The sequence below is a fragment of the Archocentrus centrarchus genome, chromosome 22 (genome assembly GCF_007364275.1).
Source record: "Archocentrus centrarchus isolate MPI-CPG fArcCen1 chromosome 22, fArcCen1, whole genome shotgun sequence".
Lineage (NCBI taxonomy): Eukaryota > Metazoa > Chordata > Actinopteri > Cichliformes > Cichlidae > Archocentrus > Archocentrus centrarchus.
In genome coordinates this window covers 11,241,235-11,385,413 of record NC_044367.1, presented here as the reverse complement: position 1 = coordinate 11,385,413, position 144,179 = coordinate 11,241,235, and the positions used below count along the sequence as shown (strand labels likewise).

At 43.0% G+C, this 144,179-nt stretch overlaps 1 protein-coding gene across 2 annotated transcripts; it reads right to left on the bottom strand.

The window, feature by feature from the left end:
- Positions 1 to 77,080: 77,080 nt before the first annotated feature.
- kif26ab (kinesin family member 26Ab) lies at positions 77,081 to 139,648 on the bottom strand. Of its 2 annotated transcripts, XM_030719495.1 has the most exons (16): positions 139,411 to 139,648; positions 138,924 to 139,142; positions 114,949 to 115,419; positions 110,256 to 110,461; positions 92,672 to 92,855; positions 89,847 to 90,059; positions 88,708 to 88,801; positions 87,788 to 88,050; positions 86,687 to 86,870; positions 85,792 to 85,951; positions 85,311 to 85,473; positions 81,235 to 84,481; positions 80,457 to 80,650; positions 79,604 to 79,627; positions 79,198 to 79,348; positions 77,081 to 79,116 (listed from the first exon to the last, which is right to left on the bottom strand). In XM_030719495.1, the coding sequence occupies exons 1-16, from the start codon at positions 139,471 to 139,473 to the stop codon at positions 78,935 to 78,937; spliced, it is 6,018 nt and encodes a 2,005-aa protein (XP_030575355.1). In that variant the 5' UTR covers positions 139,474 to 139,648; the 3' UTR covers positions 77,081 to 78,934. The 2 variants fall into 2 exon arrangements, with proteins under 2 accessions (XP_030575355.1, XP_030575356.1); XM_030719496.1 differs by lacking the exons at positions 110,256 to 110,461; positions 114,949 to 115,419; positions 138,924 to 139,142; positions 139,411 to 139,648 and adding an exon at positions 95,309 to 95,481.
- Positions 139,649 to 144,179: the final 4,531 nt, after the last annotated feature.

Sequence of the window (144,179 nt, the reverse complement as noted above, 5' to 3'; positions counted from 1 at the left end):
AAATCCCAGACAAGGCCATTATGGTAAGACAGCACAAAGTGCTGATAGAAAAGAGAGATACAACTTAAAGGACAAAGAACATACGTAGCCACCTGGTTTTATGGTCCAGTAAGACCATCGTTGTCATTGTGTACTGTTTGTGTAGATTATATCTGAATGTATGTGTTTGTACAGTGCTGTCTGCGCCGCAGGGGTCACTGGAATATACCATACAGAGCGTTATGGTCAGCTTCAGCATACTGCCTCCATTTCCCAAAGCGGCCAGAGCTTTCCCAGTGGACCAAATCCTGTCAGATAAGAGCAGACAGCCATCGCTCCATTTCATCCCCACAGACAAACCAGCTCCATGGTGGGGGAGATTATGCCAAAGGAGAGGGCAGCAGCCCTATCTGTAGACTTTGGGGATCTTTGTAGCCGTGTCTGGTTTATCAGACCTCCTCTGATGTGTCTTTATCCAAAGCATCAGCAATGAAAACAGAATAGAATATTTAAAACATGTGAATACACATGAAGCAACATAGAAAAATCTTCTTCTTTTTAAAATTGAACAGCAGACATCTGGCAAGTTTACATACAGTAAAGACAAATATATTAATATTCATGATAATAACTGGGACTTTAAGACAGTATATTTAAAGATTTTAAGAATGAAAGTAATTTGTGTGACATCATATGCATGTATTTTATTTCAATACAATCTAGAATCATTTACGTAGTACTGTTGTCATATGAAAAGAATATGAAATGCATCTTGCTTATATAAAAATCAGCAAAAAAAATTTAATTAAAAGGCTAAAATTAGTGGAGTGGTTTAATTTGTACAATAATGCATTAAAGGCATGTTTTCAGGATGTACTATGCATGTTGTCCAAGAGCTAAAGCAGATATCTGTCCCTTTTAAATAATGAATTAAATGCTTGTATTCACCCTCATTAACTCTGGGTTTCCTGGAGCTCATAAAAGAACATATAGTGCTGGAGCTTTCTACTCTGCTTCGCATATTCATTAGTTTCAAATTCTAACAATAAATCTGACCTTGAAGTCAATGACCTATGGGCTTGTAAACACAAAGCCATTTTGAACGTGCTCTTAAAATGAATAGCAAATTAGCAGTAAAAAGTATACAAGCTCATGAAAAATAGCCACTGAATATTTAGACTTTTAGCAGGGCTGTTTGAAGACCCTGTTACAAGGCACTTTGATACATTTTGTGGGGCATCATCTAGGTCCACATCATCTGGAGAAAGATGACTATAAGCTCAAAAATGGCACGAAAAGCTCATGAAATCAGGTAAAAACAAGAAACAACTCTCAAAGGATTTTATGGTTGAGTTGTCACACCGTGTATTATTGAAAATACAACATATTTATTTCAACAGTTGACTAAAACAACACTTACACAAGTTTATCAGTATATTAGCTGCACTTGGACAATTTAATCCAATGCAAAAGCACTGCAAGAGCACACACACTTTATTGACAAATGTATTTACTCGTCTGCCTTCACACACACATATGATCCACAATCCACAGGGTTACTATGATGTCGGCCCACCCTTTGCAGCTATAACAGCTTCAACTCTTCTGGGAAGGCTTTCCACAAGGTTTAGGAGTGTTTATGGGAATTTTTGACCATTCATCCAGAAGCACATTTGTAAGGTCAGACACGGATGTTGGACGAGAAGGCCTGGCTCACAGTTTCCTCTTTAATTCATCCCAGAGGTGTTCTGTCGGGCTGAGGTCAGGACTCTGTGCGTTAAGCATTAAGAGTTCCTTTCACTGAAACTACAGAGCCAAGCCCAACTCCTGAAAAATAAACCCACATCATAATCCCTTTACACCACTGCATGCAATGCTCTGCATTGCACTCGGTGATGTAAGGCTTGGCTGCAGCTGCTCGGCCATGGAAACCCATTCCATGAAGTCCTCCACACACTGTTCTTGAGTTGATCTGAGGGCCACATGACATTTGGAGGTCTGTAGCATCTGAATGCAGAAAGTCAGCCACCACTGTGCATTACACACCTCAGCATCCGCTGACTCTGTCATTTTACATGGCCTACCTTTCGTGGCTGAGTTCCCCATTGCTTCCACTTTGTTATAATACCACTAACAGTTGACTGTGGAATATTTCATAGTGAGGAAATTTCATGACTGGGCTTGTTGCACAGGTGGCATCCTATCACGGTACCACGCTGGATTTCACTGAGCTCTGAGAGTGACCCAGGAGTCGACACTCAACAAATTCACACCAAGGTCAGACTGTGCAATGCTCAGAAAAATTGAAAAAAAAAAAACCCAAGGGTTACAGCTCAGGTTCTACAGGCCCGAGTAAGCTTGTTAAATGTTAAATTTCATGGTGTGATGATTTGACCTTGTTTTGCAGCCACAGAACCTGGGCACCTTGCAGTCATTGAGTTGACCATGAAGTCATCTGTATATCAAATTATTCTAGAGTCAAATGTGAGGCCATCAGTCCAACAGCTAAAGCTAGGCCAAAACAGGGTCATGCAACAGGACAGTGATCTCAAGCGTATAAGCAAATCTGCAACAGGACAGGTGAAATTTTTTTTTACATTTAAGTGTGACGCTAAATTTGGGCTTCCTGGATTGTATTTCCCATCTAACCTACAACTTCAACAATCTGTCTCCAAATACTCACACTCTACGTACAAAGCAAAGGTCATTAGAACATACTCAAAACATGAATAATACAGTTCTGCAGTATCACAATTAAGCAATTTTCAGCATCTTGGTTCAACTGCCTTCCCCTTGTCATTTTTTTTGTGGAATCAGTCCATGTACACGTTGAGTCATTCAAAAGTGTTTACAAAAATGTTCACTGCTCCATCGCCCTGTGGTTCAATATAAATCAGGCTTCAGCTTGCAGTGGTGCTGATGATGGGCCATTGATTTGTTTAGTTATTGTTTTGCTGGCTCTATAAAATGTGAAATGTGAAAGTTCAATACTTCAGAGAAAGCCCAGCAGCTCCTTCTTTTCAAGTCATGGGACAATGAACACCCACAACTATACCAAAAACCAGTGTTTCCACCACTTCAAAGCGCATTAAACTGGCACTCTTTTAAAGGAGACCTACAGTAGCCTAAGCCAAACCTCACCAAATATTAAACCAAGCCTTCAGGCTACATTCAGTGGTTATGGGGACTTGTTCTTTTTTTTGCTTTCAAAAGTCCCTAGAATGTGACAGCATAAATAGATCGCTATTCTCATACACGTGACACTCAGAGAGATGAGACGATGGGTTGATATTCTTTACTGGCGCCCGCTTGATATGCAAAAGACACACAAAAAACTTTGTGCTTTTAACGTGTGGTCTTGGGTTCAAAGCCAGCACAGCCCACATGCACGGCCTGAAAATGGTTTGTGTCATGTCCTGGGCCGTTGGCCCAGCGTTTTGTGTTAATTTCCTGAGTGTGTCCTCCCAGTAGGTTGATGTGTTGTGATATGTCTGCGTCTCTGTCCTGAGTCTGTGCCTGTTTGGTCAGTATGTTCCTTGGTTTGTCACTTCCTGTTTATTTTGACAGTCTGGTTTTCCTGTGCTTTGTGTTCAGCTTTGCTTCCCCTGTGTAATTAGTTTCATTTGCCTCACCTGTTGTTCCCTGCTGTTTCCTCTTGCCCTGATTACCCAGTGTGTATTTAAGCCCTCAGTTTCCATGTGTTCCTTGTCGCGTCGTTGATGTTGTGTGCCCGTGTGTTCCCTGTGTTTGCCCGTCGTCTCCCTTCCAAGATTTTTGTATTTGTTTTTCCCCTGCTTAAATAAATCCCTTTTAAGTTACGCTGATTTCTGGAGTCCTTCGTGTCAGCCATTCCTCGCCTGTTTCCTCCCCGGCCTTGACAGAACGACGCGACCAGACTATGGACCCCGCGGATACCAGGAGCCCCTCCGAGCAAGAGGAAGTGATTTTGGAGCTCATAGATCTCTCCAGGAACATCATTCATGCCACTGATGAACCCCGTCAGATTATTCAGGCAATTTTCTGCTGCAGACTTTTTTCTTCCTCCACTTGGCTCCTCACCCATCCTGACACTGCCTCCCTTGCCCATTCCATAATCATGCTCCGGAAAAACTTACAAGCTAAACTGTATAATATTGGTCGCCCTGTCCAGGGCAAGGACACAACCTTTTTCCTCCAAGCCATCACTAATTCACCTCTCCTGCAGCCGGTCATCTCACCTCCGTCGTCTCCTCCGCACCACTGCAGCTCAGCACCACAGGCGCTGCCTCGCTTTCCGGATCCGCCGTCATCCCTTCAACTCACCTCTCCCACCTCGTCATTTTCATCCTTTCACCCACAGCCCACCGCCTCCCCAGACCTCTCTTGGCTGCCAGATGATGTGGAGATTATTGATTCACCTCTGCTGGTGGACATCCTGGATGCTGAGAATCGTGCTTCCCACTCCAACAGAACGCGAAGGAAGCAGCGCTCCCGGCGTCGCCGTGCTCCTCCCCAGCCACTCTCGCCTCAGTCAGCTGTAGCGCCTGCTCAGTCGCAGTCTTCCCAGTCAGCTGTAGCTCCAGCTCCCCCTCAGTCGCAGTGTTCCAAGTCAGCTGTAGCTCCAGCTCCCCCTCAGTCGCAGTGTTCCAAGTCAGCTGTAGCTCCAGCTCCCCCTCAGTCGCAGTGTTCCAAGTCAGCTGTAGCTCCAGCTCCCCCTCAGTCGCAGTGTTCCAAGTCAGCTGTAGCTCCAGCTCCCCCTCAGTCGCAGTGTTCCAAGTCAGCTGTAGCTCCAGCTCCTCCTCAGTCGCAGTCCCAGACCCCTCAGTTAGCTCCAGCTCCCTCTGTTCACCCTGCTCCAGCTCCCTTAGCTCCAGCTTCCCCTGCACCTGTACCTGTTCGGCGGGTGGGGGCGGCCACGGACGGGCTGACCTCGGCACTCGCACCTGTTCGGCGGGGGGGGGCGGCCACGGACGGGCTGACCTCGGCACTCGCACCTGTTCCGCGGGTGGGGGCGGCCACGGACGGGCTGACCTCGGCACTCGCACCTGTTCCGCGGGTGGGGGCGGCCACGGACGGGCTGACCTCGGCACTCGCACCTGTTCCGCGGGTGGGGGCGGCCACGGACGGGCTGACCTCGGCACTCGCACCTGTTCCGCGGGTGGGGGCGGCCACGGACGGGCTGACCTCGGCACTCGCACCTGTTCCGCGGGTGGGGGCAGCCAGGTCCAAGCCTTCGCATCGGTTTTCTGTGTTAGCTGCAGCAGCAGGGTCTCAGTCAGCTCTAGCTCCAGTCGCTCTCCCTCGCCTTCAGTCAGCTCCAGTAACTCTTCCTCGGTCCCCAGTGTCAGCTGTTTCAGTGCCCTCTCAGTCAGTTCCCTCAGCCCCTGTCTTAGTTCCTTCGGTTTTGGTCCCAGTTCCCTCAGCTCCTGCTCCTTCTGTAGCTCCAGTAGTGTCAGCTCCCTCTCAGGCCCCAGTGTCAGCTAGCTCTCGGTCTGTTTCCACGCAGCCGGATCTCCCTAGCTCTCGGTCTGTTTCCACGCAGCCGGATCTCCCTAGCTCTCGGTCTGTTTCCACGCAGCCGGATCTCCCTAGCTCTCGGTCTGTTTCCACGCAGCCGGATCTCCCTAGCTCTCGGTCTGTTTCCACGCAGCCGGATCTCCCTAGCTCTCGGTCTGTTTCCACGCAGCCGGATCTCCCTAGCTCTCGGTCTGCTTCCACGCAGTCTGCTCTCTCTCGCTCGCAGTCTGTTTCCACGCAGCCAGATCTCCCTAGCTCACAGCCCGCTCTCTCTGGCTCCCGGCCTGCTTCCACGCAGCCAGTCGTCTCCCGGCCTGCTTCCACGCAGCCAGTCGTCTCCCGGCCTGCTTCCACGCAGCCAGTCGTCTCCCGGCCTGCTTCCACGCAGCCAGTCGTCTCCCGGCCTGCTTCCACGCAGCCAGTCGTCTCCCGGCCTGCTTCCACGCAGCCAGTCGTCTCCCGGCCTGCTTCCACGCAGTCCCCTGCACCTCGGCTATTCCCCGAGCAGCCCCTGCTGCTCAATAAAGCAGCAGTGTGCCCTGTTCCGCGGTCCCAGCCTACGCATCCGGTGCCTCACTATGTAGGCCCCGTTCAGCCCATGGGCTCAGCTCAGTCCGAGCCGATGGGGGTCTCCGCTCACTCCGAGCCGATGGGGGTCTCCGCTCACTCCGAGCCGATGGGGGTCTCCGCTCAGTCCGAGCCAGGGGGTCCCGCTCAGTCCGAGCGCTCCGCGCCAGAGGGTCCCGCTCAGTCCGAGCCGATGTGGGTCTCCGCTCAGTCCGAGCCGATGGGGGTCTCCGCTCAGTCCGAGCGCTCCGCGCCAGAGGGTCCCGCTCAGTCCGAGCCGATGTGGGTCTCCGCTCAGTCCGCGCCAGGGGGTCCCGCTCAGTCCGAGCGCTCCGCGCCAGAGGGTCCCGCTCAGTCCGAGCGCTCCGCGCCAGAGGGTCCCGCTCAGTCCGAGCGCTCCGCGCCAGAGGGTCCCGCTCAGTCCGAGCCGATGGGGGTCTCCGCTCAGTCCGAGCCAGGGGGTCCCGCTCAGTCCGAGCGCTCCGCGCCAGAGGGTCCCGCTCAGTCCGAGCCGATGGGGGTCTCCGCTCAGTCCGAGCGCTCCGCGCCAGAGGGTCCCGCTCAGTCCGAGCGCTCCGCGCACGAGGGTCCCGCTCAGTCCGAGCCGATGGGGGTCTCCGCTCAGTCCGAGCGCTCCGAGCCAGGGGGTCCCGCTCAGTCCGAGCCGGTGGGGGTCTCTGCTCAGTCCGAGCGCTCCACGTCACCCGAGGGTTCCCCACCAGAGCCCGGGGTCGCCCTTCTCCGCCGCCGCATGCCCCGCGGTCGGCCTCCAGTGTCTGCTCCCCGTCGCCGCCGCCGCATGCCCCGCGGTCGGCCTCCAGTGACCCCTCCTCGTCGCCGCCGCCGCTGGGAGCGCGGTCGGCCTCCAGTGACCCCTCCTCGTCGCCGCCGCATGCCGCGCGGTCGGCCTCCAGTGTCTTCTCCTCGTCTCCGCCGCCGCCGCTGGAAGCACGGTCAGCCTCCGGTGCCTGCTCCCCATCGCCGCTGGGAGCGCGGTCGGCCTCCAGTGTCTCCTCCTCGTCGTCGCCGCCGCCGCTGGGAGCGCGGTCGGCCTCCAGTGTCTCCTCCTCGTCGTCGCCGCCGCCGCTGGGAGCGCGGTCGGCCTCCAGTGACTCCTCCTCGCCGCCGCCGCTGGGAGCGCGGTCGGCCTCCAGTGACTCCCCCTCGTCGTCGCCGCCGCCGCTGGGAGCGCGGTCGGCCTCCAGTGACTCCCCTCGTCGTCGCCGCCGCCGCTGGGAGCGCGGTCGGCCTCCAGTGACTCCCCCTCGTCGTCGCCGCCGCCGCTGGGAGCGCGGTCGGCCTCCAGTGATTCCTTCTCGTCCTCGTCGCCGCCTCCGCTGGGAGCGCGGTCGGCCTCCCTCGTTGGGACTTTGCTTTGTGGCCCCTTGGCCTCTGCGGCCTCCTGAACTGTGTGTTTTTTGTTTGGATTTCCCACTGACTCCCCTGAACTGTGGACTGTTTTTTCCCCTGCTGTTTTTGTTTTGTTATAGCTCCTGGACTGTTCCTTGTTTCGACCCCCTGTTTTGGACGTTGGAGCTCTCCGGCCTTGTGCCGTCGCTTTTTGTTTAATACGGTTGTTTTTTTTTTTTTTTTTTGTTTTGTTTTCTCATCCCCGTGTCTTTGCTCTGGTTTTTGGACTGTATTCAGCTTGTGCCATTGCTTTTCTTTGTTCGGTTCCTTGTGCTTATTGTTTTTTGCCCTTGTGCTCTACCCTTGCTCCAGTGCTTCCTTGTGTTTTTGGGTTTGTTCCTGACTTTGTTTGCTCCCTGTCTGTTTTTGTTTCGGGCCCTCCTTCCTGGTCCCCCGCCTCCCGCCCTGGTCTGGTTTTGTTTCTTGTTTTGGCCGTCGGGAGCCGGCCTTTGAGGGGGGGGTACTGTCATGTCCTGGGCCGTTGGCCCAGCGTTTTGTGTTAATTTCCTGAGTGTGTCCTCCCAGTAGGTTGATGTGTTGTGATATGTCTGCGTCTCTGTCCTGAGTCTGTGCCTGTTTGGTCAGTATGTTCCTTGGTTTGTCACTTCCTGTTTATTTTGACAGTCTGGTTTTCCTGTGCTTTGTGTTCAGCTTTGCTTCCCCTGTGTAATTAGTTTCATTTGCCTCACCTGTTGTTCCCTGCTGTTTCCTCTTGCCCTGATTACCCAGTGTGTATTTAAGCCCTCAGTTTCCATGTGTTCCTTGTCGCGTCGTTGATGTTGTGTGCCCGTGTGTTCCCTGTGTTTGCCCGTCGTCTCCCTTCCAAGATTTTTGTATTTGTTTTTCCCCTGCTTAAATAAATCCCTTTTAAGTTACGCTGATTTCTGGAGTCCTTCGTGTCAGCCATTCCTCGCCTGTTTCCTCCCCGGCCTTGACAGATTGTCCTGTGCTCACATGCCTGCACCAACTGCGTCCACATACACCCACACACTCACATTTGTACGTTGATCAATACACAGAGGTACAGAATAAAATGAACGTGAATAAAAAAAAAAATTATGTAAATACATAAAAATGAAAATAAATCCACAAATCCAAAGTTAATTTGGTGGAATTCTGTTAAAATTTGTATTATAAGTACACATGCATTTTCATATCACAGATGACATTTCTTTTCCTGATCCAGTTGCTTTTGCATGTAAAAAGCCATCTTTACAGCAATGCTGATAATTCATAGGAAGGAAAAATAGACCCCCTCTATATGTGATACACTGGTTATTCAAAGCAATGACCAGCAGGAACAGCAGCATTCAACACAGCCTGAGGGGATTTTATTAAAAACACGCTCAGGCTGATTACTGGGATAATTGTGCAGTGTCCTGTCAATCATTATCTTGTGTTCCATTGTACATATTCCATTTGCAGAGATAACAATATCTCACTACCCCCCAAAATCACTGTAAAGTGGGCTTTATGGATGAAATCTCTGCACCATACAGGTATAATTGCAAGCTCTAATCCCACATTAAACCACTCAAATTGCATAATGTCATTTTTCCCTTTTCTTTGACATCCATTTTTCCAAATAAAAAAAAAAAGTACCATAAAAGCACTCTGCTTCACAGAATGCAGAGCTTTTTACAATGTGCACATGAAAAAAATGGTTCAAAAATGCTCTATGATCCCAATTCTGACAATTTGCAAAAAGGGAAATGGATAGTTATTTGAACAAGCAAAAGTGGTGATTTTGCAAAAGATGCGAAGAATACCGAATGTTCACTCTTATGCTGCACTCACAATTACAGCCAATTATATCACTCCTTAGTGCTTGTGTGATTCACGGAAGACCAGCGTGTTGATCTTTAGATGGCTACACAGAACATGACAAACTATTAAAGGACCCGATGCTTAGTGGAACATTCCAAGGTTTTATTGAAGGGAAGTACAGCAAGAGGTGTACAGTAAGTACTTTCTTGTCTCTTCTATGCTCTCAATTTTTCTGTGAAAGCCTAGAGGGCAGATCTTATCAGCCACTGGGGAACTCTTCCTTTATAGCTGATGTTTTATCACAGCAGAGCCTGGGGAATTGGGGAGAGTAATCTCTACAGAGTACTATGGCACTCTCTTATTCAGCAGGGAAAGCAAAGTATAGCAATGATCAGGATTCCCAACTACTTAAAAGAGCACTTTACTGTTGAGGGCAAAAAGCTCACTTCAGTGGGCAGCCTCAGTGTGGTTATTCAGCGATGCCATAACTTGGTGGTGTCATCTTTACTCCTGTGTGCAATAATAACGCTTTACGAGCGTCTACAGAAAGGTGGTAGGAAAAATTCAAATTAATTCTAATTACTTCTATTACAAAAAAGATTTCAAAATTGCACAATATGCTAGTAAAATATATGACAACCGAGCTTATACATGACATAAAATACACACTTTCCTGTTCAAGTTTGACATGATAAGCCACTACAAGCCAATCGATGTCCATACATCATACCTGTGATCATTTACCATAAGGACAACAATAATTTTGCAATAAGTAAAATCATAAAGGTTACCAGACACTTGATTTGATCAGGGCAATTAGTTTACATTTGAGACATTTAAGCTATCTGACATAGTTCAAAGAAATTGCCTCTTCTGGTGCAGTAGGTTGCTTTAAACCCGTGCAATGCCTTCTCCAGGGCCAAGTCATCACCTCCAGTAAAGGTCATGGGCGACCATGATGGATGGGCACTGCTGTGAATTTAATTTAAAATAAAGAGCAATAAACACAGGGCTCATGCTAAAGGCACAGGGTATGATGAAGGACCCATTAGTTAAGCAAAGGTCGCAGGCTCCTCCCCTGACAGTGGCTGTCACCAGGGCATCACAAGCAGCGACGGGCACACAGAGCTCCTGTGTGTCAGAGCTCTCCTGTTTATCAGCCTCGTCAGAGAGATTTAAGCACAAAGCTATTAGCTGCCAATAACCTCAAAGACTCTCAGGTTTCTGTGAACGGCAGCCATTTTTGTTAAGAATTAGCAACTGAGGTTCATTTTAAATGTCACTTCATTGCACTCAGGAGGAACATGTTAGCACTGCATTCAAGTATACCTCTCATCCTCTCGTCAGTTAAAAAAAATGAACAAAAACATGGGCAGCAGCTGTCCCTGTAGTTTAAATATACTACTTTTTTCTGAGAGAGAAACAGACATTTTCAATCTGCATAAATACGTAATCTGAATATTAATCAGATTTTTTCTTCCATTTAAGATTCTAGTACTCAGATTAAGACAATTAAAACTGGCTTTAACCTTCAGCACAAACTTGAAAAGGTAGGTTATTTGACCAGGATGCAGTCTGAGACTAGTTTTAGGCGCACATACTTTTTTCTTTTTTTAACTTTTAGCAGAAGCATCTGCAAAAAGTGTCAAACTCTAAACTCTATTCTGCTCAGTGAAGGTAAAAAGGATTTGATTTGAACTGGAATGTTTTCAATGAGTTTTAGTGTAAAAGGCCTGCATGACCAGCGAGCGCATACCAAAAGCTAAAACATACGATGCTCATAGTTCACAATTTGTGTCAAAGAAAACATTGTTGAAAATACTAATGCGGAAATCTGTGCAACTCATGGGTAATTTGCTGCCTTCAAATGCTCTTCACTAATGGCATTTAATAGGTTCTGTGGGCCAAAACTGTGACAGCATGATGTATTTGGCCAACGAGCCAAGCTAATGACTGCCATCAAATGTGATTTCAGTTTTCAGCCTTTGTTATCTCAGTGGAGCCCAATTTATTTAGTGCCACCTTTTAACTACAGCGTTTGGCATAGACACATGGCCAATGAAAACAGGAGTTGAAGGGTGTCTCCTATTAGTAGTGCCGATGGGGCACTGATGGTGACATTTTAGGTTCATTTCCAGTTTACAATATAAAGTGTAAACGTGCTTTTTTAACCAACAGCGGGGTTGATAAATGGAGGAGATGAGGGAGATTGTCATAATGTGACAAATTAAAATTTGAGTTCAGGTGATTGAAAATTGGTAAGATTAATGAGACCTGTAATGCCTTAGAATATTTTGTGGAAAAATTTTTATTTCACCATACTCACTCTGAATCGATATTTAGAAGTTTTACTATAAAAAATAAGAGCAAATTTGCATAAATAATAAATGATGCACACTTTTATTTAATATTTGACATTAATCGGACATACATCCAACTAACATCCATCCCTTCATCCATACATTTTCTTCTGCTTATCCTTTTCAGGGTCATGGGAGGAGGGGGGCTAGAGCCTTCTGAATTCAGTTTTTTCTTTTCATTTGATTCTAATTAGCAAAATGTGCCGGGGTTTATGAGATATGACCAAAACAGCTACTTTTCTTCTCTTTAGTCAACAACATTTTAGCGAACCCCTCTTTTATGATGGTGACACATTCATTCTGCTCTTTTCCATTTGACTTTCTCTTATCAGATGGCTTTTTAAAACTAGATCCTATTTGAACGCTTGCACGGCTTTATCAGCTTACCATTCATTTACATGTATAATTATTACAGGCGCTTCAGGAGCCGTTTGCTAAAAGCTTTATGCAAATTGTAATTAACGGTAATTAAAACCCAGGCTGCTTTGAATGGGAGCCACGGTGCCCGTGCATCATTACAAAACCAAATTGAATCTAATGACTTTACTGTGTGAAATCAGCAGGGGATCTGAGAAGGGGCTAAGAATGTCCTGTCTGACATTAAGACTAAAGAACACAGCAGTGGAGTCATATTGTTACATATTTGAATTTGAGCCAACTGTTGATGTTAATCTTTAAATACCGTAATTATTCACTCAAACAATTAAAGAGCCATATAAGCAGTATGTAGAGATATGAAAGTTAATGCCCGGGAGCCAGTATTTAGAGACCTGCTGAGTGAGAAATTTTTCATTTACTGGTGAAGTGAATCATATAAAGAGATGTGTGTGTTTGTCTGGGATATGTGCGTACACAGTTAACAGTAAAACTTCAGCTTCCAAGCTGTAACATTCACAGCTACATAGATATATTATCCTACACAAATGCCAAGCAAATGTCATATCAGATGACAAAAATTGCCTTCCAAGTAATGAATATGTGAATAAAACTATGCGGTTAAGTGCATCCATTTGTCTCAAGGTGGATGCAAAACAGAAAATCCTCACAGACCTCACAGGTGGACTTCTGTGACTGGGGGAAAATTATAAAAAAGAAAGAAAGAAAGAAAGAAAATAAAGCCATAACATTTATAGTAGCTATGGGTATGCATGATAATATGCTCCTGCAATAAAGTTTACTGTAAGTTCTTCATAAGGGATCAAAAGTTAAAACGCTAATAAACTTCAAGAGGAATCCTTCATGTAAACACTGACAAGATTTTTATAGATCAATTTTCTCAAAGGTGTGCTACACACATATAAAAATACCAAGCGAGGAGCTGAGTGTAAACCTCCAATGTCAGACTGGCATCATCAAATGGTAGCCATTTCCATAATTCAGTGGAATATGCACTCCTTATCTTGTGATGTGCACATGCAGCATAACATATTAGATGCATATGTCGGGCCAAAGCTGTTCATCAGCATATATTAGGCCAAAGTGATATGCTGAGTGAGAATATATGCAAATCCTTCTTAAACCCAGATGTTTTGTCAGTTCTGTAAAATCACATTTGGATCTCTATTTTACTGTTTTCATGGATAGTCCACAAATGAGTTTTAAAGGAAATATTGGGGGCCATATTACAATCGGCGGAAATGTCACAAGCTTTCTCCAATGTCTTTCAGTGCACTGGCACAAGTGATACTTTTTAAGAATTAAGGCTTGTTCTAACTGTATGGTTTGGGGCAGCTGTTGGCACAAAACACAGAGTGGTTCTTTTTTGGCCCCCAGATGTCAGAGTGTCTTAGGCAAGACACTGAACCTCAATGATTGCTTTGTTGTGTGACTGCGTGTGATAACACTGAATGCATTCACTTCTGATGCTGCAACCTATTTACACAGAATGTGGGATTGTTACATGGTTTGTGTAGACTTGTGGTGGCTCAGTAGGTAGAGCAGGTCACCTACTGATCGGAAGGTCAGCGGTTCGAATTCTGGCTACTCCGGGCTACATGCCAATGTATCCTTGGGCAAGATACTTGACCCCAAGTTGCTCTCCGACCGTTCTGTCGGAGTATGAATGCGTGTGAATGTTAGGTAATTAAAAGCACTTAGCTTTGTAAAATGGAAGTGCTTGTATGAATGGGAGTGCATGGGTGAATGCAAACAGGTTGTATAAGCGCTTTGAGTGCTCATACTGAGTAGAAAAGCGCTATATAAGAACTAGTCCATTTACCATTCCTGGAAGTGGTATGTGGGATGAGGTTAAGCACTTCCAGAGCCCTACAAAATGACCTCCTGCAAGAGGTCTCTGACCAAACAATCAGAAACAGACTTCATTAGGGGGGCCTGAGGGGCCCAATGTCCCCTAGTGGGCCCTGTACTTACTGCCCAGAACCATGGAACCTAATGGCATTTGTCATAGAATACCATAACTGGCAGGTTCACCACTGGTGCCCTGTTCTTTTCACAGATGAGACCAGGTTCATCCTGAGCACATGTGACAGACGTGAAAGGGTCTGGAGAAGCCATGGAGAATGTTATACTGCCTGTAACATCATTCAGCATGACCACCATGTTTGGTGGTGGGTCAGTGATGGTCTGGGGAGGTATATCTATGGAAGGACACATAGACCTTTACAGGCTAGGCAACAACACCCTGACTGCCATTAGGGATGAAATCCTTGGACCCATTGTCAGTGCGTCCTGGGTTTCTCCTGGTGCATGACAATACCCTGCGTCATGTAGCTAGATAATGCAAGCAGTTCCTGGATAAAGGAACTGATACCATAGACTGGCCCCCACACTCACCTTACCTAAATCCAGTAGAACGCCTCTGGGACATTATGTTTCAGCCCATCTGACACCACTGGGTTGCATCTCAGACTGTCCAGGAACTCAGTGAGAGAGAGAGAGAGAGATAGAGAGAGAGAGAGAGTAGAGCTAGAGGAAACATGGTGAATCAGGAATTGCAGATGATTAGTAAGGAGGAAGTGAAGGCAGATATGAAAAGGACTAAGAATGGGAAAGCATTTGGTCCAGATGCCATACCTGTCGAGGTATGGCAATGTCAAGGAGACGGGGCAGTGGACTTGTTGACCCGATTTTTTAACGCAATCTTAGGGAGTGAGAAGATGCTTGAGGAATGGAAATAAAGTGTACTGGTGCTGATTTTCAAGAACAAGGGTGATTTGCAGAGCTAAAGTAACTACAGAAGGATAAAACTGATGAGCCATACCATGCAGCTATGGAAAAGACTTGTTGAAGCTATGTTAGGAAGTGAGGTGATGACTGGTGAACAGCAGTACAGTTTCATTCCAAATAAAGGACAAAAGATGTGATGTTTGCTTTGAAAGTGTTGATGGAGAAGCATAGAAATGGTCAGAAGGAGTTGGACTGTGTCTTTGTGGATCTAGAGAAAGCATATGATAGGGTACAAGAGCGGAATTGTTCTACATGAGGAAGTCAGGAGTGGCAGAAAAGTATGTGAGAGTGGTGCAGGACATGTATGAGGACAGCAAGACAGCGGTGAGATGTGTAGTAGGTGTGACCAATGAGTCCTGCTGTGATGTATGAGTTGGAGACGGTGGCAATGACAAAAAGACAGGAGATTGAGGTGGCAGAGCTAAAAATGTTACGATTTTCACTGGGAGTGACCAGGATGGACAGGATTAGAAATGATTCTATCAGAGGGACAGCTTGAGCGGTTTGAATGAATGAATGAATGAAGGTTTTATTCCCATATGGGTGAACAGGTTCACACATTAGGAAATTGCAGTTAACAGAGCACCCATCCAAGAATACAACAAACACAAACACAAACACGGGGGACAGGTGTCCGAAGTCATGCAGCCGTCTTACCGGCGCTACCTTTAGCAGAAGAACAGAAAGAGATACACTGGGATAGGTAGGTTCAACAAAATCATCTCGTACTGTATTCATTATAAACACCGTACGAGGTTCCAAAAAACACCTCAGCAAAGCATATTTGCACATTTAAAGCCAGGATAGCAATATGGTGGGTAAGGTCAGGGTCAGGAGGGGATGCAGATGGAGACGAGAGGGTGGGGGCATTGTAGAGCCCAGATGCCAGCTCCTAGCCAAAACAGTTCGCTGATAGTGGTGGAAGTTCATCGGCAGCCATGGTACACCAGATCCAGCTTCACAGATCACAGAGAGGGCTGAGGGGAATAGCGACCATCACACATAGCCCTGGAGAGATATGATTGCCAGCCCAAGGCCGGCTAGGGAGCCGAATTCCTGATAATGCAGATGTTGTTTTGGAACAGGCTTCATTCTCACTGGGGAACCTATTCAGTAATCCAATATTCCAAATTCATTAGTTACCGTCCTCACCGTGCAGAACCAAACCTTAACCCCTCTCGCCTGCGAGCACGCTTTCAGCTGGACTACCCGTCAGCTTTACGGCTCAGGTCCACCAGGCTTTGAGTCTGAGTTTGTACGGCCCTGCACAGCCCATCCACCTGGGTCGGCAGCCTCTGCAGATGTCGAACTGCTGCCCAGATTTTCTTTCCCGGTAAATCAGGTATCCTCCGAGCCCAAACAAAAGAGATACCCCTACCACATAGACAAATATGTAGACGTCTTCCACGTCCTCGACCTCCAGGGCTGAGAAGCACACAGGGTCTCCACAAGCTCCAAGAATCGATGACGTATCCAACCGGGTCTGTTCCACTCGGACACGCAGGCTCCCCTTCCCCGGTCTCATAGTGGAAAAAAAAAAAAAGTTTGGAGACAAAGTTAGAGAGGTGGTTTGGACAGATGAGGAATAGTGAATATCTTGGACAAAGGAGGCTGAATATGGAGCTGCTAGGCAGGAAAACCACAGAGGAGGTTCGTGAACATAGTGAAGGAGGACATAAAGAGGGTTTGTGTAACAGAAGAAGATGCTAGGGATAGGGTGAGATGGACACAGATAATCCAATGGGGTGACCCCTAAAGGATACAGCTGAGAAGAAGAAAAAGAAGAAGAAGAAGAAGAAGAAGAAGAAGAAGAAGAAGAAGAAGAAGAAATGTTTCAAAGTTAATTATTTTGTTTATTGTGGTTTCAGTAATCCCATAACTCAGATTGTAAGTAATCTTAATGACAAATCCATTCAGTGCTTTATTCTAGGCATTTGAACCACTTTATCTGTCTCATATCCATACCTCACATATAGAATCAGCACGTCTTTGGACTGTGGGATTGTGTGTAGTGCCTGGAGAAAATCCACACAGGCACAGGGAGAACATGTAAACTCCACACAGAAAGGCCCCAGTTGTGGTTCAAATAAGGAACCACCTTGCTGTGACACATTACCCCACCATGTGTGCCATGGGCAATGTGAGAGTTCACATACTACACCTACATACAGTGCTTAACAAATATATTGGCCCACCTGTTATTAAAAAAAATTAAAAATAAAAACACAATATTTTAGAACAGTCAGAAATACAAGATTTAAAACTAAATGTTATACTGTTTTTTTTTTTAAATTAGGCAAATAAACTGAATTCACATTTTATTTCCAAATTTAAATCGGCACACTGGACTTCTCTGAGAAGTCAGAAATTAATCTACCATAACATTCAACCACTACAATTTATTTCTGTTCAGGAATGCAAGTAAAGAACTGCAATTTGGCATCTTAATCTAAAAATAAAATAAAATAAAATAAAATAAATAAAATAAAATAAAATAAAATAAAATAAATAAAATAAAATAATCATATTCATATTTTAGCATTAAAAATATAATTTCAGCAATTAAAGAACTTGCACATACTGGTTGACTAATCATTACAGAAACATAAAGTGATTTTGGTAATTACCAATACCATTAATTTAGAGCAGCTGTGGCATAAACCTTACATTGGGTGGTGGTATAATAAATTTGTTAAGCACTGTTCATAGTATATTTATTGGGGGCCATCTGCTCATACACAGCAGGCAGCAGTATGCATCAGCGGAAACTACAATTGTCCTCTATATATATTGTCCTTTAACTCAGTGTCCTTATATCCTTATATAACAAACTGCTGTTTCGCCACCATATGATCAACCACAGGAGTGTAGATTCAGAGCACCAGCACTGATATCTCACCCCATATCACAAGCTGTTGATGTTAATTTGCTGTTTACTGTTTTATTGACCACAGTTTAACAATGCTCCCAAATCGGATGATTCTTTAATTCTATTATTTTCTCATATTACAAAGTGCATATGTCCAAAAGTGGATATGACAGTTCAGTTTGCCTGCAATCATATGTAGTGAATGACATTTACTGTTAGAATAGGACAGTAGATTTGGGAACTCATCTCATTTGGTTTGTTTGAGTTAGATTTGAAGTACCACAATACCATGTTTGCATGGTAAATACAAAGTTCCATCAGCAGCCACATAGCTTACCTTAGCATAAAGGCTTGAGGCACGGGAGAACATTTGTTTCTGTTTAAAGGCATCAAAATGTGTTAATTACCTCTAAAGCTCTTTTTGGCATTCAGCATCTAATGATGTGCCATTGTTCAGGATATTTTGTATATGTTAGACTATCTGCTGCCTGTAGGCTACCTTTTGAATTAGGATCTTTATGCTAAGTAGAAATCATCTTTTATAGTGTTATAAATTTTATATGCAATCAAGAGTTGTATCAGTTCCCCAACACTTAGAAAGAAACCAAATATTCTCATATTATTGAACTGATAATTTAATAAGTGTGGCATTTGTGATAAACAGGTAGGGCACCCTTCACAAAACATCACAGTAAGCATCTCTGACATACTGTGGGGGACATTTTATTTTGTTCTACTATTCCTGGCTCCAAACTCACAGAAGAGACTGCCACGCTCACACATTTCAGACACATTATCTCCCATTCTTTTCACCTCTTTTCAAGTGCTCATCTCTCGGTCAGCTGGGTATAGATTTCAGTCCTCTCTCTATAGACTCCATACGCTCATGTCTTAGGGCCATCAAACTGTCATCCAGGATTTACTCAAGATGGGTGGAGAGAAAAGCCAAGAAATTATCTACTCTTGCACATGGAAGGGGACAAAGAGTGAAGAAAGGGAATGAGATGGGGACATGAGTGTGGAGAAAAATGGTTGTGAGTAAATAACGTCTATAACAGCACGAAGCAAGTCCATCTTCACAGCCAAGCTCACAGCAGGACATAATGATTACACAATGAAATTCAGCTACAAGGACAATGAGTATTTAAAAAGGAGAAAAGAAAGCGAGGATAGTTTTTATTGTGCATGCCATAAGCGCACATATCTTAAGCTCTGTTCTTCGCTTTACTTAAAGCAAACAGTGCACAGGACACAATGAAAACATTCTTGTACAATAATTTATTTTCATTAAAAAAAAGCATTTTATTACACTTACAAATAATCTCAATCTTTAGTTTCATTTTAAAGCAGACAAAATCTGGGCATCAAACTTATGAGTCCTACTATTGATGAATGGATGTGCTTTAATACACAAAATTTAGGCCATTACATGTATTTTAATTGGCTATAAATATTAAAAGGCATATGCTTTGAAATAAAATGAAGACCACAGCAGTGTGAGTCTGTTCTGATAAAGACAAGATAGAAATTACAGGAGGATATGTGTAGAGATCTGCTGTCACTTGATTCATAAACCCTTCCTCTCTCATGTACACATACATGATGGAAAAGGTAAGATGGATTGAATGAGGCCAAGGATGTGGATATTGATGTCTCATCAGGATACTCCTACTCATAAGGCATCATCTGCTCACTTGTGTGTGTAATACTGGACAGGCAGAATAATAATGCCTGTCACACATCAGTGAAGACACTGCTGGACCTTCACAGCCCATAATTTATTGCTCTTATTTTACCTCACATACTTTCTTGCCAAATGGTGGGTCAGCAAAACACGAGGGATACTCAGACCTAAACCTACTCCAACAAAGGCGTCTGTGATGTGATGGATGCAGATTTGCACAATTAAACTTTGGTGGTGAAATCAGTCCTGACTCTAAACACTCTTGCCAGAAAGAAAAAATGTTTAGTATTGGAGTCAACTGACACATTTAATGACATGAAATTTTCATTTAAAATAGAAATTCCTTGTTTTAAATCTGCAATTTTATAATAGAATTAAAAAAAATGTGTATTTTAAAAATATAGTTTAAGATGATTGTCAAGTGCCATACAATGCCACTGAGACTGACGGGCGGCACTAGTGACTAGCCGTGTTAATAAACTGTAAATAAAAGATGGACATGACATCGCCACTTGTTTAGTGAAGCCCTGAGCTGAATGTTTTTGCCATCTTGATCTTGGTATTTTGGAACAGGACATGATGATCTTTAGAAAGAATGAAGGTTTACTTCCTCATTGGCTTCATGTTTCAGACATGTAAGCTATGTTAATTTTTATATAGATTCTATGGCAGAGGCTGTATCACAGCAGGAAGCATCTGGGTTCAAGAGCTAATATTTTCCCTGTGCATGAGTGAGTTTTCCTCCCACAGTCCAAAGACATGCATGTTGAGTTACTTGTATATTCTAAATTAGTCATCGTTGGACATGTGAGCATGAATTGTTGTCCATTTCTGTGCTGGCCCAATCTGTCCAGGGTTTGCAGTTCCTTTGACCCAGTATCATCTGGGTTAGGGTCCACCACCCCCTGGTGAACCTAGTTGGATAAGTAGTTACAAAATTTGATGGATGATTCCAAGACTTGCAAAAAATATATACTCATTTGGTTTTCTCAATTTTTCAATCAGATCTTCCAAAGATAATGTAGACAAAAGACAAAGACAAAAGGCAGGCACAATTAGCATCAGTGTTTGATAAACAGTCATTCACAGACATGCATACGCATTCCTATGACCCCAAAGGGCCACCACACTGAAAATTGTTTTAGCAAGATGTATTTACAGGCAACGTACACATAAGGTACAGGTGCTGGTCATAAACTTAGAATATCATGAAAAAGTTCATTTATTTCAGTTATTCCATTCAAAAAGTGAAACTTGTATATTATGTTCATTCATTACACAGAGAATGATTATATTTCAAATGTTTGTTTCTTTTAATTTTGATGATTATAACTGACAACTAATGAAAACCCCAAATTCAGTATCTCAGAAAATTAGAATATTACTTCAGACCAATACAAAAAAAAAGATTTTTTAGAAATGTTGGCCAACTAGGAAGCATGAACATGAAAAGTACAAGCATGTGGCATGGAGTCAGTCTGTGGCAGTGCTCAGGCATTATGAGAGCCCAGGTTGCTCTGATAGTGGCCTTCACTCTTCTGACTTGTTGGGACTGGCGTATCGCATCTTCCTCTTCACAATAGCCCATAGATTTTCTATGGGGTAAAGATCAGGTGAGTTTGCTGGCCAATTAAGAACAGGGATACCATGGTCCTTAAAGCAGGTACTGGTAGCTTTGGTACTGTGTGCAGTTGTCAAGTCCTGTTGGAAAATGAAATCTGCATCTCCATAAAGTTGGTCAGCAGCAGGAAGCATGAAATGCTCTAAAACTTCTGTTAGACGGCTGCGTTGACCTTGGACCTCAGGAAAACACAGTGGACCAACACCAGCAGATGACATGGCACCCCAAACCATCACTGACTGTGGAACTTTACACTGGACCTCAAGCAACGTGGATTCTGTGCCTCTCCTCTTTTCCCTCCAGGACTCTGGGACCTTGATTTCCAAAGGAAATGCAAAATGACTTTGATCAGAGAACAAAACTTTGGAGAGCACTCAGCAGCAGTCCAGTCCTTTTTGTCTTTAGCCCAGGTGAGATGCTTGTTCATGAGTAGCTTGACACAAGGACTGCGACAGCTGAAAGCATGTCTTGCATAACGTCTGTACGTGGTGGTTCTTGAAGCACTGACTCCAGCTGCAGTCGACTCTTTGTGAATCTTCCCCACATTTTTGAATGGCTTTTGTTTCACAATCCTCTCCAGGGTGCAGTTATCCCTATTGCTGTTATACTTTTTTTCTACCACATCTTTTCCTTCCCTTCACCTCTCTATTAATGTGCTTGGACACAGAACTCTGTGAACAGGCAACCTCTTTAGCAATGACTTCTTGTGTCTTGCATCCTTGTACAAGGTGTCAATGGTCGTCTTTTGAACAAACTGTAAAGTCAGCAGTCTTCCCATGATTGTGTAGCCTACAGAACTAGACTGAGAGACCATTTAAAGGCCTTTGCAGGTGTTTTGAGTTAATTAGCTGATTAGACTGTGGCATCAGGTGTCTTCAATATTGTACCTTTTTTTACAATATTCTCATTTTCTCAGATACTGAATTTGGGGGTTTTCATTAGTTGTCAGTTATAATCATCAAAATTAAAAGAAACAAATATTTGAAATATATCAGTCTGTATGTAATGAATATAATATACAAGTTTCACTTTTTGAATGGAATTACTGAAATAAATCAACTTTTTCATGATTATTCTAATTTTATAACCAGCACCTGTATAGTAAGTTTAATCCAATTGACTAACTGATCTTGGAGGTGTTAGGGAACAAACATATATACATATGCTAGATTATTACAGTAAGAAGATGCATAATCTTATGCATCTTCACTTTAGCTGTTTCTTATTCCCATTTTAAATCTTGGTTGCGTCAGGGAATTCCTACAAAAGCCACCAATGAGAAAATACATAGAGTTAGACTTTATTAAACATTATGGCTTTTTGGATTTGGTTGCTTACATGCTACTTTGCTGAATCCTCACTCTCCAGTGCACAAATACATATAATTTAAAACTTGCCTCTGTGGAGCTTAAATAGGACAAACAGTCACACCTTTTGGCTCCTGACGTCTTATGTGTTGCAGTGAGTTGTCAGCTTATATTGGGAGTGGTTAGAGAAACAGGTAGGCAGATTTAAGAGGATAAATCACTGACGCAGTTCACTGTTGTAAGAAAGGAATTATGAAAATCTGCCAATATTATCATTAAAATACAGTCTGACAAAGTAGGAATTTCCAATTCACAATAGGCTTGCCAAGAGATGCGTGAAAGAAATTGCACCGCTTTATTGACAGCCCAGGGGAACATGATTCCCTTCAATGAAAATCATTTGGCATATCCCATCCCACGCCTTCAATAATTTACAGTATTGATTTGAAACATAGCCATACACTGTGAAGTGGATAGCAGAGTACAGTGATTTCATTAATGCTTTAGTAATCTGGCTTCTGATTTGGTACACAACAACCAACGACAATGAAACATCTGAATTTAGCCTGCAGGGAACAATGACAAAAGCATCTGTCAAGGTGAAATAGGGACTGAAAGAAGATGATATTCAGCCACTGATAGTTCACATGTGACATCCTGATACCTCAAACCAGCATGATAAAATGCCAAATGAAAACTATACATATAAACACTTGATCCACAATTTGAAAAATCCTTACAAAGATATTAATGATATTACCCCTCTTCTTTGACACTTCCAATCAATTACAGATTGTATCCAGGTGATTTAATTCGATTTTGTGTTGCAGTGGAGCGATTTTGGGATGCACAGCATTAATCAAAAATTATGCAGAGTAAAACTCAGGGGAGGCAGCCTTGTCACCGTTACAGCCAAATCAATCAGGCTCTGCTTCTACTGAGCCCCCTTCAGAACACAACAGTTTTATTTTCCTCATATCGGCTCTTCTTAACAGTATATGTCTGTTCCTTTTTTGTTGTTTTCAGCAGCACTTTTGTCTTTTCTTTATTTTTTTTTTAACAATAGGTATTGAGGTGTATTCAAATTAAACTGCATTTTCTAGGAAAGTTTAGGCATATGTGCAAAGGACATCTATCACACATAGTTATAGAGCAAGCTGCCTACTGTTTCCATCCTCCATTTGCACATCAGAACAAAAGCTTAGAGCAGTTTTTTTTTTCTTAGTATATGGAATATCAACATGTCATATCCCTTTTGTGAATTAAAGTCGGCTCTGTCATCTTGATGGCGCCCATTCCTTCCTTTCAGAGAGATTCATGATGCTTCTCACAGGTGAAAGTCATATCATACCACCCACTTTGGTGTATTGATATGAATGTGTGTGTGTGTGTGTGCGGTGTGTGTGTGTGTGTGTGTGTGTGCGTGTGTGCATGTGTGTGTGTGTCTCCTAAGCAGCGCAGCAAGAAACAGGGGTCAGTTTATCCAAAATATAAAATAGTTTTTCCCCAAGTCCGACTTCCATGTGTTCAATGTTGCATCAGTGTGCAGGTAGTTAAATCTGAGCATGCTAATAATTCACTTGTCTGGAGCTTTTCCAAGATGCTTTTCTTAGCACAGAGCAATTAGCACAGTGCTCCCACATTGTTTTCACTGCACAGCTTTTCTGATCCCATTGCTAATCTAACATAACAAATTTCAATAGAAGCCAAGCAAAAGGTCACCAATGGGCAATTTCTTTCAGATACTGCATGTAATTATCCAACATAGAAGCGCACAGACATTCACTTGACTACCACATGGTTGCCTTACATGGTACACTTGAAACCAAAGATTTTGCTGTCCTGTCAGAATCTGCATCACAGTAAATCATGTGGAAATTCTTTTTTTTTTTTTGCTCTGGTCTACCAGGAGAAAACCAATTGCAAACCCCTGAGATCTGACTTCATTCACACCTCTGAATACACACACTTCACCCATACAGTGATGGAGACTATAAATGATTAAATCCAAGCACCTTGTATCATCCCCACTTCATGAAATGTTGCATTTGCTTCAAGAGGAAACCCAAGTGACAGGCAGATGCATTGAACCCGTTGAATAAGTATCTTATTAAGAGCAATAACGTTCTGACAAACAGCTAATAACCCAAGTGATCCCTTTTTTTTTTAATTTAACTAAATTGTATGCAGTCCCCTTATCAGCAATGTCATATGTTCTGTGTGATACCTCTTCCACCACAAGCTCCCAGCAGGAGAGCAGAGGATTAGAAAAGGATTCCTCTGACATCTCTAGAAAGCACACTACACAGCTAGCTGTCTTCAGCAGCGGCTGAAGCCCATTCACACCGAAAAGGAGCCTCTGACTCAGGCAGGCCGTCGAACCAGCTGCCCAGTAATTAGCTTATTAAAATGGAGATCCAGGTACGAGTACAGAAGCAATATGATGATCAACCACCTTCACATCTAAGCCGTGAGTAATGTCAAAATGGGTTCATCTTTTAAATTTTCAGCATGAGAGTGGAATCACATTTCTGGTTTCTGTTGAACTATAATAAAAACACTTCACATAAGTTTACCATACACTGACGTTTTACTTTGTAAATCATCACAGAATCAAATTTTATTGCTTTGCTCAGCAATTTACATTAGCCATAAATCATTAAGCCTCAAACAAAAATTGGGTAAAACCAGCTCTCTCACAAACAGGCCCAAAACACTAGCAATATTTACACGAGAAGCAGCAATTTCTCACATTTAAAGTGTTCAATATAAATGACTAAAATGATCACTTGATTAATACCAATCTATCGCCAACACTGAGAAACAACCATTCATGCTCACAGGTAACCTAACCTGCTTGTCTTTGGACTGTGGGAAGAAGCTGAAGCACCTGGAGAGAACTAAGCAGGAACAGGGAGAACGTACAAAGTTCTCCCAGAAAGTGCCCCAGTTGGCGGATGGATTCAAAACCAGGAACCTTCTTGCTGTGAGGCAATAGTAGTAACCTGTCTGCGTAGGTTCTCAGTTCTCATAGTGCTAACCATTGCACCATTGTGCTGAAACTAATTAATAGTTAATATTACCAAAATGAATCTTCTCAATTTAAGGATTACTCAACAAATGCTTTAGTGCTAGTATTGTCATGTACCATCTGAATCACTTTTACATTAACAATATGACCAAGGGCAGTAGGAAAAAAGAGCCGATCAACCATCAGCATGACATCATTAACTCCAGGAGGAAAGACCATTCCTCTCCTTGAGAAATTGCTGCCTGCCTGCACATCAGTTACAGAAGACACATCAGTCTCTGGTATAACAATGTTGAATCACTGACTGTTTCAACCGCCTGGAACGACAAAATTAAGCTCCTAAATTTCCCTAACAGTGTCTGATGAGTGATGAATCTCTCTGGCTTGTGGGCACTCTCATCCTTTACCAAAGTCATGCTGATTGTCTTTAGATGGTTACCTGTCTGTCACACAGACTGATGGACAATACTGTATACATTACAGAGACAGGAAGAAAAGTGCCAAACAGGAAAACTGAAGCATGCTGTCTTTATGAGCGTTGCTCTGATTTAAAAAGGTTTTAAAGGCAGTCGGAGTGGTGTGTGATCGGAATTAATTGAATCACTTGTAATGCTGCTGCCGTTCACGTTTCTGTGAATTAAAGCAGGTAGCTTTCTTAATGAAGAGTGCATTAGACTGTGAATTGGAAAGTGAAAATGAAGAGAAAGGATACATTAAGGATTGATTTACATGGAGATGCATACTAAAAAGAGCAGCTGAAATGTATGTCTCCCTTATTGGACAAAGGAAGAAAGGCACACACAAAAACAAATCAATTTTTTCTAGTTTTTTAAAATGCAAATTCTGCTTTTCTGAAATACCAAATGAAAGCACAAAGCTAGAATACAGATCATTTTAATGAGCATCACACAAATCTGTGCTAACAGTTGTGGAACTAAATGATTACAGAGAAGATTGTTCAGGTTAATTTTCTTCAGCCCTAATCTCCACATGCTTCGGTTGGCAGTTGAGTGAGGAGCTGAAAGTAGAACACTAATGATGTACATTTAACACATGACCTGCACAGACATCCCAGCTATTCTGACTTGAGAACAGTGGATGAAAATTTGCATTCCAGATCACCTCAATCAATACTCCCATTAAGCCCTAATCAATTGACCATTAACAAGCTGTTTCTCAGCAAATCACAAGCCAAAGAATTGTCCCTGGTTACGCAGAGTGAACCACACACACACCATAAAACCATGAATTCAATTAGATGCAATCCGAAGCCAAGCTTAGCATACATTTTAAAAGCAGACGGTATGAAGGCATACCTTTTTAATTGATTATCAAGGATCATGACATCATTTTCTCTCAGACAAACATGTCGATCTTAAGATGAATAGTTAATAAACCACAATAGGACTGAAGCAGGCTGACAGTAAGGATGGCTTATTATTGTGTCTCAAACTCCCTCAAAGTGATGTATTAAGTAGCTTGTACAAGGACACGGAGAAGTGCAAAATGCCAACTACAAGAAAAATGTAGCTTTCAATGAATGAGCAGGTTACAGTAATTGAAAGACTGCTAATAAATCTTTAGAGAGGTGTGTGGGTATAAAAAAGTGAGGAAACAAATATTTCTCCTAAATATTTATATTTTTATTTTACATAAATATAGAGAGAATATTATTATATATAGAACTACTTTCAAAATTGCGATTCTTCAGTATACCATGTGCAGAGCTCAGCTAACTGCACATAATTAATGTAAATGTGTGGCCCACAATAGAAGTTATATCAATAAACTAATGCACAAACATTACCCATCATAAAGAAAGTCAAAAAAGCCCCCATCATCAACCCCTCACACATTTTTATAAAGCCTATAACTGTTGCATAAGAGATCCTACAAACACACTACTAACACTCTCCCATTATGGTGTTTAAATAGGAATAATACATCGTATTCCACACACACTGCACCTCTAATATCCAGTTTGAAGTACACAAAATGAACTGGTTTTATCCACGGATGCACTCTTCCATTCTTAGACTCTGGAGTTGTGGGTGTAGAGATAAACGAGGTGGAAGAAGGATTAAAATGTCCCAAACATTCAGGCTGTTTAATTGAAACCTCCCCTGGGACACTGTGCAGGGGACAAGAGGGCAGGAAGGGTGTCTAGGGAGCTACGACTGGAGACCCCCGTAGGTGAATTCATTCCCTCATCGACTCTCAATAGGAGATGATGAATAGTGTGACACCAGTATCTTGCAGGGGATGGGGGCGTGCCACTGTCTGCTTTAAAACTGAACAGTACGTGGGCTTTATGTGAGCGCTGCAGCAATGGGGGGTGTGATTGTGGTGTGATCAATAATTAATCAAAACATTAAAAGCACTTTCTCTTTTCTCTTTCCATTTTTTGACAGATTTTTGAATCATCCATCTTGCACACAGAGAAAGAGTTCAGCTCTCCCATTTTGACTTGGGTGTAAATTGCTCACACTGATTATTGCCGTTTACGTTAACCCATTACTTTCTAAAGTGGAACAATTTTCCACAGGAGTAGTTTGTGTAAGATGTTCTTCGGTAACAGTTCTATAATCTTGTGTGGCTTTGGAGAAGTACTCATAGTTTGAGAAATTTGCTCTTGTCGCCATTATTAACGTATTCTGCCACTTTACTCGTGAAGACCTATTGCACTCTAAAGGTCTACGAAATATATTTTATGTATTATTTTTACAGTATGCCAATTTTGTGTTGTCATGCAAAATTGTCTTGTGCCAAGCTTTTTTTTTTCAAAAACTGTGAATCCTGTGTTCATGGAAGCTGAGCAGCATTCAAAATATGAAATCTTTCCTGTTTCCAGTTCCTATTTCCTTTAACCACTGCAGTTTGGTGAACTGGTGTCCACTAACAGTGCACTTTAAAAAGTGAGGGTATATGCATGGTAAATGTTTTTACTATAAGTTGTCAGATTCCTAGCAGGAACAAACTGAATTAGCATAATTATTAGACAGAATGAATTAAGAACAGACCCAAAGCCCTTTGCTATGTATAAAAAAAGATAAGATCCGCTCTTTCTTAGCTTTGATAGGGAATAAGGGAATAAATAGCTTTGTATTTTGGCCTCTTCTGCATCAGTTTTTACCATTATTTCTTTCATCTATCTCTTCCAAGTCCTCAAACTATACAGAAGTAAAACACAAAACTACTGAGACAATCCTGTAATTTCTAAAGGTTATGTCTGAATCCAAAATGCCAAACTCCAAACATTCTATATGGGCATAAATAGGGGGCCCCAAGTCTTAGTATAAATCCAATAATACATGAAGTGCAAAATATTTTCTGGGTAAGAATAAATCATACAAGCGCAAGACACCACCCTAACATCCCACAATGCAGCTAAGTTGTGACATGAACACAGGTGGATAATAGACCAACATGGCTCAGTTTTAACAGCCATAACTCTTCAGTTTAAGTGTGTATATATAAGGTATCACTTTGCTAGGCATAATATGCAGTCCTGTGAAAAAAATTAAGTGCACCCATGATTTAATAGGTTATAGAACCACCTTTCACAGCAATAACTTGAAGTTATTGTAACTGAAGTAATTGTTTCCTCTATTACATTATCAGTCTCTCATATCATTGTAGATTAATCTTAGACCATCATTTACAGCATTTTCAGTGGGTTAAGGTCTGGACTTTGACTGGGCTATTACTTCAGTCTAAATTCTTTTCTTTTTCAGACATTTTGTTGGAGATTTGCTGCTGTGCTTGTGATCATTGTCCTATTTTGTGACCCAATTTCAGTCACGCTCTAGCTGTCAAACAGATGGTCTCACATTTGACAATAGAATACTTTGGTATACTAAGGAGCTCATGATCAACTCAATGACTGCAAGGTGCTCAGGTCCTGTTGATTGCAAAACCCTTTCACCACTGTGCTTGACAGTTAGTATGAGGTGTCTATGCTGATATGCTGCGTATTGTGCATTTGTGCAAGGAAGAACAGGATGAGCACTCCTAGAGTCCTACAAAAATGACCTTCAGCAGCCGATGATGTGAATGTCTCTGACCAAACAATCAGAAACAGACTTCATGAGGGTGGCCTGAGGGCCTCTAGTGGCCCCTGTGCTCACTGCCCAGCACCATGAAGCCTGATTGGCATTTGCCACAGCATACAAGAACTAGCCGGTCCACCACTGGTGCCCTGTGCTTTTAACAGATGAGAGCTGGTTCACCCTGAGCACATGTGACAGACGTTAAAGGGTCTGAAGAATTCGTGGAGAACCTTATGCTGCCTGTAACATCATTCAGCATGACTGGTTTGGTGGTGGGTACATGATGGTCTGTGGAGGCATATCCACAGAGGGATGCACAGATGTCTACAACCTAGGCAATGGCACCCTGACTGCCCTTAATCTTTGGACCCACTGTCAGACCCTACACTGGTGCAGTGGGTCCTGTGGCAAGAGTATGCAGGCAGTTCCTGAGGGATGAAGGAATTGATACCATGGACAGGTCCCCACGCTTGCCTGACCTAAAAGAACATCTCTGCGACATTACGTTTTGGTCCATCTGGTGCCGTCAGGTTGCACTTCAGACTGGCCAGGAGCGCAGAGATGCCCTGGTCTGGATCTGGGAGGAGATCCCCCAGGACATCATCCATCATCTCATATCATTAGAAGCATGCCATGCATTTCCGAAACAAATACAACTGTCCTTAAATAAATGTGATGTTTTTGAAAGTATATTTTCTGTTTGTACCATTTGCATCAATTTGAATTGCATGATTATTGTAGCATTGTAATACTTTTATATTTCTAAATGGTTTTAGAATTCAGATATCACATAGACCACTACAATATCTGACCTTTTTTCCTTACCCATCCTTTCCATAATGGAGCACTGAACCGTGTGACTGACACAGCTGAATGATGGCTTTTGTCAAATCAATGAGATGTGAACAAGTGCTGTGATAATGTTGTTAGCCAGCATCATTTTCTCATGTTCTTGGTTGAGCTGGTGATTTATAGAGGTGGTGGCCATTTTGTCCAAGGTCAACAGATCTAAGAGTATTAGATGTAAACTTGCTTTCCCATATGTGTCCTTGAAGGTGCACTAGAAGAATGCAGAAAAAAAATGGCTATTAGAGCGCTTAGTATCGCTGACACATCAGTTTGAAAAGGGCCACTGAAACTCATCATTTTACAGAGATATTATAGGCCTGAGTGGGTAGATATACCTTTCAGTCAGAGTACAAGGCAGTGAAAATCAAAGATGCTGAGGCACAGTGAGATATTCCAGTGAGATTGCCATCTTCACTGACACGCCAGCACTGCTAAATGCATCTGACTGTGACCTGTAAAAAGCCAGGAGACGAATAAAGAAAAGCCGTTAATGGTTCCATGGACTGATGTGCATTTAATTCTAAGAAAATGGCACTTAGCAATGATTCACCCTAGGCGTGGTGCCCATCAGAGTGGGAGTCACAAAGAATCCATTTGATAAAAACAAGCCTGTCCTAACACTTTACTTGGTTTAATTTTCTTTCAGGGTGATATAATATGGTCACAAAGATTTTAGATACAGGCGGTAGAACCACACAGATTCAGAAGTACTTAAGTTGAATGACTTATATGCATCTTTATTGAACTTACCGGGTTTTTTGTGTGATTTTTGGTATTTTTGAGGGATTATTCCTATGCATTATAGAAGTTGAGCTTAAACTTGAGCTTAAACATATAGAATATCCCAGCAGTTCTTTGGGTGCTGTGGGTGGTGCGATTATGCGGGTGTTAAACTCCTGTCACTCTTCATTCACACTGAACTCACTTGTGTATACCCCTTGTTGGATTTTAATTAGCTAAAGTGTGAATATTAATTAGCTGACAAAATACTGTTTATTTACTCTTTTTTGTTAAACAGATTAGAGATGCTTACTCGATTCTCAATTAGCTACTTAAATAAAGCTGTATGCGTTTGTTTGTGTGAAGCCCGGTTTGTTCCAAAGCTAATACACAGTATGCAAATTTTGCCGTAGCAGCAGTGTGGGCTAATTCAACAAGAGAGAGACAGAAAACAAATGAATCCGTCTGGGTTTAGTTCCTTTGATCAACAGAGAAGCAAAGCATGGCGGTCATTTTCAGTGAGAAAGTTTGACAAATCGTTACTATAGCATCAGGAGATAAGGACATGTTTTCCATTGGGAAGTCTTTACTGAGCTGTTATAACAGCAGATTTCAGGGATTTCTAAAGAAGCTTGATGAGTGGCATGCTGTTAGCACACCACAACAAATGAAATGTGCTTTTTTTCTTAAACTTCTTCACTAAAAATCTTTCTTGTTAATTAGGGGGAAAAAAACTGTTGTCAGTGTACATTTTCAACTGAACGTAGTCTGTCTTTGAAAAAGAGAGCTTAAATAGCAGCAATCCATTTTTTAAAATAATGTGTACTATAGGTCTTTCCATTATTGAAGTGCAACCATTTGTAATAGATAATTAAAAAAAGGTGCAGGATCTAAAATATCTTCACTTCTGCTCTTCACCATCTGGTGGCACTCTTCCAGCTTTTCTAGGCCCAGGAGTGAGCTGCATGCACAGTCCCTTGTTGGGACCAAAGCTGCTGCGCCCACTGAACAAAGGCTTTTGTGAGGAAGATCACAATGACTTTATCCTTCCTGTAACACACCTTTGTACTGTTTCTCTTTATACTGATATAACTTCTGTTGAATCTGTCTGAGCAGGCATTTTGATTTAACCTGCATCAAATGACACCAAAGCCAAAAATGTGTGATCTGTAACAACCACAGACCTACTAAGATTAATGAGGTGCATCATTTAATGATTATATCAGTGATTAAGACCCATTTGGTAAATGGTACTTCTGCATCACAATTCATTAAGCATGAGTAGTTTCATTATTGTCTGATAATCGAATTTACAGCCATTCTTACTTTCAATCAAAGAATAACATCTCTTTCTTGGGATAATGTTTATAACAGCAATAATTAATTTTTTCAGTGCATGGTTTATGCTGATTTTCTCAAGTTTTAAATACACATCTGGGGTCAGAAAACATTAACTATTTACAATCACACAATATTAACACAGAGGAGATTTAATGATGATGAAAACTCAACAAAGGGTCACCATACCTACAAAGCAGCCCAACTGATGAAGCAATATTTTGGCACTAGAGGTAGTGCAGCCCTTATGGCAGCTGTCCTTTGTGAGATGTGATGATCTAGCGGCAGTAAGCCGCACCGTGAGCTAACATCTTCCAGAGAATCAGAATGGCCCTTGATGTGAAAGGACTTTAGCCTAGCCCTCTTCTCCCTGAGTGGCAGCAACCCCCTCTCTCCACACCCACTGTTTTGACTGTCAGCAGCCCCTCCCCTCCTCCCACCTCAGCCCTAATGAGCCATCTCCTGGGGCAGGGCCTTACCCCCGCTAGGGGTAAAGAGGCCATCATGTTGCTCATCTAAAGACGACACATAGCCATGACTTCCCCCTAATTGTGTGCCTGTGTTGCCTCATTTGTTTTCATCGTTAAATATTCACCCTCATATTTTCCCCCTCCCCACCGATAGACCGGCTGTAAGCAATTTGGGGGTGCAGATTGTTTTTAGTGGTATGGGAGGGCGCTGAGGCCCCTCTCTCTGTGATGTATGGAAACACCCACAGATATGCAAACAAAGACAGATTCTGTGAAGTAGAATAACAATATAGAACACGAGCACTCTTCATTATGCACATGCCCAAGCAAACACCCAAGTAAAGACACACACACACACACACACACACACACACACACACACACACACACACACACACACACACACACACACACACACACACACCAGTGAAACCCCTCAGGACTGTTTGCATCTGTGGCGAATTTCAAAGTAGTAAACATCAAACTGGGACCGAGTGCGACCTGTAGGAAAGGAGACCTTTAGCTACGACATTAAATATTGATGTGCTAAAAATATGCATATTGTTTATTGACTGGTCTCACTGAAGAAAATGAGAAAGGGGGAATCACATCTGTCCAGCTGAATACATCTCCAGTGCAATTTCTGAATACTGTTAAAATACACTTCATCTTCATAACAGTTTGGTCGTAATTCCCAAAATAAACGAAAGGTTGAGAAATAACTGGAAAATATGCTGCCTTGTTTAAGTGCTTCTCTAAAGCAATGCTTCAGTTTTCACAGAACAGATCCTGAGTGCAGAGGCAATTAGTCTGTAATGCATCAATCTCACACAATTACAGCTGATTCAACGTAAACAGCATGTCCGTCCCCTCTGTCACTTGACTTGGCTGTGACATTTGCCAGGTGGCGTTTGCTTTTGCCATGCTCAGGCCATTATTAGTTTAATGCCCTATAAGCATCCTGTTTATCTGGATGGAGGAAATTAGAACACAAGCATACAGCAGTTTGCGCAGATCTTCAGCCTACAAATAGCCAGTTTTTAGAGAGAAATTATACATTTAAACAGGACAGCTTCATGTTAACAGGATTGCTTATGTGATCAACAGCCAAAAAAACGGAGCTATATTTAGTTTACATTCATAAGAGACCACTGAAATATTGAATGCAACATTAAGTCTCTAAAGAATCCATACGAGGGTTGTTTAAACAGACTTAAGTGTCATTTGATTATTTATGGATTATTATGTCCATTTTGAAAGAGTTTTGATTGCATCATTAACTTCATTTACTTATGGCACTATCTGATTTATGAACAGCTTTCTTTTGTTGGTCTAATTGTCAGGACTTTATCTTGAGTGAATGGATAATTATCAGCTTGTAAATATTAGATTACCTAACATCCATGAAGCCACAAGAAAGCCATGAAGCAAGGCAAATAAAGGAGAGTTTTCTAAAAAGGAGAACATGATCGCCTAATAATAACTTGATGTGCTGAGATCCGTAATGGGGCAAATGGGGAGAAAACCCCCTGAATTTTTATTCTGTTTATGTGAAAGAATATAACTACCAGTTGATGCAGGGATAGTCAAAATGAACAGACTGCATAATTTAGCTTTCTGTTTTTTTTTTTTTTTTTTTTGGTGTCCTCTATCATGTTCATAAACGGTTCTCTTAAATTACATTTTGAGCACATGAATATGAGTCTACTGGTGTGATAATGCCGTCTTCCTTTGAAAGGCTCGTCCTACTGTCGAACACCGCTGAGATGTAAATTAATCGGAGTGTTTCATTAAGGGTACGAGGTTCTATTGTCTCACAGTATCTGCCCGCTTCAGAGAGCAGAGATGCGAAGGAGGGATGAGGGTTTACTGAGGTAAAAGGGCAAGCAGAAACACAACTCGCTGACTCATGGAGTGCACAATGTATGACACATGATGCATTTCTGTCACAGTTTTCTTCAAAAATACCCTGACTGTTTCTTTATCATCACATTTTCCAGTTAATCCCGCATTCCACTATATCATTTGCAATCATTGCAAAATCTCTGCTCTGCCGTTACAGATGAAATTTGATCAGTCTATTACTATACTATTCGTACCCGAGTGAGTCACCTGCATCAGAAACTGTTCTGACAGTGGTCCCTGATATTGTCTTCAGTTCCTGGCACTGCCTGGGTGCCACTGCTAGCACAGCATTATACAGTGTTACGGCATGTCCTGGCCTTCTGTTCGTCCAGCCACTCCGGCACAGGTGTATTACTGGGAATTAGTCCAAGCCAGACAGCACCATGTGGTTAATCCCTTGATGAAACTGCACTGCCAAGCACAGCTACAAGATTGGCATTGTTGCACATGTCAGAGACTTTGCCCAGGTACCACATTCACTGTGATGTTGCCACTTTATTCCAGAGAGCTGCAACAATAGATAAATACAGTTAGATAAAGAAGAAGACAGTGATACAGTGTTTTTGCCTTAGGTGAGACACCTGTTACTGTCTTGACATGACAGAGAAAACAGAGATCAGAGTAGATGCTCAGGAGAATGGGCTTGTGCTTTGTGTGTGCATACCTGAGCATATATCGCTGACGCAGATGCTCAAAACCCTTTTCTGAGGCTTCACACACACACACACACACACAACAGCAGTCAGTGAGCGTGGTTGTGCGATCACACACAGATGATCATAAGCTTGAGGAAAGGTCCTCTTCGCGTCTCTGCTTGGGTAAATCGATAGCTTTAAAAACCAAAAAGACAGAATAGTCCTTGTTTTCCCTCCTTTGCCTTTCTATGGAAGTCAACTACTATAAATAAAAGAAAAACTAAATCCTACTAGACACACACACACACACACACACACACACACACACACACACACACACACACACACACACACACACACACACACACACACACACACACACACACACACACACACCACACTTCCAAAGTGGGCAAATCAATGCTGGCAGCCATGCTACAACGAGCAGACATTAAATAGCGTCAGTGTCAGTTTATCTCCCATGTTTAGGTAAAATGATCTGTCTGACAAAACATGCTGATATGTGCTGGGCTGAGTGCAAAGTACACACTGATAAAATCTAATTAGTGCCTGTTTTCAATCCTTGCGACTGCATGAATGGCTGTTGTGATGGGCACATGTGCATACCTACCTACGGGAGGTATGCTGTGAAAGAAACACTGGAGCAGACAAGGCGAGAGCGAGAGAAAGCAAGCAAGTGTGTGAGTGCATGTAGGTGGAGGGGATTAGCCTCGCAGCCTGATTGGCATGCAGGTGGAGTACAGCTTTCTCTGAATGCAGCAATATTTTGCAGCAAACCTCTGACAAGTAGGTGCCACTCAATCACGCGAACAACATTCAAGTCCTTTCCTCAAAGCACAAATGATGCAGGACTGTGTAACACAGTAATTCAATTGGGTTTTTTTTTTGCTAGCTTAAACAACAAGCTCCTCTGCTTTCAGCTGATAATAGCTTTAAATAGAAAAAAATCCACATGAAATTGTGGGCAAGAGATGATCCAATCAACAATCTTCACTAACATGACAGCTTACTCTGCAATACACTATGTACTAGCAGCTGATCTCTGCACTGCAGCTGGATTATGCCTTGGGGCAAGGCTTTTGCCAGGTAGTTTCCATTCCCACCCAGCACTCACACTCAATATGGTGGCAGAGAATGTGTCAAAGTCAGGTTCTGCTATCAAGGCCTAAATAATTGTGTGGCGTCACAGAGAGTCAGCAAATGGGATTTAAACTTGCCATCAGCAACCCCTAGCATAATCAAAACCCAAGTATGAGAAAATTAGAAAAAAAAATGAAGACACCATTTTTGCTGCCACGACGGAATGGTATAACCTCTGTTACCAGATCACTTGGGGGATACAACAACTTTGCTCTGACAATCGAGGCTTCATTTTAGGTGAAGAGGTCTGCATGACATTCACACAAAATACCATTTAACAGTTTGTTCAATCAGCGCTCAAGATCTGCACTTCATTTTCAGCTGAGAAGACGACAATGCCAAACTGTGACCACCGGTCTAGGTTTCAATTTGACACCTCTCCAGCCACTCTGACAGAATCGAACAAACAAACAACTTCACTTCACTACATGCATGTAGTGAAATTTAGTCTCTGCATTTAACCCATCACACACACACACACACACACACGCACACACACACACACACACACACACACACACACACACACACACACACACACACACACACACACACGCACACACACACACACACACACACACACACACACACACACACACACACACACAGAGCACACCTTAATCCAGTTCATCCATATCACTCACCACTCCTTTCCTTCACTTGTTTCTTTATCGGTGCCCAGAGCGGTAACATCCAACTCTCAGGTTAACAAAGTCTAATGACTTAGAAAAGTGACAATACAGTTTCTGCCAATAAAGCATAGGATAATCAAAATTTTGAAACCCAAACAGGAGTCAAGAAAACAAAGGTAAACAAATTAAGCACAAGATTTGGAGCTCATAATAATAATACTTCTATAAAAGTAACATTCATTGTTTGGCACTGTAGCTAGGATGATATACCATAATATACAAGGCTAGATGTCAGTTTCTAATGTGGCATATTAGTTAAAGTAGTCAGTATTAGTTGGAAACATTAGTGCCTAATTGTTAAAATAAATATGTGGTAGTAATGCGTAATGTTAAATCGAATCTTTTTTTTTTTTTTTAAAACAGCAAAAGACTCTTTCAAAAATATAAAATCATCATGTAAAATGGCTCAAAAATATAAATAAAACATTTTTTGTGTTCCCAGCTCTTCTTTATTCTGATATTTTTTATCAATATCTACTCCATTTTAAAGGAAAATCTTTCTTGATGGGAAAGGATTCAATGTCTTGTCATGAAGTAACTGCCTTAGTTTATAGCCCTGCCAGTATTTCAGTTCCTGAGGGGCTCGCAGTAACATGCTGACACCATTTTATCCATTTAGTTGAAAATGAGAGGAGAGTACCGTGCAGTTTTATGATCTTATCCCACTTGGCGAGATTTCTGGCACTCCTGGTATGTCTTACGCCCAGGGCATGGAAAATAGCAAATATGCTCTTGTGCTCTCCCCCTCTCTCTGTATCTCTGTGTCTGTATGTGTGTAACAAACACCTACACAAAAATATTTGTCTGCACACTAAAATATATTTGTGTGTGGGTGTTGTAAGCCCTAAGTGCTTGCTCTTTGCTTTAAAAAAAACACCCAAACTGCTGTACCTGTCATCTCCAAGCCAATCAGCTACACTGTTTACCTGTTCCTGGTGTCTCTCTCTCCTGGACTGAAAGGTCTGCTGTGCGCACAGTGAGTCAGGAGACCAGAGGGGAAGGAAGGCTTCAGGTTTAGTTGTGACTGTATTTAGAACAGGAACCAGAGCTTGGCTCTGTGACGAGTGAACTGTAAAAAAGGTGGTGACAGAGCCACATACCGTCCTACAACAGTTGGGTATGGACTGATATAGAGTCTTTTCCCAGTGGTATTAAATTCAAAAACATTTGTGAATATGTCACTCCAAACATTCCTGCATTTTTACTAGTGAAGTCAGTTTTTTATGTGTATATATATATATATATATATATATATATATATATATATATAAAATTTTTTGCACCCCACAGTTTTCTGTTCAATGCAATGCAATGTACTGTGTACAGGTACCAATCTGACTGCAGTCAGTCTGAGTCAGACCCTTTAGCATGTTTGGAGACAGGTTGCCTCTCACCAAGTGACCTGCGCAATCGCCTTGTGACCCAACGCGGTCACTCAGAGGTTGAGGATTTTGCACGCTCAACCTCTCAGTGACCCGTTGGTTGCCACAACTTGCAATTAGTTGCCAACAGCAAAAAAATTCAGTGCAATCACCTGGCAGCCACTGTTTTTTCATTGTTGCAAGGAGGTTGCTATCCTATTTTTACTCTCGTGTGACTTAAACAGAATGTGAAGATGGCCCAGTTATTAAAGACAGGTCTGAACAATGCTATTTCCAATAAAGAAGACTTATGTTAGCTGTCCAGATATTTAAATCCAGCCATTAAATTCCATATATCAGCTGGGTTATATAGAAAAACAGTGGCCAGGATTGCAAGCTGTTCAAATCATTCTAGCCCAGTCATTTTAAGCATGTAACTGTCATGTGAATGATATATACATTTTTTCTGGAAATTTTTGGCCATAGCACCAAACAAAAGGCTTCCAAAATCTTTGAATAAACTAGATACTGAGATGAAGTGAAAGAGAAGGGGGTGCTACATGCTAAAAAATGCAGAAAGACAAAGACTAGTGACACTAAAAGTCTGTGTGTGATTGCATGTCATGACACTCTGAGCTGAAGACAGTGGGTGTCCTGCCAGACTGTAAATCACTGCCTTTGCTCCCTCGGGCTCTCTTGATAGGTGACAGCTCCAGCCCTCATCTCACCTACTCCACACATCTTTCTCTATAAACAGAAGCGGACGAAATATAAACACTCATGCATAATAAATGCAGAGGCAGAATGTCACTTACTGTAATGTCATGTCTGTGCCGACAACCAATTAAAACTTCCTGCATACAATCATAGTGAAGGAGAGGAAGGTGTTTAAGGTGAAACTGTTAATTATTTGTATCTGTGGGGATACGTTTAAACATAGATTACAGAATAATATAAGTCAATTACATGATTAACTTATATGATGAAAATATGTATATTAATGAGAAACTGACTTATCGTTGGATATGATCTATTACACGATGTGATTGCATTTGTATACTAAGCCACCACCACAATAAGGGTCTGAAAAGGAACCCAGAAATCCCAGTGAATGATACCTTTGTTTAGCAGATAATTGTGAAGTTAAAGAAATAAAATATATAAATCACTTAAATGGATTCTAACTTGGGAGGACCCTGCATTTGATCCACATACGCGAGGAGAAATGGCAATGAACCGAATCAAAGCCTGTGGTGAGGATTTGCTATTTTTTCACAGAAAAACAGATGCACCAAAACCCACGAGACAACAGACTCAGAGTTTCTACTTCACCACAAACGTAATAATCATTTACTGCTGCAAGTGACAGGTCGGCTTTGTCACAGAAATGTATGTGTGTGTTTATTCTCCATCTGTGGTGGCATCTGTTTCATATTGTTCTTGCTGTCTGTTTGCCAGTGTTTGGCACCAACACATTCAAATGTTATTTTTATCTGAATACACACGAGCAAGCCCATTACTCGTGTGAGGTTTGCGTGGTCACATTCAACATGCCTTTTTTTTCCTTTATACATGTAATGTATATATTTTATTTATATGCGTTAATAGTACAATTCTCCAAGAATAAAGGAGTGCCCTCTTACTCTGACTATTATGCTTCTCCCTAAAGAAAAGGAAGGTCTTCATCTGTCAGTGTCAGGAGATGCGCATATAGAAACACTTTGGCTAAAAGCCACAGTCATTGTGAGCCTCATCTCTTCCTTATTCCATCTTCCACAAGGTCAGGACTCTGTCAGGTTCAATGGCACCGGTCAAGAGTCGAGATTATGGTCACAGGACACAGTGTGTTTTGAAAGAGTCTCCATCTGTGAGTTGGCTGTGAGGGTCATGGACACGACACTTTAGAATTCATTTGATAGCTGATGTTCTTCTCTATGTGCAGCCTTACAAGTACTTGTCTTGCATTGCAATCTGGTATTTCATGTAGTCATAAATTTCAATCCAAGACATAAAACTGTCCAGGCAAGACCACACAACTACCAACTTTTTTAAATGCACCATAATTATAATTTCAATGGAGATTTCGATGAAAGAAAAATGTTATTTTTATGATTTACACTCAGTGTGTGTGTGTGTGTGTGTGTGTGTGTGTGTGTGTGTGTGTGTGTTCGTTTAAACTTTCTAAACTATACTTTAGCTACAATACCACGACACAATGCCACTAGCACTCTGTACTCGTAACACCGGCAGCCTCCACATACATTTTGCCCTTTAGTATGGTCCAGACTGAAGAGTAATGGAGCCTATGAAATCTAAAGGGGTGCTAGCCACACTAAAAGAATCAGAAGTGGGATTCACCACACACCATTTCACACATGGCCTCAGAGCAGTCAGAAAATGAATGTCAAGGTATGTGCTGTTCAAGAAACCTATGCATTTATACGGGCTTAACCCTCACTCAATAAATAGCAGGATGGTGCACTGTGCCAACCATGAAATTAACTACCTCAGAGACATGTCAGCTCAACTCAACACAACTGTAAGACTACACATTCCAGCCGAGTTGAACCCCAATGAAAACATAGAGTACATGGCAATAAATAAATAAATAAATGAATAATAGATTTTACACTGCAGCTACAGCTGGACACTCTAATTTAACTGGCTTTATAAAATACATTTTTCACTTGGAAAAAATAAAAAAAGTCCACTGCCAATAAAGGAGGACAGCTTGGACATCTTTTTCTCCAACAATTTGAGATGCCCAAGATCATGTCCAGACTTGTCTGAAATATTGAAGTTGATGTTAACAGTCTTAGACTCAGTAATAACACAAAAACAGTTAAAGAAAATGTCATGGCCGGGGAGGAAACGGACGAGGAAGGACTCACATGAAGGACTCCAGAAGCAAACATAACTAAAAAGGGGATTTATTTCAACGGGGAGACACAAATACAAAAACCTTGGAAGGGAGGCACAGGGAGACGAAGGGCAGGCACAGGGAACACAGGAACATGCGGGCACAAAACATCAACGACGCGACAAGGAACACATGGAAACTGAGGGCTTAAATACACACTGGGTAATCAGGGCAAGAGGAAACAGCAGGGAACAACAGGTGAGGCAAATGAAACTAATTACACAGGGGAAGCAAAGCTGAACACAAAGCACAGGAAAACCAGACTGTCAAAATAAACAGGAAATGACAAACCAAGGAACATACTGACTAAACACGGGGAACAGGCACAGACTCAGGACAGAGACGCAGACATATCACAACACTAGGAAACAAGACAAACATACTGGGAGGAGAAGCTCAGGAAATAAACTAAACACAAAACGCTGGGCAAACGGCCCAGGACGTGACAGTACCCCCCCCTTAAAGGCCGGCTCCCGACGGCCAAAACCAGAAAACAAAACCAGACAAGGGCGGGAGGCGGGGGACCAGGAGGGAGGGCCCGAAACAAAAACAAAGACAGGGAGCAAAACAGAAATCACAGGGCGTGAACAAAACAAATCAAACCCGTACCGGAACAAAACAAAAACACAGGACCAGAACAAAAGGCGACGGCACAAGGCCGGAGACAGTCCAACAGGGGGGCATCAAAATGAGGCAGAGCAGAGGCAACACAGTCCAAACAAGAACAAAACACGGGGACGAGAAGCAAAAAAAAACAACCGGATGAAACAAAAAGCGACGGCACAAGGCCGGAGAGCTCCAATGTCCAAAACAGGGGGTCGAAACAAGGAACAGTCCAGGAGCTATGACAAAACAAAAAACAGCAGGGGAAAAAAACAGTCCACAGTTCAGGGGAGTCAGTGGGAAATCCAAAAACAAAAAACACACAGTTCAGGAGGCCGCAGAGGCCAAGGGGCCACAAAGCAAAATCCCAACGAGGGAGGCCGACCGCGCTCCCAGCGGCGGCGGCGACGAGGACGAGAAGGAATCACTGGAGGCCGACCGCGCTCCCAGCGGCGGCGGCGACGACGAGGAGGAGTCACTGGAGGCCGACCGCGCTCCCAGCGGCGGCGGCGACGACGAGGAGGAGTCACTGGAGGCCGACCGCGCGCCCAGCGGCGGCGGCGACGACGAGGAGGAGTCACTGGAGGCCGACCGCGCGCCCAGCGGCGGCGGCGACGACGAGGAGGAGTCACTGGAGGCCGACCGCGCGCCCAGCGGCGGCGGCGACGACGAGGAGGAGTCACTGGCGGCCGACCGCGCGCCCAGCGGCGGCGGCGACGACGAGGAGGAGTCACTGGAGGCCGACCGCGCTCCCAGCGGCGGCGGCGACGACGAGGAGGAGTCACTGGAGGCCGACCGCGCTCCCAGCGGCGGCGGCGACGAGGAGGGGTCTCTGGAGGCCGACCGCGGGGCATGCGGCGGCGGCGACGGGGAGCAGACACTGGAGGCCGACCGCGGGGCATGCGGCGGCGGAGAAGGGCGACCCCGGGCTCTGGTGGGGAACCCTCGGGTGACGTGGAGCGCTCGGACTGAGCAGAGACCCTCACCGGCTCGGACTGAGCGGGACCCCCTGGCTCGGAGCGCTCGGACTGAGCGGAGACCCCCATCGGCTCGGACTGAGCGGGACCGTCTGGCGCGGAGCGCTCGGACTGAGCGGAGACCCCCATCGGCTCGGACTGAGCGGGACCCTCTGGCGCGGAGCGCTCGGACTGAGCGGGACCCTCTGGCGCGGAGCGCTCGGACTGAGCGGGACCCCCTGGCGCGGAGCGCTCGGACTGAGCGGAGACCCCCATCGGCTCGGACTGAGCGGGACCCCCTGGCGCGGAGCGCTCGGACTGAGCGGAGACCCCCATCGGCTCGGACTGAGCGGGACCCTCTGGCGCGGAGCGCTCGGACTGAGCGGGACCCTCTGGCGCGGAGCGCTCGGACTGAGCGGGACCCCCTGGCTCGGACTGAGCGGAGACCCCCATCGGCTCGGACTGAGCTGAGCCCATGGGCTGAACGGGGCCTACATAGTGAGGCACCGGATGCGTAGGCTGGGACCGCGGAACAGGGCACACTGCTGCTTTATTGAGCAGCAGGGGCTGCTCGGGGAATAGCCGAGGTGCAGGGGACTGCGTGGAAGCAGGCCGGGAGACGACTGGCTGCGTGGAAGCAGGCCGGGAGCCGACTGGCTGCGTGGAAGCAGGCCGGGAGACGACTGGCTGCGTGGAAGCAGGCCGGGAGACGACTGGCTGCGTGGAAGCAGGCCGGGAGACGACTGGCTGCGTGGAAGCAGGCCGGGAGCTAGGGAGATCTGGCTGCGTGGAAGCAGGCCGGGAGCTAGGGAGATCTGGCTGCGTGGAAGCAGGCCGGGAGCTAGGGAGATCTGGCTGCGTGGAAGCAGACCGGGAGCTAGGGAGATCTGGCTGCGTGGAAGCAGACCGAGTGCTAGGGAGATCTGGCTGCGTGGAAACAGACCGAGAGCTAGGGAGATCTGGCTGCGTGGAAACAGACCGAGAGCTAGGGAGATCTGGCTGCGTGGAAACAGACCGAGAGCTAGCTGACACTGGGGCCTGAGAGGGAGCTGACACTACTGGAGCTACAGAAGGAGCAGGAGCTGAGGGAACTGGGACCAAAACCGAAGGAACTAAGACAGGGGCTGAGGGAACTGACTGAGAGGGCACTGAAACAGCTGACACTGGGGACCGAGGAAGAGTTACTGGAGCTGACTGAAGGCGAGGGAGAGCGACTGGAGCTAGAGCTGACTGAGACCCTGCTGCTGCAGCTAACACAGAAAACCGATGCGAAGGCTTGGACCTGGTTGCCCCCACCCGCGGAACAGGAACGGGTGCAGAGGTCAGCCCGTCCGTGGCTGCCCCCACCCGCGGAACAGGTACGGGTGCAGAGGTCAGCCCGTCCGTGGCTGCCCCCACCCGCGGAACAGGTACGGGTGCAGGGGGAGCTGGAGCCAAGGGAGCAGGAGCAGGGTGAGCAGAGGGAGCTGGAGCTAACTGAGGGGTCTGAGACTGCGACTGAGGAGGAGCTGGAGCTACAGCTGACTGGGAACACTGCGACTGAGGAGGAGCTGGAGCTACAGCTGACTGGGAACACTGCGACTGAGGAGGAGCTGGAGCTACAGCTGACTGGGAACACTGCGACTGAGGAGGAGCTGGAGCTACAGCTGACTGGGAACACTGCGACTGAGGAGGAGCTGGAGCTACAGCTGACTGGGAACACTGCGACTGAGGAGGAGCTGGAGCTACAGCTGACTGGGAACACTGCGACTGAGGAGGAGCTGGAGCTACAGCTGACTGGGAACACTGCGACTGAGGAGGAGCTGACACTGGAGGAACTGACACTGGAGGAACTGACAGAGTGCTAGGGTGAACAGACATTAGGGAAACCGACTGAAGGCTAGAGGGGCCTGAGTACGTCAAAACTGGCCGCGTGGAAGCAGGCCGGGAGACAGAAAGAGCAGACTGCGAGCTAGAGAGAGCAGGAGCTAAGGGCGTTAGAGCTGACTGCGAGGAGACTGACTGCGAGGAGACTGACTGCGAGGAGACTGACTGCGAGGAGACTGACTGCGAGGAGACTGACTGCGAGGAGACTGACTGCGAGGAGACTGACTGCGAGGAGACTGACTGCGAGGAGACTGACTGCGAGGAGACTGACTGCGAGGAGACTGACTGTGAGCTAGGGAGAGGAGCTGACTGCGTGGAAGCAGCCTGAGGCACAGCTGACTGGGGAGACTGAGACACAGCTGACACCGGGCACTGAGAATGCGCTGACACTGGGGACTGAGAATGAGCTGACACTGGGGACTGCTGTAGGTGAAGGGTGGAGGTTAAGAAATCCTGCACTAACCCATGCAGAGAGCCAAATAACCAAGGGTAATCATCGACTAGCCCTTGCAGCTGGGCCGTGAGCTGTTGCTGTTCCTGCTCACATGGGTCAGCCAGAAGGTCCATAACCAGTGAATCCACCCAACAGATAATGGTCTGCTTTGCCACCTCAGGGAGGGGAAAGGCAGGGGGGTGACGGGAATAATTGTCCGCAGGCATAGTAGCGTTGAAGCCAGTGTTACTCACGGAAACGGAGGATTGGGTGTGAAGTGGTGAAGCGGTCCGCGGCGTTATACCGCTCGGGTCTCGGGGTGCCTTCCGCCGTTGCTGCCGGGAACTCCCTCTCCTCCGCGGCTGCCGAGGAAGGGAGGGATCAGCGAAAGGGGAGGCAGGTGAGTGACGATGACGGGGACTGTTCAAAGACGCCGGGCCCCCCAGCGCTAGACGAGTGCCGTCGAAAAAATTGGAGCCGGAGGGGGTTTTGTAATGGTCGCGTCGTTCTGTCATGGCCGGGGAGGAAACGGACGAGGAAGGACTCACATGAAGGACTCCAGAAGCAAACATAACTAAAAAGGGGATTTATTTCAACGGGGAGACACAAATACAAAAACCTTGGAAGGGAGGCACAGGGAGACGAAGGGCAGGCACAGGGAACACAGGAACATGCGGGCACAAAACATCAACGACGCGACAAGGAACACATGGAAACTGAGGGCTTAAATACACACTGGGTAATCAGGGCAAGAGGAAACAGCAGGGAACAACAGGTGAGGCAAATGAAACTAATTACACAGGGGAAGCAAAGCTGAACACAAAGCACAGGAAAACCAGACTGTCAAAATAAACAGGAAATGACAAACCAAGGAACATACTGACTAAACACGGGGAACAGGCACAGACTCAGGACAGAGACGCAGACATATCACAACACTAGGAAACAAGACAAACATACTGGGAGGAGAAGCTCAGGAAATAAACTAAACACAAAACGCTGGGCAAACGGCCCAGGACGTGACAGAAAAAGCTCTGTATTTGGCAAGCCTTCTTGCAGGAGACCTTTGAGAAGATTAGGCTAGCTGCTAAAATATAATCTCTGTCCTTTATTTTTTTTTGGAAAGAGCCCATGATGTTCCTGAAAGCAGTTTAACCTATATAAGTGAAAGTGCTGAATTATGTGATATAATTCAAGGAAAAGAATTATCATTTGTTTAAATCTGTGCTGTGGGTCAAACGAAGGCCACATCACTGCAAACTCAATAAAGAGTACAGATTTAAACAGCCACAGCACCAATTATCTCGAAGGTTTTCCTGTAAAACAGAGGATGTGACGGGAACGAGCCGTGTTTAGTCATATCAGCCAGGCAGGGCTGTTCAGCCTTCCTCTCATCTGTTGTCAAGTAGGTTTGTGTTAGCATTGCAGCGTTTAGTGTCATTATACTGCAGACACAGTAAAGAGATGTGAAAGGGGCAGTTTTACTATGCAAAGCTGTAAACCCATTTTATGGTTACTTTCATAAGGCTCTTTCTGTTATGTCACTCTTTATCCTCTTAGCAGACGACAGACCACATCTTGACCACGACCTCTGATCTCACTCATTTGCTGTTTGCAAGCTCTGTCTTTGAAAGCGAGTCCAGCTGGAGTCAATGAAGTTGAAAGCTCAGACTTTGAAGCTGAGTGTGATTCACACATATTAACACATTTCTTTTAACTAACCATGCTAAAATCGACCCAGTTATTCAACAGCTTAATAACTGTTGTATGGTCATATTCACACTGACTGAGCTGATTTCACTTGACAGCTTTTTGAAAAAAGAAAAAAAAAAACCTACTAATTTATGAAGTCGTGTCCCTATGAATTTATAAGACCCTCCTGCAATGGTGTTAGTGCTTTAGAAAGGTGACTAATGAGCATGAGGTGAGAAGTGAAACTTCTCATTAGAGTGAAGAATATGAGGAACAAGCTGAGAGGGTCAAGCCATATGTGAAAGGAAACAGGGATGGTGATTGAAACTGTGGAGTAAAACTTGAGCTACGGGGTTGTGATTATACTGAAAGGACAGACATTATGACCCTCCCATCATTTAACACCCTGATTGCATGTCTGTCACGTCTCTGTCAGGCTGACTGCTTCATCAGAAAGTCTTTGTCTGGTACGAGTACTCCATTAAGTCTGGGCCCACATCACAAAAAGACAGAAAATAGACAGGGTAATGTTCTAAAAAATGCAAAATATTTTTATGAGACCATATAGATTTAGTTAAAATCACATGAGCATATTCTTTATAGATACTTTGATTTTAGGACTGTAATATATGAATTAATGCAGACATTCAACTATCAAATTAAAACTATTCAACTATTAAAGTAAATTCAATCATCTTATTACAATGATTTCATAAAAACTGAAGTGTAACCATTACATTTATGTAACATGTTTAATTACAAAGCAGCATGGCTTTATGGATACCAGTGCCATTCTTTTGGGATGCCCTTTGGTCTAGGCTGAAATATATCATGTATTAGATGGTGTTCTATGTAAAACAGGAACAATGATACCGATAACTCTGGTGATCCCCCAGCTTTTCCTGTGGTGTCACCAATAGGTCAAAATTTCATTTTGGCAGGTGTTTTGTTTTGCCTGCAAACTTTTGTCATTTCTATCATCCAGATGCATTTGTGCCATTTATCACATGCCAGCATGCTGGCAAGCCAAATGATGGGGGGAAAGATTTTGAACATGGTAAGCATTGTGCCTGCTAAGCACAAGTCAGTCACTGTCATAGTGAGTGTGTTAGTGCTTAACACTAAATGTTGCCATCAGCACGGTATTTGTTGTTCTGGTTCTATTTACAAGAGGAAAGTCATAGTTTCAGTCCTGTAACATTTGATAACATAGTTTACTCACCGAGTATTTGCTGAAATAATAATTTAAAAAAAGACAATTTCACACTTTGTTCCTTAATGAAATAAAACATTATATGGCTTAAAGGCTGCGTGCATTTGCATTTCCTAAGATGCAGCTTGTGTCATGAAAGTTTTGGCATATTAAGTATCATTGGAAAGTAAGAGTATTGGACTGCTCACTGTGATGAGTCTCAGCACTTTTATGCAGTTTGATTTTTCTCTTACATGCGTGCCATATTGATAGCTTTGTTCTGTTTTATATGTATTATTATTCCGTCACCACCTCCTCCCAGTCTGCAACCATGCTTGCCTCTGTTTTTTGATTTTTCTTGCTGTTGCTCACAGATGACTTTGTCAAAACTATGAGGATGACTGTGTAAATGTCGCCACCCAGCCCTACTGCAAATGTTTCTTTTTCAAGAGTGCACACCCAGTTTCTGTAGTCTGAGAGGTGATTATCTTTATATGTTTTGTGGTATTAAACTGTTTACTGGCAACCTTTTAAATTTTAACCACTTTGAAGTTTCAACTTATCTTCAACAAGCACGGATAGTCGTGGTTTTCTACCAGCATTCTGTGCTGAACGAGAACTGAAGTGAACATATACAAAAAAAGCTTTTGGTGAGCTCGTCCTATAAAATACAGATTAATAGCCATTTAAGAACAGCGTCGGGGGTCACACTGTGTCCAGATTGCATCTCCTCTTGGTGCTTAGAGTAAAATGCCCCGTAGATTGTTAAGAGGTTGTAGTGCTACATCAAATTTGTCAAAATACTTATGGCAAGGGCTATTTCATTAGTATAAAAAAAGGAATCCAACTAGAGCGTGGTCACAGGGCAGACACTCATAAATTTACCAGTTTCTGTATTTTATGCTGCAGTCTCCCAAAATAACAGCTTGTTTGAACATAAAAAATGGCATAATTTATTCTACACACTTAGTCTGCATCTGCATTCTTGTTATGTGTTGATAAAATATAGACACCCTATTCTATTCCACACCCAGGAGATCAGCACTCCCGGTGACCCCAGTGTACTCCATTGGACTAAACAATGATGCCTGGTCACCTCCTCATGGCCCAAGACAGATGGCTGGCTCCTCTCTGTGGTAGCCACCATGGCCAAGGTCACCTCCCCTGTGCATGGTGCAGCTGCACCCCAACACTCCCATTATCACCATCTTTATTCCTGTTATACCTAGCACACGGCATGATGCAGACGCTCACATGTTAACAGAGGAGAAAAAAGCCATTTTGATTCTGTTGGTGTGTGTCACACCTGCATAAAATAAATAAAAATAACAGGTTAGCTAATAATAGGTTAGCAAAATTTTATTAGGTAACATTTTCCTGTAGCTGATCAGCTTATAGAGGCATTCCTCCAGTCTTTACCAAAAAGATTCTCCATTTTCAGTAATGAAGTCATGATGCAAGCTAAGCAAAAGACAAAAGAATGGAACTGGAATGAATAAACAGCAGAATAATGAGGTAAATTATAACAGATGCCTCCCCAGCAATACCCAGAATCAATTGGCACCTGTGTCATTCTATGAAATGCTTCACACCAAACCACTGAAGAGGACAAGAAGTATTGACGATGGCCTGTGATCCATGAGACAGGCTACCTGTCACAGTCACAGGGGTACCTCCCTCACCCATTCAATACAGCAAACCATCAGATCAATGTCCACAGACACAGTCTTCCCCCCTGCAAAACTAATTATCTGAGCATTTTATACTGCCAAGTCCTCCACGCTTTGTTTATGCAGGCTACAATTAGTGAAATAGTCAATAAAAAGGCTGGGGGAGTTACCCTTGATGGAGGGGAATTGCCAGGAAGTGAGAGGTGGAGCCTTACGAAAGCTGACTGTGTAAGCAGCTGGAGGCACAACGGTGGGGCAGAATTTGTGACAGCACGCGAAGCAAATTGGAAATTTTTCATGACGCCAAGATTTGAAACTTGCTGTTCCTGTGAGTTTCTCAAGTCAAGTCTGTGCGAGGTGCGAAAGTACTTTGTTCTGTGGCATCAATTTCCCAGAAGTGCAACAGTGGCGGGTCTTTATATCACTTCTGCACGCACAATTAAGTTGCAGTGAATATTTATGACAGGTTTAAAAGACATCTTTCTCGGTCCCCCAGGTGTCACAAAGTGGCTGTAATCAGGATTCAGGAGAGTCTCCTGTTTTCTGTCGATAGCCGACTTTTCACCTGAGAGCTGTAAAACCCAGAGCTTCACTCTGCTTCTAGTTAAGCAGCAGAAAGCTATGTTATAGCAGCAACAAAAGATTCCCTTCTGCTATTACCATCATTAATTCTGCATATACATGTGAGATGTGTCTTTGCAGCTATTAAACAGATGGTGAGGATATAAAAAAAATGTTGATACAAAGGCACAGTTATAATTTTGATATTTCAATCTGTAAGACTCTAAATTATACCGCTAAATAACAGACATCAGTGGGTGTGAAACGATCAATACGAACACTAACATGCATTTTTGCTTTGTATGTGTGCTTTTGTGAGTGTGTGTTCAATGCATTTCTGCCTGAGTGCAACACAGCAGGAGGGAGAGTGCAAAAAGATTGAATTTAGACTTTTTTTTTTTCCACAGGGATATAATGATTGTTTCTGTTCACTGCAGGTCTAAGGCCCACCATCTGTCAATGGAGCTATTTTCAGTCACTCCAGCATGGTTGGAATTCTGGAGGCAGATTTAACAAAGGGGATGTAGTTCTGCATAAATCTAACTCCAAATCCTTATCACATGTTCATTTGATCATTTAAAGACAGTTAGTCATTGAACACTGTAATGCTGGTGAGTGGTGATGCCATAACCATGTGGCACAGTCCATAGCTCTCCATGTTAACAGTAGAGCAGTCAGTGTTTAATTTTCCTCCAGAGAGCTGCCAAGCCTGAGCCACCAGCTTGTAAAGTCCTAAAGACCTACACATTGCAATCTGTGTGCAGTCATAGCTTAATTAAATTAAAACCTTGATTTCCCTCAACTGAGAGTTGATTTCCTCCTGGTATAATTATGCTGGTTTAAAGCGTGCCCTGGTGTGTTTGGTCACTGGAAGACGATCTATCCAGAGAGCAGTGATCCTTGACCATCATAGCCTAGAGTAATTGCATTACCTTGGTTTATCAGTGTAGGGCATCTAAGAGTCTGCAATGCATAGTTACTGTGATGAAGTTTATATATAATATCGTAATGATGAGTCGTCCATAAGTGTCCATTATTCCTTTTAGAGGGTTTATGATTTACATTGTCAAATAATTCTAGGCATTAGATTTAGCACTTGACACTTAACAGGACTCATAGCCAGTTCCTTCTCTTTTAGGAAAATGCATTTGTAGGTTGAGCAGCAGAGTTGAGTATGTGGGTTGCACCAATGAAAAACTTACCAAATCTTTTCTGTCAATGCCAAACAGCTCATTCTGCTATTGACTCTTGTTTTGGTGTCGTTTATTGGATTGGATGATTGAAGTCTGAAGAAACAAGACATATTGGCAATTGAGCAATTTATTCATTTAACAAACAGGGGCCTCATGAGCATGTAGAAGAACCATAAACAACCTCAACAGTCTGGCACCTCCTCCTCATGCTGGTCACCAGCGTGGTCACACACTGCTGTGGGATGGCATCCCATTCTTCAACCAGCATTTATCACAAGTCAGTCAGTGTGGTTGTGTTGGTCACTCTGGCACTAACAGTACACCCAAGGTGATCCCACAAGGGTTCAGCAGACTGCAGGTCAGGACTGCAGGCAGGCCATCCCATCCTCTCCACTCCAAAATTCTGGAGGTAGTCTCTGATAAACCTGCTCTGTGGAGGCAAGCACTGTCATCTTGTAGGATAGAGTTCAGCCCCAGCCTGAGGAGATGTGGGATTGCCACTGGTTGCAGAATCTCATCTCGATATCTCTCAGCATTGAGATTGCCTCCAATGATGACAAGCCTGATTGTCAGCACCTGGGGTAGGATAAGCTGTTTGGCATTGGCAGGAAAGATTTTGCAAGTTCTTCACGGCTCAACTCTGCTGCTCAACCCACAAATGCATTTTCCTTACAAATGTGGCACCACTTATGGGGAAAAACAGGCTCTACAACGATATAAGATTTATTGCCAAGAAGCATTGTTACAAAAAAGAAATCCACCAAACACTTTTACTAAAAAGTCTAAGTAATTTCCCCACTTTGCAGACAATCAACCAACAAAAGATTATGAATAAATTCTTTTGTAGCATCACCTTTCACATTATAGCTGTGGAATGGGACACAGGGCTGCACATGAGCCTGAAAATAATGTATTCTACACAAGTTTGATACACTAATTTTATTTCTGATTAAATATTCTGACTTCCTGTGCCCCCCACCCCGTGCTATGTTCTTGCCCCCCCTGTGCCACCCCCATTTAAATAATCCTGGAAATGCCCCTGGTTCATGGGTGTTAGGAACCCTCATTACAAAGCCAGTGATGGCTGTGGTTATTAAGCAAGGTGAACATAGTTCAATCTGAGCAGCAGAACTAAGGCATAGGCTAAAATAATATACACCTCCTTGAAAATCTTCCCTCATTTCCAAACCTTAACAAAGACCTTTACAAAAGCTTCACCAAACTTGTAGTAGGCACAGTAGGCTACATGCCAGTCTTTAATGCTGAGATGAATTTGACTGATTTTTGTCTATTTTAATTGTTTTCTTTCATGCATAGTAAACAGTGCACGGCAAGCTGAGTAAGTCCCACTACCCTACAGGTATGCAAACAATTAGAAAAGACACTCTGTTTGGTATCATTCCCTGCAGTCATTCTGCTGAAGGCAGGAGAGTGGTGGTGCCTTTTAATCAGCATCAATGTAGGAGGCTCCCATGTGTGACCAAAACCCCTCGAGACAATCAAATGAGTAACGAAAAAAAAAAAATCAGTCCCTTGCTTTTGCCCATACTCCTGTGCAATCATGTTGCTTTCCTTCCCCTGCTTTCTCCCATTGGTCTGTAGCATTTGGTTGGTGACTCTTTCCTTAGTGTTATCTACATAGAGCAGCCTTGGCGGTGACAGCCAAAGTGTGGGAAACACAAGATTCTGTCTCAAATGCAGCCTAGGAAAGGAGCCTTATCAAATGCCAGGTATGTCTCTGATGTCTCAAACAGGTTCAGAAACATCAGCATCTTGCCATACAAGTGCTTTAGAGATCTGTGGGCAACTGCGTTTTCATCCATCCTTTTATCATCCATTTACAGCTTATTCCATTTAGTATCAGTGGGGCTAGAGCCTACCCGAGCATAAACTGGGCAAAGGAAAGGTAGACAAGCTGCACAGTCGACTAGTTTATTGGAAAGACAACACAGAGCAACCACTAGAACAAATCACATTAATAGTCAAGGGTTTTTTTTGTGTGTGTAATTTGTTTCTGAATCAAAACAAAGGGTTTCCTAACTCACACAGTTTCCTGACATCTTTGGCATAACAGAGGGAGGCATACTCCTCCCCTTATCTTAGAGGAAGACTGCCTTTGTTCTGAACGCGGTGGTGAGAATCTTTGACAACATCAAAGAGTTGCAGAGCATCTCGCCAACTGCAGTGCTAATGAGAGACGACATTTCTGTGTAAGTGTGATTACAGCTGCTTCATTAAGGGGTGAACTGATATTGTGCACTGAGCTCTGGAACTAACGCTTTGGGAGCTCCTCTCCTACACACAGCTCAAACTCACTGAAGATCAGGTCTGTCAGTGATGAGTGACTTGGTTAAAACACTTCTCTGAAATACTTTTGATCTCGGGAAAACAGTAATGAGTCGTTTCTATTGTAAAATCTTTAGAAAATATGGCAAGCGTGTTGAAAGAGGGTGACATGTAAAATCAGTATCCCTCTAAGGCCGACAGACTTTTTATTTTTGCTCAGGGTAAAAGGATCCAGTGTGTGCAGCTTACTTGCTATTGCCATTATTGCCTTGATCACTTGAGAATAGAGGGGCACAGGGGAAAAACAAAAGGGAATAAGCTAACATTACATGTCACAAAACATACTAGTAAGCCAATCAAATCAATTGTAACCCAGCGAAAGCAAAAAAGAAAAGAGAGGGAGAAATGAGAACTTGACCCTGAGACACTTTCATCCCTTCACTAAGAGACACAGTGAGAGATTATTTCCACCACAGTCTTCAGCAGCCATGCATCACAGCATCTAGCCTCTGTATTTACAGCCTGGCTTCCTCGCAGTGGTATTAATATGGATTATTCTGTAAAACTGCTCTTTTTAATTTATTATGGTTTATGGTTAGATTAATTCCTTGACCTTTTTGGCCATGTGAGAGTTTCCGTGTGCGTGTGTGTGTGATGAAAAACTCAATGTACCAATTTTTCAAACTGCAAAATTTCATCACAAAAGAAAATACAATTTTAATAAATGGCATCTACATAACATTAAAAACAGAGATAATCATCAACTGGCTGATCACACACTGACTTATTTCAGCTGCTGAGCATCTTTTCAGCAGAATCAATTAGTGACTTCAGACCTTAACGTTTTATATATAAACCATTATATAAACCATCTCCTCCCCTTTTTGTCCTCTAAATCACGGTGAATGATTCAAGCTGCTCTCTGTTTCTCTATCCCCTCTTGCTATAATTATTTGAGTTGCATTAGGTCTCCAATTAAAATTAGCAATGTTATATGGTAATTCCTTTTGCAAAAAAAAAAAAAAAAAAACCCTGTTGCTGAGGGAGATAATTATCTCAATTATTCACTCATACCCAAGATGCATAGGACACGGCCTCCAGTTTCCTTAGGGCTGTTCCTACCCACAAGTGGAAATAATTGAAATGTGGTGGTGAAATGTTTAATTACTGCCATTTTAAATACTGTAGAACATAATGTAGAGTATATCATTCTAACATTAACAAATAAGAAAATCACACAGTTCATTCAGGCTAATAGTTATTGTTCCCTTAGTAATTTCCATGTTGAACTAGTGAAATGTTTATCAAGATCATGCTTCATCACACTGAGGAGACCTTTAAATTTATTCTTGCTTCTGGGCAAATGTATCTGCTACTCTCCCCTTCATGAAGGCAAATTCAGGAGGCAGCAGCGACAAAAAGTATAGAAAACTGCAAAGAAAAATAAATAAATACACAATATCATACATGATAACGTATGTACTGTGCGATGCCAAGGCAGCATGATGTATCAGTGGTCAGTTTTCAAAAGGACCTTCCTGAAGGACATCAAAGTAAACGTGCTGGCCTGATATGATCTGGAATTCTCTTAATAATGAGTGTAGGCACAAGGGCACTGGTCTCAAAGGACATCATCTATTATTCATCTGAGGATCTCATGAATTAGAAATAAGGTAATAGAAACATATATGTTTTACATTAAAAATGGAAAAAACATGATTATCACCATTATTGTCTTATTTCCTCGCAAGATTAGTATTCTGAATGGGCAAGTACACCCCGTGCATAATATCCGACTGACATGAAAATAAGTGGGGGAATCAAGCAAAATCATGTAAGTCTTTAAGTCAGTCTTTTCAAATAAAAAAAAAAAAGATTTGTACAAGTGATTAAAACTAAAAGATACAAGCCGTGCAATTTTCTGAGAGGCACAACCGTCACCATTTTTTAATCCACAACCACAATACAGCTCCATTCCTCAGAGGCAGATTAGGCTCAAGGTAACCAACAAGCTTCATTTAAACAGCAAGTCTGCAAATCTTCTGTTTGTTTCATTTAGACAGCAAATCCCACAAGACATGAAGTACCAGTGAACTGATACTAACAAGTAACTTCTACCTACACTCTACCTACCTATACTTTCATACTTCGGTCACAATATTCTCATCTTCATATTCATTAGCATTAAAGGACCCCATGAAGGTGTCCATCTGTCTTTGTGCTTGAGAGGGCAGATGCCTCTCACCTTATGGTCCACCTCTCACACCCTGAGCCTCCCTCCTCTGAAGCAGGTCATTTAATTAAAACATTGTACTTATACTGTGTCTTGTGTGCAGCACTTCTCTTTCAATTAAAGAGGCAGGCTGAGCCCAGCATCGAGCTGCAAGGGATCCTAAGGGCCTGCCGGGACAGAGATTTGATAAGAAGGGACATGATACAAGCACTTCACTGCAGGGGAAGTGAGGACATGGAGATAAGACCTGTGGTCCAGCTGTCTCAACAAAAACAAATCAGTACAGGAAAACAAACAAGAAATTTGCCAGCAAGGCAAGTTAGTATTTATGAAGATAAATAAATTATGTGATTTGGGGAAATTTTGAATTAAAGATAATACAATTCACCTTTGTTTGTTGAACAAAGTTCTGTCGACTTTAGAGCTATTCACTTGTCAGCCCATGGTCAGACAAACAAAATAACTAATGATGCTTTTTGTACATTTGATACAAAGTGACGACCACACGTGGAGGCACAGTGGCATGCCCTGCGGCTCTCTGCTCCTCCTGTAGAGCAGGAACACGGCTTGATCAGGTGTGTGCTTGTTGGTATAACGTCATATATAGATATAAATACTGTATGTCAGTGATGGTCAACATGTTGTCCCAGGGTTTCTGCCAGAAAAGTTGACAAATATCAGCTGAACAGGTAAAATGCTGTTAATCATAAATTAATTTATAATTTATTAATTTCTTTATAGGTTTGAGCTGTTTTATGTGTAACTACCAGTAGCAGTAGGCTGAGATACATTAGGTAAATTAACAGATATACAGTATTATGAAAAGGTTTTGAGCCACCCCTCATTTCTTTATATTTTGCTTCCAAGGATCCAGACTTTCTTGTAATATCTTCTTTTAAAGCGGTCTTGAGTAATGGTTCTCCAGGCTTTCTTAAATCTTTTCAAAGTTTTTCTTTGGACACTGATTACACAACACACTACACTATACACCAGCTATACACTCCAAATATGCTAAAATCTCTCAAATTTCAAAACTCGCTGTCCCTCAGCAACCAAATTCCACGTGTTTTGATATAATTTTTTGATTGGTTGATATTGTGCATTTTTCCATCAATAGGAAAGGGGACGTGCTCGGAAGCATTCGCTGCTAATGAAGATCCAATTTTTACTCTTTCTTCCTGCACCAAAGGCGCATCACACATGAGGACAAGATACAGAAAAAAAAAAAGCATGGCGTAAATTACTGATCATAACTCTGGTTTTAGTTGGTCTATCAACACAATTAAAAAACTGGTAGATAGTTTGAAATCCGCACACAAGCTTAATGGAGACTCACCGAGGCTGCGTCCTGCTCCTGCCGCGTCTGTCACCTCCAGAGGGCCAAAGACAGGATCTTTTTTTTCTGACTTTTTTTTTCTCCTTGACTCAATTATGGAAAAAAATTTTTAATGAGGCGATCTAGGGGTCATCTTGAAGTACTGTTAAACAAAAGATTTTGGTTTTGTTTAACACCTTGCTCACCCACCTTGCTACTGAGCCAAGCAATCTGGGGATACACCACACGAAATGTAGAAATAGGATTTCTGTAGTAGGTGTGATATAAGTCTATTAAGGGCAGAGTTAAATTCAGTCAACACAATCTCCATAATATCTGAGCAAATTATTTTTTTAATTTTAATTTTGTTCTTTAGAATTAAACTAAATTAAAGAGGTGAACAGACATTTGCATGAATTTTCTCAATTTCAAATAACTTGCACATATTTGTGGGTGTTACACTGCAAATGCATATGGGACAAGATTTGCGTGCAGGTTTTTCTCTGGAAAATGCAATTATGGACCAATTTACACCCCCTCATGTTCCAATGCTGCACTTATCTTTAGCAAAGTGCACTTGGGTTGAAATGAGGCATGGTGATGGTCCCCGTTTATGAACACTATCAAAACACGGCTGAATTGTCTGCCATATGCTCCATCATGCTCAGGTTTCCCATCAAAATGGCTGCAAATTAGAGCGAATTCATCCCTTGTGTTCGTATTTGATTTGGGCTTTCACTCCAAGCCCACTTAGTCTCAGCATATTACTGCTAATTGGTATTTTTCTTTTGTTTTTTTTCTTGCCAGGATGGTTGCCACATAGCTTGAGCCTCTGTGATGTCTTGTTGTTTGAATATCAACAGCAAGTAGTTCTGTTCACACTGCAGTTAACACCTGAACAGTTCTATAAGCGGCAGTTAAACACTGCCGCTTATAGAACTGTTTTCTACTAATGCTGCTTTGGAAGAATGACTAAGGAGCAAGAGGGTAAATCTCCTGAAGTGGTAGGAAGTCTACAAACACCATTTAACAATTCCTGATGAATATTCAGAGTTCTTTTGCCCAGGCAGGAAATCCCTATCAGCCATGTAGGGCACCTAATTATGCCACCTCTAAAATGGAGTTCCAACACCCAGTCATGTCTGATGCCCCCCAGCTTTTAATTAACAAAATTACTGCATACTTCTTCCTCCATTGATAACTGCTATGGGGATTGATTATTTACACACACACACACACACACACACACACACACACACACACACACACACACACACACACACACACACACACACACACACAGGGTTGCCTGTGCTGTAGGTGTAAAAATTAGCTCTTTGAGAAGTGTTTAAATTGTAGGAAAGCAAAAATCTTTACACAATGAAAGTAAAATATAGACATTATGTTGTCTTCGGGTCTCATTAAAATTCTTGACCTCATTTGAAACATTCTGCCTGTTGGGGTATAAACGTCTACGCTGACACAGGGGACGGCTCTCTGACTACAGTTTTAGCCCCAGATCACAGCAGGTGACACCAAACCACAGCACACACACAGCGACAGATTACCTGTTCATGACGGCAGCCGTGGGGCAGAAACTGCAACTCTCTCTTGCCTCGCATGAGCAGACAAGTTGGAGTGGATAAAACTGCACAAGCCAGCCATGTATGAAGATGAACATTTTTAACCGGAGTGAAACTGCAAGTTTAAAATGGAAGTGTGCAGTTCCCGTTGTGCCCCTCGGCGTAGAGGTATTTGTATGTTTGTTTCAGCAGGACTTCCTGAGTGTGGGATTACTCACAGCCCCACATTATGCAGTCTGAATCAGCATTATTAAGAGCTGAATAACATAACTTGGCCTGGCACCACACCTTAACGGAACGCTGATTTTTATGAAAGCAGTTAATCAGATAATTAAACTCTGCTTCCTGTTTCAAAAAAACAAATAAGTTGCCAAGAGAAAATATTTCCTCAAGACAATGCATAGGTACAAAAAGTATCTGCAGTGGATTATTATTTCAAGCAGGGATTTACTGTACTTTCATTTACTGCATGGTTTACAAGCACTCATATCCTCTTACAATATAAGACTATGCCTCAGGGTTTCCTTTGAGCAAGCTGCAGGGCTCGTGCTCTCTGAATTACTGTAACCATATAAGCAGAGGGAAATGATGCTTCTGAGAGAACCCCAAATAATTAAAAACTTGCTGGCTAATTTCAGTATATACTAGTGCGCAGGCATGTGCACACTTTCCCCCTGTAAACCTCACATGGACTGAACTATTGACTTTACATTTCTGTGGCATCAGAGGAGTAATCACCGGGTGGCGAACATGTCTGAAAGCTTTCCAGCCATTATTTTAATCCAAGTGAGCAAATGTTGCAGCTGCATGCATGCGGCACCTTTTGTGACATTCAGAAGAAAAGGGGATTTGAAGTCTCTCCACCAAATTGACATTCAACAACATTGGTGTCAGTGATGACAGAATCCCTCTCTCTCTCTCTCCCTCTGCCCCATTCCTTCTCTCTTGGCCTCTCAGAGAGATAGCACAGGCTCTGGCTGCCGCAACCTTGCTGCCAGACAGCCATGACAGCATCTCTGTCTCTCTGTCTCTCTTTCTCTACCCATGGGGTACCGCTGACAACACATGATCCTCAGAGCCAGAGAGCCAGCTTGAGTGCTTCAAGAGAGCCTTCAGCTACTGCTGACATATTCCAGGGCCCATTTCAACAGATGGAGTTTTACAGGTAGCGTTTGGGGTAAAATACTTTGCTTGAGGGTACAGCATCTGGTCCACCACAAATTGGATGGTGTATTCTACCCCCACCCACCCCCCCCACCCCCTGCCTCAAATCTCCAACCCCTTTCACCTCACTCTTTCGTGCCTTTCTCCTCCTCCATTATGTAGTAGATAGATGCTGTCCATCAGAACACACACAACATCTTTGTAAATTAAAAAAAAAAGGCCATGTGATAGGAAATAGAGCGCTGGTGAAGCATTACTGTGTTGATTAATTTCAGATAAAGTTTCAGTCCATTCCAACAATATAATGCGCTAAACATCTCCAGCATTACGCCAACAAATAAAATTCATTTCCACTCTGATTTTTTTTTGTCCTCTGCTTAGCTAAGGTCTATGAGATGACACAGTGTTAAATCTCATTTCCGCAGCAACTTGAGCCTTGTGAACCACTCCAAGCCTCCATCACTCACGCAGCACCCAATAACCTTGGACTCATATTTCTCTGGCTGTGATTTAATGACTTGCAAAATTACACTGTGGTTGGTTGAGCCTGTGTTGATGTTGATATCTCTACTCTTTACTGTCCAGTCTCCTGTCAGCCATCTCATGTTATTTATCATGACTTACGCCATGACACATGAGCAACACCCGATCGACCATTCATCTCCCTGTTAAATAATACGTGCCAGTCCGGGCACAGATCACAGGAGCAAGGTGAGCTATGAGGATTTGAAAACGGCAGCGGATGAGTTACTGCCATTGTGGAGTTCTGCTAAAGTTGTGCCAGTATATGCATCTGCAGCTGGGCTGTAAAAAGAAAATTTATATTAAAAGGCATTTACTTTGATTAGATGAGAGAGCCACTTAATCCTGTTCTTCCATTTTTTTTTTTAAATTACAGAACACATTTATATCGCAGATACAGCTACAAATTTACATGCATGGAAAGAAAGTGAAGGGAGGCTGGAAAGCAAACAGACATGCAGACTAACAGCCTAACTATCTTTTCAGACTCCTTTGTTTCACATGTCACAGGAAGGGCTAAATCACAGGTTCTGTGCGTAAAAACACTATTGCAGCGAGAGAGAGAGAAAATCAATATTTGAAGAGACCCAGTCTGTGCATCTTAAGTAGTCTACGAGAGAATAGGCATGCATATTCCACTAAGTCTGAATTATTAACAATTCTATGGTTTGTCTCACTATTGGAGCATAATGTCAGGACTATGAGAGGACAAAGGCAACATTGGCTGTTGGCAGTAATGTGAATATAAAGTCTCAGTGAGAGGTATTCAGAAGTGACTCAAATATATTTGTTATGGAAAAATAAATGTATTTTAAAAGCAACTCGGGACTGTTACTTTATGTACAAGAATTTTTTTGCATATGCTTAAAAACAAAATTCAATAGTCTTGCTGATCTCTGGCCAACGCCCCATTATACTGTAAATGTCAGCTTCTGAAGGAGCATTCCTTCCAGCTGACATAATCAGTGACTATTTATTTACACACACCAATCACAATTCAGGGCACACCGCTCTTTCTGCATGGTAATTACTACATACTGCACACTGGCGGCAATTAATTCACTGAAAATCTGGTGCAGAAGCTAAAACATATGACCATATACATTAAATAAATACTGGAGGCATAAAATTATACATATACACTGCAGGATGCATACTGCTGAGCCCACCTTGCCGCAGAGCTGCAAAACCTCTTCAGCCTGAAGTGTTTCTTACAGCAGTGAGGGGAACAACAGAGGAAAGCAGCGCATTTGCTTGCCACTGTGATTAAGACTTTACAAGGACATACAGCTGCTTGTGCCACCTTTATTACAGAAGTCTAACTTTTCTCGAGTAATTTATTTAAGTATTGAGGATACTGAGGAACTTACATGGGTGTTAAATGATAATACACCGCATCCATATGACTAAGAAAAAACAAATATGCTCTTTTCTGCTTTGTCATATCTCATCAAGATATAATAGACAGCACCCACTACAAGATTAGCAATGATATGACAGAAAGACAAGCATGGCAGACAAATGGCCAGTAATTCAATCAGTGGCATAGGACATGTCATGTCAGTCAGTCTATTGACTCTGACAGGCTGCACAAGATGCAGGCAGACTCATATTGACCCGGGGCACACAAAGTGCTGATGCATCATTGTGTAAATGAGGATGAGTCTGGTCCCCTTCACCTTTGACCAGCAGCTTATGAGAAACTAGTCTAAAATCCAGAAGAACAGAGCACACTGATTCTTAGTCGCAGTATTATCATTTCCAAAATGCTGCACCACTGCCATCCAACTGTTTACATTTGTCACTGGTAATTGGTACAAGGAAGAAAATGACATAACAACAATTCCTCTTTTTCTGAGTAACCAGTGTAGGTGGTCTAATTTATCCAAAACCTTCACCACTACTCTCACAGATGCCAAAGCTAAACTATCCATGTTCGGGAGGAATAAATATTAGTTACAAATAGTAAGGAGCTGGAGGAACTGATGCCAAAAAAACAGCCTATACCTTTTTAGCTTTCTTTCCCATTCAAGCTCAGATGCACGCTGCAGACTGCCACACCAGGTCCAGATGCCATTCATTAAATAATTAATGTCTGGCTGAGATGAACTTTGATTTAATTGGCGTGGGCAAGCCTGGTGGAGAAAAATTGATGGACCATGATGCTTGGATTTGCTTCAAACTGAGAGAGAGTCACTGTATCTGAAGGATTTATTCACGACATTACAACAGAAAGCAGAAACAAGGGTCTCTTACCAGCATGACTAATGCCACTATAAACAATGTGTGTTTAAGTGTTTTAAGTAATCACTGTTTACAGTGAGAAAACACTGTGTTCATCCGCCATGTGGACAAGACATGAAGATTACTTTTACTGTACAAAAGTCCTTTTGTTAACTAAAATTTGTGTTTTCCATGTTTCATCATGCGTGAGGCAGTGACATGCGTCCAAATAGGATGATCGTTTGACATCAGAGTGAGGCTGACTAAAATGGCGGGCAGGTGGGTGGGTGGAGCTCAATCATGGAGGACTCTTAATCAGTTTTCTTTGTTCAACGCCGCATTCAAAGACAGAATGGAAACCTAAGGTATGTGTGTACCAGAGACAGACTTCACAATAACTGGGGGCACATGAGCGAAAGTGGCAATACCTTAGCTGGTGTGAAGCAGGTGTTGCCAGCCCCAGGGGTTGGACTGTCTTTCACTTTACACTTTACATGACGTTATTCTACTACCACTGCATGCATAGCAACAACTGTGCACACACAAACATTGTAAACAAGTGTATACACAAAGAAAAAAAAAAGATGTGGATGGGGGTTGACACAGGCAAGACTACTGAAAGAAGGCACAGCACAAGAAAAGCTGCTGCTTGTGTAAATTGGCTGATGCTGCCTCCTCTTTGTCAGATTAGCTCCACAGGGCAAGGAAAAGAAGGAGGGAGGAAAGGAGTGCAAGTGGGGGGCTGGGTTCTGTCCTTTCATCAAAGGGCCTTTCTTTCCCGCTTTTTCTCTCTCTGCGTGTGAGGGAGTGCCAACTCCAGAGTGGGCAATCCGTTTCTGTGACTACATGTCAGGCAGTAAAAGCTAAATTATCTGCACAGGAAATAACACCTGACGCCAATAATATGCTTTGCGAGGAGTCTTGCTAAACATTAGGTATCAATCACACACTTCCACAATTTATCTTAAATTTTGTGCACACAGACCAGCCTGCAGAATCTGTATGCAAGTCACTTCTTTGGATGAGCTTAAAGGCAGAGCACTGAGTTAACAATGGGTTGTATGCGCTACACTCATGTCCCATTATTCAAATTTCAGCTCCTGTGCTGTGTGTTTGTGTGTGCCGTTTCCAGGCCCTACGGCCAGGATATTCTAATCACTTGTGCCTGGCCTAAGGCCATGAGGCCGACCCTCACCCTGTAAGACAGGTCTGCTGACACTCCTTTGCTCTCTATTGTGAGGCTGTCACATCACTCTCTCAAATCCACAGCCCGCTTCTGTCTCCTTCTCTCCCCTGAGTAGGTGTAATTACATTAAGGAGTCAATCTGTGCTCAACCTTGCTCCATGTACATCTACACCCCACTGCATATCTTGTTGTTAGCTTTTCTATAATCCTGACCTAAGGCAATAATAATGACCTGTGCCCAAGGAGCTATCCCACTCAAAACCACCCCTACCCCCTTAAGCCCCAAAACAAAACTACTCACCAATTCTAGTATATGTGGCTATGATTTATGGACTAGGGGGGGAATCATTTATTGAATTAAATGCAATTTACAAGCCAGGTTACATTTAAAGAAAAAGTATCAATCGTTCTGTGAATGACAAGCCAAAGACAAATGAAGGTGCACTCCTCTTTACAGATAAATTATGTCTTATTTAGTCTGAAGGGGGTTGAAGTTCATCATCGTAATCTGATCTGGGAATATTCACTCAGCTTGATAATTGCTTTAGCACCCAACCTGTAGTTGTAATTACATCATTTGGTTAAAATCAGCATTTGCCCACTGTTAATCAAATTCAATAGGAAGTAGGTGGGGACTGCTCTAAAGTTGTCTTAATTCAGTTACAGGGTATCATTTTCAGCAAATTTGCAGGGATTTCCACATCTCTAAAAGGATGATTTGCGTGTGTGGATTTTCCCTGAGGAAATCACAGCTTAATCAGACATAAAACATAAGTGACAAAGAACCCATGCATCAAAATAAAACATAAATCACTGTTGTTTTGCAGCTGCTTTACAACACAATACATTGCATAAATAATGAGCTATACATACTTTATTAGACAGAAGAAACTCTGAAGGATCAAGTCCATTTTTTACAGCAGTTGCAATGTTGAGTAAGCCTGCATAATAAGAGGAAAATACGCAATGTGTGATTTTTCAACATTACAATAACGATATGACCTGTTTATATAGAAAAAATGCATTACAGAGTGCCCATTTCTGCTTTAAAACATAACATAAAGCCCCCAAAATAAAAACGCCTATGCCCACAGAAAAAAGAAATTGAAAAAAAAAAATGCTCCAGCAAAGTTGGGGCATTATTCCTCTCTTCTCCTCATACATATGCTTCAGAAATATTTATCCACCGTTTGTCTTTGGAGGGTGAAAACAATGAATTTTGCATGGCTTCTCTCCAAAGACAAAAGTGCCAGGTTTCTGAAGCAGGATGGCATTGGCACCTCCCTTCCCCCACCACCCAGTCCAGACCCCCCGCAAGGAACCTCTTCTGAAGTTTCACAGAGAAGAGAGAAGATGCCTGCCTGCCTCATCCAGGCCATGCTGCTTCATATTCATGTGTGGATTTAAAGGGAGAAACCTCAGTGAAACAGAGCAAAAAAGTTAAAGTCCAAGCACTTCTTTTTTGGAAATGGGGGTTCTGATCTGATTTTTTTTTTTTTTTTTAATGGGGGGGGGAAGAGAATGGAAGAAAAGGGAAAAAAATAATGGGCATACTACTGAGTTCTCTTGTGTGGTGCAGAAAATCAGTCCAGATAGCTGAAACTGACACAAACCAAAAAAAGGTTCAGTTCAGAGGCTGAAAGCTGAAAGCCATGAATGGATGATCTTACACTGTCGAGTATCAGAGGTATTTGGCAGCCACTTTTGATGGAAACACCTTGATTTTTAAAAATCATCTACAACTCCATTTGCATACCCATCTGCCAGTATTCACTGAATACTCATCTAAACTTTTCTTTGTGAACTGCTGCTTTACTGTTATTAAAGACCACTGAACCTTTTAATGTGTCCTGCACCTGAGTCTGTTCAGGTAACCTTGACTTGTTTGATTTATGCTTGTGCATAGGTTTGTCAGAAAGTCTAATTGATCAGAAATTTCACCAATATATTTGTCTTGTTTCTCCACAATATTCATGGTATTGTGCGCCATTAATTCATCCCCTAAGTACAGAATGTGAACACATCCTGAGGGACCTGAGGGCCAATATTTACCTCACCTGGGTTCCTCACAGTGCAATGAAAACAGTTTTTTGACCACATCAACATAATCTTTGCTCAACACCTGCCCTAATAGCCAGGTTTGGCTGCATGCAATCTTGTCTTCTTACTGTCTTAAAATGAAGGGTGGCTGTTTTGATTCTTTGATACATACATCACAGGCACACTAGCAAGGGGTCAGAGCATGCCTTCTTTCCAGGATGGACCTGAATTTTCACAGTTGTACTGAGAGCTGACGGTGAAATGGAGAGATTTTTTTTGCCCATGCTGAGAATGGAGAGTCTCCTAATGGTTCAAATCAGTTGAAGGAGTGCCCCTTACCATTTCAGCCAAGTCTGTGTGTAACTGCATTTATCCATATCATACAATGTCTGAGGCTGTTCACACAACTTCACAAGTGCAAAGTAACATAGAGACTAATCAAAGCAAAGAACAAACCAAAAAACATACTGGGTTTTTTCTTCTTGTTACCTTCTCTATCAGAGCATTTGGAGGTTTTATGGTGATGTGATTTATATGGGCTTGTGGCACATTAATGATGCCAGGGAGCCTTGCTCGCATCCATATTCATGAACAACTGTGTTTGAGGAGCTGTAGAGATGGAAGGAGGGACTGCCACATGCGCACTAAAAGTCTCCCGAGCACAGAGTCTGGATGGTCGAGCTTCAGAAGCTTCAAGTTCACATGCTGGTAGGCATAGATGCACCTGTCCAAGCAGACAAGTTGCATTCCCATGGAGAAGATCAATGATTACAAATGATTAAAAAAAAAATGTAGAAAATTGGATGTTCAATGTCCAAATGCCAGGATCTCAAACAGTGGCTATAATTAGACAACTCACAATCAGGGTGGCTAGATAAAAGCATGTGAAAATAGTTATTAAAAATCAATACAACACTGTAGTCCTTTCTTTAAAAAAAAAAAAAATCCTCAGAGTGGCTCTGGCACATGAACAGCTGATTTGCATTTTTACTCATGGCTGGTATTACCAGAGGTATTTTAGGGCTGTCTGTCATAATAGGATCATGTTTGCTGTACACCTGTAAGGACATCACATAACTACTGCTCATGTCAACAAGAACAGGGAACCAGTAGACCTGTAGTCTCAGGGTCGAATGCTTATTTGTTTGGAAAATATGCTTTTGTCTGTGACATTTCTAGAAAAAAATGCTAGATTGATTGATCCATTATTTCTGGCAACAACAGGAACAGACCACACCATGTTTCATAACTGTGGACATAACAGTGAACAGTGATCTTTAACTCAAAGTTACCTTCAAACTAATTGGTACCATGTCAGACAAGTCACCAGCGTGGCTACATTTTTATTAAAAATGACAGCCAAAAAAAACCCCCCAAAACAAAACAGTGTAAACAAATCCTCAGAGGCGTTCATACAAACAAAGAATAACATCTTTAAATGGTACCCTCACTTGTCTGTGGCAGGATGCTCAGCCAATTTCTGCTTAATATTTAATATGTACAGTCGATTGGTCAGTCAGTCAGTGACATGTGCCTCCAGCTCCAGCAGCAGCTCCACCTGAACAAAGCTGCATGTGGAAACTCATGTTAACAGAAAAATGGCTCAGTCTGTTGTTATTTCAGTTAAAAATAATAAAGTTAAATTATTAATTTAGCAGATTTTTATATCCATTTATAATTCATTTACGCTAAAAAAAGAGATAGCTAGCAGGTAGACTTGACAGTGTGGGTGATCCTATTAATCTAGAGACAATGTGCTGATGAATTGATGAAAAAGGAGGTATCTACGTGGTTCTGTAACACATTTTCCTCTTTCAGTACTATTACTTTATCTTCTATGCTTAACTGTGAGGTCCTGTTAATTTAAAACCTCCATTCATTGTCTTCCATATCAATAAAGAAGGCCGCAAGATTTCACCTTCTATTAGTGATCATGCGCTAATCAATGCGCTGTGCCTTTAAACAGCTGACAGCTAATTATGAGGGCAGCTTTTGCCATTCAAGTAACCAGTGGTAATTAAAGAGAAGGAGGAAATATTTGTTGAAGGTTGCTTATACCACAACAGAGGCAAAGCAGAGTGAATTGCATGGTTGCTCCCACATGAGGCCCAATTTGCTCGTGAGAAAATCAATAAAACCATTTCATCTTGGTTGCTATGGAACAACATATAGTAAAACACAATGAACGCTACCTTGTGGAAATTGGCACCAACATAATCTCGCGACTGCTGTTTTGAACACTGCTCGTAGTCTGGAAGAGAAAGAGGCTGAGCGCTTTCAAGGACATTATGTTTTGTTTTATCCTCCGCAGGTTTTCATCCAGTTTGTTTTCTGTCAAAGAACTAAAGTCAAATTACTTTCTTGTACCACAGTTCAAAATAAACTTTGCTGTAAAAACAATTCTTATTGTATTACAGCTAACCAAACAGAACTATGATCTATTATATGATGCCAACTGCAAAAACAATCATAAAAATGCTTTCTACTCTGATTTTAATTCCTCTTGGGATCTGCATAACTGTACTATCGTCTTTCTGGGACTCCACATAGACAAAAAAAAAACAAAAACCCATGGATCTTCTGATACCTAAAGATCATTACAAGCTATTCATCACATCACAACAATTTATTTTGCTATGAAAGTCATCCACATGCATGTATTTGTACAGTTTCACAAATATATTATTTTTTCCTGGGTGTACAATGTGTACTATGTTTGCGCAGCTCTGCTCATTACTGCAATAGTGAAAAGTACTACACTGAAGGTGTGGCAAGAGTGTGCTGTATGCATGAAGCTCTGAGAGGTCAAAGAGGTCATATAAAAGTAAACTATATGAAAGTAGGTGCGAGTTCAGGCAGCAGTGATAATGTTGGCATGTAGTTTTTGTTACCACACAGTATTTTAAGCTGTGGATGAAAGCTGATGTTGTCAGCGTTTAAGGGAGGCTCAAGTTAATATTTGTTACTTAAAACTCCTCAGCATGCTTCATTTTTCCACTCTGTAGAATGCAGAAGCTAAGAGGGTCGAGCGGTTGCACTGTGAGCCTTTTAGAAACTATGTACTTAGTATTTTATAGAGCTCACATTACATTTTGAAGTGCTTAAAACAGCTGTTTTGCCAGCTCTAAAAAGGTCTCAGTCACAAGCAAAGCACATCAAAGTATTCTTGAGCACAAGACCGAGTGGATTGCCTTTATTGTGTGACTGCAATAGGAAATTGCAGGCAGCACTCATCACATGCCTACATCGATGTAGCATTTCACAGTATGAGAACAATAATGTGTTTCTTAAACATTGACACATGTGAACTGCTCTAGTAGAAACCTGCACATGAGAATATGGAGCTTTAAAACAATGTGTATTTAATTTGATATAAAATGTTTTGTGAGCATAAAAAAAAATACAGGACCATCTGGAAGGCCTGGGTTCGATTCCACCTTGGCCCAGGCCTCTCCCTCTCTCTGTGTGGAGTTTGCATGTTCTCCCCGTGCTTGCGTGGGTTTCCTCCGGGTACTCCGGTTTCCTCCCACATTCCAAAAACATGCACTTACTGGGGTTAGGTTAATTGGCTAATCTAAATTGCCCATAGGTGTGAATGTGAGTGTGCAAGGTTGTTCGTCTCTCTGTGTTGGCCCTGTGACAGGCTGGCGACCTGTTCAGGGTGTACCCTGCCTCTCGCCCTATGACAGCTGGGATAGGCTCCAGCCCCCCCGCGACCCTGACCAGGATAAGCGGAAGTGAATGGATGGATGGATGGAAAAAAAAATACACTACGACGCCGTAATTAAAAATTTGCCTGCTGCCTTAATCTTTATTGAACAGTGGACAAAATCATTTCTATTTTTATATTTACCAGCTTTAAGGAAGCACAAACCAGACACCAGTAAGAATGAGCCAGTCTGTCAGGAATTCAGAGAACACATTATTTTTCCACCTCCTTTTGGCAATGAATGAATATCAGCAAAAGAGAAGAGGGACGGCACCAGCCTGCCAACCAACTCCGACAGGCAAACAGCAGGACATACGCGCCCTGCCAGACAAGCCGCCATCAGAGCAACTGTTGCCGCGGTGCAGAGCTGCCAGTCTATGTTTGATTAGTGTGCGCCTTGGATGTGATTGGCTATAGTATGAACGGTGTAGCAAAGAAAGGTCTTACATTTTTGCGTAATTAACCCCTTACTTGCACATATTCCACTTCAGACACTACAGCTACTGACAGCTTCCTGTCATCAACCTGCACCAATCACACTCTAATGTGGGAGACGGAGAGGGAACACAAAGACATGTTTGGGCTGTCACCAGTATGGTGCCTCTGGAACTGTCTGACAAGACAATGCGCTGTATCTCCATGATGACAATGAATGGGCCCTCACTGCTGCGATGGAAACACCTGAAGAAAAAAAAAGCCTCACAGATATAATCATCATCATCTACATGTGTAAATGAAAACAGCACACACAAAAGGTGTGACGGCCTGGTGAAAGCATGGCAGATAGAACAAGGCTTTGAGTGACTGAAAATAACCCAAAAGTTAGACCATGGTTTTTAGTCAAGGCAGAAGTGCAAAAAAATATATATCACAGAGAGGAAAACTACAGCAAATGCCAAAAAGGGACAAAGGGAGTGGGTGTATGTTATGCCAACATTTCCTTCTTTGAAAAACAGAAAAAAAACACAAATAAAGTCCAGAGTAAAATTGCAGATATAGTGTGAATAGCGTCCATAAGGTATACCGTGCTGCCAGCATGTACTGCTGATTTTTAGGACCACCCCACAAAACTATATTTTGTTATTTTCACTTCAACTAAGTGCATGAATCAAAGAGTGTACAGTGATGTACACTCTTTGATTTTTCATAGGTGAAGGTTTGCGTGCACAAAGCCAGAGGCAGACAGCTTGAGTCAATGCAAACGGTTTGCCCAGAAGGCAACCAGAGCTATAAAAAATTTAAAAGTCTTTTTTAACAATATATACAATATGATTCTTTCTAATAAAAAGAAAAATAAGTTGTGTCAGGCAAGGACAGGAAATCCAATTCATCTTGTCGGTACACTCCACAGATCCCTGAAGCATGTTACTGCTTGCATTTTGTGAGTTACCGTTAATCTAGAACAAGAGCATTCAACAAGCAATTTAAACATTTGCTGAGCTATGTAGCAAAAAGAAAGTTTGTCAATCATAGCGAACAAAATGCAAAAAAAAAAAAAAATCATCATCTTTCAGAGAGATGATGCGGATGATCTTGTAAATAAATGCACTTAGGTGGTAACATTTCTGTAAGCTTTCAAATTACCTTTGGTATGTGGTTTTTTCAAAAAAACAGGGGTCACCAGATAACAATTTAGATACATGAAGATTTATAAGTTGATAAATTCCCAAATTCCAGCTAAGGATATATAAACATTTTAACTTATTAGTATGAAATAGATATGTTACATAGTCAATATACAACAAAATCTCATGAAATACCAACAAGGATTACGTTATGGCTGATCTACCTCTACAACACTACATACGCTATATTGACAAAAGTATTCACTCACCCATCCAAATCATTGAAGTCAGGTGTTCCAGTCGCTTCCATGTCAAAATGACAGAGCAAGGCCAGTGGATGTCTATCTCCATTGTGCTAAGTGTAAAGTTTGGTGGAGAGGGGATTATGGTGTGTTGTGTTTCAGGAGTTGGGCTTGGCTCATTAGTTCCAATGAAAGGAACTCTTAATGCTTCAGTATACCAAGATATTTTGGGCAATGCTCCCAACTTTGTGGGAACAGTTTGGGGATGGCCCCTTCCTGTTCCAACATGACTACACACCAGTGCACAAAGAAAGGTCCATAAAGACACTGATGAGTGAGTTTGGTGTGGAAGACTTTACTGGCCTGCACAGAGTCCTGACCTCAACCCGACAGAACACCTTTGGGATGAATTAGACCAGAGACTGTGAGCCAGGCCTTTTTGTCCAACATCATTGTCTGACCTCACAAATGTGCTTCTGGAAGAATGGTCAAAAATTCCCATAAGCACGCTCCTAAACCTTGTGGAAAGCCTTCCCAGAATAGTTGAAGCTGTTATAGCTGCAAAGGGTGGGCCAATGTCGTGTTAGAACCTATGGATTAAGAATGGGATGTCACTAAAGTTCATATGCATACGAAAGCAGACAAGTGAACACTCTTGTGAATATAGTGTATCTTGGAGTGTAGCTTGATAGTTCGACCCCTGATCACCACACAGAGCAAAGAGGTACCGGATTAAATGGGCTAAAGACCTTACAGGATGAGCCTGTGCTTGTGTCCTTGGGCGATGTGGTGGCTCAGTGGAGTGGGGAGCCACCCTGTAGCCCTGGTTCTGCTGTACACCAGATGGTTGCTGCTGGGAGCCAGCAAAGAGCCTTCCTGGTGGCCACTCAGACTTAACACAGAGGGGGCTGTCTGTTATGAAGAAATGTCTTCAGACAGACTAATTAAAAAAGGTCTTTTTTGTCACGCCTACCCATCTGTTAAGAGCACAACCTGATGGAATGGCTGTTTCTCCGTGCAATTAACAACAATATCTCAGTGAGCTTTTTTTAATCAAATACTTTCACCTCTTCTGCAGGAATAATGAAATGTTTTATGGTCACTAATCTCCTGAGTACAATTTGCAAGCTTATATGAGTGCTGAAACCTTAAAAAAAAAAAAAAAGCAAACCATTTCATAGGCGAATAAGTGATTAACCTCCCTGTAGTGTGCTGCAACAAACCCAAAAACCAATGTAATCAATGACTTTACACTGTTTATTTTTTCCACTCAACTGTGTAGAACCTTTTTTTTCCCTAAATAATGAATATTCATTACACATTGACTCCTCATATCAGTATTCTGAAAGCATTTTAAAACAGTGTTTCCAAACAAAGACTTTATGTAAATCAGCAGTTATCTACAAGCAATCTGGAACAAGGGACTACAAGACCACAGATAAAACAAGGTTAGTGCATGTGTTGGGGAGAGTAGTTCTCCTTATCATGCTTTGACAAGGTCAGTGCATCATGTACTGACCAACCGTGAGAAGCCATAGACTGTTGCATGAATAACAAGCATTTAAAAATAAAATAAAATCACTCACTGTAGTCACATTTATTCAGCCACTGTGCAGAAACAGAGAAAATTACCTAAGGGGGAACACACGTTTTTGCCAAAAAATATAAAACTTCCCAATCTGCTATAACTTATTCCTCTCCACTTCCTTTTTCAGACTGCATAATGAACAGGATAACACGCTCAGCTCACAGTTGGATCGTATCAGCTTATGTAGGTGTAACTGCGTATGCTTCTTCATCACAGAAACACTCATTACCTTTCCAGCTCACAGGCCGTTTGAACTCCTGTTCCTCATTACTATCCAAACCTGACAATTTGAATGCGGACTCAGGAAGTCCAGTGATGGTGACACAAGGTACCTTATTCACATTTCAATTTGTACCGATATGTTAAATTACTAGCCCTACACTCCAGCTTATAATGATAATACTGCTTACCCTTCCTAGACCATCTTGCCCCAATGTTTGGGAAAATTACAGAGCAAATCTGCTTAGCACTGGCTATAAAGTGAGAATTCATTTTCACTGAATTGATTGTTTTTGTTTGATTTTCTCCCTTTAGCGTAAGCTAAGTTCAGTGCCAAGTTGCCGGATTTGTATAGCCATCCATCCTGAAAGAATCCAGAGTGCAGATGGGGGGGTAAGCTTTCAGAACGCTTAAGGTTTCTGTCTTGGTGCAAAACTGCTCACACATGCAATCCATTTTAGTGATGGAGATGTCAATAGTTACGACTTCCCTGAAGCATGACCGGTGACTGTGTGTGAGGCTTACATCTTGCCTAGGCTCTGGTAATTTAAGGACTTTTCTCCACGCCAGCTTGTTTTAATTACTGTGAATAAGTGGCAGCATGTGGTCAGGTTTATGGGTCTTCTTCAAAGAGCAAGCTTGGTTTAGGCAGACCAATCTGTGGAACTGCAGAGCTGTAAATCCAAAACTGAGCAACTACCCACACTAACAATGCCCTGGGCACATCCAGGCAGCCTAACTGGGGTGCAGAGGGAGTGAGGTTTCAACAAGCTTGCTTTCCTAATAAAAAAATAAATAAAAAATTGAAGCCATAGTCTTAATTCTTTCAGCAAACATGAAGTCATCTAAAATGAAAAGTACAAAATACAGTTAGAGTTTTCTAAATAGAAGTGTCTTCTGAGGATCTAGACCAGCATGCGAGGATTTAAACTTCTAAGTGTCGAAGTAGCAAAGAAAACCCAATTCCAAAACATTTTCTGATACAGTTTGACAAGAGAAGCTACTCAGAGTACTGAAGGCAAGATAACGGGAACAAAGAAGACAGAAAGGGATATAAAATGGACTAAAATTTGAGTGAACTGGAATTGCGTTTGATGAAGAAAAAAATCAAATAAAGATGTCAGTATATATACTTCAAAGGGTCAGTGCCAGGTTGAGGTAAAGGAGAGGGAGGACTCTCGACTTTTCGGTGAACTCATTTTTATTCTCAGACAACACCCGGCTCCCTTCTTATTATGAGAGCCCCGAGGCAAGTCGGCTGGAATATACGGGGCTGACTGTGCTCAGGGGCCATCAGATGTCTGCGGCAGCCTTGGCCAAATGTTTCCACTCAGACACACACTTCCCAAGAGCAACAAGGTACAGAGCTGACAGGCTTTTGAATGATTTGTCAAAAGGCTTTTACTTTCTGGCAAATCACTGCTGGCTAAAGATTAACTTGAGACTTTTTTTTTTTAAGGATACAATTTCCTACATTTTATATGCCTCAATTGTGTGTGGCACATTTGATGTCGTTGTTCTGTACAGTGACCTTTACAAGGTGTGGAAATGTGGCAAAACCCACACATAGGTCACTCACACAATTTGATTATAAACACAGTGACCAGCTGGTCTTGCCAATCAGCTAAAAACCAAATCCTTGTGTGTTTGATCAAAACAGAATTAACAAGGGGGAGACAAGATGTTACTGCACAGCAGGGTTCAGTTTGGCTCTCCATCCACACAGCAACAGTATATTACCCAACAGGAGTTCACACTGAGCTGAGGTCTCTCCCGATAGTAATTAATCACTGTAGTCCTCCACATTCTCTTTCTCTCTCACTCCCTATTAATTCAGCATTTTGACAATTGTGTCATGTTGCCACTGCTGAAGTTGCATTGAATCAGCAAATCCATTTATGTGAATGTCCCTCATTTCATCAGCTTTTTTGCACCAAACACATGAGCAAACTGCAAATGTGGTGATAGATGAGAGGAAAGCTGAATCAATCCACAAATTCAGAATTTGCTTGGGAGGATGACAGTAACATCCCTCAAAGAAAAGGAAGGAAGGAAGGAAGGAAGGAAGGAAGGAAGGAAGGAAGGAAGGAAGGAAGGAAGGAGAAAAAAAGGAAATCATTGTGGTAGGAACCATTTCTGGATAAAACACTTGTGAGCTGACATTAAGCACCTTGTTTTCTTTTTAATTGAACCGTTTTTATGATCTGCTCAGGTATTCTCAATTTCAGGCTAATTGAAAATAATGGAGGTGTAGAGTGGGCTGAGCTACCCATCAACCTAAAGGGTGGAAAAAATAATTGCATACCTACTCGTAGCCATGCAAACACCAAGGTGTTTTGTGCCGTTACATAATGTGAGGGTGCTCTGACTTGGGTATTTCTTCCTCTGACTTTGGTATACGCACTTGCCAGAATGTGGGAACAGCATGATGGAAATGAAGATATATTATGTATGTATGTTATGTTTCTTTCAATTCAGTACACTCACTGGAGCCACTTTATTTGGTATACCTGGTACACCCCAATACCAGGTTGGACCCCCTTTTGTGTCCAGAACTGCCTTAATTCTTTGTGGCATAGATTTACAGCAAGGTGCTGGAAATTCCTCAGAGATTTTGGTCCACTCTTACATCACTGCATCACAGTCACTGCAGATTTGTCAGCTGCATATCCATGTGGCAAACATCCCGTTCCACTACATCCCAAAGCTGCTCTGTTGCACTGAGATCTGGGGACAGTGGGGGTCATTTGAGTACAGTGAACTCACTGTTATTAATAGGGAGTGAGAGAGAAACTCACTGTGACGGTAACCTAATAAATGCCTGAAACTGTTATACAAATTACATGCAACACTTGAGTCTGAATCATTATTAAAACTGTCTTACTGTAACTCAAATATTTACTTTGATCCATCATGTTAACTAGCTGCAAAAGTCCTAGAGGCTACAAAAATGTTGTCCAACTATACCCCAAAGCCTTTGCAGCCTTTGTGAGATTTGTTTTGTTGGCCAGTGCAGCGACATGTTGTGTTTGCAAAGCTTAAGTGCAAAATTTCTTTTCTGAGACAACTCACGGTTCTTAAATTATCCAAAAGAAAAAAAAAACAACAGGCTGCAGAAGCTTCTGGAGTCAACAGTGCTTACAATGCACACACTACACACCCACACTGTGCAGAAAAGAGGCCCATTCAGGCAAAAATGACCAACAGCCGTGCTTTGCTGATGTTACATTTGAAGTCATGGACCTTAATATTGATGCTTCCATTGGACAAGGACAATACAGAATCTGCCATGTGATTTTTATAAAGTTTTTTATATTCACAATCAGAAATGTCCCTGTGAATATTTGCAGATCCATTTACTTTGTACAAAATTAACCTAATATTTAACTGCTGCCTACAGCACCATACAGCCTGTTGCATTATGAAAGCTAAGAATGACTTCATAAAGCTAATAAAAAGATGTAAGATGTAAAAGTAGGAGTAAATAAACAAAAACAAAAGGGTAAGTGTACCATGTGCAGTTCTGTGATCCTGTCACAAAGGTGTTGCTTGGTGGGTTGCAATTTTGAAATATCACTATATGAATCCTTCTATTGGGAACTGTGTGAAAATAAATATAGAATGCATGAAGGAGGTAAAAACAGTCAAATTTGAGTCATCAGTAAGAAGAAACATTTTATTCACAGGTACTGTAAAAGTAAAACACAAGCTGCCATATTGTACATTTATACACAGGGTCTGGAAATCCTATACAAAACAAAGATATTAGAAAATATGGGTTTTGATATGAAATATGACCTTACATATAATCATTTCTTGGAAAAAAAGGTCTTGGTTTGGTAATAGTTATTTAATTAATGAGCATAACCCCATATTAGTGAACACAGAAATTATTGTAAAAAATTAGAATGGTAAAAAAATGGAGTAGAAATCATTCTTAAAAGTGATTAAAAAATCTCATGCAGCATCTTCAGAGAGGGCCTGAGATAGTCCATCTTTGTAAAACAAAGAAAACAAAGTCGTATTTGTCATAGATACAGAAATCAAACACAGCAAGTTTCGTCAAAGCCAGTCTGTTTTTCTAAACAATCATTTTCACCAATCATCTTTTTTTTATCTCTGTGTCAGCTGTTTGATTCATAAACACATTCTGGGAGCCACAAAGAACTGATGCCATGATTGATTTTGCTAAATAATGCCACAATCTTTTGCTTTTCACTGTCTCTTTTTGTGAGAAACTACAATTCTGGAGTCTTTGTTTGACACATTAGGACAATTTGAGCAGATTTTGGGACAAAAGAGGCCAAACAGTGTGGTTGCCCTTACTTGGTACTGAGGTTCTTATAGTAGTTGCAGGAATGCATAGAGCTGAGGCTTTTGGTAGCACTTGAAAAAAAGTATTGTCTAACAGACTGGCTGACTTGTGCTCATCAGTGCTCCTTTATTTTACAGTATATCGAAAGCCCACAGTCCAAGCCCATTTGAAGAAAAATTGGGCTCACTGACGAGCACCGGTAGAAATGTAACCATTCATCATATGATCATCACAGGTAAGTGGAGGGAAGGTTAAGTTGCATGACCACATACTGAGGCACCAGAGAGAATGGCTGAATCAACAACAATCACTTATTGTCCGTCACAGTGCCCCTCTGATTGATATGTTTTGGCTTAAACTTTTATTTTAGTGAGATAAACACAGGCAAGCACAGCTTGAATATACTCTCCTTCCCCACAACATAACTGTTGCTCTACCTAAGTGCATCCACTGAGACCCATTTTGAACAAGGCAACTGGAGGGAAAAAAAAAAAAAAACATTCACTCTACCCTGCAAGCTTTCACAGGCCAGCTGGCAGGAGATGAGTGATGACAGCAAATACAGTCCTTGATGAAATAACATAGTCCAGTTTGAAAATTTAGAAAACTACAGAACCAGAGAGTTTAACATAAGGCGCAGGAGGTTGAATGAACATGGTTAAAATGCTGACTGAGGTTTGAAACAAGAGAAAAGGCAGTCTGGGAGAGCAATAACATTAGCTTATTGCTTTTTTTCTTTTTACTTTATTTTTTTCCCCATAAAAAGGTCATTTGTACACATCACATATTCATTTAATACACTATACAATGGAATATAAAATATTTTTCCTAAAAGCAATATGTTCAGGGTGTAGGTACACTTGAGATACCTGTGCCATACAAAAAATAACAACTCAAAGCAAAACAATAAAAAAGGCACTTCCAGGTGTTGTTCATTGACTCTTGAGTAAGTGATGGCCACTGCCTTGCCACAGAGGCAACAGCATTTGTGCTCACGTGTCATTTCTCTGCCATGTCGTGGATAACGAGGCACTGTAGCTAGGTGGTCAAGATTTCCTCTGTTTACGCGTGAAGATCCGCTCTCATCTCACTTCTGTCTTTTGTTCTATTTTCCAGGGATTTCTATAGACTGACTGCTACATTTCATCTTCCTTTTTCTACTCACTTCCTCTTCCTTTCTTGCTCCTACTTTCTTTTTTCCTCAGACTTCGACTTCACGCAGCCCCTCCTGAGTGCCAGGTGTTGACATGCTGATGTCAAAGCACGTCACCATCATGACACGGGACTTGCATAGGTTGACGCAGAACTCCAGCTCCTCTGTGACCTGTGTCAAGGCCTCCAGGTACTCTGGAGTCTCTTTATCCAAATTCTGGTCCACCTCAACTGTTGAAATAAGCCAAGCAAGATTTAGTTGCATTGTTTGCTACCAAAAATACACTCTTACACTCAAAGAAAATAACTTACACTCTCCTATCCACTTGCTGGGGTCCATCATCAATCGTGTCTTCGTGTCTTCTAGCTCCTCCAACAATACTTGGTGCTTTGCCCTCAGGTCCCTCACTTGCTGTTGCCTTCGCTCAAGCATCTTCAGCTTACTGTTAAAATACAGCAGGCCCTGAGAGGGAAAGGGCAGATTATACTGATTTAAGTAACTGTGTAAAAGTTGCTTCAAAAGCTCAGTTAAATAGTGTCAAAAACATTGCACAGCATAAAAAAGAAAAACTATCAGTAAACTTCATCATGAAAAGTGAAATAAAGTCAACAGATAATATACTATTTATATGTCATATTTTATGAGCCAGACCTCAAACAGTAATGCGGTCTTTGCTGCTTGTAATTACACATCAGTCACTCTGAAAAATGAGCTCACCTTGTCAACATCTTGGAATGGTTGCTGAACACAGGATTGGGGGAAAAAAATAAAGAAAGTTAGCGTGTTGGACAAGACAGAATGTTATATGTGAAAACACGCGCTGTTTGCATCAGATTTCAACTGGGATTTTGTGCAAGAAAAAGGTAAAAGGAATTATTTGTCATTGATCACCAGGAGAAACTATTTTTTCTCAATTGAAAGTAAATCACACTACCACCTGTCGTTAATTTAATATATATATATAAAAATCCCTCTCCAGCTGCACTTTATGGAAGCTGCTAATGATCCAAGTGGAGTCAGCCATGCAGACTATGGTGATGACTGCTGTCATTGAGCTGATTTGGGGTGGTGTCGGGTGTCCCTGCAATCATCGCACATTCTCTGACCAATCTTTTCATCACTGTCTTCTTTTTCATTCACCCCACCATATCACCACCACATTCAGCAAGTCATCAGTCATGCTCAGACCAATTAACCCTCATTGATAATTGCCTCCTGAACTCTTGACATTCCCAAGGAATGCTGCCAAAATACCAAGCACTGGGAATCTGGACAGACATTTTAACTCCAGGATTTGCCACAGAGCTGACTGAAGGTCAGACGTCTGGGACACATTATTCCTGTCCTGTTCTTTAAAAAGGAACTGGGGAGAAGGGAGCTAAGAAATTCCCACAGTGTAAGTCAATGTGATATATCTTGAGGATGTATGTTGCATCAATGTTGCAGATACAAAATACCGCTGAGGCTTAGCAAGTGGGATTTACACTGCCTCAACTCAGACTTCACATTACCCAAAACAGGTTCAGAAAGACGAAGCACTAAGCCAGTAAAACAAGCCAGTTGTGCTCACCTCTGTGGTTTCCTCCTGACGCCGCCTTTGGAGTCGTTCCACATCATCGATCTCATACACCTTGATCTCAAAGGGTTCCTTCAACGGTCCAGACATAGGGGGCAAGTCCACCCACTGACCTGCTGTGCCCACTTTCTTCCCCAGGGATGCTGTGTCTGGCAGGGGTGCTGGGATTAGCCGTCTTCTTTGGAAGCCTACAGCACCAGTTAGACAGACGCCAATTAGGTTGCTAACATACAACAGCAGCATTTGCTAGGCTCTATAAGAAAATATGTATATATCCCACTCTGAGATATAAAGTGATGCACGGCTTTACAATTGTTGACTGAGCTGTGGTGATTGCATATTTATAAGGGCTTCATGAGATGTTCTTCTATATATCAACAAACTGAATAAATCCAAAAGGTTGGTTTAACGCACATGAATTGGCATGGTTATACACTAGACAAAAACCTACATAAAATCCCCACGTTCAACTCTTATTTGATCAATACACAGATCAAAGATGTCTCATCTGAAACATTCATTAACTTTTTCACATTTACTGTATGTATGAATTATGCATGCTGCTGATTCAGAAGGAAACAAAATCCGATGAAATGCCCATTTGTGGTTGTAATAAAAACCCATCCATAAATTTATGGTTAATTTCCTCTGAGACAGCATATATTTCTTGCCCGTGTGTGCACGATGATACGTATATCACAATATTTGTGAGTATTACCCATTTTCTAGATTGCTGCTTGTAAAATCCCCAAAACCCAAATTAGTTTCTCACCATTTGCTCTCTTCTTGGGATACTTGGAGCTCTTTGCTCTCCCTGAAGATGAAAAGCCGCTCTCGCTCATGGAGTCATGGGCAGAGGAAGCGCTGCCTGTGGCTTCGCTGTCACGGATCATGCTTTCATATCCGCTGCTGCCACCGCTATGGTAGAACAGAGCTGTGCGTCCCATCGCCGGAGGCAGCTCCCCGCTCAACACACTGCTGTTGTCACTGCCGTGGCCGCTGCTGTAGCGTTGAGGGCGCCTGGGTGCTGTAATTTTACTATATGGAGAAGGCAGCATGGCTACTGGGGATTTGTCATCACTCACATTCACCCCACTGTCATTTCCACTGTCTGAATCTGCTGAACCTTTCACATGTTTTCCTGATATGTTGCCTGTTGCCAGTTCACTCACACGGCTATTTGCAGCTCTAATGGCCTGCTTTGTGCCCATGATAGTCCCTCTTCCAGGCTTGCTGGTGACTGCAGCAGTGGCCCGAGGAGCTGATGTCCGTCCAGAGGGAGGGAGATTGGCGTTAGCGTTTCTGGTTGCTGGAGTTGCCAAAGATTTTGTGGAGGAGCTTAGGCCCTTGGAGCTGTTGGCTGACAGTGAACGTGCCTTAGAACCATTAACAGCTCCCAATGATCTGGGATTTACAGAAGCTTTTACCTGTCCAGGTTTGCTGATATTTCCTCCGCTTGGGGAAGATGGACAGGTAGCAATAGGAGCGCTGGATGAATTAGGAATACCAAATCGTGAAATGGACTTGCTTGATTTGCTACTGCTGCTACCAAGACTCGCCCCGCTGTTCTCTCTACTAAGTGCAGCTCTGGAACCTGATAAGGAAAGACTTTCACACCTTTCTAGTGACATCTGACTGCTATAGTGCTGCCCAGCCTCTCCTCTAGGCCCTTTGGCCTTCAAGCTGGAGGTAACTTTGGCTGCATTGAGGCTGGAGGCTTTGAAACTGTGACGTACCTCGAGCTCATCTTCTGATACAGCTGCCCTCGCTCCAGAGGTCCTCCCTGCCTCCCCGTATGCGGACTTTAAGGCACTTTGGGGCAGCAGTGTCTTAGTCTTATGGTCAAGACTGGATTTTCTCAGTGGTGGGGGAGGAGGCAAGGTGCAGTCAGGTTTAGGGAAATTGTTCGTTTTCTGTGAGTTAGCCTTGTTTTTCCCCAGAGAGGAGAATTTAAGGCTTGTGGTAGATGCAACAATATCTTGGGCTCCCTTGTAGTCTGTGGTGGAATGGATGACGGGCACTGTTCCCAGGGTGGTGGCACCTCGTCTTAGCTGAGGCATTTTGCTGGGTGGATTTTTGCTGGCTGATTTCTCGCAGCCATCAACCACCCTTTGGGATGAGGTAGACCCCTGCAAAATAGGAGAGCGAGGTACACTGTTGGTGTTGCTGGATGTTTTGCTGGAAGGGATGCCACTGGGGGGATTTCTGAGAAATTTGCTGGTGTTGCCGGAGTCAGAAAACTGAGGTTCTGAGTGGTTGTCGACGCACTTCCAAGGATCTTCCTGCTTAACCTCTTGCCTTGGTGGCTCTCTACTGCTGCTGCCACTACTGCTGCTATGAGAGATAGATGAGGTAGGTTTAATCTTCCTGGGAAGACTGGAGTGGACTATAATTGGGCCCTGTTGAAGTGGAGAGGAGCTAAGTGATTGAGCTTTAGTTATTTTAGATGTAAATTTTAAGGAGCCTTTTGCTGATTCTGGTGATGGGGGGCACTTTGTCAATGACAGCTTGCTTGAAGCAGCGCTATCACTGTCTAGTTCAGAAAAACCAAATCCACTGTCATTTAAGGAGTTCTTGGCATTTCTAGGAGAGGATCCACAACTAAACATATCCAGGGAGTCAAAGTAAATGGTGGCCTCTGGTCCCATGTGTTTGGCCTGTGGAAGGAAGACCTCTGTAGAATGAGCCCCTTCACTTTCCAAGGTGCAGACACTAACCTCACTTAGCCAAGAACTGATTGATGAACCCCTGCTGTCTACACATGCCATTCCTCCCTCCTGAGGCGATGTGACCACTGAAATGTTCACCTCTGATCCTCCGGAGGCTGACGTGTAGGCGTCAAATTCATCATTGATGCTACTGATGATGCTGACAGGTCGGGAACCAGAGGCCAGGGCCTGAAGAGAGCAGTCACTGTTAAAGCTAATAATGCTTGATGGCCGACCTTTATCGACTATACTGCCTATAGATAGCTCCTCCACCACGGTGAATACCAGCTCATCCTCGCCGTTCAGCTCCACAGGTTGCTGCAGGGTGACAGTCGCCCTAAGGATGTCCCGATCCAGACATCTTTCCCTCAACGTCGAGCGTACCTGGCACACCTCCACTGGAGCTCTAAGCAAAGGTGATGTGCACGGATCCCTTCTTTTTGCAGCTTGGTGGCTCATTCCAACAGGTGGCATTCGGGTGCTTGATCTTTCCGCATTGTCTGTATTTTCTCTCTGCTGTGAAGGAGGTGGAGCTGGCTTTGGCAAGGCTCTCTTGCTGGAGTAGATCTTCTCTCTCACCACAGGTTCAGTGGGTGGTGCAGCAGCAGCTGCTGGTTTGTTTGTACTAACCTTGTTTTCTGAAACCAAAGCCTTCTCACCATCAGCTCTTGTTCTGCAAGTATTTTGAACACCCTCTGATGGTACCCTTTCCACGGGCATGCATTGCCTCTGGGCATTGTTCATTTTAGATTTGGCACTGGGACTGCAGGATGGCTGTGTGGGAACTGATTTAGGAGATTGTTTGGGTGAGCTACCCTCTTGGTTGTAAGAAATATTCGCTACAGTCTTTGGTGAAACAGAGCTTTGGCTCTCTTTAGATTTGTCCATCTTGGGGCTAGCCTGGCATCGCTTGCCCTCGCCAACAAAAGCAGTAGGTTCTTCACTGCCGTCTATACACTCAAGCCTCTCCTGCAGTTCAGCAAATGTGTTGCATTTAAAGAACTGGTCTCTGTCCAGAGGACCCTCTTTTGCAGACTTTTTCTTGTTCAGAGAAGGGATAATTGGAACAAAAGCAGGTGGGCCTTCATTGTCACTAAGCTCCCTGTCTGAGATTGCAGTTCCCCCAGGGCCCACATAAATAACAGTATCACAAGACTGTTCACTACTGGAGGAATATTCTGGGTCACTGAGCAGAGATGGCAGGTCTGGGTCCAGGGCTACTGTCCGAGGGTGAAAAGGCCTGAGGTGCGGTGGCCGCCGGATCCTCCCTTCCTCACACGAACTTTCGCCTCCAGATGAACTAGATGCATACTGCAAAACCAAGTTAAAACAGAACAGAAATTTGGAAATGAGCTCATAAAATGATGACATTAATTACATTAAAACATTAATGTAACATCTTTGCAATTTACAAAATCACTTTCATTCTTATCATTTAGAGTAGATTCACAGTTTACTAGCTCATAGCAAAATCAATTTCAGAGCACATTTTAATTCCTATAATATTACCAGTCAATATTTATCTAAAGGTTAAAAGTGCGCATCAATAGTCTGACAGAAACTAATGTCAATAATGCAAATCGCTGTCTGTGGCCTGTATTATAATCATAACAGGGACTAAATAAATACACGCTGTCATTTCAACTAATTATCTGGAGCATATATTTCCCTAATCTATGGGAATACATTACCCAGTTCCTTAGGCGGTGGTATTGATTACATGATTATGTGCTGAGGAGCTGAGAAAAACTAGCTCTGACTTACTGGACTAATAATATTTCATTTGTGGGGGTATTAACACATTCATTTGCGTAATAGCTCCAAAATTACACAAAGAAGATGAATTTAAGGACCTTAATAATGGCATGATTTACGATGAAGGTAATTAAAGTTACACATGCACATTAGGAATGTAATTGCTACAATAGCAACACTTAATGATGAAATAATATTTAATAACAATTACTCTCCATTTATCATTTATAAACAATGAACAACATTAAACGGAGCACTATTATGATTTACAAGCATTATAATAAGTTACTAAATTATACAAATGCATCATTAGTGGTGTCACTGGTATTTCATATTGCTCGCTCATCGGTTTATCTATGTAATACCACACGTTTCATCAGCGTACCTTAGATTTCTTCTTTCTCATTCGATGGATCCGGGATGCCAGCTGGATGGTTGTGAGCGAGTCAGCATAGTTGGCTGGGGAATCTGAGATGTGGGCAATCATGGTTGTCCTGCAGTTGATGTTGCCAAGGGACTCCCTCAGCAGCATTGTCAGCTTGCTGTCTCTACAGGGAGCATTTACATTGTTATTAGCAAACAGCGCAGTAATAGTTTAGTGGGGCAGCCACTTTGAATCCTCTGAGCTGAAAAACGCTCCCAAATGACAAGTCATTAATCTTTTCATGCTTGAGTAACTACAATATAATCTTGTGCAACCCCAGTGAAAGCTGTTGTGCAGCTAACTAAACAAACTAAACACTCGCACAGAAAACCTGCAAGGTTGACAACACATGCAGTGACTTGCCTGAAACAATTAACATATAGATACAGTTTCTTGGAAGCTAAAACACAGCAGACTCTAAAACTAATGGTGGTGTTCTCACCTGTAGGGTACATGTTTTGCTCCATTTGTTAAAGCCATTATGACGTTTCCCAGTGCATTTAGAGAAAGACACAAGCCTCCTCCCCCATCTCTGCTTTTACTCAGGACCTTTTCGCAGCTCCCCAAGTCGATAAGGTGCAGCCTGCTCCGTCCACCCGACACTGCCGACGGCACAAGAGGAACCAGGTGAGCACAGCACAGACACTCCCTATGTGAAGTAAGTTCCCTGTACAAAGTGCCCTGATGACAGGAGTGGCATAGCTCTGTTTGAGCTGTCTGGATTATTTATGAGTAAGACTGCAGCCAGACTGCTAAACCTCCACCAGATGTGTAACTCATGGCAACAAGGAGTCTCCTTTGGTGAGACACGCAAAAATGCGAGAATCTACTGACAATTAGAAACACAGTCCCCATCTAATAATTTAAAAAGCAGACAGAGCGAATGCCAGTGTCTGTCCTTGTAAATCACAGAGCTACACATTTTCCTGTGGGTGATTGATGTTATTCATACACCAGCAGGCTTTACTTGCTCTTTAACCAGAATGTATTACAAGCATACAAATACATTTCTGTTTTGCAGAGACCAGAACTAATTCATCACATACTACAGAAAAGAGACTGATTTTCCATTAGAACCTGAAGTGCAATTAAATCCACTTAGGCTTTTAAAGAGCTTATGTTTTAAAAAAAAAAACAACAACCATTAGCCATATCTAAATGGAGGAATCTATTAATCTAGATTAGCTTGTATTTTAGTACTTTTTAGAGGAAGTGTGATCTTCATTCACTAATCTGCCTGCTTGCATATGGTTCCCTCTGTAATTTTCTACTATAAATGTGTAGTGCCAAATTTTTGGATCTATGCTGCACAGAAGTAGTAATCCAATAATACTAACTTCCCCCTTTTCCACTCTTCTCCATACGGTACTGGTAAATGTGCAGTGTGAACAGCATGTGGGAGTTCCGCCGCTCGTCCTCATCAACATTTGGTCTGCTTGTGCTTCGTGCAGCAATGGCCGCATCCAGGAAAAAGGCGGCTTTCTCAGCAGTTGGGGCACGGAGCTCAGTCTGGTTTTGAAGCTGAAGGAAGGAACAAAAAAACAGAATAGGGTTAAGGTGTGCAAAAGAGGACGGATGTAAAAAAAAAAAAAAAAACACCTGCGAAGAGAGGAAAGAGAAAGAGAAGGTAGCCAGTTAATTGGACCCTGCCACACATTTCTTTCCCATTAGATTGGGTCTCAGGGGCTATTAAAACAGCAGATATGCACAAAGAGGGAGGAGGATTAGGAGAGATAATAGTGGAGCAGGAGGCAGGGGTTCTTCACCTCAACATGATGTGATGATGGCAGTGGTGGGATACAAAAAGAAAGCAAGGTGGAGGTAGAAAAGAGAAGGCAGGAGCATCATAAATGGAGCCTACACATAGCTGCTGAAAGGAAGCGCAAGAGGGAGATTTACAGTACTGCACACCCTTTGAAGTTAGAGTCCATGCATATCCCCAAAAAACATCTGACAGCAACACCTGTGAGTGCCTTCAAACATGCAGTCATCCACCATCCCCCCAGTAATACTTCTATTGTGCTATAGAGGCCTGACACTAATACATCGGTAATAGATGCTGATGGATGCTGACAGAAGAGTCAATACAAAGGTAAGAAGAAAGCCATCAATACCACAGAAGAGTTTGGTAGAAATATAAAGAAAGGGTTTTAGGAGCAGGTAGGGTAGGAAGTCATGGGAGATGAAAACGCACACACACACACACACACACACACACACACACACACACACACACACACACACACACACACACACACACACACACACACACACACACTGCACTCGAAGAACTTTAAACATCTTTGTGGGGGGAAAAAAAAAGCTAGAGCCTAGACAGTGAAAGATCAATACTCAGTCAGACTAATATTTTATAACCCACAGAGAGAATGAAAGGATCAGTGAACAAAGAAAAAGTAGAGAGATGGAACACTTCTCACCTGAGTGCCACAGATGGGATCCTCTCTCAGGTGTATTCCAGGGGATTGGCCTTCCTGCAGGCTGCCTGCTGACACCTCAGACAGCAAGTCCTTTAGCTCCTCATCTTTTCCAAAGATTTCCACTGCAGACACGCGGACTGAGAAGCGCGTGCCCGTCTTCTCCTTGCGCTCATTGATGAGCTTGAAGAGCCAAGAAATGGCACAGGGCACAATGCCTAGGCTTTGAGTGGAGCTGTCTTTGCCAATCATGGTGTATGTCTTGCCTGGAGATGTGGGAAAAGGGGGTGGGGGGTGAGTGTGGATGGGAGGATGGAAATGAAAATATTGCCTTGTGTCTGGAAGCCTGCTGCTCTCACTACTGTATATGTTCAAAATAAAATTGCTTCTTTTATCAACCTGTCTGTAATGGGCCTGAAGTTCACAAAAAAATAGACTCTGGCATTGGATATTTTCTCAAAGGATATTCAGTTTAACAAATGCTGTTGAAAAAATTAATAATAGCAGATGTGGAGGATTTGAGGTAATAGTCAGAAAGGTGAAAGTAATATAATAATAACTTTTTTTAAAATCAAATGCTAATCCAAGGGCCTATTCCAGACACAGTCATTCCGCAGAGAATTACAGCTACTGGAAACAGCGCCATGAGAAAAGCAAGCCCTGCAGCCTAAGAGCACTGGCCAGGCCAATTACTAAGATTTTAATTACAGACTGAGCCCTGAAGCCTGAATGCAGCACTTTACCCCTCACCCCCACCCCAGACTCACTATCCATTCCTTTTCCTTCAATCACCCATTCCTGGACTCACCCCAGTGCACCGCTAAGCCAATTGTGGACATCAAGTGTAGCTAACAAAAAGCAACGAGAGTTTTCTTTAGCTAACAAAGGCACTTCTCTAATCTGTTGCCAGTGGAGGAGCTTACCGAGCTTTACTTGGCCAAAGCAGAAGATGCAGCCGTCTGCACCATTCACCACAGATTGGATGACCTCAGCTACTGTCCCTGAGCACACCTCAGCCTGTGAAAAACACAAAGAGACAGGCCCTTCACAGTCGATTTACAATCCAGCCACATTCAAGAAACACTGTAAAACAGGCGTGCTGAGAAAAAACTAAACAGCTATTTGGCATTGCTTACACCAAATCATATTATTAGTTTCAGTATTTTTCATCACTCAAGTGTGTATGTTAATGTGTGTTTGTGCGTCTTGCATGGTGAGGCTTATTTTTGCAATCTGTTTCAGCATGGGTCATCTGGGGCAAGGCTTCTGCAGCAAAGGCCCCTTCCCATACATCACACAGCAAACAAGACCTCTAACAACAGAACAGCTTGTTGGTACTGTTAGCCACCAGCAGTGCTGTCCCAGCAGCACAATCTAGCAGCTTGGCCTCAAGTCTGCAGCAGAAACATTTAGGCTCTAGCCATCAGCAGCTTACTTAAGAAAATAATTGCTCAAAGTCGGTAGCATAATAGAAGATCTGAGGTATGGAAACAGGATCCTACACCGGCAATGCCATCCTACACGCTGCTGTCATAGTTATTTAGAGTGTACTGCACCGTGGGGACATGCAAAAAAGATTACCTCAGATTTTCTGGTAATTTAGTCTTTGAGCAAAACAGATTCGGTCATTCTATTAAAAGGCTGTGGTGTTTGTCTTAATGTGTGAAGAGAGCAAATCTGATCTGCTCCTAAGTCACATGTACTAAACATACTGTATATCTGACCTTTGACTTTGATCTCAGCAGTTATGCCTGCTGTGTCTTCCAAATGGCTGAGGTTAGATATAGCTGTTCTATGAAAGGAGTGGTTAGATATAAGTGGAGTGGATTCAAGTCATTCCTCAGAGGGCTTAAAAGGCCCAGCTGTTAGGCCCATGCTGCTAAGAATGCCCCTTGACCCAAGTAAGACATTTTTTTCTTTAAGCCCCTGGGCACACCCTGCAAGCATAAATATGTCCCTTTGCCCTTGAGAGACTGAATTCCCCGATAACACATTAAAAAAAGAAACCTCACACACACACGCACAAACACACACACAGGCACACACATATAGTGGCCCTTACTTGTGAAGCATCCTGGGTAAAAACAGCATCGAAGGCAAATATCTTTGGGACGGCCACAGTGGCAGATCTCCTGTGCCCTGAACTAGAGTGTGGGCTGGATGCAGGATCGTAGAGGGTCAGCTGCTTCTTCCTGCTGTCTACTTTCAAGAAGGACTGAGCCTCTGAGGAGTCTGCAGCCTCCAGAGATGGACAGATACGCATCATCACTTTTACCTAAACAACAGCAAATAAGCAAAGAGAGAGAACACTGGTGTATGAGAAATTGAGATGGCACAAAACATGACAAAAGGACAGACATTTTCATTATAGCACACCGAGCGAAGACACCGGAAAAACACACGGCAGGCATTCTATATAAAGTTCCAAACTGAAGGTCCTTTAGCGTTATGCATTAACATCACGTCCCCTTTGTCAGAGCTGATGGACATTGAAGGTTACCATAGAAACACTCCCTGGGTCAACACATTGGCTAATGGTGTTAGTAAAAGGCAGCAAGGTGAGTATTGAAAGTCACAGCTGAAAACGTTGGAAATTGGTGTGTGTGAAGCTCCCTGCTGGGGGATTATCCCACTAGAGATTGTTTTTTCTGGACCAGGAACAGCTCACCAGCGTGGGAGTGCAGGAGCATATGCCCTCCCTCCTTCTATTCCCTTTCCCTCTATTGCCTGCACAATGATTGGACATCAAGTAACTCACCCTGCTGCATTCTGGGGCTTGATATTTATGAAGTGAGCTTAGATTCTTAACACATTTCACAGGTAAACGTATAGTTCCTAATGCCAGCATGTTACGCTAAGCAGGATCTTATATCTAAAGAAGTTGATTCAGCACTTCTCTGTCAAGCCCATTCATGCCTTGCAGTTGCGCCTCCTACAGATAATAAAAAAGAGACTTTATTGTTTCCTGTCTCTAATCCAGAGATGCGCAATTCGTGGTCTGTGTGGGTGTACTTACATGTGTCAGGCTATACGACACCTCTTTTGAAATTCTGGCATCTCTATATTGCTTTACAATCTGATGGTCCGACAGCGCCACTTCTGCTTCTCAGAAGGCCCCGTGGAAATATATCTGTGACTGACAGTAAACAGAAATGGCTCTTTGGATATGTTTAGCAGTCTTTAGAGTCCCTGTCAACTCCAAGAGTATTTAGTGCTACGCCTAATGCTACATCAGCTGAATCGTTTCTGTGCTATAGTATATATGACAGGGAATTCAATCCAAGAGCCATTTTAAAGCTTGTTGGAAAAGCACCTGATGCCTCTCGGGCACTGAAATAAAACCCTTAAAATACAACTAACTCTCTTCCCTTTTTGACACAAGGCTACTTTTCTCAGCCAGGGACTCTCCGCCATCTTCACGCCTACACAAAAGGTCCATTCTTCCCTGACTCGTATATAAATATTGCTACAGATCTAGGCTCCAGCACTCACAAATAATCTGACTGGAAAACCCTTCCTTTCAGTGACTGAATTTATCTCGGATTCCGCAGGCCAAGTGCAACCACTTGTTATACTCCACAGGGGGCTCCTATTGTGACTGACAAGTGCATATGTTGAGTGAATTACATTTGCTATGTCATTTAAACAAGGCTACCATATATGATAACCACATGTCTGTCTACCAGACAGAGGCTACCAAGCGAGCTAATGTCTCAGTTTTATTTATGTTGGCAGAGATCAGATACTGGAGGCCACAGAGGATTGGCTGTAGTATTTTCACACCTCGGACTCTGTGCTAATGGCCCCTGTTCCCCTGTCCCTTGATCCCCCACAAAATCCATTAGTGTGCCTTGGCATTGCTCCATCCACTCAGCTCTCTACACCTGAAAGAACTGTGCCTAGGTCAAAAGTGGAGAAGCGGAAGTGACCCACATACACACAAGACATTCACCCAAGTCTTACATTAAATTCATATGAAACAGATGCAGGGTAACCATGAAGGGTACTGAAAATGTTATTTCAAGTGGGATTCCATAAGTGAAAGAGAGGCAGACACAAAGGAGCTGGGAAAGCACACTGATGTGTTTGCTTCACAATCAGAAAACCTGAAAATCTGTCCTAGCAGACTTGGAACAATATCATAAAATATCATAAATCCTAATCTCCCCTTGAAAACCAGCTCCTTACGCTGCACAGATGGATCATATACATCAGGTGTGGGCTTGAGGAGGCTTGTTATTAACACAGGTTGGTTTTTGTTTTTTTTATGAAGTCCACGTCTCAATGGGAGATTTACAATATATGGCAAAATTTCAACCGTCTGGATACCTGGCAACAGAAGCGAGCACTTCCTATCCAGGTGGGATCTAATCTTGCTAGGGGACTTCTTCTGCTTTATAAATACAGGACGCCAGCTCAGACAAACAATACCCAATAAACCACAAAGGAAGAGGGATGTGTTTATACAGCTTTGTTTAATGACTGTCCTATTGCTGCCAGCCTGACTTTCAACGTTGCACACTGCACCTAAAATGGAATTAGAAATATTGCTGTTAATGTGACCACAGATTGGTGAGTTACAGTTTTTTACTGTCCTTTCTGTGTTCAGAGAGAGGAATGCTGGTCTCACAAACTAAGTGAATTCATGACATTCCAGCAGGCTTATCTGGCTGCATCTGCATGAACTGGACCAGACAGCATGCTGCCTGCGGACCAGTCTGTCGCCACTTTGCATTCAGCCCTTCAAATAGGGGTTTGTGTGTATTTATAAACATGCGCTTAAGAAGTTCTGCAGGGGAGGAAGGGAATGGTGGCTTGTAAGACACATGTTGGATGTTGTGCAGTAAAAGCATTCTGTCTTTGGTGCCTCTGTGTGTTTCTTCTCACCTTTCCCATCCCTGGGTTCTCTTTCACTTTGGAAACAGCACGGAGCAGACATGGTGGGGCAGGGGGTGGAGAGACCTGCAAGATACCGCTGAAGTTGGTCGGGTAGATGGAGGGTTCTTGTGGGTGTAGCAGGGAGGGCAGGTTTTTCTTCCGCTTGGAGGACAGATTCAGCTTCTGAGCTGCCCTGGAGGTGGGAAGAAAAAAGAAAAAAACACCTTGAAAGTGAAGCTATACTTAGAAAACTACCAAGCTGGAAAGTTAAGCAACTCCTTTTTTTCTTCTTTTTTTGCTCAGGTAATGCTTTTTTTTTGGGGGGGGGGGGGGGGGGGGGGGTATTGATTTGAAATGTCTACCTTGACAATAACCACACACTAACACTTTAACATAAAGGTCAACAAACTGCTTTTAGTCTGCCAGAGTAAACAAAGTCAGGAGGTGAGTTACACCATGCCAGCACTCCCAACCCTTCTCTACTCTAAAAATGCTTTTCCTTCAACTCCCAACTCATACTCCCATTCCAAGAAGGATAATGTTTCAGCTCTCTACTTTAACTAAAGATGGAGTTCTCTTACACCTTTATGTTTTTTATACAGAACAGCACTCTAAGACAAATGATCACCAGGTTCTTTGCCTCAAAGGGACCAGATACAGACTGTAGAGACATAGCAGAAAGGTACAGGAAATACATGCATTTATCTTCATCAAACATAGTTAAACACTGTCATGGATATGACAGCTGAAGACTGTTGAAACACTTCTCTCTAGCACAGTCATGTCAGTCTCTGAAACAATAGCAAAGCAATGATGACAGCATATTCACCCATTTGAAGTAAAGCTGGAGCATGTATGTATATTGGGAGTTTTTATCATTGTATCCAAGCTGGCTAGCACATCAGATGTTACATTAGTGATATCTAAATAGACATATGACAGTTCTGTGATGCTGATACCAAACAGAACCCAGTTCTGTAACTGAATCCAGCTTTTTTTTTATCGGTTCTCAATTTAAAAACCACTCTCTTTCTGGCCTCTTCAAGGAGAAGATGTTCACAAGTGAGTCAGAAGGATTTCACTCCTTTCTGTCGAAACTTCTTCAACTTAAAAGGCAGCACCGATATCTATGCTCGGCCTGCAGGGACCCTGGTCTGAGTGGTTCTAGTTTTTGCTTTGCCCTAGATCAGTTAACACACACCTCAGGCAGTAATTCAAGGGCAGCGAGGAAAGTAATACCCCAAGGTAATTCAAATGCACTCAAATGGGTTTCATTCAAGCAATCAGATTTCAGAGAAATACAGGGAAGACAAAGAGGCGGTTGTCAACATGAAGGAAAGTGTGGCACAGAGAATTAAGGAAGACTTGATTGAAAGAACAGAACGTGAGAAATCTGCAGAGCAAGGGTTTTCGTGAAAGCTAAAAGAGACAGAGAACTTGAAAAGGAGAAAAGGGAAAACCGGAAAAAACAAAAAGAAGCAGATCCATGTCCTGGTGAGTAGCATTTTTCTAAGAGGCCAGCCTGAGCTCATTAGTCATGTTCTGGGCTCCTCTGGACAGGACTGGGTGGGTTGCTGCCAAAAACAGAACCCCCTCTCCTTGCTATCTCCTTGTGTCCTGGAGAGACAACCCACCTCGCTTCCTCTTCTCCACTGTACACCCCCTGCAGTGACAGCCCAAGAGCACAATCAGCGAACACACTGCTTGCTGATGGAATAATTATTGCATCCAAGAAGACTACAGGAGAAGGCTCTCCCCAGGGAGCTGCCTGTGTGTGATAGCATGCGAGACGGATCGTGTGACACGGAGTGAGATGGAATAGATGAATGTGAGATGGAGAGAAAGAAAGGGGAAACTACAGCAGAGCACACGTGGCCGTGCGAGACTGCGTGCATGTGCGTATCCAGACTTGTGAGTGTGTATGCTCATTTATGAGAGGTATCCGCAGCACATTCATTCAAGATAAATCTACCCTGTCGCCCTGTCTCTCACTGTCTCACTCTCTCTCACACCTCATTCTCGCTTCTCTTTCAGTTTAGACATAAATCAAGCAGTACCCATAGAGCCGCACAAAAAAAAGGCACTCCACTTATTTGTAATTGTCTTGAGCAGTGAGTAGTGTTCACAGCCCAAAACTGAGATTGTAACCTTGAGCTTTAATATATTTAGCACAATGACAATTAGTGCACATGTTCCTGAATGGAAGGTGTGGATTAAAAAAAAGTGTGATTATCCTTTTTTTTTTTCCAACACAGCCACATGTACACAGGTAAATTAACTGCTTGTCTCTCCCTACCTCTCCCTCCCATGTTCTCTTTACACTCTCTCTCTCTGCCTTACCCAACTATATGATCAGTCATTGGAAAAAAAAAAAAAGAGGCAGTGAAGACAGGCTCAGATTTCTTTGCCCACAACAGCTTGTCCACCTGTTCACTCAATCTCCATGCTAATGAAGCGGTTTTCCTTCACAACTTTCTCTAAATGCTCAAAGGTGAATCTATGTGTATAGTGAAGCCCAGTATCGCTTCGATTTGAACTGGGCCAAAACATGACCATAAATTCATGCTTCATGCATTGTGTTGAATGCTAGAGAAGTGAACTAAAGCTTTTTTTCCCCCCGACATGCACAAGTTATGTTGTACTTACAGCTCTTTCCAATCCATCATCTAGTTTATGCTCATAGTCAAAAAACAGACAACTGATAGAGTTCAACTTTGCTGTTCGTGCCCGTGTTGTTACTTTTCTCCATTATTTGCACATTTGCTACGCCGGCACACTCAGCAAGATCACAGCGAGGTGGGGCTCCTCACTACTTAGGGCACAGAGGTCCTTTTTTCGCTCCAATCACAATCAGCAACGTTCCACTTAATTTCACAGAGGTTTGCAAGAAGCTGGGGGGGCGGAGGGAGAACGATGAGCAGGAGGCGTGGGCGTCATAGTAACTGAATGGAACAAGCGGGCAGGTGGGGCTGAGTGGAGGTGGGCAGACAGGAGGAGTGCCCTTCAGAAAAAGCAGTAGGTGCACAGCGCAGGAGTAATCCAAAGAGTTTCTTAAGAAAAGGTGAGGATGAGGTTAGGATGGGAATGTGCACCTTCTGTGTTCCTACGCCACGAAAGCATCTCTAACTCCTTCCATGTCTCTTGCACCTGCAAAAGTTTCCAGGCAGTTCAGAAACACAAAAACCTGGCTGTTTCTCCAACTCAGTTGTACTTTTTCTTCACATCCAATTCCTCAGTCATTCCATAGGATGCTTTTTTTTTTTCTCTTTCAGTTAATCCACTGTACTTGTCTGCTATGAGTGGTTACAGATCCTTGTGCCCTGGTCCTTCCCAGAGCCTCTGCTGCTTACAGGCAGAAGGCGGGGAAAATAATCAGTGCTCCTGGCTGAGCTGCAACATTTCCTTGAGTAGCTGAGAATGAGAAGAATTCCTGCTCCTGTTCCACCTCTTGGTCCTTCTCCTGCAATCGGAGAAATTCTGGCAGCTGTCCTGCCGTGTCTGTCTCTCTCTCTCTCCCTGCTTCTCTCTCTCACACACACTCCCTCCACTCTCCCAGCCTCCCTCCTCTCCCTCTCTCTCCCTTTCTTTCCGCAGCCCAGCCCCTTTTCCCTCCGACTGCCAGACGAGGTGTCAGCGCTCGATTGCTGGCTGCTTGCGGCGCAATTTGCGAGTACGCTCTTTCTCTCTCTCTACCCACACACACACAGACACACACATACACACACAGGCACACACGCACTCTAATTCAACCCTCTGCACAAACACACATGCATGCACCCCACCACACGTCACATGAATAGTTAATGCATACAGGAGCCCTCTCTTCTTTTAGGGTCCCACACTTCAAACAGATTTGGTTAGTATGCCTACAGTGTATGCATCCACGAGCACAAGTCTGTATGTGTGTTCCTATGTTTTTTGAGGGGTAGCATGTGTACACTGCATATATGTATTTTTTTGTCATTGCTAACGGATGTAATTAGCCAGAACAATGAGAGTGGTATTAATCATAAGGAGTAATACACAGATAAGGAAGGATGGATTGATGGATGGATTTTTTTGAATGAGTGATGCTCTGACTCAATTGGAAATCTGAGGGAGATTTAAAAAAATAAATAAAAAATTTGTGAGCAAATGACAGACAATGAACAGATGACATCTTAGAAAGGCAGATTTATGCTGGCCACTGAGAGAGAGTGCAGTCAGTCATTGGTCAAGGGTAAAAAGGGGAATGAAAGCATGTGAGTGGGTGAGCGCTGGGGTGAGAGTACCCTGTATTCCCCGGGCTGCCAATTTACCAGTAAGCCCTCTCAGCCCCCAACCAGCCAGTCTTGTTTGAAAGGCTGCTACTTTGGCTGCAGAGTGCCTACTACAACATATCGGCAAACAGAGTGGGTGTGAGACTTGCCAGATGAAAGTACATGCAGCACAAAGCTCTATCGGCTCCTCTCCCACTGACACAGTGCCCCTCATATGAACTCTGCTGGATTAAATTTGAAAGCAAAAAATAAAATAAAACCAACACTACCTACATCTTTGGACAGCACGGTACAGTAATGAAGCTGTTTGATATATCGCATAACCTTTACCTTTTTTTCTATCCATAGCACGCTTACCTTTGCTTTTCTGCAGTGTGTCCAAGTTAATTTGCCTGAGGTGTGCTCATTTTAAAGTGCAAGGACCGTCTCCTAACAGATTTCTGCACACTTCCCCACCACTGAATCCCTTTGAGCAATGATTGGCAACAGCTGATGAATAAAAGACAATACTAATGTCAACATTGGTCACTCTGACAGAGCAACCGGTAATTATTCTCATCCCCGTTGCTGCTACTGCCAGTGTGCTTTTGACTGTTATACATCAAACTGACATAAAAATAGGGGACAGTCACAGTTGGAGCTATCCTGATAGTCTTTCAGCTCCATCATTGTCTTCTTATGAACAGACCATAGGGACAGATAATCAGAGTAATATATATAAATGAGGCAAAGCAAGACAGATGTAAAATCAAGAACCTTTTAAAAGAAAAGGTCTCCTGGTGCCTTTGTTTGAGAAAGGACATGTAGATTTTGTCCTCTAACTAAGGAGGGAGTGACAGCAAGGGAGGAGGAGAGGAGGTCAATGGTGGTACGACAGAGAAAGAATGGGGAGGCTGTATTTTCCGACTGGTTTCAAAGCTTCGCTTAGCCTGTCAATAATCTTTCCAGCCTTTTTTTTTTCTTGGCTTTGTCAAATTAACAAGAGAAATTCCTCTGACCCAGAGAAACATTAGTCGGTGCACCCATTAGCTTGTTTGTACAAATTTGTCTCTGTTCTCCTCGCCAGCTATACAGCTCTTTAGGTAGCTCCTTTCTGTGGTTAATTACCATGTTGGCCGCATTTACTATCCCTGACACTTCCTTTCTGTGATTCTCCTTTTTTTTCCCTCTGCAGACAAGATAAGGCTGCTCTGGCCATTCATGCGGGGATCAGATCACTCGGTCTGATATCAGACTGCTTTACCCCCCGCCACCCCACCCACAGCGAGTCTCCCACTGCTGCTGATTAGCAGGCTGGCATAGTTCTTCACGAATGGGAGATGGGAATACTGGGCTACAGCCAGCCTCAACACCATGCAGCGATAATGACTACGGCACAATGAGTTCACTCACTCACTGGTTGCTAGAGACACTGAGAATGTACCCCATACTAGTGACGGCATTTGTGAGACTTTTTTTTTTTGTTAGTTGAGGAAGGTATAGTCATGTTGTTGTCATGTGCAGAAAATTTTACCATGCCCATAAATGCCATATCAGCAGATGGTCATGATTGATTGGTTGTTTGTTGGTCTGTGTGAGGTCAGGTACTATGTTTTTGAGTCAAAAGATAATCATTAAGAAACTTCCCCAGAGCTAAAATCAGTACAGCCTGTCTTATTGATGGGCTGCCTTTGACATGATCAAACAGCTCTCTGCCCCAAAGGTGTGGGGGGTATAACATAAATCTACTGTCTGCAGGGGAAATACAGACTTAGCTCTGTTAAAGCAAGAGCACCAGACCGAGGTTCAGTGTGAAGGCAGACAATGTACAGACATCACTTCATGGTTTTCTCTTTGCCACATTTAGGTAGGATTAAAGCAAATCTGCATCTATGCACCGGCCTCATTGGTGGCAGTCTCAGGTCACCCACAGCCTGACCCAGCCTTCTTTAAGCTTCAGTGGTGGTTAAGTGACCATGACATCAGCCAGTGAACACACACATTCACGCGGTGTGCAGACAAGAGGAGGTGATGTCATACTCTGCCAACCAGCGCTGGCAGCAAGAAGGCCCACCCAGACAAGATTTACTAACAAGGTCAGGATGCCGATCATTAAATGAGACAAATGTTTCCATGCCATAAAAGCTTCCTCAGAGTTCATCCGTTGTAGCTGTATTTCAGAGGATTAGAAAAGACAGTTTGCCTGCCCTGTGACGCTGTAAGTGTCCCCATATCTCAGATGTAGTGTATAAACACATGCATTACCCTAACACTAAAAGCTCCAGGGGTCACATAAGGTAGGCTCTTAAACTAACCAGGGAAATGGCCAATGGGCTGTATTTATATATCACTCTTTGAGCCTCGCTGACTACTCAAACCATAACAAGCTCCACTGATACAGCACTTGAACTATATTCAGTAGCTTGCCCAAAGGCACTTCAGGATAGAGACAGAAAAGCCTGTAATTGAACCACCAGCCTTCTGATTAGTGGATAACCTGCTCTACCCCCTGAGTCACAGCTGCCCCACAGAGACATAGTTGGGTTACCTGACACACAGCACTGAACACATGGGGATACAGCCACGGTAGCTGGCTGCTCAATGGATGACAGATCCTCCTGTGTGGCACAGAAGTTTAGTCTGATAATGAACCCATTTTCTTTCTAAAGTCTCCCTGCAATTAAAAGACCTCTGGTATAAACATTAATTTAGTTTTTCTCACTTCCTCCCTCTTATCCTAAATCACTCAAAACAACTACCTGAGGCTACAGCACCATGGACACTGAAATTAATGCCAAATGTGGCTATAAAAAAAAAGTGTAGCAAAATGTGCAATTTTATTTTACAGATGCTGCTAAAAAAAAAAAAAAAAAACCTCCCACCTGTAGCTAGAGAATCAAACACTCTCCTCTGTTCAGCATCTTATCACTCAGACTCAGATTCAGATGAGCATCATTCCAAATAAAGATCTTTTCAGTAGTTTTGAAAAATGTGTTTCCTCTCTCCTTTGGCAGCACAAGATACATTAAAATGGAAGAGACCTATCAGGCTTATCTGGCTGTCAGTTAAATCTTATCAATCCAAAGCTCTGAAGCTTTCAACTGACTCCGAGGTTGCTTTCTCCTGCTTGGCTGTTTTAATGGTATACTGAGAGCAGAGCTCCTCTGTGCTGTATTGGCTTACACAGCAGCAGTTTGCTGGAAGTGGCCAAACACCTCCAGGCTACGATTTATAGACTTTCTATAAATCCTCAGAAATAGATAAACGAATCCCCCACAAAACCAGACAGCAATGAATGCAATGTCCAGTTAGCTGAGCAATATCCTGCATGGCACACTCCAACCACATGGACCGAGGCTTTTCAGGAAAGCTCTTTGTTCCAACAAGGTGTTCAACGAGCCTTTTGTTCCTGCTTAATGTCTGGCCTTGGACACCGAATATCAAATGGATCATTATTTGTGCTCTGACTGCTGACGGCCCAAGGCTGCACATCTTCACTGCGCCAATCCACAGCCAATTAAGTAAGGCCGAATGCATTCATGTAACATCTGTGGATACAATGTGTCATCACAAAAAAGAAATGATTCCACACAAAAAGTGATGTCGCCTTTTTTGCAATTGACTTGTCGCATTTGTATCATAATGTGGATTCAGGGAGATTTCCTGTCAGAGGAAGAAAAAAAAATGCAGCTTTCTGTAAATAAAATCCCAAATTCTACCCAGAGGTTGTAAACCTGTTCTGCCCCAATCTCCTTAGAACTCTTTTCAAACGGTCTGTGGACTGAGCTGGAAAACAAGGGATTAGGGAATCCTCTGGAGAATGGCTTGAATAACAGGGGATCATTTGGAACACAGGGGAAGAAAGGGATTGTGAGCGGTAAATGGGGAAAAAAGCACAGTAGAGGTGAGAATGGCATTAAAGAAATGAATTGAGGGGATAGTAAGTAAGAGGAAGATGCAGAGGAAGCAAAAGAAAAAAAAGACAGAGAGTGAGGGTGGGAGGGAGCAGGAGGGTGTGCAGCCAAGTCCTCTCTTCGATCAGTGGGACTGGCTCTGTGCCAGTGAAGCGCTGTCCATGAGGAGGTAAATCATTTTCTGCCTGAGAAAGAAACTGGGGAAAAAATGATTGGTGGGGGTATGCCACAGCCATCTTGGAATTACTTTATTCCCAAAGATGGGAATCCCCAGTCGGGCCAAGAATAAATGGAACAGTTGGCTCCAAAGAGTGAAAAAAACTCATCAATATTCAAGAAAACCTGGTTTGGTGATTCAGTGCATCGTGGTAAACAACACAAATTTAAGAAGTGGTTTGGATCGGTATGGAGGTAAAAAGAACTCCTTTGTTCGTTTTACTCTGATTTTGCTCAGACATATCAAAGAAACTATACTAGGCTGATTTGTCTTCTGTGCCTTTGGATATCAGATCAAGAAGAACTGGCTCATGCCAACAGACCCTCACTTTCCCACTGCAATACAGAGAAGGCACTTTGTCATTGCCAATAAGGTTAAAGTGAAGTGGGAATATTTTTGGCAGACAAACACACAGGGATTTTGTGTTTAATGTGCTGCGCATTTAGCATTGTGTCTCCAGACACCCTGAACCCATCATCCCAATCACACACCCACTAATTCACCTCAACCCCTGAGTGAAAGGCCACAAAACTCTCTTGCCAAGCTAGGGTCTTAAGGAAGGCTTAAGATGAGCAAAGGAAGGAAATTGGTGGGGTATTATTGTATTTACCTTCACTTTATTGTTCCTTCTAACACTCAGGATCAAGTCTTGCTAATGTGGTCTTAACTAGCATGAACATTAGGCCATGAAGAGGTGAAGAAAGCGCAGGGCTTTAGCTATGCAGGATCTTTAGTCAATTAGATAAATGGGCCAATTAAAGCCCCCTTGAGGAAATAAGTGGAAATAACTGCAATGAAATTTTAAAGTAATTCAAAATTATCTAGCAACTGAGTCTAACTTGTTTACACGAGGCTTCCAAAAAGCGCAGCGTCAGGAAAATGCTCAAGTAATATGTCAAAATTGTTTCAGGCAGCAAAAGTAAAAGTCTTTGGAAGAAGATTCACTTTTCAGCTGATGGGTGACAGATGATAATGAAGACATGTTCTTCCCTGCTCCGCAGACTGCAGTCTTCCCACCCCTGGCACTGCTGACAAAGATTAACAGCTGCTTTCATCTCTTCCAGAGCATTTTCGCTCTGCTCCTCAGACACTGCTCCAGGTATTTTGCTCTGCTCCTCTCCCAGGCTGCACAGAATCTGGAATAACTCCACATTTTCACATGTTGAACTGCGATTCACCCATCATCCCACCCACGTCTTCCCTTCAAAACATCAGGTAGACTGTTCCACTCAGGGCAAGCAAACAACTTTTGGAACACACATAAAGTTATCACTGACTGAGTGACGTTTCCTGTCTCAGAAAATGCTTCACTGCCTTTCTAGGCAGGATATTTGATAGACAAGCAACAAATGAGGTCTGTCTAGAATGAGACAATTCCTCAATCAAATATAATGTGCATGTAGCATAATACATAACATTATCAGAGGACTTGAGACCGTGCTAACTATGGGAGAGACCGGCAGAAGGGAAGAAGTCTGAATACTTCTGGATCACTTCTTCACTTCATTAATCATTTGCTGCCAGAGTAAGACACCTAGCGATTATTTATTTGCACTTTTCCACACAGAGGCTATCACAACAAACAGGCCCACCGGCTGATGAGAACATTTGGGAGTGATTAATCAGTGGGCCGCCTGGTGAGACAGAATGCAGGGGGGAGGGGAGGTCTTACATGTGTTTCCTAATCTTTCATCTATATTCTGGGCAACTGGCAATTCAACTAAAACTAGAGGTCCAAGTCACGTGAAATGAGGTGTGCTGTCGCAAAAGAAAATGTTGATGAAATAAAAGTGGAGCCCAATCCTAATGTAAAAGCAGGGAAAGCAAAGAAACTGTGGGCCTGAGAGAAGCTACCAAGATGTCTTCGACTACAGCCGCAATATTCAAATGAAGGAGTTTATCCTGTATCACATACCCATAAACTGAGTCACCGAAACACACACAGCTACACTAGCTGGTTCTCATAGAGTGTATGGGGAAAAGGGGATTTTAGCACACCACAGCTGGCTCTCATGCGCTGGGTCGTGAACCGATTAAGGGCTATAATCCTCTCCATTCAAGACGACGTGCATGTAGAAAACAGTGACAGAAACACAGGGGAGATAAACCGTCCTAGCAGCTTTTAATTTGATACGGCGGTTTTGCACGTCCAAGCCACTCGCTTGTCTCATACATAACTGGACATGAAGAGGTGGGGCCCAATATCCTATACAATTACTCTTAATCTTAATAATTCTCCACTAAGAAGTGGACTGTGGCACAAATAAGACATGGACTATGTACTAAAAGGACTATTATGCATGTACCGTGTCTTGATGGAGCTTATTTTGTAATAATAAGTCAAAGTTTAATGCAGAAAATATTCTGATAATAAACTGTCAGCAATATTTGTTGAGTTAAATTTTTCTTAGAAGTCCCATAATTACTTTACGTTTTAAATTCCCCACTGCAGCCATCAGCCTGCCTGAAGCCTTTCAGCCCCCTGGAGCCAAGCTACATATAGACAGAGATTAAAATAAAAAGTGTGATCAGAATAAAATGACTCAGCTACTGGAGCTCTGGGCGATGAGGTAACCCTGTCCTGACAATGCCCTTATCCTCAGTGGTAATCTGAGCACCATCCAGGCCCTAACAACTGACTTACCAAAGGATGGGTATGTGTGTGTGTGTGTGTGTGTGTGTGTGTGGGGGGGGGGGGGGGGGGGGGGGGGGGGCTATTGTGTGTATTGTGTGTTTCTCGACAAAATAAAGCTCTAGCGTATGGGGAAATCAACCTACAACCAGTGTTTAGGCAGATATTAGTTATTCATGTTGAATAGAAGTCCATGGCCTGGCTAAGCATTGAGGAGCAGTGATGCCTGAGAGGCCCCACTAGGAACCATCCTTGTTTCCTTGGATTGTGAGACATAAAAGCAGCTCATGGGAGCTCATGAGGCCACAGGCGCTACTCTAAGACTGCACACAATAGGTCATAAAATTCCTCAACACATATTCCCTGCCACCAGCTATTGCAGTTTACTCTTTCTTATTCCTCCGCACTCTCGCACTGTGTCTCACCCACAATGTTAAAGAGAAAGCAGCTGTAATGAAAGAGATAATAGACTCCATTTGCATGACACTTTTCACTGAGGTGCACTAAAGAGGTTTAGATGGCATCCCTCAGCCCCTACAGGCATGATGCATAATATCCATTCAACATGCTGGGGGTGAGAGAATTTAGTCTAACACGATAACTAAACACTAATGCACTGATCGCTGAGCCCAGTGGGCAGTTATCAGAAACATTATGCAGTTAAATGGTGAATGTTGGACGTGGGCAGGCAAACAGAGCCGGAAATGGATTGATGCTGGGGGCATGACCTCCTCTGCCCACATGAAGTAATCGTGCACAATTAAAGCTTTTTTATTGTCTCTACCACCATCCTGAGTGACAAAAGCAGCCCTGTGTTAAGCGATGCGCCACATTTATTCATGTGTGTTATCCATCTGTCAGCAGCGGATGGCAGTGCTTTCCCCTTTCCCCACAGGGCTTAGGACATGTGGACCCAGGGTGAGCACACAGACTTGAGTCAGCACTTCAGCTCTTTGTTTGTCATCCCCACCCCCAGCACTATCCTCCTGCAGGCTATGTGAGTGGGCCAGACAGACTTCCTGACTCAGGGATTTATTTGGGGTATCAGTGGGGAAAGGCATCGGGTTATCACGAAGGCTCGGACAAACCCTCTGCCTCCCTTTCACTGGAGCTGTTTGCCATTCATAATGACAGGCACAAGTGACTCTATGTTGCCCATCACAACACAGCCCATCAGTCTGGTGCTGCAGGGGGCACACTATCACACTAAGTTATCATATCCCAGGGAAGACACAGATCTCCAGAGACTGAGAGGGAATATGCAAAAGCAAGATCAGTTCTTCAACAGCAATAATAATCTGAAATGTGTAAAGGGCAGCACAGAATCCAAATTTGTATTTCTAACATTATTCATAATATGCAGTCAGGCATGAACATGGATTTATCCATGTTAATCTTTATATCAAAAAACATATTATCTGTTACCTGAGAATAATGGAGGGTTATGAGTCAGAGTGGAGTAGTATTTTGCTTTTCATGCGTGGATGAGAAGGTGGGTAGTGGGATGTATCTACCTGGCACAGATGGCTCCAAGGCCAGGCATCAACACCTCAGCCTTGACGGTGCCTGTCAGGCCTTGGTTCACAGGTTCACACCTGGGTTTATCTACTGAGCCTCAGCCCTTTTGTGGCCTCAGCTGCCACTGAGTCTGCCGCTGCACAGAGGCAGCCATTAGTCCCATCAGCCAGATTATGGCAGGAAAATACCAGCTGGTGTTTTATCCAACAGTAAACAAAGACAAATACCACAGAGCAGCTCAACCATCCCAGCTACCACCCACTCAATACTTCTGATGAGCCATTCGCTGCCCCGGGCATGTGTTGCTCAGATTCAACAGATTGATATGAATCAATTCTCATTTGTCAGGCTCTGGAGACAGAGGTAGTATTAAAATTTCAGCTCTACTGTGGCTACTTTCTCAAAATGGAGCCAAGGTTTCTACAGTGTGTTATACACGCTATACATTCCACTCACACTCTTGCTCTGGTGGTGGAATCCATCTCACTGTGGCTTGACAACAAAACCATTAGCCTCTCACCTCCAGGGATCAGACAGTCCAAATCCAACTCCACAAAACTGCACATTCCACAGAGCGGAAAAGAGCGTGTGGTACACAAAGAAAGATAAATTGAGAGGGAGAGAGAGAGAGAGAGAGAGATGGGAGGGGCAGCGAGAAAGAAAACCTTGCACCTCTCACACACAAACATACGCAAAATACACACAGACACAAATATCACATATCCAAGTGAGCTCAATGATGTCTGTGTACAGAATGACTTACTTCACTCTCATGGTAGTTAATCCAATATTCCTCTCCACAGGCACAGGCCTCCTGCTCGTGATGCTGTCAGAAAGGAGCATCAGCCCAAGCACACTGTCTGAATGACAACATTTATAAGGACATTCTTCCTGAACAGCTACTGTCCCACTCTTTATCCTCCTGCTATGTGGGCCAGATCAACTGTGCTCAGGGCACCCTTCTGGTTCACATAATCTATCCTGCCTATTTGTCATGTACTGAGATCCCTGCTGTCCATCACGGCACAGCCAACCAAACACAGCATTGAGCTGCTTTGTCTACTGTGAGCCTCTATAGATGGCATCACTGGACTGCATCACTGTCTCCTTTACAAGCAAACTGAATGGGCTGTGTGGCTTAGTTCCTCACGCAAACTTCAAAAGAATAACTGGACACTGGACTTCAGCAAGTCATCTGTTATTCAGAGCAAGAGCAGCTACTTGTGATCCTGCTGTGCATCCACTTTGCAACATGCAGGACTCATTATTGAAGAGATGCTCATCCCTCCATCTGACTAAATTATAGTTCAGTGGAGTAGAGAGGGCTGTTTCAACTTCCTGATTTCCAATCTCCACTTTTGAAAGAAAAATCAGTTACATTTTATTCCCACAAGCTAATGACTTGTTTCTATGGTTACTCGGAGCAGCCAGGGCGATGAAGGGCAGAGTGAGTGTTCCTGACACAAAGGCAGGGTCTTGTGTGTGTGCAGGAGAGCCAAGGCTAAATGGCCCTGCTGCCACAATTACAGGAGGTTTCCTTCTGCACAATCACAGTCATTACTCTACAAACACTCACCTGGGCAGCAGCTGATGGGCACCGGTTGATGACCATGAAACCACTTCCTCCTGACACTCCTCCAGGGCCGCATTCCAGCAAACAGCTGTTCGCCCTACCCCTGCAAAGCCCAACCCACCAGCCTGTGTGCCACCTTTAAAATCTGTATCCAGTGACTGTTGTGTCTGCAAGGTCCTCTATACTCTATTCATTATCTCCTTGTATCTCCTTGAGTAACTCCATCGTTCATCTCTGGAGTATGATTAGAGAGGTAGCAAAGTGACAGAACAGAGGCCCAGCAATATAACATAAAACTATCTCATACTACTACACAGAAATCTGACAATGGATCCAAGTAGGCTGCAAACTGAGCAGCCAACTCCTCCCAGCCTTGTGTGGAATAAACACACTGTCACAATCAGCAGGTGTTAACGAAATAGAAAGATGGGTAGAAGGTTATGCGAGGCAGCAGTTAGCCACCCTGTCTAGTCCCCGCTGTGAGCGCCGCCTGGTTTCATTACACAGTGCTGTGTCAATACACTAATCATATGCTCTGTCACAAGGCAATCAGTGCTTAACGTGCTAGTCAGCTGAACACATGGCTCTAAATTCATTACCCCTACCCCCAGTAACACACTGACAAACACACGTAATGATATGCGCACGCGCGCGCACACACACACACACACACACACACACACACACACACACACACACACACACACACACACACACACACACATACACACACGATCCAGTCAGAGTTTGACCCCTGACTCTTCCTGTCTCTCTGCAACTGTAAAGTCAGTCTAATTGCTAACTGGTCGTTACTGGCCCTGGGGTCATATTTTGGTTTTACCAGAAACAGGAAGCAGGACAAAAGAAGAGTTTTTTTTTTTTTTTTTTATCTGGAATTTCACAAATGATCAAAGACATTTCCTATTTTCTGGAAGAAGAAGCATCATCAAGATGATATCAGTGGCTGATGGACTTGAACAGGAAAAATCTCCCACAAGCAAGAAGATAGAGAATTAAAGTTACATTTTGAGTTTTTCTTTGAGTTGCCTGTATCTACACAGACTGGAAGGCATCTGTGTAATGCTGTTAATCAAACAAATCCATGTGAACAAATGAGTCATTTCCTCTTTTAAATTAATAAGTAGATCCTTTCCATGAATCATCTGTTCTCTCAAATAAATGTCTGCACATAAATTACATTAAAACTCTATGATCGCCTTAAATAAATAAGTCTTAGGGATGCCAAGAGAAGAGCCCTAAAATATACAACCCGTGTTAAAATGACTGTATTAGCATAATGCTAGGAACCTGAGGCAAATAACTCTAGAGGCTGAATCACTGCTCTTAACAACCTAACCACAAAAATATCAAAGTTCACTTGTTTTTAACTTGACACTATTAGACAGAAGAAATTAAAAGAATGAAATTATTTAAGGCACAATTAAGCAATTCACAGGCACAAATAATCTAAAGGGATGCATTCCTGATTGCTACACGGCGACTGTCGCAAAGGCTGTGTAGTTATCAAACCAGTGTTTTTGCCAGACATATTTAAATGAAATGCTTTCTTAATCATTTGAATGGTTGACTTATTTTTCCAATGAAAAATTAAACATTATTAATCACTCTCCTTTTCCTCTCCCCAACAGTCTAGCAAGAGCACCAAGACTCCAGCTAATTGCATTCTAATTAAAATTTCATCTCTGAATGGAACAGTGTTAGTGAATGTCAGACAAGTGTCCAAGGAGCTTTCTCCACTCCACTGGGGTAAAAAAAACTGCTGTTTGGTTATTCTGCTCCCGCAACCTGGGCTCGTAGGATTTGCGCGCACATCTCACTAATTGTATGTATGGAGAACAAAAAAAGAATACTAATCAGATGTGAGTTTTCAGTCATGTCTAAAACATGAGGGACCCTAATTTCATCCATTTCTTTTTTTTTTCCAGCTACAGCACTACCAGAGCAAATGGAAAACACTGCTGATTGAGTCGATTCCTTTTTGACTCTTTTACATTTCAATCAACAATAATGTTAAGGGGGAAAAAAATGAGCAAAAACAATATCACAGTAATGTTGATGATATCCCTCTTGCAGGCAACAGCTGCAGAGGGTCGGGAAGTGGGTGTGCTTCAAATCGAGAACAGTGCATCTCCTCCACCCTTTTTTCTGCCGAACTCAATGCTGTTCGAGGCCAGCCTATCATGATTGTATTTCTGCAGGCCAAGTCAAACAAAACATTCTTGGCAGCAAATTATCTTTGGGATAAACTAAAAGGTGAAACACTCTCTACATCCCATGTACTCCACCAGCCCCTGTTGCAGGGAAAAGAACAAGTCCACCTTCCACTTTTTTCCTTTCCACACTGAATGGCAAAACACACCTCTTAAAGCTGCCCCCTTTTTTTTTTTCTTTTTTGTTTTCAGCTCAGGTCCAAAGAAAACATAAGAGCTAATAAATCACTGTCAGGAATTAAACCTGTCTAGCAGAGGGTCATGCTTCACTGTTGTTTAAACCTAGTGCTCCTACAACAGGAAGTAAGACACGCAGGAAGTTGCATATTAGGTGGAGAATTTGGAACATCCCCATAGTCAAAGGAAAGACCTCTTGGTCTCACTGATATACTCTGACCCTGTGAAAGCTGGCAAGATAAACTCCATTTGGGGTGCTTGAAGAAAAGTCAAGTCCTACACTGATCCCCCCATGGGTTTCCTGTCACACTCCACAAGTTCTTTCACCGGTTTTCTCTGCCTCCTGTGGTGCAGAGCTTCAATGGTCCTATGCATCATTCTTAGCCAGCTTACCTTTCAGAAAGAGTCATTACAGCATAGCACTCTTTGGAGAGATGAGGCAGAGAATGTATGCACTGACCAGCCTGCCAGAGAATCTGTCACTGACAATATACACCACACTTCACCAGCCATGCACCCGCATGGAGAGGGTGAAGTATTCTCCAGGGCAACAACAATACCAAAGCCAAGCAGTGCTTAAAAAAGGCTTCTTCAGACTTAGATACACAGGGACCACATGGTTTCACTGATTTTCAAAACACATTCCTGCACTGCACCTGCAGGAGTATTCAGTAAGTCTAAGGCTGTAAAATCACAAGATCCATTTTACATTGGCGAGGCAAAACAAAGAAAAAATAACTAAACATAAAATACCTCAGGACAATAGCCAGCTTTAACCTAAGCCCCTTTCGTGAGATACTCCTTCCTCATATCAAATTATGCAATTCTATTATCTATTCATGGGCACTGGTGCCTGCAACTAAAGGTTCATTTAGTTCCATGATGTGTATCCCAAGGCATGCTATAATTCAAGCATGGCAAGAACAACATCTCCAGTGAATAGGTGCCCCACATGGAGGTTAAAACCATGAGACCACGCGAGTCTGTGCATATCTCTTCCTCAGCTCTCTGAAGACTGAATGCATGCAGGTACGTATGCAAACAAATTTCAATTAACCATGCAGTGACTTGACAGCATGGGGGAGGCGCTTACCTAATGAAGAAGGAGGCTGCTGCAGATGAGGAAGGAGAGGGGGAGGATGATGTACTGGTAACGGGCACTGGGAGACCCACTTGGCTGGAGCTCCTCAGTCTGCAGGGCGTCAGGGTGCTCCCACTGCTGCCGGTGCTGGTCATGGTGGTGACAGGGGCCTCCAAAGCTGTGACATCCCTGTCTGCATTCTCCATCAACCCATGGGCCTGTGTACACACAGATACAGAGATAAGACCACAACCACCACTTAATGGTTTTACCACTCCAGCTCACCTTCCTTCCATTTTATTTACTCCCCCTCTGCCACAGATGGATGGGCAGCTGCTGCAGCCAGTCCCAGTTAGTGGGAGTCAGCAATATCCAAAGCAGATAGCTCCCCACAGAACAGCAAGGATGCTGCACCATTCATTGATTCTGGCAACACTTTACAAGGTTCCTCTGGCTGCAGCCTACTGTAATTAACTGGTAACCCACATTTAATTAGTAATTAAATCACTGGCGATTTACCTCACTTTGCGCCTGATTATATCTATACCTCCTTTGGCAAGTTTAGCACTTTACTCCTCAGGAATGAGGAACATTTCATCATGCAAGTTCAATGAAGCTATCTGAGAGTTAGTTTCAAAGGGAGTAACAATCCACAATTATGTGACAGGTGGCATTTGTTTCGTTGCTTAAATGTTTATGAGGCATGCGAATTGTGCTTAAGCGACACACCTTACCCTGGAAATGAAAAGGACAAAACCCAGGCGAGCCGCATCTCTTTCAACCCTTGCACTCTGGGAACTCATGCCAAATCTATGATTTAACTGCTTTAAAGACAGAAAGCTAAACCTGATATAGCACCTGTAGCTCTTCATATGTTTATTACATATTTTCTGCAGCAATACATCTAAAACCAGTTCCACAAGTTTCTGTTTAGAGCACAATAAATTGAGCAGGTTTTGACTTGCTTTTTGAAAGCTTTTTGGTAATTGTGACATAATGCTGTGAAAAATAATATTAACTATATCTAATGGCACTGGCATTGATTTATTGTGTATGAAAAGGGTTTCACACAGAATTTGAGATGCATAATGTCGCGAAAACCGAACACCTAAAACCTTTTAGCACTCAGGTTCTGTTTTAAGATTGAAGTGAACACTGCAGAGGTGGAGCACAGAAAGGGTAAGCAAGCACTCCGGAGCCTTCACTGGTCCACTGATTTTGGTTACACTAACCCATGCGGTGCAAAAATCTAATTATGCAAGTCAAAGGCTGGTTCTGAGATGACACTTCAGCTGGAGTCACCACACTGACAAAAGGTTAATCCCCACTGAAGCCTTATATTTATCCTGTAGGACAAGGATCAATAGCAGCTGATGAGAACCCATTCTGTGGGGTTTTAGCACCAGAAATTAAATAAAGGCTGAAGTTTTTCCAAAAAACATTTATAAAACTGACAGATAAACACTATGTAATCAGCAATGACCTTGAATTCAGCATAACACAGGGCAGCAGCCTCAGTGCCATTTGACAGGACAGGTATTATAAACACAGTTCAGGCCCTTTACATATTTACCACATCAGTGTTTGCCCTAGTTTCATGTTTGGCAACTAAAATAACACCCTATACAATCTTTTTTATAAAGCATGTGGCCTTCTGCCGTGTGCCATTTGTCTGCACAGACTGACAGCTGCACTATTTATATGCCAAGCCTGACATGAGAATGCTATACATCAGGATGTGAGGACATAGTTACATTCACTTGACAGGCTTGGCTCTTGCTCTGTGTGGACTCCTGCTACTGTTAGCTTTACATGCAGTACAATGTGCTGCTATATTAAAGCACGGCTGTATTATCTTTTCCCAGGAATGCTTCACTGACCATTTGCCAAACAGTAGCCCTGTTCTGTATGGTCTTCATGAAATCCCACTTTCCCTTTTCTTCCTTTTGAGCTTGTTATCGGAGTTAAGAATCATAGCCTTTCTTTTTAAAGATTTTGCTCTCTCGAGACTTCATCATGGAGGCTAAGTCAGATAACAAGCTGCAGCGTCCAAAGTTATGACTCGAAAAGCATGGAAAACCTGGCAGCAAACTGAAAGCAAACTAGAGCAGAAAGCCTCACACCGTGCTGGTGCTAGCTTGGTGTATACAAGGGAAGTAGAGTCATTGCACTTTGTCATGAATGACTAGAGCACTTCACACACGGCCATACAGGAAGCAGATGCGTATAACTTATCAAATCTGTTGCTAATTCTGTGGGTGCAGTGCTGGTTTTAGGTTTTCAGGAGCATACTGGGACAGCTGGTCACAGGTGGGGTTTCAGTGTGGCCTTGAAATGGACATGTACTTGTGTACACACACACTTAAGCTTAGCACAGTGCCTTTCAAACAGTATTCCCCTCGGCATTAAGACTGGGGACTTAAGCTCCACAGCCAAGCTGCTCTCTGTAGCCTTGGACCTGGACTGGCCCTGATTCTGGCTGAAAAGTACAATCTATCCCCTGGTCAGGTAATTAGGCTGTGTCACTGGAGCCATGTGTGCTCAGCCGTTTGCACCCAAAGTCAGTAATGAGCTGGCCTTACACCCTTTAACCCCCAGCCCTCCCTGATCCCTTTGCCTTGGAAAGAAAAGGAAGAAAAGGGAAGGGGAAACAAAACAAAAGACGTAACCATAATGGGGAAAAGTGAAGAATCACAAGAGTGAAAGGGGTTTGGGAGAATGCTTCCTATGAAATCTGAAGTGAGTAGAGTAGCCCAGCTTTCTCTCAACAGACCATCTCCCCCCAGACTACTAGGACTCCTCTGTGACCTTTGATCCCAGCAGTCAACAGACGATTACTGCTGAGGTGAAATAGGCCCTGTGTTAATCTGGCTTTTGTGCCTGGCTGGCTTCTGTAACCAACAGAAAAAAAAACTTAAGGTGAAAACTGAGTTCTTACCATACAGGACTAACATAACACACCTTCATATTTAACACCAGTATAATTAGAAGTTGTCGAGTGTCTTTAAGAAAAAACGGTGAAAAAACGAAAACAGCACAAAATTTGAAATTCTTTCCTAATCTGTCAAGAGTGGGGATTTCCTTCCTCTTTATTTCTGTATCATTTTCTTCTCTTGGCATCCTCTCTTTGTGTGGCACATTGCCACGGGAGCCCAGCTGCACCAAAGCCGCCACAGCCAAGATCATCTGCTGGGCTTCAAATTGGTGGCAATGGAGCAAGCCATGGCAGCAGGCAACCACCGCGCCAATAACGGAAACTCTCATGAGTCAAGAACACTTGGTTTTTGCAGATTAGTGCACATGTGGTTGTGGATTTAATTGGGCAAACGGAGAAATTCAGAGTTGGATCAGTCAGTTTTTGCTGTTATTAGCAGCATCACATTGCTTGTAATGTGATTTTTATGGCTTACCTTAGCTACTTGAAGATCTTGATTCAAACTGCCAATAACAGCAGGGATTACTTGAGCAATTGTGAAATTGGACTATGTCAACTCTGGTTTTGCATCAAACTCTAGACTTGCAGCAGACTGTTTCAGAAAATGCACATGTTTCTTATTTGACTGATTCAAGGCAGCCGCACTCTTCTGAACTGCTGTCAGCCAATTATAAAAATGGAGCCACATAGTTTTCAATTCAATAGACAACCACAAACATAGCTTCAGATGTTAACCAGAGCCTTTTCCAAATGGGAGTGTCAAGGTGCTCTATAATGGTCTGTGTGTGGGAGTGCCTCAGGCTTGACACTCTGAAAAATTTCCATCTAACACACACAGTCCATCTCTGCTTCTTGCACGCTTTTCCCACAAAGAAACCAAGAAGGAATCATGAATTAAAGCTTATGCCTTTCGGCACTGTGTAACTTCCAATCCTCGAGAGCGTGTGTGGGTTTTTGTCATTTTAAAGGATCTGGTTTTAATGAAAGAACCCAGCTTGAGAAAATAACACCATTTCTGCTCTGTTTGTAACTTAATGTCCTGAAGGGGCATTTCTCTCTGTCCAGGGAAGGCCTCAGCCACATTTACAGAAATTGAGCAACTCATCCTGGCTCCAAGGGCCGCTAATTGCTTTTAGACACATAGATGGAGAACACAAGTCCGCCTCTCCCTTCAGTGCCAGGCTGTTTGATTTGCCCTAGATTGCGTACATGCAGTTAAAAGCTTTTGATTGCCTCCCATAAACCATCTCTACAGGCACTTGTTGACATTAAGGGGAGGAGTGAAAATCTGTCTTTAATTTTTCAAGCAGGAAGAAGGAATAACACTGCCAAGACCTGCAACAGACTGCAGTTATCAACTCAGCTAAAACAGAAATGGCACAATTTACAGCTTATGAAGCTGATGGGAAATATTAAAGTGCAAAGGACTAGATGCTGTTTGGTTTGTACACTGAGCCTGTCTGGTGTAGAATCTCACAGAGGTTTGTCACTTAGCTCTGTAACCAGATTGTCATCACAGGAAGAGACTCCTGCGTAAAAATAGATGCCATCACATCATTTACCACAAAATACCTCGCAACATGCTAAAAGAAATCTTGGAAACTACTCGTACCTTTTACTGTAAAGCGCTTGGCAATGCAAATAAAGTATCTAAAATCAGAATGTGCTGCAGCTCCCATGACACCGAGAGGAAAACTGCACTATTTAAGTTTTTTAAAATGACATTCCAACTACTTGCATGGAAAAAAAAAGAGGAAAGTGGACACATACCAGCTTAGGCTGAGGGAGGAAGTTGTTGACCCTGGATATGCTCCACATGCCCTCAAGGTACTGCTGTGCCTGGATGGTGACGGTGCTCAGGGAACCAGTGAGTTGCCCTCCTGCCACTGTCACCTGGACACTGGTCTTTGGCCCTGAAGTGGTAGTTGAACTCTGGGACCAGCCTGGTACCATGTGGCGCTCCCCTACTGGCAGGACAGAGTGGGTAGAAGGCTGACTTTTCGAGAGATGTTTTGTTTGGACACTGGAGGATGACACAGTGAATCTAGAAGGCTGTGGTATAAAAGATGTATTGGGCAAAGCAGCCACGTTGGAGCTGAAGGCCAGGACAGGAGCATGGAGTGTCTGCAAGGCCTCCTGCCTCAGTTGGTGGAGAGGTGTCGAGCAAACCTGACAACATCCAGGCTCATGATTCCCAGGTGTTTGGAGTTGCTCGAAGAGGAAGGTTGCATATCCAGGGTCCTGCAGAAAAAAAACAAGAAATGTGCTTTAGCTCAATGCACAATATTCGATATGGAAACATGTATGTATTTCCAGCTGTGTCAGTGGTCTGCTTGCAGTGTGGTCCCTGACTGGCCTCTGGGACCCTCACTAAGCTTTACCCACTCCCTCTCTTGTTGGATGATTATTTGTTCCCCCAGCAGCCTTAGTGCAGAGAGCTGAGGCAGAGGTGTGTTTTCAATACCATTTGTTTGTTTTTCTGTCATCAAGATTAGGCTACACAATTGCTACCAGGCTGAATTTCATGAAACTTGGTGACAAGGCACAGCATGGGGAAAGGAAGAACCCATTAAATTGTGGGGCTTATCTAAATCACTGTCTTTAAAATTGCAAGATAGGGCCCTGACCTTTGGTGGTGGATTGCACTGAGTTCCCTTCTAGTTAAGATGCCCAGCTTGCATGCAACTTAAAACTGCTGATCCCCAAAAAATCAAACATGAAGTAGAGTTTGCAGAAATATGTTAAAATCAGGAAATGAGTTGACCTTTTCCACTTGTTAAAGTCAGTGGACTTTTTTAATGGGCATTTAGTTATATGGATGAAATAATGTATAAGCTTTATGCATTTTCACATTCTTGCTTCACAACATGAATTTAAAGTAAGATCTTTGAATTTTGAGGGCATTTGTTAACATGTTGGCCATCCCTGCAGCACTCTATAATGCTCAGAGGGATTAGCAGAAGATCCCACAGAGACATTCCCTGCATAAAAAACATTTGAAATGTGGCTACTATTTATTTTGTGCAGTTTTAAAAGAGAAGGCCAAGCAGATTTCAGCTTATTACTGCTTTTAGAGATGGTGTCCAGTAGAGCTTTGTCCTTTCACTTCATCTCTAAAAAGGCTTCCCAGGGTGTCCATCGCTGCTTGCAAGAACTAACAAAAGAATAAAACAGCCTTGGAGACTCTGTGCCCAAAGCTATAAAATTTACATATAATAGCTGTCCCAGTGTGAAAACATATGATAAGCTACCCTCCAGGAAGCTGGACACATACAGAGTTATCATAAGTGAAATCATAAGAGAGAAAGGAATATAACTTTCTGTCTGTTTTAGTGAACTAACCTTCAAACAAACACACACACAGAGCGAGAGAGAGACACCTACACACACAAAAATAGAGAGCGTCTCTTAAGAGGCATAAAGGGGCACTATAGGATTCTACCCAGTGGAGTCGTGGCCTAAGACAGGAGCTCACAGCCCCTACATAAATGTTTATGAGACCTTTGCTGCTTAGAACCTCCAAGGTGATCAGGAGGAGTGAAGCTGTGGGGAAACAACAATCCACTGCTCTAATGCAGTGCCACTTAATACAGCTAACCCAATGGGCCCAGAGACCAAAGAGGCAGGCCGAGGGACTCTAAATCTCCTCCCCATGAAAGCCACTCAATACGTACTTTTAGATTACCTTTCTCTGCAAACGGCATTAATAGCATGATCACGCAACCTTCCAAGGCAACCTTCTAAATAAAAACAGAGACTTTTTTGCCATATATTTCCTGTGATCTTATAAATTCACAGAAAGCAATATTGTCTAAGTCATGCTCGATCGTTATTCTTTAACTAAAGAACAACAATAAAATGAGAACTCTGGGCTGACAACTGTCTGTGGCTGATCAAGTACAGTAGTCTATCAGGTGACTGTTGATGCTTGCATATATCCGAATGAGGAAAGGATTTAAATGTAAGAAGCTTATGATATATGAAATATGATAGAGCTTTAAAAATGATATCTAATACTGTTTGATCCTGACACGTGAACAATCCCGGCTGTTATGCTCAGACAGGATATTTATGCACAAGACAGGACAGTTCTGCTGAAATAAGATCAAACAGTCTATGAAAAATTGTAGTGAAATATGAAACGGAGCAAGAGAAAGCACCGCTGGCTGCTGTTTTCACAGTCTAGTCTGGGTTCATGTATATTCTTCTCAGACAGGAAATTGAAGCAAAGTCATAACAAACCAACTCCACCCCTTCACCCTTTTACCTTTCGGCCACTCCTTACCCACCTTGGGCCACTGGTACATGGTGGAAGAAATCAATTCACACACACACATGCGCGCGCGCACACACACACACACCCCTCTTTCAGCATGCATTGTTAGGTGTTGATTTAGGGGAGCTAATAAAATGACACACAAAGCTGAGCGCATCTGCTATTCAGTTAGGATTCTGGAGGTTAGAGAGCAGGCTTCTCCTGTAAAGCTGTCTGTAAGCTTTACGTATGCTCATTGGAGTGAATAAAGGGTCAGGGCCAGAAGGCTTATGAGGTTGATGGCACCAATGATGGGTATATGGAGGAGAGTGATGTGGGTATGAGGAAACGCAAGGACACATCCATATTTATGTGGTACACTGTAGGGGGGGGGAAGACTGGAAAAGGACTTTAAGATTGGCACATGTTTCACACACAATGCAAAATGCAAGTTTGGATATAAAAATATCTCAAGTCAGCTGAAAAGTTGAATACCCAAACATTTTACCTGCATGCTTGTGCCGTCACATTCAAGCAAACTCTTTGTGAGAGTTTGCGGATAAGCATATCACAGGAAACATGAAATATACAATACATGAGCAAACCCACCCCCAAAGCCATATTGCTTCTTTTATTATCCATTTGATCTATTACTGGCAGGTGCAAGGGGGTGTGAAGAGTAGCACTGCTACAGAGAAGTATTTAATGCACGGCATCAACACAACCCAAATGTTCAAAACATCCTAGTTGGCAAAGAGGCATGGAGCTACTTTAGGGCTGTTGCTCCTCGGCCATTGTTACTGCGGGAGATGGATTTAGTTCTTCAACCCGAGATCTGTCCACGGAGAAAATTAAACTGCACAAGCAAGGATAAGAAGACAGTGAGGAGTGGGAGGAGGCAGGCCAGGGTTGTGGCCCTTGCCCGGAGGCTTATGGGTGGTTGTGTTGGTTTACTGCCTGACAGCACGGATCTTTATTAAACTCTGGGGACAGATGCTGTGGCCTTATTATGGAAAGGAGCTGTGCAGACCACACTAGAGAGAAGCCCCGCTTGTGGAATCAACCTTTCACAGACCTCAGAGACATAAGTTTGTCTTTGTCCCTCACACTAACTATGATGAAAACCAGGGTAGCAGCAGCAGGAGTGATGAGCCACCCAGCTGACTAGCTCTCTGGTTTGATGGAGAGTGTCATCACAGACATCCCATGCCCAGAGGCTGATGGAAACAAGCTCAGCCGTAACCACTTATGGATGAGGCGACAGGGACAAAGATGTGCATGATTTCACTCCTGCATGTCCTTAGGGTAGAAGCAGAACTGGTCAAAGTCACACATAGGTTTTTCCTCAAATCACACCTCATTTACCTTGCCTTGTCAGAATGCCTTCACTCGAGCCAGACAAAGGAAAACTGCCATCTAACGGTTTCCACATTCAGTCTCTGATGTACCTCTCATGTGGAGCACTGAGGCCAGATATTGCAGGCTGACTTAAATCAAGGGAAGGTCACAGTGATTTGAAATGCATGAGGCCCCTCGCTAGCCGAGACACTTTTAGGCACGCTCCATTGAAAGTAAAATACTCTGGGAAACCATATTTTCTATTCCAGTTGAGCCCAACAGATATTTCCCAGACATAAAAGCACCCCATGACCCTCTGCAACACTGGCAGCAAAAAGCAAAGTAAAACAAAGTAAAATTGTACCAACATGTTTCGATGATGAGAAAACTAAAGTGAAAAGTTCTGACATGCAATAGCCAGCTGCCTGTCAGCTCATATTTGAGCAGTTTTAGGGCTGCCAGCACTTGGTGGCATTCTGCTGTCTGTGATTTGTTTTCATATTTGTAACATCTGTGAAGTCGTTCACCTACTCCTCAGCATCCATTAAACTGAAAGCCCTGGCAGCTTAAATCTTAAATTTAGATTCCTACCTTCTTCTTTCAGGTTTCTATTTTATTACTCTATGAGCATTAGAAACATTCCTAAATACGAGTCAGCATACTGTCGTGCTGCTTTATATCTGTCCTCTCACCGGCACCAGTCCTGTTTACACATCACAATTCTTAAGTACTTCCTACTGACTGCATTTCTTGTAAAATCAAGACCACACAGCAGCTGCCAAATCTAATGCCCTTTCAACTCCTGACTTTCCCTTCCTCTCCTTCTCTGTAAGGATGTGACAGATCCACTTCTGTTTACTCGGCCTGAGATAGTGTTGACCTAAACCACACATGGCCTTCTGAAACAGATTGGCCCCCCAATAAACCGCAGGAGCCCAGTTCAGATCCCGAGGCTGAGGACGAGAGCTTCCAGCAAGCCTGCTTTCCCACAGGTAGCCTGGCTCAATCTGACAGCCATGTCGGCGAAAAATGAGCACAGCTGCTGGCCTTGCCCCGAGTGAGCACTGGGCATTAAGGCAGATTACATTCCCAGGATAAAAGCAACCACAGTGGTGTAATCCCTTTCTCCCCCCTGCTCCTTCTAAACTATTCCCACCACCTCCACTCCTCCGACCCGCTCTCCAAACCTGCCGACTCTACTCACATCCCCTGAAGGAGCAGAGACCTGGAAGGCCTGCAACTCTTGATTAGATATCAGGTAGAGCTTTTAGTGCCACAGCAGCTCTGGGATACAGACCATTAAATTTAACCACTGCCTGCTCGGAGGCAGAGAAGACAATGACTCAGGATGTCACACTAGCATGCTATTTAACTCTGTGGGAACGCCTTCGGTAGAACACAAAATGGGACGGTTCAACAAATCACATCAAACAGATGCTTGTCCCTGTCTGCTGACTTGACAAGATTAAAGAAACCTGTAATAAGGCTTTTCCCCAAACAAGGCAACAGTATCTCCAGCAACACAAGTACACTGTCATTACCTACCTGATAATACTGCCTCAGACACACACAAAAAAAGCATACACCAATGCAGTAATGAAGTCATTCATCCTCTGTGGCTGTGTGAAAAACTCTTGGATGCTTCGTTTTTCAGCCGCTCTTCTGGGATTTTATTGGAGCACAATAGGATGATGAAATATCTCTGGTGGATCTCCAGCATTTCTCATGCAAAATCGGGCTTTTGTCTAAGAGAGGCTGCATTTAGGCGCATATCTCATTATCTGAGTTTAAGCTTTTTGTGAGAGATACAGTTGCAAAATCAATTCTGCTCTTGTCTTTCAGAAGCCGTGGTCTCGCTGCTCCTCTTTCCCTTTGCCTTGCACTCTCCTGTGATTATCACATATTTTAAACTGAATAACTTCTATAAATCACAAGAATACCCTGTGGTTTTATTCATGTAAAATGCCAAAGGAATGAATACCAATTAAGATATCTTGAAAGTTCAATATTATTTATGTTCCAAATTATTAACTTTTAACTCTGATGTTGCATAAAAATCTTTGCATATTTAGATTCTTCTGAGAAATTAAAAGGACAGCTTTACCTAATTCTGCAGCTATCACAATGACAAACTGCTTACATACAACACCAACAGCAAAACTACAATGAACACATTCCCCCATTACCTTGTTTAGAAAAGTGCATCATATTTTTGCCTTTAAATGCATCCAAAATTTCCTGTATCACACATGTGTTCAAGAAGAGCTTATGTGAAGAGGATACTGATGTCAATCTGCTCGCCCTGTGTGATTCAGTGGTTTCCTGCCTTGCTGATCGAAAATGCAAATAGGTTTTCCTGCTTAGAGACAATTTCAACACCACCTGCCCACAGTATCACAGAGCTAGACTCTGATGAACAAACCCAAGGTGGAAAAAATCCACCACTGGGATGAGCACACAACATATTCTATAAAGTACAGTTTACTGATATCATGGGGGTCTGGGTCGACCTATTGCTTTATTTGGGGATTACATGGAGCATGATACAGCTCATTGTGCATTAAACTGCAGCCTGCAGATTCTCCTGTCATCCAGAAAAGGCAGATGTCGCTGTCAATCAGAAATAAAAAGGCCACAGAGCCTGTTGACCCCCAGGTTAGAAACAGATAGCGTGAGATGTAATCAGTCATGAGTCTATGCCAAACCACCCTGTAACCATTAATGACCCCATATAATGATATGTCACTCCTCCATATGTTCGTCCCATTTACCCATGTAATATAAAAGGTTCACTAAACCTGTCTTTACATAAGGAGAAATGGATGAAAAATGTTTGTGTTTGTGTGTGTGTGTGTGTGTGTGTGTGTGTGTGTGTGTGTGTGTGTGTGTGTGTGTGCGTGCGTGCGTGTGTGTGTGTGTGTGTGTGTGTGTGTGTGTTTGTTCCTCCTTGTGTGTCTCTGTACACCACACCCATCCATCACTCCAGCCTTTCACCACTTGGCCAGTTAATTACCTTTTCCTGTTCACTCACGCACATAAAGAAAACAAGCCCCTTTCAGACTGTTTGGACAGACTTCATTCTCCTCACCCCCCCTTCCAACATCTTTCTCCCCCTCTCTTTCTCCCTCTCTCTCTTCTGTGGACACAAGGCAGCCTTCACTGCCCGAGATCCGTCAAGCTTTCATCAGCTTTGGCCTGGGTCGGAGTACTGGGAGGGTCAAACTGAATTCAGCAGTGATGCAGTGAGAGACTTTAACATATCCCCATAAGACAGCTGGTAGTGAATGATCATTGATTAAACTCAACAATAACTGATCTGAGAGATGTAATAATGTGTTACGTAGAGAGAACAACCGGAGCCTCTAAAGATTTCTCATTTGTGGAAAAAACATTTTTTCAATTTAGAAGGGCAAAACAATGTTTTTCCCCCCTGTAAATATTTCTCACTTCCCTGCCCACTGCTACAGCACAGGATGTCTGGCAGCAGCAGGGCTGCTTGCTATGCTGTCCTCGCCAGAGACGCAGTGAATTGTGTTTACGTATACCTGCACAAGCGATTGTGCGCTTCTAATTAAAACGGCTGATTTTTTTTGGCGCAGAGACACTCTCAAGGTAGTTTCTCTTTTTCCCCAAACCAGACTTGCCAAAATGAGCACATAATGAAAAATTCAACAGGCAAGCTGTAAAGGCAGAAGCCAGGTGTTGCTGTAAACTACAGGTGAAAGCAAGGACAGAAGGGAAGAAGGTGAGATTAGAGGGAGGGGAAGAGGGTTAAAATCATCTGGCAACTACACAGACTGCAGAGTTAATGAACAAGATTGATGCTGTATATATTATCCATGTGGAAAAGAAGTCAAATAAGACTTTCCTATTGCCTCCAGTAGCATATGTTGGTTTTCTATACTGTATACACTTAAGCATTCTTCAAATGCAAAACAATGTTTACCTGCTTCATACTTAATTCCTGTAATTAAGATGTTGAGAAAAATGCTAAAGGGGCCGCATTCACGAGTAAATTATAGTATGAGGCATGTAACTCTTATAAGCTATACAAAACATACAAGACTACATTTTGAAAAAAGTTCTTCGATTTAAAAGCAGAGTGGAAGTCTGAATTTATTCCATATAAGTTCTCAATGGTGTGTAAGTCTGAACCTGAAATCAGCATTCCTAACAGTCTCCTGCAGCTTGTTGTAAGATCTATTTTTGTCCAAGTACCTACTCCAAACTCTCACCACAGAGCAGATCCCGATACAATTGTTCTCTCCAACAGTCCAAACCACTACTGCACTTGTATTTCAACCCCTTTTTCAGTCTATACACAGTGATGACAGCCACCTGCTTCTCCTCTGTCTGAACTGTCACACCAAGAGAGCTGCAGTCACTGCAGTTTGTTCTACTGGGGAACATTTTCATTTCAACTGGAAAACGAGCACTCCCAGGTCCCCGCAGTTTATTTAGAGAGAAAACAAACTGCTGCTAAAAGCTTACGGCAACTAATCTCCATCAGAGGGTAAAGTGTGACAGGAGCGAACCGCCAGACGCGTGGAGTGTGCATACGAGTAGTTAATTATCAAAGAAAAAAATGCAAAGGGAGTTGCTCATGCTCAAACAGAAGTAATTGCACACAGTATTTGATCAACATCCTCCAGATCCCGTAATGGAAAAAAAAAAAAAATCTCAGTCTAAACATCAACAACATAATTAAAATTAATCATTTCCAGATCAACATTTAAGTATTTTTTATGCCGAGCACCACATTTAGAATACATAAGGTATAACATATGGATCTACAAGGTCCCGCTGCACCTCATTTTATGTCCTCATTGCAATAGTTCATCCCTCCCCTGCAGAGGATACATACTCCCAGTGATAAAACTAAAGCGACGAGTTGAAATGTTGAGCATCCTACAACAGCATTTCAGCCCACTTTCCCCTTAGAATGGACAGTACAATAATTATTCTGGCAAGCTGCCATGTGGATAATTATTATTCATATTTCCGTTGTTGAGTGTTTTTGACTTTCAGGAGAGATGGGGGCCCCATCTCTCCTCCTATACAGACTCTGCATCTTTATAGTGAGCCACGGTAACTGGTTACTGATGAGTGTTGCACTTTTGTATTTGGCAGATATCTAAATTTTCACCCATATGCCAGTGTGGATATGTGTGCAACAGGCTAACTGAGTGGCATCACAAATGTGCAGGGAGTACAAAAAGAGCTAAAGGTGAGACCGACATTTTTTGCCTTGCTAAGGCACAACTCCTGAACCAAGGTGAGCTGTGCTGAGCATTCCTGTCCCATCCGCTCCAAGTCTGCAGAGCATTATCTCAGAGAGTGACACGCTTTGTGTTTCACAAAACTGCTGTGTGTCGGCAGAACAATGGAGCAGCAGAGATGCGAGAGGCGGAATCAGTCTGGTGCAACAGCCTCGTGTAGGTACGGCAGAGAGAGAGGGGGGGAATACTAATTTATCATGAAAGATGTCATTACCATGCCAATGACTTCTCAGAGAACACAATCATCGCTAATAATAGAAATTTAAACATCAGCGCAGGGCTTTCAGACAGGAAGGGCTGTGTTAATGGAAAACTGTTGTGTGTTTATGAGAACTAGACGCTAAACTAGACATCAGTGAGAGTACAGATAGAAAAACACACAAAGATAAGCACTAACCAGTATCTGTTTTGGGGAGGTGGGGGGGTTCTTGCTAATTGAGATGTCTAGACACATTCAGTTGAATCTCAGCAAGATAAGGATGTAGGCGGAACTATCTCGGTGGAGCATAGCACATACTAATCCACTTACTGAGTCTGAAGGATTTTCATTCACAAGCCTCGAAAATGCTTAGCTTATCAAAATTTTTTCACATGCACATTTTGCCACTTTGTTTTTCAGGGACAATAGCATCCTGCAAATGGCCTTATGGCCTACAACACTAAGCCACTCTGGCAGTTTCACTTAATATTCAAATAAGCTGGTGAGGACTAGTTGAACTGAAAGGCAGTTTAAAAAAAAAATTTTTTTAAACCTTTTTCACTTTTATAGTGTATCCATTGGAGTCAGAACACAGATTTAGGTGAATTCTATAATACTCTGAGATGCAATGAAGTTAAATTGAAAAAAGACTTGCGGTGAGGCACATATACATAGGAGAAAGTGGACCAATTTGTAAGTAATACACCCGGGCTATTTTCACACATGTACTGCAGCCTAGTTTTCTAAACATTAACCAGAAGAGCTGAATGCAAATGTTCCCCTAGTATGACATCTGTAACGCCTGATTGCATCCATGTATGAACAGTGCAGGTAATTGTTCAGAGAATTCACAGCGAGCAAGAGGGTATTGTGTGTCCTGCCTCCTGCGTGCTCGACACAGGTGTCCCAGCTCGCCTAAACTAAACATAGTCATTCCATTGTAGGAATACATTGAATGCAGAGAATCTCTTCTTGCATGGTACACTTGAGAAAGAGCAACTTTGCATAATTTCAGCACAATTCTCCTGAAACTGTCTGGCCTAAATGGCTTAGGAGGGTACCAATCTAGCCTTTTGTCTGCATAACCAAGGACAAAACAAGTTACAAAATGTCCCCATTATCACGTCAGGGATGTCAGCATGGGCGGACAAGGATATTGCTGCTGTCACTTCACATAATGAAATGAACAGATAAACTTTGAGTTGAGTTGCTGGCAACTTTGTTAAATTCTCACTTTGTCTCTTAAATTGTGTTCGTCACATTCTTTATGGGGGGTTTGGTATGAAATGTGACAACACTGCAAATCTCAGTAAAAGCTGAGAAATTCAGCTTGATGGAGAAGCTCATGATCCTTAGAGAAACAGTGGGAAGCCGCAGGCTCACTGCTGAATTCCACATTCAGAGCCAAAGGAAAGACAGAATGCGCCAATGAAGGTTAAAGAAGAGAGCCTGAGTCTACAACGAGTTTTTTATTTTTGGCTCAAGGGCACAAAGGCATACATCTGAGTCTGTCTGTGTCCAAAGACACCAAGTGACGAGTTTGACTGAATTCAACAGCGAGAGAAACCGACAGTTAAGAGCAGTTACTCAAGGAGGGAAGAGTGATGCAGTCTGCAGCAGAATGAAGCAAGTCAGTGGGTTCAGAAATATATCTGACTCTTTTTCATTCTCTTCCATTAAAAATTCATATATTTATGAATGGAAGGGAATAAAGAAGAGTCGGATATTTTTCATTCATAGTGCAAAATGTATGCAATTTATGCTATTATATCATGTGAGATTGAATCAGCTGTCACATCAGTGTTTTTTTTGAGCTACAAACACACAGAGACACACGCTTACACATAAGCGGGTCTGGGGATGCAGAAGCATGCCCGGTCCATGCTTGGGGTTTGATTGTAGGGCTGAGGGGTCAGAGGGTAACTAATTGCGCGACTCATGGAGGTCAGCATTGGTGTGGCCTCCTGCCAAAGCACTGGAACACCACCTGAAGGTCTGTCAAGAAAGACAAATGAACTCCAACCCCCCTGCTGATGACATCGACCCCAGCCAGTGAGCACACACGCCACATCTTAATCTGGGTCAGGGAGACAGGGGAAGGCCACTACCCCTGTTCGAGATGTGACGTGACGAAGGAGCCACTGCTTTCTTTCTTCTTCGTTCTTTGAATAAGGAAGCACTCCCAGTGGTGTGTTCCTTCTCGTATAACTTAATAGTTGTGGTTAGACTGGCTTCATTGTGCAACAAAAACAGAAAAACCTACTCAGTGTAACAATAGGATTCTTGTGCACGGAGCTGTTTCATTTTTAGAAACGCCATAAAGAGCTAAACTTAGCTCTGCCTTCAAACTCCTGGAATGCCACAAGGGCAATTCTCAGTTTTACACAGTGACTCACTGAACAAAGCAGAGCAGGCGGTGATTATCATTTTTCACCAGTCAATAATTAGCTCACTCCCTAATCAGGTGTCTGTGCAGTATACCCGTCCATGCCTTCTTATTAAGCAAAATCAATGCATGCGCTGGAGCTTTTACCTGCCATGACATCAGCAGTAACCACAGTGACTCTTCAGGAATGCATCCCTAGCTGCTGCATGCATGTGCACGTGCACGCCTGTTTGTCATCGTTTTGTAAAGAATTAACAAATAAGTGTGGTGGATGGATAAATCACTTGACAAGCCCTGCCTGATGAAAACGCTATTGTGATTGAGGTCTAGGGATCATCCAAAAAAAAAAAAAAAAGGGTATCTCGCTTTCATGATTAACAAAACGTCGAAAAGGATTTCCCTTCCTAAACAGAAATTACAATCGTGTGAGGCAGCCAGCCAAAGGGACACGGCCAGATGGGACATCTCCCTCTCTCCCGTGCTGCACTGTTTTGGAGACAAAAATGACCCAGACCTGTGTCAACAGCTGGGAAAAGCATCCCTTGCTGTGCTTTGTAAAAGTGATAAAAATAACACTGAAGTACCCCACTGTGGGTTACGCCCAAAACTGGTCTGTTTTTCCTGGCCGGGAGGGTCCCTGTCAGACAGAACTGGACCTCCAGCCAACACACATCAAGGCGGCACTTTCCTAGCCTCCATTTTCGCCCCTGTCTTTTCCTGTTTTGACAGGAAACAGGAGATGATAACATAGTCGCACAAACAAGCAGAGATTGCCTCCGACCTGCTGCAGTGCTGTCCTCATGTGGTAGTCAATGTTTTCTTTAGAGGGCCTCGTGTCCGAACGTACAAAAACATGCACTCGCTGTCTAGCACGAATATGGCCATGAGGCCGCCGTGACGCACAGGCACACCTGACACACACATCAAATTCACACCTGTCTTTTATGCCAAGTGCGAATAACCTTTCCAAAGTCTGGCACAGAGTCTTTTGTGTGTTGAGCACTTCCTCACAGGATCCCAGCAGCGTGCCAGAACAGTGTCACACAAAGAACTGCAATAAAACAGACCACCAAAGTCACGGACACAAGACTGAAAAAGGGAAAGATGAAAGGCGCGGTGGTCGCCACGGGGAACCAAACATACATGGAGGATGTGAACAGAGGGGCAATGTCAATATCTAGCAGGGGGGAGGAAGGGTAGGGTGGGGAGTGGCACTGGCGTCAGCAGGGTAGCTTTGAAATAAAGAGAGGTGAAGATGAGTAGCGTCTCCTGTCCGAGGGTCTTTTTGGAATGTGTGCCTTTTATGTTGTCAGGAAGCACACCGCAGTGAGACACAACAAGTGGAGTGATGGGGCCATTAGAGAACGCTTTGTTGATGGTGTGAGAAGCTCAAAGGAACAGGACACTTTGATTGCCCTTTCTGATTCCCCTGTAGCCTTTGTTTATGCGCTAATTAAGCACTGTTCAGCTGCTGCAGGAACCTCGAGCCCCCCCCATCCCTACAGCACCACATGACTTTGAATGGTTACTTTAGGGCTTTTACAACACCCCTATAGCATAACCACTAAAGGATAAACCACTTTCTAAACTGCAATCCAGTGTGGGAACCAACTTCTCTATATATATGTTGCATGCATGAATACTCAGAGTACTCAGAGTGTGGCTGAGAAAGAGAAAACGCACAAAAGGGATGAAAATGCAAACATCAGATGTAGTCCCACAGGTCAAATTCAGTTCAAATGTTACTGCTTCTGTGCGAGTTCAAGTGTAGCCCAATTTCACCTCTCCCCTGGACGCCGCGACCAAAACAACTCCTCTCTCACAAAGAGATGAAGGCATAAACGCCCAGCGTGGGACAGTGGGGTTAAGGGTTCAGTGGATGGACAGAAAAAGGAGGAGGAGGGCAACGTCTCGCTACATAGACGTGGTAATGACCGTGTAGCAGCAGTGGAGTTGGTGGAAGATGGCTCACAGTGAAGAAGAGCAGAAATACTGAGCGCATGTTGTGTGAGAAGGAATGCATTCACCTGTCTGTGGTCAGGTACAGAGGGGTCAGAAAAAGCACATAAAAAGGAAAAAAATGGAGAGAGAATTCAAGGTTTGTGCACGCACAAGTTCAAACTATTATTCATAGCCAAATTAAATTTGTAAAAAGAGATTGATTTGAGCGTCGCTTAAAATTGATTGCTTAAATGTCAAACTAAAGCTGGTACAATTTGTAAATAAACCATACATTAGTGTTTAACACCATATAATAGGCCTGCTGGCTGACTTTGAATAATATTAAAGGGTGATCCTGCATTATAAGTTTTGGCTTTTATGAGCTCCTTGTTGCAGCTCCTGGAGGACACAGGCTAGGGTTGAATTGAACAGAGCAAAAGATCAGAGCGCGAAGCACAACTACAGCATCCACTGCTGCTCTGAACAGCAAAGCTTGGCAGGAATTCGCCAAGGCTACAAAGTGCAGGTGTTCTCCCCAGGAGCTTCCCCCCTTTTCATCTGAGGAGGGACAGCATTTCCGTGTTGCACAGACATGTTCAAAGGTATTTCAGCAATGTTTTTTTTTGTTGTTTTGTTTGATGCATAAATTTAGAGCGGTAAACAAAAGCTGCCATCTATCGTGTTGATTTAGATGTGCCTGATGGAAGCACCAGGGGTGAGCACTGCCAAACAGCCAGTGGCAAAGCGAATGCAGCTGAGTACTTAAAACGCGCCACATAAATGATGACAATTTCAGACCAAAAAAAAAAAAACAACAACAACAACAGCATGTAGGAACAAAAATATTAACTGAAAGCAACGCTGAATGGAAGTGAAATGTCGAGGAACCCGCTTAAGCCACACAGCAGTGATCAGAGGTGGCAAATGCACAATGCTGTAGCTAAATCTACATACATAGACGCACAAACTTGTCCACAAACTTTTTTTTTTCCCCCCACCCTCAGCATGGTAGCTTGGATCTGCACTGTGAGGTCCACCAGTGAGTTCCCAGAACAGCCAGGATTGCTCTGCTTTTATAGGTGGTACTGAACTGATACTGAGCAGCAAACACAGAGGATGGAGAGGCAGTTTGGGACTCGTAAACAGAGAGGTTTAAGTTTAAGTGCCCGACACACACGAAGGAGATAAAACAGCCCAGAGCTCTTCAGCAAAGAGAGTGACATCATAAAATAGAGCAGCAGTAACAAGAGGGGAAGCATAAAGGACGGATCTATTAATGGGAGATGGTTCATAGGAGAGAGGCAGGGGAAGGTTTACTCCACAAGCATCTGCTGCTTGGGAGTAATGACAAGCTCGAGATGGCACAGTTTATCAAGACAGTACATATCTGCTGATCTGAATATAAATCTAATTGCCCTTCTTTTTCTTTTTTTAAACCAGTGACCTCTAAAGTGATTGTTAACACCACATGCTGTAGCTCATACATTAGTTCTTACTCTTCTTGCTCTGCTGCCTGTTTAGGACAAAATGCTACAAATTTCAAGCACCGAGTCTTGTGTGGAACAGTTGCATCGCTTCTTTTTTTGTCATTTTTGTGTGGCTCATCAGGAAGACTCATTAGAGGGGCCACAGAAATGAAAAAATTAAATCTTCAATCATCCTTTTGTAAGTTTGCCTTGTGGCAAAACATCATTGTCTTACATTATTGTTGATTTTAACAGTACAAAATCAACAAAACAATTTTTTTTTTCACAATTTCTCAAAGTATAAAAGTGTGCCAATCTAAGAAAAAGGGGCTTCAGCTGCCAATCACAGACAAACAACACAGCTACTGTATGACTTTTTCAGGTGAAAATCCATTATGAAAATCCATACAACTGCAGTTGACCTTTTCGGTGTTCCGCCTGCTGAAAAATTCAGCGACAACAGTTTTCCATTGGAATAAAAGCAACTTTGCTGCCATTTGTCAAATGCAGAGCTATGCCATTTCCTTTCAAATGTCAGCAGACAAATTGCTAAGTCAAGTCATTTACTTTAGCTTCCTCTCAGTAAGGAATTCGATTTACTTTGATGCAAATCTGAAGTTATGGATATTCATTTAATGGGATAAAGATACATAATAACGCATAGATACATAATGGAATTATAATAATGACATAAGCACCAAACCAGTAGCTAGTGATAAAACTCGAGGGATAAAGAAATCTTGTGTTCTCATCACGCCTAACCCCAGCAAGTACTAGAGTAATGGTACTGGATGGTCACCTTCTCCATCACCTTCTCCAAGACTACCACCAGGCCAGTGTGTTGGAATGAAGATAAAACACAGACTGTAATAAAGCAATCATAAATTGGTAGCAGTTAAGATCAGAAAGATGGATGATTTCAGCAGCAAAGTGGAAAGGATGGAAGGACTCAGAATGTGCTTCATCTCTTTCATTTTTCTCTGGTACTTACGCGCACATTCACACATCATCAACACACACACACTCATCCCCACACACGGAGCTGGACACTCAAGCATGAAATGAACATGAGCAGCGTGAACTTTGACTGGCATTTTTTTTTTACACTGCGCCAGGATTTATGGAGCACTATATACGTATCTGAATGAGCTCCTGACAATAAAGAATAGCCTAAAGCATAGCCGGGGAGTCCGGAGAGAGGAGTTAACACAAGCCAACTACCAATCACAACACAACTCATCGTCATCCATCTGCTATTACACAAACACAAATAGAATCAGAGAGAGATGCATGCATACCATCACGCTGACACATATGGAGAAATATGACATAAAGGCAGACGGGTGCACTTACACGACAGCTGCAAACTGCAGCCCCTGTTTACTACTCTTGGCCACTCAGGGGCTCCTCTGGGAATGAAGAGAAAGAAATATTACGTTGTCCAAATAAAAACATGATTGCAGGCAGGTTGCTGAGAGTAATTACTTTCCTTGCAGGTACAGAACAGTCTCTGAAGATCTCTTTAAATTCTTTGAACAAGCCAATTGTGGACAAAATTAGGCAAAAAATAGAAGTGTTAATTGTCTTAAGCAATTAAGAAAAGGACTGCTATTAATGTGAAAGGTGGTACTTTTTGATTAATTATTTCTGAGCTTCTGCTTCACTTGCTTCTCTAGCATCCCTAGTGTGCTTTCTGAGGGTTACTATTGCCGAAGAGGCCAAACATTAGCAACCTTCTGAACTGGCAGGTGAGAAGTAGATGCTCCATTAACATCTTCTAAAGAGCAAAACAAACAAGGCAATGTCAAGTTTAACTCAGGCACCATACTCAACTGATCCACTGTTTGCTGTGAGCGAGAGAGCCACGCCCAAAACAGCCCCGAGTTTGCTGTCTGCACATCCATCTTGGCAAGGATACACAGTGCTGGCATTCTCTTTCAGCACATTGCTATAAGCCAGGCGATTTGTCTGCTACCACAAGGCCTGCTGTCAATTGAGTGCGTTTTATGGAGCCAGCAGGAGATTACCTCCAACTCAGTGCTCCTCAGTGTCTGTGCACCATGTTGAAAATTTATCTCAACAACTATGTTTTTTTTTTTTCCAATACTCTGAATCAGACTCAATAATGGAGTGCAGTCTGCCTGGATTGTGTACATCTCACTTCAACATGACATATGGATCCAAGCGCCAGGAGCACCAAGAGCGCGTGAAACAAACACACATATTTTTTATTTTTTTTTCACAAGCACATTTACACACATGCCCCTCACCCTAAATGAACAAGTCAAACTGATTAATTCCCACTGGTTAGACTTCTTGTTGCATTTGTGTTCTTTGTTCACTGACATTTCTGCCTTTGTTGTTCTGTTCTCATGCTCTGCAGACCTGTGCTGTGCTGTAACACATTGGCCTGTCAGCCTAGACTGCAAATCCATTGTTTCATTTCAGTCTGGCTCATTGTAACACATGATCCTTCACCAAATAGCAGCAAACCCATTCAGACACGTTATTATGTATGGCAATTATTCTTCAAACCCACTAAGAACGAGAAGCCGACAAAAGATGTAGGTGTTGTCAGAGTCGGAGTATTACAGGGTGCTTTAATTCAGTTTAATCCTGTAAAGATGACTGATCATAAAATAAGTGAGAAACAGGCATAACTGAATAAAGTAAAGTAAAGTAAACATGAATCTGTGACCAACTGTTAACATCCATCCATCCATTTTCTTCTGCTTAGAAAATACAGAAAAATACCAAGTATTTAGATTCCAGCTTCACAAATGAAGGCATTTTTCTTTTTGAGGGGTTTTGTGTGTGTGTGTGTGTGTGTGTGGGGGGGGGGGGGGGGGGGGGGTATTCAAGTTTTTGCTGACAGTCAGCTAGGATTTCAATAAGATAGTAAGATAATATTAATGCCCCTCTCATTAATTTTAGTTATATATGACACTATAGACTGGCTGGAACTGGTGCAAGCAGCTATTGTTCTATCCAGTGGTTAGAAACATTGTTAATCCTGTAAAATATTGGCTTGTCATTTCTGCACTTTTGCTTTTTTTCTCAGCTCCTGCTTTCAGGCAGTGATTTGTGCCAAGATGCAAACTGTTTGTAGCTTTTATATTTAACTTGTCAGTCACAAGAGGGGTACATTCATCTTTAACTCCTTGCAAGATAATAAATTAAGAAATGGCAAGAAAAATTAGATTTACTGCTTTTTATTAAAAAGTGAAAATAAAAAATGTTAGTTACCATAGTAGCCCATCATTAAGGGCACCCGATTCATTTTAGAAAAATGACATCACTACCTGAGTGAGATCAGGCCCAGAGGTCAAACCTGATGATGCTGTTGTTCTTTCCCAAGTAAGCAAAAGCCACCTAAAGTTCTTTTTCAGTCATTTATGGTGATATTTTTTAAATGTTGACTGCTACATGCAAAATCCTTCAAACACGCAGACATGACCTAAAAGTGGCATGCACTGATTTTCAAAATATGTCTCATAATGGTTAATAACACACATTCACCTGACAGTAATCAACTGATTTTAAAATTGCAGAAGCCTTCACTCATACAGAAGATGGGTAAGGAAAAAAAGATTCAGGTAATGTATTTAACTATATCTTCCAAGTTGTATGTTTGCTTGCTTAATTTGATCTTGTATAGGGGTATATGAGTGTTCTTGTCTATGTTTCCATCTCTGTGGTAAGAAAACACCTCCTACTAAAAGCAAAGGCCACTTCAGCCCAATATTTACAAAGAAGATCTAAGACGCTCTGCAAAGCCTGAAGTTTCATGGCCTTTGTTGCTTCCTGATGCTAAGCCACAAACTTTGATAGAGCTGCTATTAAGGAGAATAGATATACTTTGTATATTAGCCTTTAGTTAATGTGAGAATCACTGCAAACCTTACAGCAACTGGAAGCAGCAAGGTAAATTCCCAGGTCTAAACAGCTCTAAATAGCTTCGCTCACCTTGACAGGTAACTGTGGGAACATCTGGACGACTCTCTGTAGACACTGCAATGGCATGCAGTAGCAGCAAAAAGGGCCAGATGGCCAAAGGAGGACACATTCAAGTAAATATGTGCATGTGCCTGCTTGTGTGTGTACATTATGCGTGTATGTGTGTTAGTGGGCATCTGCTAGGGAGCCTCAGTCAGCTCCTGTTTCATCTTGCTCCTCTGAGCAGCAAAGACTGAGGTGCAGACGCAAGGAATGGCAATTCCAGGTGGAGAATTCCACAACGCCTTCCAACAGATTCCTGCGGTCTCCTCCTGATGAAAGGTGATGAGCATCAGCCTTACTGCAGCTCAGTTTCCATCCAGACCCATCAGCCTTTGAATCTGTGCACCCTGAACCCATTTCCTGCTCTCTGCCTCGTAGCAATTTACCCTCGCAATTGTGATAAGTGGTAGACTGGCGAGCGACAATTGGGGTCAATTCACTTTCAGCTCACCAAATTAAAGATGTAAAATGAAACTGCAGCAGACACAGCGAAGATGTGGCCTTCATTCCATAGTTGCCTGGAGGTTAAAAAATAAGGTTTGTGGCCAGTGAAAGTGTTCTGAAAGCAGGACCAGCTGTGAAAATCTGGAAGCAAGAAAGTGAATGAGAAATTCTTTACACTCCTTTAACTACTGACAGAGTTGTTCCACTGTTCAAATTTAAAGGGCTCTGGGTGCACAGGGCAGTTCAGAGGTACAGATGAAGATGAATAACAGGCTGAAAGATAATGGGGGGGGGGGGGGGGGGGGGGGGGGGCACACAAAGTTAGTACTCACAGTACTAACTTTGTGCTTTGTTCCAGACAGCTGTCAATACTTGGTGCCTCAGACAAATTTAGGTCTATACTGAAAAAGTATTGCATTTCCTTCAATACCCAGCACTGAATAAATGAAGCTGTGGGGATTGGGTAAAATGGCAGTACACAACTACATGCTGCTGAGGCTCCCATATATATATATATATATATATATATAGTACAGCATGGTACTAACATGACTGATGTCTATGGTCTCTGCACCACTTGACACCAGATTATTGCTCTACGGTTTAATACAGCCACATGCCATAAAGCAGAAGTCACACCGCATGCAGGGATGAAGCAAGACCACAGCTCAGCTCAGAGTCTCCTCTATTCTCCTGCCTCGTCTCTCATCTCCTCCCAGGCTCGTTGCAGTGCACGCACTGCTGAGCAGTCACACAGGCACACACACACAGACACACACACATGCACATATCAATGAGGGCCTTGAGGGCTCAGGTGCTTAGAGGTGAACAGAATAATATGCCCATGCTCTGTTTTAATCTACATCAGTTCGGGTTTCAAAATTGGAGGTTTTTTTTCACAAAGTGTATTTTTTCTATCCTTTCCTCCACCTGTCTGCCAGTCACTCTGTCCCATCGCCTGCCCTCCTGCAGCAAAGCTGGCAGTGTATTCTTGTTCCAGCCCAGGTCAGCTCCTTTGAAACCTTAACCCACCATAAAAGTTGAGAGAAGTGACAGAAAGGTCAGAGGGTAGTCAACAAAGGAGAGGTAACAGTAGCCAGGTAGGCAGTGCTGCAGTCATTCACTCACTTCTTGTCCATATGTTTTGGATTTACCGTATTCCCCTTACACTCACTTTTAAACACACACTCATTTGTGCAATATAACAAAATACTGTTCCTGACTCATTTGCTGTGCATTCTGACCCATTTCTCCCTGGTCATCACAAATCAAAGACAAACACGCTCAGCTCATACTATGCCAGTGACTGTTTGGCCCAGAAACATATGCCGTTGACACAAGGTGGATTAATTTCCTTTCTGTAGTGTTTCAGGAAATAAAACCTGATCCGAGACAGTTATATGGATTCACTAACGAGGCTGCACTTTGAGCAGATCAAGGGTCAAATAAGGAGCAAGGCAGAAACAAATCAAACATGAATTCCAATGAGTCATTTGTGAAAATTACCATTCCTGTAATTTATGAATTCATCATGAAAAACCTGGCAAAAGGCAGCATGGTCCAAATTAATTTGTGCAGCCACATTCATAGTCACATTCATGGAGCCTATCCATAATAGCCAGGAACACATTGTGCATACATCAGCAGTACATTGTATTCTTGTTTATCTAGTGTTTTGTTCTCTATCAACAAGATCTAACTTGATTCAATGCTCATTATACTTTGATCTGTACAGTGCCCGGGGCAGAGGTCAGTGTCTCAGTTTCCACATGGCAGAGTTGAGGCCTGGCTGCAGTCCTCACAACAAACAGTTCAACTTGATCTAAATCTTCAAACCCTTACAGGCCTGCAGGACATTCTCTGTTTAGTAGTCAGCACACTAATGCACTACACAAGGTCCAGGTCTGTTTTTTATACTCATAGGCATCTGTATTTATGACTGGCTGTCAGCACTGACCTGCAGTGAAACCCTCATGCAGTGGTTTGGAAAATGGAACTATTTTAAATACTTCCTTGCCCAAAGTTAATATTACCAGTAAAACTACACAACTGACAGACTTTAGTTGCAACGAACACAAAGTATTTTTTATCTTTGATCTTGAAAGAATAGTTTCACGTTTGTAAATGGTCTTCTTTATTGGATGGAAATTGATACCATTCCTGTTCGTATGGTACTAAGCTTTAGCCAGAAGCTAGCTAATTTAGCTTACAGTAAGAAATTAATAGGTTTCTTTGAAGTTGAGATTTAAGCAATCATTTGACTTTATGTCATACCTTGCCTAACTGTTGTTTCCCACCATAATAAGTAGTCTCTGCTGTTCAGACTCTCTGCTGTTCACTATTCAAGTCATTCATTATTGTAGGTTTTAATTATGCAAATTAAGTAGGTGAAGTGCCTTGATTAAATAAAGTCTGGTGGTTGTCAGTGTCTCATTTTTACCTGTCCTTTCAGGAAAGGGCATTTTTCCAAGGGTCTTTTCATTATCTTCCATCTGAATAACATAAAATGTGTCAAGGCAGCTAAAATGTAGGGGCAGTAGCGCGAAGACACAATTTCAGCAAAGTTAATTTAGGGCTGACACCCCCACCCCCACCCCCCAATGTGATGTCATCAAATGGTTATAATCAAAGATTAATTGTAAATGTTATTTGAAAAACCACTGTTGTTGTTGCTGTTGCTGTGGTTTTTGAAAATTCAGACCCAGTGGTTGGTGCACAAAAACGTCACTGCATTGCTGCAATAGTCCACTTAAAACACTGGGCTCCACACAGCCACAACAAACAACAGTGTGGAGGGAAGAAGGGCTTTGCTTCCCCAAGTTTCTTGTTCCTTTAGACCCAAACAGGAAAATGCAAAAGCTGTCTGAACAGTGTGTGTGAAAAGTCAACTTTCCCTCCAGTCACTTCATGCCTGAAAGCACATTCGCTTCACCCAAACACTTTTCCTTGAATTTTTATCTACTCACTACTACTACTGTATTCAAACAATAAGTCTGCAGGCACAGAGGGGGCGGGGGGGGGATGCCTGGGGACCAAGCTGACTTCCTCCTTTCAAAAACGGGACGGCAGGCGGATGGGGAGGGAGGGGAAGTGTGACCTCAGTAAACAGTCTTCGCACATATTTTTTTCCCATGGCGACCACAGACACAACATTGGCTGAACTCTAGCAGGTATCCCAGCAGGCCACCTGAATAACCGTGTTGACCTTCTTTGCTCCATGGAGGAAGTAATTTGGAAGCGATCATCCATAACTGCATCCATCCTATGAGGCCCAACAGGTGAGCAGCTCAAACTCGCAAAGACAATGGCTTTATTATCTTTCACCTAGGGGAAACCCATACCACAACGCTGGTACAATAACAGCACCCTGCCATCACTGTTTGCCTCCCCGGAATTAAGGCCCAATTTAGCCATCAACAAGTGCAAAATATGGGGGAGAGGGGAACTCTTCTTCTCTTTCTTCAGCACAGAGCACCTGGTGAAGGCCACAAAGTACTGCTGGAGGGTCCCACACTAAAAAGGGGAGGTCAGTTCCCAGGGCAGATAATAATAGTCAGGGTTAGGCTTAATATGTTTATGGGGTGGACTTAACCTGAAACCTGACTATAGATCTGATACACTCAAAACCGCCTTTAGACCACACATACAGGTGGTTCAAACCAGAGCACAGGTGCTGTAGAAATGTCCCCTTGTCCCTTATGTATTTGATTCCTGTATGAACATCAGGTGCATTTAGGGTGAGACTTGAAGAGCTGTAATCCAATCTAACTTTGAGACGTTCCTTCTAAAATGGTACAACAAAGGAGAACGACCCGAGGGCAAAACCTGCGCGCCACAACAACAGTGGTCTCAGGGCCTATATTTAACAGTGGTGGGAATTGTGGGAGCAGCAGTACAGGAACACTTTCAATGCACAGCGAAGGTCGACTGGGACTTAACTTCCTCCTCGGTCTCCAACGTGAGCGGCCTGCTTGTTTCAGCCCCTTCGACCCCCCCACACCCAACAGCAAAATAAAAAGATAAGCATTGTTTAGCCAAACAATAGGCCACTTTCAAAGTCTCAAAAGCTTCCATTTTCACATGCAGAGCCAGCATTTTGAAGTCAAGTACAGCAATAAACAACTTTACAAGTGGATGGTAAGAGTGTTCTTGGTGCAGCTAGAAACTGTGGCCTGGATCTAATTTCACTGTCCATGTTTCATTGTGAAGAGCAGGTGCAGGTGGATACAAGCATCACTACAGGGTTCTTACTACTGTTCTGTGGTAATAGCAACTATAATTTGCTCACTTGTTGAATTTTTTATGAATTTGACTATTTTAACATGAAATACTGTAAAACAGGAGTGAAGTTAGATGATCACAGTATTTTCAATACAAAAAAGTTGTAATGTGAGTGAGTGAATGGGCTAAAAGATTGCATAAAAATTATACCACCAACCATCAATGAATTTTGGTCAGCCAGAGCTAGCGCTTGTTTCTTCAACTCTGAGACTTTCTTCTGGCATTGTTGGCAAAAGCCTCCCTTCTCCTCCGACTCGGAGATGGAAACTGACCCGGCGCCCTCGGGAGGAGGTCGGCTGCTGCATTGTGCTTCCTCCGCGGAGTGAAGTCTTTTCCTGGGGGTTGCCGGAGACTCTCCACCTGGACATCCCTCCACCTTCGGAACAAGAAAGGATTTGGTTAACTTTTGGGGTTTCAAGAAAAGGAGCAGTTCACACTCAGAGCGTCAACGTGTGATAATGAAACTATTTGTCTGTACTTTGACAACCCGTTTGAATACAAAGCACCTGCCCAAGTGCGCACATCACAAAAGCAGACAAAAGCAGGTGTAGATCAAAACAATGCAACCTGTATTTAAGAAGAAGCAAATCGCTTTTTTTTGGTTTTTTTTTTTTAACACTTAATCCTGTGCAGGAGACACTTACAGTGAACACGCGGTTGTTAAGGTCCCCACCATCAAAAGCTGTACTGCCCCAAAAGGAGCTCATTCTCCCAGCTCAAGGTTGCACCTTCAGGAGAACGTCTTGAAAGTCACGGGTTCTGCCGCTGAAAAATGCGCGATAGAGCCATAGGCTGCACTGGAGACCAGACTGAAGCTTATCAGTCATCTGTCACATCGCACCGGACCAGTAGCGGCTGAGCGAAGGCAACTTGTGAGTGCTTCCCACAAGCTCAAAAGTTGTGGAGAAGTTTTGGTACAGGAGGGTCCTCAGCCATGCAGGAGGCGGTATTTACTCACCGAATGGGAGGGCTAAAGAAACTTTGCTGCTCATGCAGTAGATGAGCTGTTAGTTTGAGCTATCTGTTGTGAACGGTGATATATTATTATACTAATTTAACCCAATAAAAATGTTTCCCCTATTTCTTTGCTGAAAATCGCATGTTCTTTTTCAGCTTGCTCTAGCTCTTCAAGCTTATTCTGATTTAAATATCTGTACCCAGAGTCCAATTTTAACGTTTCATAATTGCATTACGTGGAAAAATCTATTAAGAGATCTTTTAAAAGGTTATCTTAAGTATCACTTTAAGACATTCAGTCTATTATTTTGTGGGCTTTGGGGTTTCTATGCCACATATCAAAGCAAAATTGGTAGGTCCGAGCAAGTTTGGTTATATAAAACAATAAATTGGAGATTAGTTTGTATAACTTAAACTACAAATTGTCAAAAAATGTTACATGAATAACAATGATCATTTCTCCTTTTCAGCGGCGATCATTTCAGGCTACGTCCTCAACTGTTGCCCGTCCTTCCAGGCTCAGGAATGCGTGTCGCTGGTGTAACTCTGGCGCCATCCTCCGTCAGAGGTACAGAGCAGCATCTCTCAAACTGAAGAGGGTGGGCTCTCGATGGTTAAATATTTAATTGGTAAACTTTGAATATTTCATGCGGGTGATGTAAGCGACAGTGGCCACATGCCCTGCTGTCCTCCATATAAGAAAAGGGGTTTTGTTTTTTTGTTTTATTTATTTATTTGCTTTTTTGCTTTCCACAAACGATGTATTTTATTTGGGGCAATCCCACACTCATTGGTCCACTTTATGCACAAATCATAACTGTTAATGACGCTTTAAGGTGAACTATAGCCTCAAATATATATATATTTATTGTCGATAAGAAAATTTGTTGAGGCTGAGAGGGACTTATCAAAAGACACTGAAAGATTTATTGTTGGAAATTTAACAATTAAATTCAACATTGTGTCATGTAACAAACATTTTCCATAACAGCTTATGAGTCATATTCAAGTCTGTTGGTGGTTTGTAACTGAATTGTCTGTCAACGCTTAAAGATGTATTTTCCCCATTTACTTTAGCAGCAGTTAAAGAAAATAAAAGTTAAAACACTTTTATTTGCTGCAAGATGTTGAAGAAAGTATCGGACACGACAAACAGGAGATGCTTGAAATCGGTGGATGAAGCTGGAGCTTAACAGATGGGATTACAGATGCTATGAGGTGCTGTTCAAGGTCCTGAATAGCGGGGCAGGAGCCGTCAAACGCGCATCATTTCTCTGGCTCGTCACTCTTTCCCTCTTATGCACAAACAGCGCTCAAGCAAGAGAAAATCATTGCTGATACAGCGTTTGTTTCAAACATCCCATTAGAAAACTCTTACCTTTGTTTTTCTCTTCAGCAGGTGACTTGTAAATCCAAATATGATATCGGAGTCAACGAAGAATGTGCCCAGGTCTATGACGCTGGGGTTGGGCTTCCCAGCTTCGGGAGACCCCGATGAGTTTGGTAAAGCCATGTGGGCTGCAAGTGTACCTTAGAAAATTTTCCCCTCCCCGGGAAACCTATTTGATTCTTACAGCCATCTATTTCATATGTCTCGTACCCCCTAAAAAGATCCACAAGGTTTTTTAATCCGGACATTCAGTAATTCAAGCTGAGCGCCCGCACGTGTGCGTAAAATAGCCACGACTTCCAATAGCCCAAGAAGAGGGGGGGAGAAAAAGCACTGCAATCCATCCGGTGCGCAAAAGGTGTTTATATCCACTGAAACACTTTTTTAGCCATCCTGAGGCAGGTTATCCATGATCTTTGAGTGCTGTTGCAGGTCTGAGAGAGAAGGAGCACCTTGTGCATCTGCTGCGCTCTGATCTCCTCTCCCCCTCACTCTCCCCCCCCCACCCCCCCTCCCCGACCCTCGCTTTCGCTCTCTCTCTCTCTCTCTCTCTCTCTCTCTGTTCCCGTCAGATTGAGATGACCCGCTCTCCTAGCCGATTTGCTGATGCGTCGTTGTCATCACCCTGGACGAAGACGTAAAACACAATGACAATTCTGGCCATAACCCCTAACGGCAGACTCCCTATAATATTCCTCTAATATTCATATAGGGACTTGCAATGTGTCCATGGCACGCAATAACCCAATCAAAGCTTATATGTCATATATTTGTCTTGTATAATGTTCTTTTAATCTTCGGGCAGAATGTTTTGCAGCTCTGTGGTTAAAGTGCTGCGGTAGAATCCCATCTAGGATATAATTAAATATGAGGCACTTGATTTACTTACAGTGATGACGATGATCTGCAGTGATAGCCAATTTTGTTTGGATTGGCGCAGACAGGATTTTGATTGATTTAACTTTATTGCAGTCTGTATCAAAATCAAATCAGCCAACATTTCCTATGAAATATCCAAGGCTGAAAAATCTCCTGAGTACCGATAATTTAAGGTGTTTGCTGCTTAAAAATGCATCTAATCGCTCCAATTCAGTAAAATCGCATGGTTGCCAATCAATATCCAGTGAATAGCCTCACCTTTTCGAGCAAGCTGAGGATAGTTACTCCTTAAATTAAGACTGGGGCCAGTGGGTGGTTTCCCTGTGATCCAAGGGACCTATTAAAAAAGTAATGAGTTACGTTAAAGAAAACGTGAAAACAACTTAGAGATTATTTATTTGTGTAAGGAAAACAGGCGTTAAAGAGAATCATCTGAGCATGTCTTTCTGCCCAGCTTTAATTGACGGATATGAACCAGTTTTTTCTGCTCAAGCTGAACAGCTTGAAACTGTAGTGATGATGTCATCCACATGGAGCCGCTCCACGGTGAGCAACGTGACACTGTGAAATGCAACACCCGTGATGGTTTTACTGAAACACTGAGTGGCATTTCTATTCATAGTTGGAAACTGAATTCAAATGAGCTAAAAACTGCGTGGATCCGCATATTTATTTTGAAGCCTATAAGACCGGAAACGCATTCAAAATAGCTGCAGAGGATTACATATGATCGAGTTTTAGTCTAGACTCAAAAACACATGCGCCTACATTTCAGCCTACTACTTCAGACTTAAGAGAAGTGCATTCAAAGCCACGGAAAACAGGTGTACAACTGTTTGCAGAGCTTTCTGTGTAAAATCCGTGGAATGTCCCTTTAACTTAAACGAAATAGCTGAAGGAAAATTACATTTTAGGGTGAATCTTACCTTCACCTTTAATCGTTTTACTGGTTTAGCTCATTAGCTTCAAAGCCCAAGTACTGTCAACGAGCCCCCCCCCCCCCCCCCCCCCCCCGAACTTTAATTCACTGTGGCGGTAACTAGAAAGTGTAACATATCTGATCTGACTGTTGGAAAGTTGTAAGGTCACCGTGAAAGAGCAGTGACTGGAGTAAAATATTTTCTTTGTCTTTCGGCGGGGCAAAGAAGCTCAAGAGTGACTCTCGAGCAACAATTATGATTTCGACAGCTGAGCAGAGGGGGGTTAATAATTTGTTTTATCCCCTCAACAACGTAACTCATCACTCCCGCTCTTTCGCCCGAGCGCGCGTACGCACACCTTCTTCCTTTTCTTTCTTTCTTTTTTTTTGTGATGGAAAGGCAGGGGTTGTGAGTAGAACAATAATTGCAATCCATAGTAAAGATGATTTACCACGTCCGTCATCCAGCCCGCCCCGCTGGAGGAGGTCTGGGTTGAGCCTCCCCTTGGCCGCTGATGAAATTCCAAAGACGGGATCCCCTGGGACTTCATGTGCTGCTACATCTGCTGCCCTTGCGCACGTACAGAGAAATCGCTCTGGGCATCTCATTAAGTCCTCTTCTATGTCTTATCCTCTGCCTGTGAGACCTCGATCTGCAGCTTCTCCCGGTGCACGGACAGGCTTTGTGAGAAACGTTTAGCAAATATTGATAGTTCTTGGCGCACGGAGGAGATCAAAGGAAAATGGGAAGGGGGCTGTCTGAAAAGGAGAGGGGGGAATAAATGGTGCACGGTACTTTCATGAATGATTTATGCAACGTAGAGTAGCCTATTCCTTGGGAAAAGGCATTTGGATTTACTTGTGTCAGACTGTGAGTCTTTAGCTCTAGCTTTCCCATCAAACTTTTCCAGAAAACAAGAGACCTGAATGCAAACCTGTGTGTTTAACATTTAATTAAGTCTAGCTGAGTTTAGATACTTTGATTAACTAATTTGGACTAATAAATGTTTTAATGAATATAACAGAGAGGGGGGGGGGAGTCCAGGAAAGTTCTCTTAAACCAAGTTAAAGGTGGAACTAGCTGTTCTATGTTTAAGTCTTTATCTGCATTGATTAAAATGTCTTACCAGCAATCATTTTTCTCTGTTTTGGCAAACCAGATTGCAGCAGATGTGATTTTTCCATATTTACCAGAGCAGCAATTTTTCAGTACTTTGGACAGCGACCATCCCCGCAGACGTAAAGTACACAATCCCACACAGACCCAT

Coding starts and splice junctions, on each gene's coding strand:
- kif26ab (XM_030719495.1), bottom strand. CDS start 139,473: ATGAGCTCCTTTTGGGGCAGTACAGCTTTTGATGGTGGGGACCTTAAC. Junction 92,856..110,255: donor GCAGCCTCCTTCTTCATTAG/GTAAGCGCCTCC, acceptor TCCCACCTCCAG/GGCAGCTCAGAAGCTGAATC. Junction 84,482..85,310: donor TGAGAAAGAAGAAATCTAAG/GTACGCTGATGA, acceptor TTGGTTTTGCAG/TATGCATCTAGTTCATCTGG.